At 44.9% G+C, this 137,162-nt stretch overlaps 2 protein-coding genes across 6 annotated transcripts; one reads left to right on the top strand and one right to left on the bottom strand.

Annotated features, from left to right (window-relative positions):
- Positions 1-24,833: 24,833 nt before the first annotated feature.
- Positions 24,834-76,831, bottom strand: LOC138667089 (oocyte zinc finger protein XlCOF7.1-like). Of its 4 annotated transcripts, none has more exons than XM_069755388.1 (8): positions 76,494-76,803; positions 69,933-70,092; positions 59,747-59,895; positions 59,471-59,659; positions 59,276-59,393; positions 43,311-43,387; positions 41,360-41,471; positions 24,834-29,337 (listed from the first exon to the last, which is right to left on the bottom strand). In XM_069755388.1, the coding sequence occupies exons 3-8, from the start codon at positions 59,864-59,866 to the stop codon at positions 28,460-28,462; spliced, it is 1,494 nt and encodes a 497-aa protein (XP_069611489.1). In that variant the 5' UTR covers positions 59,867-59,895; positions 69,933-70,092; positions 76,494-76,803; the 3' UTR covers positions 24,834-28,459. The 4 variants fall into 4 exon arrangements, with proteins under 4 accessions (XP_069611489.1, XP_069611487.1, XP_069611486.1 ...); XM_069755386.1 differs by having other exon boundaries at positions 24,834-29,340; positions 76,494-76,731; XM_069755385.1 differs by having other exon boundaries at positions 25,655-29,340; positions 76,793-76,831.
- An 11,714-nt stretch (positions 76,832-88,545) lies between these two features.
- On the top strand, positions 88,546-126,280 carry LOC138667099 (zinc finger protein 19-like). Of its 2 annotated transcripts, XM_069755407.1 has the most exons (6): positions 88,546-88,657; positions 90,204-90,330; positions 119,533-119,788; positions 119,888-119,985; positions 120,085-120,202; positions 124,324-126,280. In XM_069755407.1, the coding sequence occupies exons 2-6, from the start codon at positions 90,253-90,255 to the stop codon at positions 125,058-125,060; spliced, it is 1,287 nt and encodes a 428-aa protein (XP_069611508.1). In that variant the 5' UTR covers positions 88,546-88,657; positions 90,204-90,252; the 3' UTR covers positions 125,061-126,280. The 2 variants fall into 2 exon arrangements, with proteins under 2 accessions (XP_069611508.1, XP_069611509.1); XM_069755408.1 differs by lacking the exon at positions 90,204-90,330 and having other exon boundaries at positions 88,564-88,657.
- Positions 126,281-137,162: the final 10,882 nt, after the last annotated feature.

The following is a 137,162-nucleotide window of genomic DNA, read 5'->3' as shown; positions in this document are numbered from 1 at the left end:
GGCTGTGTCCGTATGTAGTGAAAAAGATCGAGCAGGCGCACCGTGGAATTATTGCGGCCCCATAGAAATCTATTGAGGCCACAAAAACGGGCCACAAAAGGGTATGTGTAAAAGAAGCCTTACGGACACGGCCCGCATTGAAAATGGGGCCTCAAAAACAACGGAAGGTTATTTTGCGGTGCACCTCGACCTTCGGTTTTGCGGAACGCTGTTTTTTTTTCCAATGCTTTTGCCGTAGTATTGGGAACCCGAAAAATGGCGATCCACAAATTTTTTGCAGTCCGCTATTGCGGCAGACCGTGAAAATTGCGGCAATACAGCCCGCAAAAAAGGCCCGCAATAACGGACTGGAAAAAACCCAGTAAGGCTACGTTCACATTTGCGGTGCGTTGGGCGCAACCGCGGCGACGCATGCGCCCCTATATTTAACATGGGGGGCGCATGGACATGTGTTTTGTTGCGTTTTGTGACGCATGCGTGTTTTGGGCGCAAGCGTCAGGGTGCAGAGGACGCTGCTTGTTGCATTTTTTTGCGCTATAAAAATGAATGCATGCGTCACAAAACGCAGCGTTTTGCTGCGCTTTGCATGCGTTTTTGTGTGCGTTGTGTGTTGCGTCGCCGACGCAGCACACAACAACACAAATGTGAACGTAGCCTAAGTGTTTAAGAAGCCTTAGAGAGCAGTAATGATGTCAGTCACATGCATAACAATAGTATCTGTTTGTAACCGAAGAGGTTTACCATTAGTGTTGCCTTTTTCACTATAGACTACCAGCCAAGGTGAATGGATTTCCCAGTTCGTTCTTATAATTATTCTGTATTCCCTGAAAGACTGATGCTGCCTCTAAGAGTGGTGCTAGCCAGTAAGCGCACGTCTTCTGCCTCTAGGAGTGGTGCTATCCAGTAAGCGCACATCTTCTGCCTCTAGGAGTGGTGGTAGCCAGTATGCGCACGTCTTCTGCCTCTAGGAGTGGTGCTAGCCAGTAAGATCATGTCTTCTGCCTCTAGGAATGGTGCTAGCCTGTAAGCGCACATCTTTTGCCTCTAGGAGTGGTGCTAGCCTTTAAGCGCACATCTTCTGCCTCTATGAGTGGTGCTAGCCAGTAAGAGCACGTCTTCTGCCTGTAGGAATGGTGCTAGCCAGAAAACTCACGTATGCTGCCTCTAGTAGTGGTGCTAGCCTGTGAGCGCACATCTTTTGCCTCTAGGAGTGGTGCTAGCGAGTAAGCGCATGTCTTCTGCCTCTAGGAATGGTGCTAGCAAGAAAGCCCACGCATGCTGCCTCTAGTAGCGGTGCTAGCCTGTAAGTGCACATCTTTTGTCTCTAGGAGTGGTGCTAACCAGTAAGCGCATGTCTTCTGCCTCTAGGAGTGGTGCTAGCCAGTATGTGCACATCTTCTGTCTCTAGGAGTGGTGCTAGTCAGTAAGCACACATCTGCCTGCAGGAGTGATGCTAGCCATTAAGCGCACATCTTCTGCTTCTACGAGTCGTGCTAGCAAGTATGTGCATGTTTTTGGCCTCTAGGAGTGGTGCTAGCCAGTAAGCACATGTCTTCTGCCTCTAGTAATGGTGCTTGCCAGAAAGCTCACATATGCTGCCTCTAGTAGTGGTGCTAGCCTGTAAGTGCACATTTTCTGCCTCGAAGAGTGATGCTAGCCATTAAGCGCACCTCTTCTGCTTCTACGAGTGGTGCTAGCAAGTATGCACATGTTTTTGGCCTCTAGGAGTGGTGCTAGCCAGTAAGCACATGTCTTCTGCCTCTAGTAATGGTGCTAGCCAGAAAGCTCAAGTATGCTGCCTCTATCAGTGGTGCTAGCCTGTAAGCACACATCTTTTGCCTCTAAGAGTGGTGCTAGCCAGTAAGCGCATGTCTTCTGCCTCTAGGAATGGTGCTAGCAAGAAAGCTCAGGCATGCTGCCTCTAGTAGTGGTGCTAACCTGTAAGTGCACATCTTTTGTCTCTAGGAGTGGTGCTAGCCAATAAGCGCACGTCTTCTGCCTCTAGGAGTGGTGCTAGCCAGTATGTGCACGTCTTCTGCCTCTAGGCGTGGTGCATGCCAGAAAGTTCATGTATGCTGCCTCTAGTTGTGGTGCTAGCCTGTAAGCACACATCTTCTGCCTCTAGGAGTGATGCTAGCCATTAAGCGCACAACTTCTGCCTCTAGTAGTTCTAGCCAGTAAGCACATATCTTTTGCCTTTAGAAGTGGTTCTAGACATTAACCGCACATCTTCTGCCTCTATGAGTGGTGCTAGCCTGTAAGCGCACATCTTTTGCCTCTAGGAGTGGTGCTAGCCAATAAGCGCACGTCTTCTGCCTCTAGGAATGGTGCTAGCAAGAAAGCTCACGCATGCTTCCTCTAGTAGTGGTGCTAGCCTGTAAGTGCACATCTTTTGTCTCTAGGAGTGGTGCTAGCCAGTAAGCGCGTGTCTTCTGCCTCTAGGAGTGGTAATAGCCAGTATGTGCACGTCTTCTGCCTCTAGGAGTGGTGCTAGTCAGTAAGCACACGTCTTCTGCCTGCAGGAGTGATGCTAGCCATTAAGCGCACATCTTCTGCTTCTACGAGTGGTGCTAGCCAGTATGTGCATGTCTTTGGCCTCTAGGAGTGGTGCTAGCCAGTAAGCGCATTTCTTCTGCCTCTAGGAATGGTGCTAGCCAGAAAGCTCACACATGCTGCCTCTAGTAGTGGTGCTAGCCTGTAAGTGCACATCTTTTGCTTCTAGGAGTGGTGCTAGCCAGTAAGCGCACGTATTCTGTCTCTAGGAGTGGTGCTAGCCAGTATGTGCACGTCTTCTGCCTCTAGGAGTGGTGCTAGCCAGTATGCGCACGTCTTCTGCCTTTAGGAGTGGTGCTAGCCAGAAAGTTCACGTATGCTGCCTCTAGTAGTGGTGCTAGCCTGAAAGCACACATCTTTTGCCTCTAGGAGTGGTGCTAGCCAGTAAGAGGCTGAGGGGACCCCAAAAGTTGTTGTGCAATTTCTCCTGAGAGCGCTGATACCCAATATGTGCAGGTAAACTACTGTTTTGGCGCATGGCAGAGCTTGGAAGGGAAGGAGCACCGTTTTACTTTTTCAATGCAAAATTGGCTGGAATTAAGATCGGACGCCATGTAGTGTTTGCAGATCCTCTGATGTGCCTAAACAGTGGAAAAACCCACAAGTGACACTATTTTGGAAATTAGACCCCCTAAGTTGCTTATCTAGACGTGTGGTGAGCACTTTGAACCCAAAAAGTGCTTCACAGAAGTTTATAACGTAGAGCCGTAAAAATAAAAAATCATATTTTTTTCACAAAAATGATTTTTCGCCCCCAATTTTTTATTTTCCTAAGGGTAACAGAAGAAATTGGACCCCACAAGTTATTGTGCAATTTGTCCAGAGTACGCTGATACCCCATATGTGGGGGGTAAACCACTGTTTGGGCGCATGGCAGAGCTCAGAAGGGAAGGAGCGCCAGATTTTACTGTTATGATTTGCAGGTACTATGACCCACTAGGAGAGCCCATGAGGTGCCACAACAGCAGAACCCCCCCCCCCCATAAGTGACCCCATTTTACGAACTACACCTCTCAATGAATTCATCTAGGGGTGCAGTGATCATATTGACATCATGAGTGTGTCACAGAATTTTATACCATTGGGCAGCATCAGTCGAACATCCCTTTGGCGGATATTTGCTACTCACAAATGGCACCCTTACAAAATCTAGCTGCTGCAGCATCTCAAGTAGGATGACCCAGATCGGCACGCTGAATTTGCAGAATGGGCAAAACAAAAATTGGAACAGGACATTATGTTCAGTGATGAGGCAAACTTTTTTGGGTGGGCCATTTATATGGATACACCTAAATAACATGAGAATGGTGACAGTTTTCTTGCGTAGGGTGTCTTGCATTGAAATCTGCTGCAATGATCTGGGTACTGTGATCGCCAGACATCAACACGATTTCTATCAGCTCCTCACGTGTTAACCTCTGTGACATGTCAATGGCTGTAAACAAAGAGAAACTTGTAAATAAAAAATAAAGTTATGTTAAAACCAAGGATACCATTGTTTTTCTTGTAAAATTCTCAATAAGTTTGATGTGTCACATTACCCTCTTCTGTTATGGCTGGCAATCAGGCAACACAGCGTGCAGTAATCAGCGCACATACAGAGATCTGGCAATAACCAAAAACAATAGGACGAGCTCTGAGACGTGGAATCTCTGTAGACTGCAGTACCTGAACTATCCTCACACAACTGTAAGCAGCAGTGGATTGCGCCTATCAACTACCTATGCAACTCGGCACTGCCTGAGGAGCTGACTAGCCTGAAGATAGAAATACAAGCCTGACTTACCTCAGAGAAATACCCCAAAGGAATAGGCAGCCCCCCACATATAATGACTGTTAGCAAGATGAAAAGACAAACGTGGGAATGAAATAGATTCAGCAAAGTGAGGCCCGATATTCTAGACAGAGCGAGGATAGCAAAGAGAACTATGCAGTCTACAAAAAACCCTAAAACGAAAACCACGCAAAGGGGCAAAAAGACCCACCGTGCCGAACTAACAGCACGGCGGTGCCCCCTTTGCTTCTCAGAGCTTCCAGCAAAAGTTAATAGCAAGCTGGACAGAAAAAAAACAGAAAACAAACTAGAAGCACTTATCTAGCAGAGCAGCAGGCCCAAGGAAAGATGCAGTAGCTCAGATCCAACACTGGAACATTGACAAGGAGCAAGGAAGACAGACTCAGGTGGAGCTAAATAGCAAGGCAGCCAACGAGCTCACCAAAACACCTGAGGGAGGAAGCCCAGAGACTGCAATACCACTTGTGACCACAGAAGTGAACTCAGCCACAGAATTCACAACAGTACCCCCCCCTTGAGGAGGGGTCACCGAACCCTCACCAGAACCCCCATGCCGACCAGGATGAGCCACATGAAAGGCACGAACAAGATCTGGGGCATGGACATCAGAGGCAAAAACCCAGGAATTATCTTCCTGAGCATAACCCTTCCATTTGACCAGATACTGGAGTTTCCGTCTAGAGACACGAGAATCCAAAATCTTCTCCACAATATACTCCAATTCCCCCTCCACCAAAACAGGGGCAGGAGGCTCCACAGATGGAACCATAGGTGCCACGTATCTCCTCAACAACGACCTATGGAATACATTATGTATGGAAAAGGAGTCTGGGAGGGTCAGACGAAAAGAAACCGGATTGAGAATCTCAGAAATCCTATACGGACCAATAAAACGAGGTTTAAATTTAGGAGAGGAAACCTTCATAGGTATATGACGAGAAGATAACCAAACCAGATCCCCAACACGAAGTCGGGGTCCCACACGGCGTCTGCGATTAGCGAAAAGCTGAGCCTTCTCCTGGGACAAGGTCAAATTGTCCACTACCTGAGTCCAGATCTGCTGCAACCTGTCCACCACATAATCCACACCAGGACAGTCCGAAGACTCAACCTGTCCTGAAGAGAAACGAGGATGGAACCCAGAATTGCAGAAAAATGGAGAGACCAAGGTAGCCGAGCTGGCCCGATTATTAAGGGCGAACTCAGCCAACGGCAAAAATGACACCCAATCATCCTGGTCAGCGGAAACAAAACATCTCAGATATGTTTCCAAGGTCTGATTGGTTCGTTCGGTCTGGCCATTAGTCTGAGGATGGAAGGCCGAGGAAAAAGATAGGTCAATGCCCATCCTACCACAAAAGGCTCGCCAGAACCTCGAGACAAACTGGGAACCTCTGTCAGAAACAATATTCTCAGGAATGCCATGTAAACGAACCACATGCTGGAAGAACAAAGGCACCAAATCAGAGGAGGAAGGCAATTTAACCAAGGGCACCAGATGGACCATTTTAGAAAAGCGATCACAGACCACCCAAATGACCGACATTTTTTGAGAAACGGGAAGGTCAGAAATGAAATCCATCGAAATATGTGTCCAAGGCCTCTTCGGGACCGGCAAGGGCAAAAGCAACCCACTGGCACGTGAACAGCAGGGCTTAGCCCTAGCACAAATTCCACAGGACTGCACAAAAGCACGCACATCCCGTGACAGAGATGGCCACCAGAAGGATCTAGCAACCAACTCCCTGGTACCAAAGATTCCTGGATGACCGGCCAGCACCGAACAATGAAGTTCAGAGATAACTTTACTAGTCCACCTATCAGGGACGAACAGTTTCTCGGCCGGACAACGATCAGGTTTATTAGCCTGAAATTTCTGCAACACTCTCCGCAAATCAGGGGAGATGGCAGACACAATGACTCCTTCCTTGAGGATACTCGCCGGCTCAGATAACCCCGGAGAGTCGGGCACAAAACTCCTAGACAGAGCATCCGCCTTCACATTTTTAGAGCCCGGAAGGTATGAAATCACAAAATCAAAACGAGCAAAAAATAACGACCAACGGGCCTGTCTAGGATTCAAGCGCTTGGCAGACTCAAGATAAGTAAGGTTCTTATGATCAGTCAAAACCACCACGCGATGCTTAGCACCCTCAAGCCAATGACGCCACTCCTCGAATGCCCACTTCATGGCCAGCAACTCTCGGTTGCCCACATCATAATTACGCTCGGCAGCAGAAAATTTCCTGGAAAAGAAAGCACATGGTTTGAACCCTGAGCAACCAGAACCTCTCTGTGACAAAACCGCCCCTGCACCAATCTCAGAAGCATCAACCTCGACCTGGAACGGAAGAGAAACATCAGGTTGACACAACACAGGGGCACAGCAAAAACGACGCTTCAACTCCTGAAAAGCTTCCACGGCAGCAGAAGACCAATTAACCAAATCAGCACCCTTCTTGGTCAAATCGGTCAATGGTCTGGCAATGCTAGAAAAATTACAGATGAAGCGACGATAAAAATTAGCAAAGCCCAGGAATTTCTGCAAACTTTTTAGAGATGTCGGCTGAGTCCAATCCTGGATGGCCTGAACCTTAACCGGATCCATCTCGATAGTAGAAGGGGAAAAGATGAACCCCAAAAATGAAACTTTCTGCACACCGAAGAGACACTTTGATCCCTTCACGAACAAGGAATTAGCACGCAGTACCTGGAAAACCATTCTGACTTGCTTCACATGAGACTCCCAATCATCTGAGAAGATCAAAATGTCATCCAAGTAAACAATCAAGAATTTATCCAGATACTCACGGAAAATGTCATGCATAAAAGACTGAAAAACAGATGGAGCATTGGCAAGTCCGAACGGCATCACCAGATACTCAAAATGACCCTCGGGCGTATTAAATGCCGTTTTCCATTCATCTCCCTGCCTGATTCTCACCAGATTATACGCACCACGAAGATCAATCTTAGTAAACCAACTAGCCCCCTTAATCCGAGCAAACAAGTCAGAAATCAATGGCAAGGGATACTGAAACTTAACAGTGATCTTATTAAGAAGGCGGTAATCAATACACGGTCTTAGCGAACCATCCTTCTTGGCTACAAAAAAGAACCCTGCTCCCAATGGTGACGACGATGGGCGAATATGTCCCTTCTCCAGGGACTCCTTCACATAACTGCGCATAGCGGTGTGTTCAGGTACGGACAAATTAAATAAACGACCCTTAGGGAATTTACTACCAGGAATCAAATCGATAGCACAATCACAATTCCTATGCGGAGGTAGGGCATCAGACTTGGACTCTTCAAATACATCCTGAAAGTCCGACAAGAACTCTGGGATGTCAGAAGGAATGGATGACGAAATAGACAAAAATGGAACATCACCATGTACTCCCTGACAACCCCAGCTGGTTACCGACATAGAGTTCCAATCCAATACTGGATTATGGGTTTGTAGCCATGGCAACCCCAACACGACCACATCATGCAAATTATGCAGTACCAAAAAGCGAATAACTTCCTGATGTGCAGGAGCCATGCACATGGTCAGCTGGGCCCAGTACTGAGGCTTATTCTTGGCCAAAGGTGTAGCATCAATTCCTCTCAACGGAATAGGACACCGCAAAGGCTCCAAGAAAAATCCACAACGTTTAGCATAATCCAAATCCATCAGATTCAGGGCAGCGCCTGAATCCACAAACGCCATGACAGAATATGATGACAAAGAGCACATTAAGGTAATGGACAAAAGGAATTTGGACTGTACAGTACCAATAACGGCAGAGCTATCGAACCGCCTAGTGCGTTTAGGACAATTAGAAATAGCATGAGTAGAATCACCACAATAGAAACACAGTCTGTTCAGACGTCTGTGTTCGTGCCGTTCTACTTTAGTCATAGTCCTGTCGCACTGCATAGGCTCAGGCTTACTCTCAGACAATACCGCCAGATGGTGCACAGATTTACGCTCGCGCAAGCGACAACCGATCTGAATGGCCAAGGACATAGACTCATTCAAACCAGCAGGCATAGGAAATCCCACCATTACATCCTTAAGAGCTTCAGAGAGACCCTTTCTGAACAAAGCCGCTAGTGCAGATTCATTCCACAGAGTGAGTACTGACCATTTCCTAAATTTCTGACAATATACTTCTACATCATCCTGACCCTGGCATAAAGCCAGCAGATTTTTCTCAGCTTGATCCACTGAATTAGGCTCATCGTAAAGCAATCCCAGCGCCTGGAAAAATGCATCAACATTACTCAATGCAGAATCTCCTGGTGCAAGAGAAAACGCCCAGTCCTGTGGGTCGCCGCGCAAAAAAGAAATAATAATCAAAACCTGTTGAATAGGATTACCAGAAGAATGAGGTTTCAAGGCCAAAAATAGCTTACAATTATTTCTGAAGCTCAGGAACTTAGTTCTGTCACCAAAAAACAAATCAGGAATCGGAATTCTTGGTTCTAGCATCGATTTCTGATCAATAGTATCTTGAATCTTTTGTACATTTACAACGAGATTATCCATTGAGGAGCACAGAGCCTGAATATCCATGTCCACAGCTGTGTCCTGAAGCACTCTAATGTCTAGGGGAAAAAAAAGACTGAAGACAGAGCTAAGAAAAAAAAATGATGTCAGGATTTCTTTTTTCCCTCTATTGGAAATCATTGGTTGGCTCCTTGTACTGTTATGGCTGGCAATCAGGCAACACAGCGTGCAGTAATCAGCGCATATACAGAGATCTGGCAATAACCAAAAACAATAGGACGAGCTCTGAGACGTGGAATCTCTGTAGACTGCAGTACCTGAACTATCCTCACACAACTGTAAGCAGCAGTGGATTGCGCCTATCAACTACCTATGCAACTCGGCACTGCCTGAGGAGCTGACTAGCCTGAAGATAGAAATACAAGCCTGACTTACCTCAGAGAAATACCCCAAAGGAATAGGCAGCCCCCCACATATAATGACTGTTAGCAAGATGAAAAGACAAACGTAGGAATGAAATAGATTCAGCAAAGTGAGGCCCGATATTCTAGACAGAGCGAGGATAGCAAAGAGAACTATGCAGTCTACAAAAAACCCTAAAACGAAAACCACGCAAAGGGGCAAAAAGACCCACCGTGCCGAACTAACAGCACGGCGGTGCCCCCTTTGCTTCTCAGAGCTTCCAGCAAAAGTTAATAGCAAGCTGGACAGAAAAAACAGAAAACAAACTAGAAGCACTTATCTAGCAGAGCAGCAGGCCCAAGGAAAGATGCAGTAGCTCAGATCCAACACTGGAACATTGACAAGGAGCAAGGAAGACAGACTCAGGTGGAGCTAAATAGCAAGGCAGCCAACGAGCTCACCAAAACACCTGAGGGAGGAAGCCCAGAGACTGCAATACCACTTGTGACCACAGAAGTGAACTCAGCCACAGAATTCACAACACTCTTCCCATTGGAAAAAATAAAGTTGGATCCAAAATGGCTGACTTCAAAATGGCCGCCATAGTCACCACCCATCTTGAAAAGTTTTCCCCCCTCCCATATACCAATGTGCCAAAACAGGAAGTTGATATCACCAACCATTCCCATTTTATTTAGGTGTATCCATATAAATGGCCCACCCTGTATTTTCACTATTATCACTGTGTTAATGATGGAATATTTAAGAGCATTTCAATTTCATGAAGTGACTTGTGACAGTGGAGGCACCCTATTACAGGGCAACACAAATTCTTTAGAATGACCCATTCTTTCACAACTGTTTTCAAAGGCAGACTTTCTGGCTAGTGATTGACTTTATATACTTGGCAATGGGACTGAAAGAAAAACAAAATCCAAATGCATTCCTCGTTCTGAGCCCCAGAAAGTTTAAAAGGGATGCTCCTATCTCCACCCTGCAGTGTTTTTCAAACTACCACTGAAGGATGGATGGAAATGGTCTATATGAACCCCAATAAACTCATATGTAAGAAATCCTTTAATGGGTCCAGCTCGATCTCCAGCCCTGGCGACTTGATGGAAGAATGATCTCCAGGAAGATCGATCTTGTGAAAGCCTAAAGACAAACATAAGGGAGGGAATAAAAGGGTGCTGTTCTGAAAGACTTCTGGAAATTGAGTTACTGGTAGGTCTTATTCCCTTTTTCCATTACATCCCTCCGGACAGCACCACTGGAATAACAAAGAAAAGGCCCCAGGGTGGGTTCAGAAGCCCAAGAACCAAAGTCCCAGGCAAGAACCAGGCAACATATAGAAAAGATCTGAAAGATCAGAAGTAATATAAACAACTATAGAAATCTGCAAAGTTAAATCACCATAACGAGTGTCTGATATATGTCTATAATAGACACCCTCTCCTAGTGTATCCTCACCCACCCCCTGCAGACTGTGAGCCCTCGCAGGCAGGGTCCTCCCTCCTTATGTACTCGTGTGCCTTGTTATCTGCTCATGTTTAATGTATTTGTCTATATTTGCCCCGTATTCACATGTAAAGCGCCATGGAATAAATGGCGCTATAAAAATGTATAATAATAATAATAATAATAATAGCAAAATTCAATATGAATGTGGTAAATAAATTATGCAGCAAAAAGCTAAGAGTGAATCACACCTTGTGTACCCTAACACCAATAATAAACCACAGTGAGTTATTGCAGTTATTATGAAAGATCCTTACAACCATCGCAGCCACAGAATAGGCCTAAAAAAACCTTATTGCCCAGCCATAGTAATGGCGATAGCCACTGCAACAACACAATGAGGACTGTACAGACCAATAATCGGCTACATGTGCTTATTAACACAGGACTGTTCCTTCATAGTCCTCAGGGCTCAGATTAAACCTTGGTTACAGACCAGTTTACCACAGCACAAGAAGACCTGTAGGACAGAGAAGGTCAGACCAATCAAGTTAGGACTGGAGATTATTGAAAGTAAGGAAATACGCAGTCTGGCAGGTAACATCTCCTGCCATTACCCATGCTGGGCCCCTCATCAGAACCCCTGCTAGCAGGGCCATATTTGCCACTAGGCACTTGAGGGTATGTGCCTAGGGAGCCAGGATGCAGAGGGCGGCACCTGAGCAAGTTTTTTTTTTTTTTTAAAGTCCGGGGTCGGCCACCCACCCACCTCCCCACCTTCTTGAAGACATCATACTCACCCTCCTCCAGAGATGGATGCCTGCAACTCCGATGGTCTCTGCACTGGCAGCTCTTCCTGTGCCCAGCGGTCATGTGTGTTATGACCTGGTGGTCAGGACAATAATGGACCTGGTGGTTAAGAGCACACGGAATGACCTGATAGTTACTGATAATAAAGGACGAGCTCTGGGACGTGGGAACTCTGCTGACCGCAATCCCTAATCCTATCAAACACACTAGAAATAGCCGTGGATTGCGCCTAACGCTCCCTATGCAACTCGGCACAGCCTAAGAAACTAGCTAGCCCTGAAGATAGAAAAATAGAGCCTACCTTGCCTCAGAGAAATTCCCCAAAGGAAAAGGCAGCCCCCCACATATAATGACTGTGAGTAAAGATGAAAATACAAACACAGAGATGAAATAGATTTAGCAAAGTGAGGCCCGACTAACTGAACAAACCGAGGATAGGAAAGGTTACTTTGCGGTCAGCACAAAAACCTACAAAAAGACCACGCAGAGGGCGCAAAAAGACCCTCCGCACCGACTCACGGTGCGGAGGCGCTCCCTCTGCGTCCCAGAGCTTCCAGCAAGCAAGAGAACAATAAAAATAGCAAGCTGGACAGAAAAATAGCAAACAAAAGAAATACAAGCTGGAACTAGCTTCTGCTGGGAAGACAGGTCACAAGAACGATCCAGGAGTGAACAAGACCAATACTGGAACATTGACAGGTGGCATGGAGCAAAGATCTAAGTGGAGTTAAATAGAGCGGCAGCTAACGAATTAACCTCGTCACCTGTGGAAGGAAACTCAGAAACACCCACCAGAGGAAGTCCATGGACAGAACCAGCCGAAGTACCATTCATGACCACAGGAGGGAGCCCGACAACAGAATTCACAACACATGTGGTACTGCTCATTAAGGTGATGAATATGGACGCGACTCGACTCCCATAGGCATGGAGTGCATATTCAATACTTTAATGAGCAGTACCATGTGATCGCTCAACAATGGAAGAAGCTGCAGGCCCGGGACGAAGCAGAGAAGTGCAGAGACCGCGCCAGGAGGGTGAGTATAACGGGAGAGGGTGAGCTATGCGATATTCACCTGTCCCCGTTCTACCGCCGAGCTGTGTCTTTTGCGTCCTCTGTGACGTTCAGGTCAGAGGGTGTGATGACTTGTTTAGTGCCTGAACAGTCACTGCAGAGACCCGAAAGACACAGCGGCGCGCGGCGGTGGAACAGGGACACGTGAATATCGCATGGCTCACCCTCTCCCGTTATACTCACCCTCCTGGCGCAGCGACGACTCTGGTACCTGGCCCCATAGCGCACTGGTATCCCCGCCTGCTCAGGACACCAGCATCTGTCCAGATTGGCATGTCATTTTTTTTATTGCAGCAGCATATGGGGCATATTATTCTATGGATCATCTTATGGGGCCATTATTAACATTTGTGCAGAATTCTATGGAGCATCTTATGGGGCCATCAACCTTTATGGAGCAGCATATGGGGCAATATTATTCTATGGAGCATCTTATGGGGCCATCAGTAACCTTTTATGCAGCATTATATGGGGCATATTTTAATACGGAGAATCTTATGGGGCCATTATTAACCTTTGTGCAGCAGTATATGGGACATATTTTTTATATGGAGCATCTTATGGGGCCCATCATGAACTTTTTATGGAGCATTATATGGGGCGTATTTTGTATGGAGCATCTTATGGGGCTCCTGATTCAATATGGATATTCAAAAACATTTATCCTACTGATGTCTCAATTAATTTTACTTTTGTTGGTATCTATTTTATTTTTGAAATTTACCAGTAGCTGCTGCATTTTCCACCCTAGGCTTATACTCGAGTCCATAAGTGTTCCCATTTTTTTGTGGCAAAATTAGGGGTCTCGGCTTATACTCAGGTCAGCTTATACTCGAGTATATATGGTAATTCTCATGTTTTCATTTATGTTAGGAGCATTAAAGGGAATGTCCAGGTTTGTAATGATAAGGGAGTAATGGTGTGCACTCAGGTCAAAGAAGAGGAGGTGCTGGTAAAACAGACCATGTGGTCCAAATAGTCATATACCAGAAAATTACCGCACACTCAGACTTGGTATGATGATGCAAAAAATATTGCATAAGTTTATTGTGTTAACAAACAAGGTTGCCACCAAAAGGTATGTACCTTTTGGTGGCAACCTTGTTTGTTAACACAATAAACTTATGTAATATTTTTTGCATCATCATACCAAGTCTGAGTGTGCGGTAATTTTCTGGTATATGACAGGTTTGTGATGAGTCTGCAGTCATTCTTTGTGACTGCAGACTTCTGAATTCTCAGTGCGCACTGCACGCTGTCAGGATTCTCTCGTGCTGGTGATTTACATTCATGCGGTCATGTGCTGACTAGACACGTGTGGCCTCACTCAATGAAAATGAACTGAGCGAGGCCGGGCACACCTAGTCGGAATGTGGTCAGAAGTATACAAATCACATGCTTGTGCTGACACTACTGTCCACCGGCAAGGGAGAATCCTAACAGTGTGCAGTGCATGCGTTGTGAGAATTCAGAAGCCTGTGATGTCAGGATTCAGCTCTGCAGGTTCCAGTAGTCGTCACACGGACACTGCACTCATATGTGATTTTCATACTTGTGGTCCTGTGACAACGAGCTTCTCTTCCCGCTTCTCTCAGTTCTTCACTGAACATTGAGAGCTTTAGGGAGAGCGGCTCGTGGGTACATGACTAAGTGTGGAAATCGCATATGTCCTGGGGGGGGGGGGGGGGGCGCCAAAATGAATTCTTGCCCCGGGTGCCAGAAACCCTAGATACACCTCTGTCGGTATGCTACTTCAAGCAGTGATTACCAGGTCCGGTGGAGGGATGTCTGTGCATAGTGCAGCACAGGCAGTGAGGCAGGGACTGAGGGTGTGCACAGAGAGAGAATGGAGACCCGGAGACTGCACGTCCCAGTCTACGCCGTAGCCTGGAGCCCTCGTTATCATAGGAATATGTCAGTTAATAAATTGTTTTTCTTAAACTTTATAGTGTAGTTTTAGGTCAGAAAGGGATGGTTAGGGATGAGCTAGCAAGGTGCAGGGAAAGGTATTGATGGCTACTTGCGGACATGTGCGCACTTGCGGTGAGACAAAAAAACACTGATAGCAGCGTTTTTTTTTCCATTGCTGTAAGTACCGCATCGTGGCAAAACCACAAGTCCCATAGGGAATGAATGAGGCCGAACGCAGTGTTGCCGTAAGTGATCCGTTATGCGGCAGATGCAGAAAAACTGCTGGATCTGCTGCAAAAGGTTACATTCACATCAGCGATTTTTGCCTACCAAAGTCACTGCCGATAGTGTCATACTCACCAATGGGTGAGGGAGCACTAAAAGGCATAGGGCAGCATAGACTCTAAATACGGCCCTGCCTGCTAATCAAGCGTGGATCATCACTCTTGTGGTGCCTATGTTAACGACACAGGGAGTCTGGACTCTGGAATTGATTAAAGTGGCCTAAATGCCCCTACCCTCGGTCGTGCCATAAACACGTATACACAATGTATATACATTCAGGAAGAAAATCATGAATGGATTTGTTATATCATCGGCTGGGCTCGAACACAGGACCTTGGTGAAACTAAGTGGGGGTAAAAATCCTTTGACACAAGAAACTATTTAAAGCTGCCTCCATGTCAACATTTTTCCTTTTTTTTTTCAGCCAGAACAAGCTATACAACTTTGGCTTACCTGGGAGAAAAATATAGGCCTGAGGCCGGGGTCACTCTTGCGAGTTCAATGCGAGAAATTCGGTGCAAGTCTCTCGCATCAAGTCCCGGCACGACCGAAGTTTGCGGCTGCCTGTGTTAGGTTGAACAATAACAAATGTTCGCTCTAGTTGCCTACTCCTGGCCTAATGGATATTGATCAAGTGCGCACTAAAGAAATAACATCAGACAACAAACAGTTGGATGTAAGCTCTCCTTGATCAATCTATGGCTCAGCTCCAAGACCTCGAACATAGGTTTATATATCCCCTGTAAGGGGGCTCGGTTAGCTCCAAAATGGGAGTGGTCGGATGTATTCCATTGGTTAGAGGGTTGGGCAATGAGCAAGTCCATGGGGGTTTCCATGATGTCATCAGGCTAGGTTGGTCCATGAGGTCATCAAAGTGGGCGTCACCATGGCCAGATCCATGAGGTTATCATGCTGGTTGTCATCTTCACTGATCATAAGTACCTTGCTTATCTCCAATCCGCACAAAGACTGAATCCTTGTCAGGCCCGCTGTGCCTTGTTTTTTGCCCGATTTAATTTTGTTCTTCATTTCCATCCGGCTGATAGGAACGTTAAAGCTGATGCACTCTCTAGAGTGTTCCTGCCTCCCGATTTTGAGGAGGAATCGCAACACATCATTGAACCATCCAGGTTTGTGCCCGTAGCCTCAGTTAATCTTGCTCGACTTCCACCCAGGAAAGACTCTTGCATCTACTTCGGCTCAGACCCGTGTCCTCTGGTTGGGTAATTCTTCCAAGTTGGCTGGCCATGTCGGTCAGAAAAAGACTCTGCAACTCATCTCCCGTTACTACTGGTGGCCCACCATGGGCAAAGATCTCCAGGAATATGTTGCTGCCTGTCCTTCGGGTGCCCGCAACAAGAGTGCTAAGCATCTACCCTCCGGGCAGCTATTACCTCTCTCTGTTCCTTCAGTTTCCTGGCAGCACATCGCGATGGACTTCATTACTGATCTTCCCGTCTCTTCAGGCTGTTCTGTCATCTGGGTAGTGGTGGATCGTTTCTCGAAGATGGCCCATTCCGTTACATTAGCCAATCTTCCATCTGCTCCTGAGCTCGCTGACCATTTCATACAGCACATCTTATGTTTTCATGTGTTATCTCTCCACATTGTGTCCGACAGGGTCGTCCAGTTAACCTCCAAGTTCTGGAGAGCGGTTTGTAAATCTCTGCAAGTGGAACTGGTCTTCTTTTCTGCATACCACCCTCAATCCAATGGGCAAGTAGAGAGGACCAATCAAATCCTGACTGGATTCCTGCGTCACTTCGTCAATGTGCATCATGATGACTGGATCAAATTGCTGCCTTGGGCAGAATTCTCGTACAATAATCAAGTAAGTGAATCCTATAGAAAATTTCCATTTCAGATTGTATTTGGACTCCAACCCGGGATCCCTCTTCCCATCTCTGGGTCTTCAGGCATCCCTGCAGCTGACATCTTTACTGGGGAATTCTCGAAAGTATGGAGCGACACCAAGGTCGCCTTGGAGAAAGCCTCACAACGTATGAAGAGGCATGCGGACAAAAGACGTCTGGATGTACCCATCTTTCGGCCTGGAGATAAGGTGTGGCTCTCCTCCAGGTAACACCTCCTGGTCACCCGGAAACACTTTCATGTAGCGGTTACCTAATAGATATAAAAGAACGCACAAGCGGTCTCGGAGTACCGCACCACAGACCCTCATCACCCAACTCGCTTTGTAAGGTAGTGTAGCCTTTTGTGGGGGATTACCATACCTCTTTCTGAGTTTTTTTCAAACTGAACTTGTTTAACCTGGCTTTTTCATGGCATGTAATTGCTGTCTTTATGCAATATAGGCGTAGAGGTAGATTATTGTCTACCTATGAGACCTGCCCTACTTACAATACTTACCTCTGTGGTCCATGGCTGCCATTAATTATTCCTTTGCTGAATATGGACAAAAATTTGCCACTCTATGGGAACTATTACGAGTGTGTGTGTACACATGTGTATATATATATATACAGTCATGGCCAAAAGTATTGACACCCCTGCAATTCTGTCAGATAATACTCATTTTCTTCCTGAAAATGATTGCAAACACAAATTATTTGGTATTATCTTCATTTAATTTGTCTTAAATTAAAAAACACAAAAGAGAATGAAGCAAAAAGCAAAACATTGATCATTTCACACAAAACTCCAAAAATGGGCCAGACAAAAGTATTGGCACCCTCAGCCTAATACTTGGTTGCACAACCTTTAGCCAAAATAACTGCAACCAAACGCTTCCGGTAACCATCAATGAGTTTCTTACAATGCTCTGCTGGAATTTTAGACCATTCTTCTTTGGCAAACTGCTCCAGGTCCCTGATATTTGAAGGGTGCCTTCTCTGCCAATTTTAGATCTCTCCATAGGTGTTCTATGTGATTCAGGTCTGGACTCATTGCTGGCCACCTTAGAAGTCTCCAGTGCTTTCTCTCAAACCATTTTCCAGTTCTTTTTGAAGTGTGTTTTGGGTCATTGTCCTGCTGGAAGACCCATGACCTCTGAGGGAGACCCAGCTTTCTCACACTGGGCCCTACATTATGCTGCAAAATTTGTTGGTAGTCTTCAGACTTCATAATGCCATGCACACGGTCAAGCAGTCCAGTGCCAGAAGCAGCAAAGCAACCCCAAAACATCAGGGAACCTCCGCCATGTTTGACTGTAGGGACCGTGTTCTTTTCTTTGAATGCCTCTTTTTTTTCTCCTGTAAACTCTATGTTGATGCCTTTGCCCAAAAAGCTCTACTTTTGTCTCATCTGACCAGAGAACATTCTTCCAAAACGTTTTAGGCTTTTTCAGGTAAGTTTTGGCAAACTCCAGCCTGGCTTTGTTATGCCTCGGGGTAAGAAGTGGGATCTTCCTGGGTCTCCTACCATACAGTCCCTTTTCATTCAGACGCCGACGGATAGTACTGGTTGACACTGTTGTACCCTCGGACTGCAGGGCAGCTTGAACTTGTTTGGATGTTAGTCGAGGTTCTTTATCCAACATCCGCACAATCTTGCGTTGAAATCTCTTGTCAATTTTTCTTTTCCATTCACATCTAGGGAGGTTAGCCACAGTGCCATGGGCTTTAAACTTCTTGATGACGCTGCGCACGGTAGACACAGGAACATTCAGGTCTTTGGAGATGGACTTGTAGCCTTGAGATTGCTCATGCTTCCTCACAATTTGGTTTCTCAAGTCCTCAGACAGTTCTTTGGTCTTCTTTCTTTTCTCCATGCTCAATGTGGTACACACAAGGACACAGGACAGAGGTTGAGTCAACTTTAATCCATGTCAACTGGCTGCAAGTGTGATTTAGTTATTGCCAACACCTGTTAGGTGCCACAGGTAAGTTACAGGTGCTGTTAATTACAAATTAGAGAAGCATCACATGATTTTTCGAACAGTGCCAATACTGTTGTCCACCCCCTTTTCTATGTTTGGTGTGGAATTATATCCAATTTGGCTTTAGGACAATTCTTTTTGTGTTTTTTTCATTTAAGATAAATTAAATGAAGATAATAATACCAAATAATTTGTGCTTGCAATCATTTTCAGGAAGAAAATGAGTATTATCTGACAGAATTGCAGGGGTGTGAATACTTTTGGCCATGACTGTATATATATATTTATAGATTATTTTGTAAATCCTTTCATATATTATAAGATGTGTATCTATAGATTGTGGTTATAATATATACAATATTCTTTTGACACGGATAATTGGATGTTCAGTAGATTATGACGGATGTGATTCCAGATATATATACTCTAAGTTCTGTCTATCATTTTTGGATATGAGATGAAGTTGTTTTTTTTTCATATTCCTTTTATTTTTCATATTCCTTTGATATATTAATGAGAATCTAATTAATGCTTATGTCATTTCAAATACAGGTATTTTCTTGAAAAAGGCTCATAAGCCGAAACATCGAATCTTGACACCTGAATCATTTATTTCATCTGGCTACCGTGTGCGGGATAAGTGGTTAACGAAATAGCGTTATTGAGGAAATAAATTACCATTCATTAATTTTTTTTTTGGGTGTGCCGGAGTTATTTTTGAGTCTCCTCCAGGTATATCCGTCTGAAGGTGCCCTCATACAAACTGGGTCCATTTGAAGTCTTGAAACAGATCAACGAAGTCTTGTACAAATTGAAATTGCCTGCTTCTTTGCGTGTGCCTAACTCTTTCCATGTTTCCCCCCTCAAACCTGTAGTTTTGAGCTCCTTTAAAGACCCAGGTTCCACACCTGAGCCCATCAGTGAGGATGTTTTTGAGGTAAAGAACATCTTGGCCATGAAGAGTAAGGGGGAAGATTTTTTATTTGGTGGATTGGAGAGGCTTTGGTCCTGAGGAGAGGTCATGGGAGCCTAAAGAGAATATCCAGGCCTCTCTCCTTCTGAAAAGATTCTATGCAGGCTTGAAAAAGAGGGGGCGTAAAGAGGGGGATACTGTTACACCCGTTCCAGTCCCTGTACCTTCGTGGGGTCCCTGTTGGGACTCCCGCTGTACCAGCTCCACGGTGTCCTGACAGGGCCTCCGATTCCCCTTCCTCCTCTGCTTCCTGGCATGCAGCCAGCAGGTCATCGGGCTGTGTGTTTAGGTCACGCGTCTTAAGGTACCGTCACACTCAGCAACGCTGCAGCGATATAGACAACGAGCCGATCGCTGCAGTGTCGCTGTTTAGGTCGCTGTAGAGACGTTAAACACAGCAACACCAGAACGATGCAGGAGCGATCCAGTGCCGTACTTATCGTTCTCGCTGGTTGTTAGCTCCATGTAAAAACGTTGCTGGCATTGTTGCTTTTGCTGTCAAACATGACGATACACGCCGATCTGATGACCAAATAAAGTTCTGGACTTCTAGCTACGACCAGCGATGTCACAGCGGGATCCTCATCGCTGCTGCGTGTCAAACACAACGAGATCGCTATCCAAGACGCTGCAACGTCACGGATCGTTGTCGTTCTCGTTGTAAAGTTGCTCAGTGTGAAGGTACCTTTAGAGACAGCGCACATTTTCCAAAAAGTGCTTCTGACCAACGGCGTGTTAATGATCGCTATTTCTAGCCCCTCCACCATAGGGAGGGTGCCGGAGCAACAAGTATCCTCAGTTGCTAACTTCCGGTTCCTGCTAGCATGTGTTTCTGAAGTTCTCTGCCAGTGCTCCACTAAGGCTATGTGCACACGTAGAATGATCCACTGCGGATATTTCCGCAGCAGATTTAATAAATCTGCAGGGCAAAAACGCTGCATTTTTGCTGCAGATTTATTGTGGATTTACTGCGGTTTTTCTGCAGTTTTACAACTGCCGTTTTCTATTGGAGCAGCTGTAAAACCGCTGCAGAATCCGCAGAAAATGACATGCTGCGGAATGTAAACCGCTGCGTTTCCGCACGTTTTTACCGCATGTGCACAGCGTTTTTTGTTTCCCATATGTTTACATTGTAATGTATACTCATGGGAAACTGCTGCGAATTCGCAGCTACAGAAACGCTGTGGATCCGCAGCGTTTTCCGCATCATGTGCACATACCCTTACACTGTTTGTCTCCACAGACTATGTGCTACCCGTTATAGAAAATGAAACACATGGGCTACTTGCAAAGTGAACAAGTTTGTAGGAACATGTTCACACACCACCAAGAGACTTGAAGACTCAAAAGAGCACAGTAAGACCAAAATATATATAAATATATATACATATATATATATATATATATACATATATATATATATATCACAGTAATAAGCAACTGCTAGTAAAAAGATGGAAAAACAGGGTATTTGGTTGATACGTTTTTCTTTTTTTTTGCAAAAAGAGCAGTCCTAACTAATGTATGTAATCCCTATCTGATGTATTTAAAACCTGATCATTTATTACCTGTGTAAGCAGGGTACAGAGAGGGAATGTCCATGTGGACACATTGAATGGAACACCTTTTGTGAAAATGACCCACAAGGAGTGGTGGATACTCCCCAGTCTTGTAGACACAAGAGAACAATTATACAGGTCTGCGACTAAAAAGATGTTTGATTATTTTCATCTAATTTCCATGTATTTTGGTGTGCTGAAAACGAAAAAAATATTGAAAAAAAATCCTGGACATCAGGATTTGCCACAAAATGCAAAATTCTCTTCAAATTTAGTATACATTTTTTCAATTTTTGGTATTTTTTTTATCTTGGGGTTTTGAAAGTCAAAATTACTATTAATTAATTCACATCAATGCATCAAAGATATACAAAACCCTGACTACAAAAAAAAAAAAAAAAAAAAAATCCCCGGACGAATGCTGAAAGCATTTCAAGCTTTAGGTTGCCTGATAAGTTTGAAAGTGAATTTCCTCCATTCCCACCTTGACAACTTTCCTGAAAATTTGGGAGCTGTGAGTGAAGAGCAAGGTGAACGATTCCACCAGGACATTAAAGGGACACTGTCACCTGAATTTGGAGGGAACAATCTTCAGCCATGGAGGCGGGGTTTTCGGGTGTTTGATTCACCCTTTCCTTACCCACTGGCTGCATGCTGGCTGCAATATTGGATTGAAGTTCATTCTCCGTCCTCCGTAGTACATGCCTGCACAAGGCAATCTTGCACAGCGCAGGCGTGTACTATGGAGGACAGAGAATGAACTTCAATCCAATATTGCAGCCAGCGGGTAAGGAAAGGGTGAATCAAACACCCAAAAACCCCGCCTCCATGGCTGAAGATTGTTCCCTCCAAATTCAGGTGACAGTGTCCCTTTAAAGAGATGGAAAGAAGATACCAGGGAAGATGGAGCATTACAATGATGGCAGACTACTGTTGGACGCTTCAGAGAGACATTCCAGATGCTACTCACAAGCGTAAATGTACGTAGAGAAGCCTCACAGGGAAGAAGAATCAATTTTAGTGTGTGTTAGTGAGTTCATTGCAGTTAAAAAATGATTTTCATGAAACATTTGTAATAAAAAATTAATATTATGAGTCTATTTTCATTTATTTTGAGGTAGTCTTATTTAACATAGTTACTTAAATTGTCAGAAAACGTGATGTCCTATGACAAAACGGAGGTCATGTTCAGTTTCAGCGCACTTAAAAACAAAGATTATGTGGAATAACCAAAACAGCTCTTGAAAAAATTTTTTTTGCAGACCTGTGTTATAGAAACCGAAACACATGGGCTACTTGCACAGTGAACAAGTCTGTAGGAACTTGTTCACACACCACCAAGAAACTTGAAGACACAAAAGAGCACAGAAAGAACCAAAAACACTGTTGTAAAAAAAAATCATAGTAATAAGCAACTGCTAGTAAAAAGATGGAAAAAATAGGGTATTTGGTTGATACTTTTTTTTGCAAAAGAAAATGTATACTAAGCTGCTCCACCAAACGTCAAGGTATACCCATATAGAGCAGTCCTAACTGATGTATGTAATCCCTATCTGATGTATTTAAAACCTGATCAACTGTATATAACCTGTATAAGCAGGGTTCAGAGAGGGAATGTCCATGTGGACACATTGAATGGAACAGCTTTTATTCAAATGACCCACAAGGAGTGGTGGATACCTCCCCAGTCTTGTAGACACAAGAGAACAATTATAGAAACCGAAACACATGGGCTACTTGCACAGTGAACAAGTCTGTAGGAACCTGTTCACACGCCACAAAGAAACTTGAAGGCATAAAAGAGCACAGTAAGACCAAGAACACTGTTGTAGAAAAAAAAATTCACAGTAATAAGCAACTGCTAGTAAAAAGATGGAAAAAACAGGGTATTTGGTTGATACTTTTTTTTGCAAAAAAATGTATACTAAGCTACTCCACCAAACGTCAAGGTATACCCATATAGAGCAGTCCTGAGGTTTTAAATACATCAGATAGGGATTACATACATCAGTTAGGACTGCTCTATATGAGTATACCTTGACATTTGGTGGAGCAGCTTAGTATAAATTTTTTTGCAAAAAAAAGTTTCAACCAAATACCCTGTTTTTTCCATCTTTTTACTAGCAGTTGCTTATTACTGTGTTTTTTTTTTTTTTACAAGTGTTTTTGGTCTTACTGTGCTCTTTCTATCTGCTACCCGTTACCTGGCTTTCCTGGACGATCTCCAATCTGCCTACTCCAGATCCGTCTCGTCCGACCATTCAGCTATCTGAACCTCTGGATGCCAGTACCGCTGGAACCAGCTTCTACCTGTACCCCCCGGTTAGCTCCGCTAACCCTGCTTGTCCGTCTGTCCCTCTGGGTCAGCTACGAGTCCAGGGTCTGACAGGAGGTAGCAACCCTGTCCCCCAGGCATCCCATTCTGACCCTGTTCGAGGGGTCGTACCACGGGTGCCCGGGGCTCACGTAATCACGCCCCCTTTGGAGCCCTCAGACCATTGTCCCGAGGTTCCACATTAAATTACAATAAAAACGAATGTGAACTTCACCATCTGTGCCTCTGTTTCCATTTGTTACACATTATAGGTCAAGGAAGGACTACCTCCAGTGGTGGTGTCTAGAGAGACGTAATGGAAACAAAATTTGGTGCCATTTTTAGCCATTTCTCAGTGTAAAAATGTAAAACTTGGGGCAAAAACAACTTTTGTGGCAAAAATTAAATTTTGTTCTTTACTGCTCAATGGTATAAAATTCTATGACACACCTGTGGTGTCAATATGGTCACATCACCCCTAGATGAATTCTTTGAGAGATGTCCTTTGTGAAATGGGCCTCTTATGGGGTGGTTCTGCTGTTCAGCACCTCAGGTGCTCTTCTAGCGAGTCATGGCACTTGCAAACCGTTACAGCAAAATCTGAACTCCAATATGTCGCTCCTTCCCTTTTGAGCTTTGCGCTATGCCTCAAAAGTAGTTTTCGACCACATATGGAGGTATTGGCGTATTTTGGGGTCCATTTTCTCTTGATACCCCTAAAGCTACATTTTTTAAGGGAAAATGTATTGTTTCATTTTCATGGCTCAATGTTATAAAATTCTGTGAAACACCTGTAGGTTCAAAATGTTTACCAATGTATGTGTAGATAAATTCTTTGAGGGGTGTTGTTTCCAAAATGGTGGATTGGAAACCTGTTTAGGCACACGGGGCCTCTGGAAACTCGACATGGTATCTGCTATCGATTCCAGGCAATTTTGCTCTCGAAAAGTCAAATTGTGCTCCTTCCATAAAGCCCTGATGTGCGCTGAAACAGTAGTTTTACCCTATGGGGTATCGATCTACTAAGGAGAAATTGAACAAAAAAATTGTATGGTCCATTTTCTCCTGTAACCCTTGTAAAAACGCAAAATTTGAGGCTAAAGCAACATTTTTGTGGGAAAAAGTAAAATTTTAATTTTTTTCCCTCCACATTCCTTTAATAACAGTAAAACACCTGAACGGTTACTAAACTTATTGAATGTCGCCTGGCCGGGGAGGTGAAAACAGGCTCGGGTTGACGGGGGTAAAAGACGCGTCCTAATACTCTTGTCCATTTAGTGTATGATTTGACAGAAGGGCCACACAACAGCTATAAAGTGGCTGTGGGTTTTGGTAGAAAGGAAGTGAACTAGCAAACTGAGATGCACATTAAAAAATACACTTTATTGGATCAGACCCCAACCTTATAAATCAATTATAATATTGCCATTGAATTCTATATACCTTTTTGTATAAGGCAATTTATTTGGCAATAATTTTGGATTGTATTTCCATCCATAACATTTTTTTTATTCAAAGTAAGGTGACAGAGAGAGCATTATAACTTGATTTTTGGTGAACAACATAACTAACGTTGATACTAAAATGACACCCTTCATATACTAAACCTTTGTTATAGTTCTATCCACATTTCATGCTACAGCTTCCATTGTGAGGTATTGGCAGCAACTGTAAACCCATAAGTGTCAAACACAATGGTAAATATATAGTATTAGAAATCATGAGATGTTTAGGTTATAAATCATGAGTGGTTAGCATAATGCAGGGTACTAAATTATTGGGCTCGCTTTTAGTTCTATCCTCTCAGTGGTGGTTGGAGGGTCAGGGTCTCCTGCTCTCATTGAAGAGATCCAACAGGTCATATTTACAGGGAATACCCTTTGGAGAATAAAAAGGGATATTCCCATCTCCAAGATCCTATCCCAATATGTAGTAGCTGTAATAATAATATTAGCAAATACCTCCAATTAGAAATATAGTATAGTTTTTCTGATTCGCTATGTCTCTTTCCTCATGTGCAGGCATACTAGGACCTTAGGTATCCATGGATACGACCACTAACAATTAGATAACTCACTACATCAATGATTGTAACCATGGATACCTAAGGTCCTGCAATGCCTGCACATGAGTAAAGAGGCATAGCGAATCAGAAAAACTGTACTACATTTCTAATTGGAGGGATTTGCTAATATTGTTACACGTACTACGTTTTGGGATAGAATCTTGGAGATGGAAATACTCCTTTAAATTGCATGCATACATTTCTATTGCCTCCAAATAAATCTTGTTTATTCATCATAATGGAGCTTTCTCTTCTAGTAGGTATAATCAGTGTTTTGGGTTATGTTCTTCTGTGCAGTGTCAATCTTCACACAGGGAATTATTCTTCCCCCTTCAAACTAGTTGTTGGTAGGGTCATATAAGATGGTGTGAAAAAGGATGAGGCCCCAGTGCAGATTATTGGTATAAAGCATCACCACTTGTCTCCACAAAAATGCTGGAAATGTAATTACCCCATGTCAGGAAAATATGAATTATTTTCCATTGTTCGGGTTACACAGCCAGAGCTGTCCTGCTACTACTCCCACCTGGTTTCTGTAGAATCAGGTCTCACATGCAGCTTCTCCCCCTTTTTGTGAATTTCTACTCCTCCTTCCCTTCAGGCAAATGGTCATTGGAATGTGAGTTTTTATGGCGTGCCAGCTAGCAGAGTTAAGTGTGTCCGCCCAAAAGAATCTCTTTGCTTCCTGAAGAATAACACTTAAAGTCAAATTTAATAACACGCAGTAATCTTAGGAACATGAAAATTAGATTTCCAGGATCTCTGCAATTAGGGCTACGCATGGTAGCATTTGGGGGCCATCGGAAACCAGGGAAATGAATTTTTGCCCTCCAGTATATCACAGACATGACGTGTTTGGACTCTAAACAATGGTAAAGTCACAGGGGTAAAACTGATGCCAATGTCATTGGCCTACGAGCTTCCGGGCCAAAGATATGAAAAAAAAGTTTTTGATGGCTTTCCAGGGTGGTTGCATCATCTGGGAAGCAGCCCACTGGTGAGGTCAGCCAAAGTGGGAGTCCCTAAGTTTATAGCCATATTACAAAACAGGAACGTCCATTTTGGGAGGCATTCAGAGCCTGGAAACACAGCCAACACCATGCCAGGGTGCTGAATCATTTCTTTGGGAACTCTCCTCCCATTTTTCGACATCATACATGTTGACTGAGATTTAGTAAGTTTCGTGTTTTTATCCATTTTATTTTATAACTGTTTGTACATATTTGTCTCTTGTAATATCTTAACTTTTGTAAACACTGCCGATTTTTATGGAGTAAACATAGATAGAGCTAGAAGTACGAAGCTAGCCAATGAACGAACCAACATGTACTCCGCGCAAATTCACGTTACCTGGGGTTGGTTTCTGACCCAATATAGGCTTGGTAATGGACCAGGCTTATATCTAACAAGGAACTGGTGGCAGCATAGCTTTCTGGTGTTATCAGGGGATCTTGGCAGTGACGGACCGGAGGTTTATATACGTACTCCTGGCCTGGGGATATATATATACCGCCCTCACTGTAGAGTGCCCCAATAGCCAGTACACGACAGGGCAGCCTCTCCGGCGACTACTTAGCCTAGGTGCAGTTCCCTGACTGTCCTGAGGGTAAGGGGGCGCCAGAGAGTTGCAAGTTTCATGACAAACTAGAAAAGGAAAGGTTATTTTCCTGACACCCCAGAAGACTGTTTAGTATTGACAATACCTGCTGTATCTGGGAAATGCAAGGACAATGAGCCTAAAGACCCATATAAACCATTGTCACCCAATCCCATCGATATCAATGGGTTTGGCCAATGACCTAATGTGTATGGGGGTGATGACAAACTGATGGTCAGGAGAGATGTGGATTGTGCATGTACGATTTAGGACTGGTAATTGTATTTTTCTCTCAGAGATAGTCCGCTAGTTAACATGTCAGTAATGGGCTCTTATAGAGAACACAAGAGCGCTCAGCCAAGCTAGTGCTCCTGTGTATCGGAGTGTAGGTAAATAGGACTGTCAACTGAAAGATTGAATGAAGCATCGCTTGGCCGACAGCTATCTAATGTGTATGGCTGGTGTGAGGCAGTGACTCGTGTCACAGGTAGGGGTCACTGTGTGTTCTCCCCAGGTTGTGCATGGAGTTGTATAAAGTCCATAGGTGTGCATGGCAGTTCTGGATTTCCGGTCCGGAGTTTTCCATGTGGCTGAAGGCCACAGGCTTGTCTGTTAAAAACCCTGCAGTAAAGGGTATGGGTGTGTCAGGTGCAACGTTAGTGTCAGTCTGGTGTGTGCTGGTGTGCAGAGCAGAGGCCTGCAGAGCGCTGGCTGAGTGCATGGAGGCACAGGCCAGCAGCTATGGCAGCTGAATAGCCTGGCACTCGCAGCGTATACAGTGATGCAAGTCGTCCATGGTACTGGTCTCGGATGTGGACAGTCCTGTGCCCGTAGGAGTGGGATGTGGACAGTCCTGTGTCTGGAGGTGGATGTTCTGTGCCCGAAAAGGACTGGCATGGGTATCGATTGCAAACAGGTGGATATGGTGCCCGGCGGCTATCCGAAGGATATCCTGGGCTGTGTGAGTAGAGAGACTGTGATACAGTGATGCAGGACACCCGCGGGAACTAGTCAGAGGAGGGCTGGCGTGTGTAAGGTCTGCAACATATGAAAATGTATTTGGAGACTGTAATATGGCGTGCGGTCTCTCCACGGATATTGAACAAGGAGAGGTCCTGCCTGTATAGGGACTGCAATCTAAAAGCCATATGATATGTAGTGCTATGAACTGAACACTGATAACATACACTGAAGGTATATGCATTTGTGTGAATTGGACTTTAACGCTGTGAGGAAACACATTAAAGAGACTTTTGTGTTGGAACTTTGTGGGTCACTACCTCTTCACTACGTATGATGCTACCGCAGCATTACGTAGGCTAAAAATTATGAGAATGGGATCTGTACTTTGTGGTGTTTCTGATGTTCAGAGAGATGTACTTTCTGTGTAAAACTTTTCCCACAATCTGGACATAAAAATGGTCTCTCTCCTGTGTGAGTTCTGTGATGGTTAACAAGATTGTATTTAGTTGTAAAACATTTTCCACATTCTGAACATAAAAATGGTCTCACTCCTCTGTGAACTTTCTGATGCTGAACAAGATTCCATTTAGTTGTAAAACATTTCCCACATTCTGAGCACAGTAATGTGTTCCCCTCGCTATGAATTCTTTCATGCTGAACCAGATCTGCCTTGAAGGTAAAACACATTTCACATTCCTGACAAGAGAATGGCTTTGCTCTTTTATGGTTTCTCTGATGCTTGAAAAGATTTGGTTTAGTTGAAAAAAATTTCCCACATTCCGAACAAGAAAATGGCTTCTCCCCTGTGTGAACTCTCTGATGTTCAACCATTCTCAATTTCTGTGTAAAACGTTTGCCACATTCCGCACATGAAAATAGATTCTCTCCTGAGTGAATTCTCTGATGCTCGAGTAGATAGGCTTTCTGCTTAAAATGCTTCCCACATTCTGAACACGAATATGGTCGCTCATCACTTGTGTGCGTAAAAAGTTTTGATTTACTTTCAACATTTATTTCACGTTTTCCAAATGGTCGACCCTCTCTATGACTAGGTATTTGTTTAACAGTCTGTGAATAAGCAACAGTAGGTTGTTCAAAACTAGATGGCAGATCTCTGCTGTGAGGCACTGAGGGAAATTCTTCTCTGATGGAGGGTTCCCCAGAATTATCTTGGGCATCTTTAAACTTTGCTTTGGAATTTGGAGATGTAAAAAGGCCATCTGAACCTTTCCTGCAGTCATCTGCTGAAAAAAAGAAAAAAAAGAAGTAGATGATCTTATGTTTCCACTTTATTAAAACACAACATGAAATATATAACATTCTGCAAAAGTTTGGGGGATTAGATCACAAAATTGTTGTCTTCTGGGCAAGATGGGCACTTCAGGCACTCCATGAACACAGTCCACATCAGGCAAGTTTGATGCAACTGGCCATAGTGATGAGCGAGCGCGCTCAGAAAAGGTGTTATCCAAGCGGGCTCGAGTGCCAATAGAGTATCTTCGTTATGCTCTAACACTATGTTTGAGTCACGCCTTGATGCTGTTCGATAGTCTAACAAACAGGCAATCCCTACATGTGTTGACGGCTGTTGAACAGCCGCTATACATGCAGCCACAGTGACTCAAACAGTTTTAGAGCACGCCGAACGTACTCTATTAGCACTCGAGCATGCTCGGAAAACACTTTATCCAAGCACACTTGCTTATCACTACTGGCAGTTTTATTTGCTCCTAATGCAGTTCATTAAAAACAAAAATACAAAAGAAAATCCTAGGGCTCCTGGCTGCAATCTATGCATATAAATGCTAACTCAAGGGACCTGGGTCTGGTGCACAGCATTTCAAATAAACAATCAATTACCCCCCAAAAAACAACAAAACAAACCATCTTTCACTGAAAATCTTGCATTGCACTCCGACCAGTGTTATTTAATGAGGCAGAGGAGTTATGCAACTTTTTCTCATTCGGCATGAGGAAAAACAACAAACAAATTGGCACTGCGATTGGCAGTTCATCTTGGACAGCGCACACCCTTTCAAGTCAATTAGTATGTGGGAAAAAAAATACTGGCCTTTGATGTCATCCGAGCGCAGCCCGATATATGCAGAGACAGGCCATGCAGAAGATGGAGAGATTAATCTCTCTTTCTCCTCACCGGTGATCCGATTCTTGTATGCAAGAGAATCAGATCACAGTAAAATGAAATTCGACTCACAGCAGTATTTGAGCTGGGTGTCATTAGCATATCGCATCGAATGCTATACGCTAATGTGACCCCGGCCTAAATTGGATGCATAAGGCTAGTTTCACACTAGCGTTTTGAGGAGCTGCGGACTTCCACCGTGAAGCCCCGCCCTCGGCCACACCTCCACCTATTTCTGCATGCGGCCTGTGTACCTATCTATAACATTAGGTACGCAGGTTGTGCGGCTGTATGCGGATGCTTCCGCATGCGTCGTTTTGACGATGCGGAGAAAAAAAATTGCTATCAGCTGCGTCCTACACTGGTCGCCGCATCATCAAAACGATGCATGCGGAAGCATCCGCATACAGCCGCACGACCTGCGTACCTAATGTTAAAGATAGGTACGCAGGCCGCATGCAGAAGTAGGCGGAGCTAGCAGCGGAGGTGCGACCGAGGGCGGGGCTTCAGAGGAAGTCCGCAGCTCCTCAAAACACTAATGTGAAACCGGCCTAAGCCTGACTAGTAGTAGGGTAGGGAGAGAAATTAATAAATTAGGGTGCCAATAATTATTATTGAAACCCATTTTAACTTAGGATATCTCTTTAATTATGAGCAGGGGAGGGATGTCTAAATTACGTGAATTGTGATGGCAGCAGAGGATGGTTCAGTAGACAAGTGAGATTATTTCTGCTTTACTTGTTATGAGGCAAAAACACTAAACCCTGTCACTGCAGGTTTTTCTAATATGTGTGACCCAACAATTGTGTTATTAAAGGGTTAATGAGCTTCAGCAAGAGTATCACTATTGCAAATAGCTTGCTACAGAACAGAGGATGTGCTCACTAAGCAAACAGAGCAAGCACAGCATTACTGTAAACTATTATCTGTTAGGGTGCTTTCACATTGCGTTTAGTACACGTTCGGTGGCCCCGTCGGGGGAATGCATCCAAACCCCCTACAAACCTGGATTCGGACATATGCGCCGATGGGGCCATAGGCTATAATGGAGCTGGCAGAAAGAACGCCCTCTCTGCATCATTCTCAGAAGTGTAAGCCTACTGGCAGCGAACACCCAGACGCAGTCTACTACTGCCGCCATCATTATAGTCTATGGTCTAAATCCAGTTTTGCATGGGGTCCAGAAGTATGCCCTAAAGGGGCCACCATGCATGTTCTAAACGCAATGTGAAAGCACCCTTAGTAAGCATTTTAAGAAAAATGACAGAAAATACCCAAAAGTGACACCAATTTAAAAGCTGCACCCCTCAAAGAACTCAAAACCACATTCAAGAACTTTATTAACCCCTTAGATCAGACATGGCCAAAGTGTGGCTCGCGGGCCACATCCGGCCCTCTGGCTGTACCAGTCCGGCCCGTGGACCCAGACAGTCGAAGGGCTGAAACAGTGGCCCATGGACCGCACAATGCCCTTCCTTGCCCACCGTCCATCCTCCTCTACTGCTGTCAATGCTATCCGCATCCTCGGGATGCAGACAACGGTGCATGAATTGGTTGAGGAGTGGCCGCCTGCCCCTTCTTCCACCAATCAGCGTGTGAGACAGCCGACGCGATGACGTAATTTTATCATGTTAACTGTGCACTGCGAAGAATCAGTGCACCGAAGAAAGGAGTCCAGAGGCAGAGCGCCGGGGAAATGGGAGCATTTTTTCATGTGTATGGGATATTGGCATGTTCATAGGAGGCTCTATGGGGGCTCATGCTGTATATATGGGAGGCTATGTGGGGGCTAATACAGTATATAGGGGGCGGTGTGTGGGCTCATACTGTATATAGGGGGATGTCAGCATACTTAATTCTGCTCAATATTAAGTGATACAATTGTGAATATAAAATAATTATAATTAATATTAACCCCTTAAGCCCCGAGGGTGGTTTGCACGTTAATGACTGAGCCAATTTTTACAATTCTGACCACTGTCCCTTTATGAGGTTATAACTCTGGAACGCTTCAACGGATCTTGGCGATTCTGAGAATGTTTTCTCGTGACACATTCAACTTCATGATAGTGGTAACATTTATTTGATATTACCTGCGTTTATTTGTGAAAAAAATGGGAATTTGGCAAAAATTTTGCAATTTTCCAACTTTGAATTTTTATGCCCTTAAATCACAGAGATAGGTCACCCAAAATACTTAATAAGTAACATGTCCCACAAGTCTACTTTACATCAGAACAATTTTGGAAACAAATTTTTTTTTGTTAGGGAGTTATAAGGGTTAAAAGTTGACCAGCAATTTCTCATTTTTACAACAAAATTAACAAAACCATTTTTTTAGGGATCACCTCACATTTGAAGCCACATTTAGGGGTCTATATAGCAAACAATACCCACAAGTGACACCATTCTAAAAACTACACCCCTCAAGCTGATCAAAACCACATTCAAGAAGTTTATTAACCCTTCAGATGCTTCATGAGAGCTAAAGCAATGTTGAAGGAAAAAAATGAAAATTTAACCTTTTAGTCATGAAAATGCTCTTTTAGCAACATTTTTTTTATTTTCCCAAAGGTAACAGGAGAAGTTGGACTGCAAAAGTTGTTGTCCAATTTGTCCTGAGTACGCTGATACCCCATATGTGGGGGGAACCACTGTTTGTGCGCATGGCAGGGCTCGGAAGGGAAGGAGCGCTGTTTGTTTTTTTCAACCTAAAATTGGCTGAAATTGCGATCAGACGCCATGTCGCGTTTGGTGAGCCCCTGATGTGCCTAAACAGTGGAAACCCCCCACAAGTGACCCCATTTTGTAAACTAGACCTCCTAAGGAACTTATCTAGATGTGTGGTGAGCACTTTTGTCCCCCAAGTGCTTCACAGAAGTTTATAACGCCCGGGCATGAAAATAAAAAATCATATTTTTTCCACAAACATGATAGTTTAGTCCCCAATTTTTTATTTTCACAAAGGTAAGAGAAGAAATTGGACCAAAAAAGTTGTAGTCCAATTTGTCCTGAGTACGCCGATACCCCATATATGGGGGGGAACCACTGTTTGGGCGCATGGCAGGGCTCAGAAGGGAAGGAGCGCCATTTGACTTTTTCAAGCTAAAATTAGCTGGAATTGAGATCGGACGCCATGTCGCGTTTGGTGAACCCCTGATGTACCTTAACAGTGGAAACCCCCCACAAGTGATGCCATTTTGGAAACTAGACCCCCCCAAGGAACTTATCTAGATGTGGGATGAGCACTTTTATCCCCCAAGTGCTTCACAGAAGTTTATAATGCCCGGGTGTGAAAATAAAAAATCCTATTTTTTGCCCACAAAAATGATCTTTTAGTCTCCAATTTTTTAATTTCCCAAGGATAACAGGAGAAATTGGACCACAAAAGTTGTTGTCCAATTTGTCCTGAGTACGCTGGTACCCCATATGTGGGAGAAAACTACTGTTTGGGCACACATCAGGGCTCGGAAGGGAAGTAGTGAAGTTTTGGAATGCAGGCTTTGATGGAATGTTCTGTGGCCGTCATGTTCCATTTGATGAGCCCCTGATGTGCCTAAACAGTGGGAACCCCCCACAAGTGACTCCAATTTGGAAACTAGACCCCCTACGGAACTTGTCTAGATGTGTGGTGAGAACTTTGAACCCCCAAGTGTTTCACTAAAGTTTATAATGCCCGAGTGTGAAAATAAAAAATCCTATTTTTTGCCCACAAAAATGATCTTTTAGTCCCCAATTTTTTAATTTCCCAAGGGTAACAGGAGAAATTCGACCGCAAAAGTTGTTGTCCAATTTGTCCCGCGTACGCTGGTACCCCATATGTGGGAAAAAACAGTTTGGGCACACGTTGGGGATCAAAAGGGAAGTACTGACGTTTTGGAATGCAGACTTTGATGGAATCGTCTGCAGGCGTCATGTTCCGTTTGCAGAGCCCCTGATGTGCCTAAACAGGAAAAAAAACCACAAGTGACAACATTTTGGAAAGTAGACCCCCAAAGAACTTACTCGACACCTTTTTTGCGGCTTACCTTTTCTTCCAGTTGGTGGGACCACCCCTGGAAAATGCTGACCTGGTACGATAGGTGCACCTTCAGTTCCAGAAGTACTGGGGCCTGTTCCTTCCCTCGTGCCAAACATCAGGGCCTTAACCACTACCTCCTGGAAATGAAGGTACGACGTATTGGTGTTGTGTGCACATCGTGACAGCAGGAAAGCGTTGCGCATTGCCAGTTGTACAATGTGCACGGACAGCTTTTTGTACCACACCCTGGCCTTTCTCAAAGCACTGTACGGTTGGAGGAGTTGATCAGAGAAATCAAGGGCCCCCCATGTTTTCGTTGTACCCAAGTACACAGGTCGGTTTGCTGACCTCTGTAGAGGTACCCCTTACAGTGCTGAGGGCGCTGCCATCACTGTGTATGGTGGCCAATAGAAGGACATCCCTTTTGTCTTTGTACTTGACCACCAGCAGGTGGTCACTACATTGGGCTTTGCTCTCACCTTTTCTGAGAGTCTGCCTAAGTAGCGTCTTCGGGAGGCCTCTCTGATTTTTGTGGACAGTACCGCAGGCTGCGGTACCTCGCGCAGAGAGAGATTTGTAGAGTGGGATGCTGGTCACGGTGTAAAAGTTATCAGTATAGAGGGGATAACCTTTATCCAGCAGTAGGTGCCCCACACAATTTTCCCACTCACTCCCAGGATAGAAGGACACTCAGGCGGTTCAATCCTGGTGTCCTTCCCTTCGTAGACTCAAAAGCTGTTGGTGTACCCGGAAGTACTCTCACACAGCTTGTAGAGTTTGATTCCGTACCTGGCCCTTTTGCTGGGCAGGTATTGACGGAATCTGATCCGCCCCTTAAAATGAATTAAGGACTCATCCACGCAGATGTCCCTTTGAGGCACGTACACTTCAGCAAACTTTGTTGAAGTGCTCGATGACCGGCGGAACTTTGAACAGACGGTCAAAGTTGGGGTCATCTCGTGTGGGACACCGTGCATTATCGTTGTCATGCAGGAACTTATGGATGGCCTCAAAACGCGTCCGGGTCATGACCATTCGGAACACTGGAGTGTTATATAAAATATCAACACTCCAATATTGCCTAAGTTCAGGCTTCTTCAGGATCCCCATGTGGAGGACCAGACCCCAAAACTACATCATTTCAAATGCGTCTACAGGAGACCAGTTAGAATATGATGAACCTGAGTTTTGGTCCAAAAATTGCCGAGCATACAAGTTAGTTTGCTCAACCATGAGGTTAACGAAAGCCTCGGAGAAAAAGACTTTGAAAAAGTCTAGTTCTGTGAGGCCGGTGGTGTCAAACTTGATTCCTGATTCTGCCACAAAAATCAGGAATCAGTGGATCGTAATTTTCGGGTGGCGAGGTCCGTATGGGGTCAGCAGTGGGGTGCGCTGGTTCGTCATCGGCAATGGTGGGCACTTCATCAATGATGGGCGCTGCCTCATCTTCTGTCCTGCGGCGTCTGCGTGGCGTTTCCGCAGGGTCAGAGGAGGACGATGAGGAGTGGGAAGAGGAAAAATCGGAAAAATAAAGAAAAGTGGGATCCTCTCCCTCGCCATCAGTGTCGGAGGCAAGGAAAGAATATGCCTCCTCTGCTGAGTAGCGCTGTTGGGACGAACGAGACGAGCGGGACATTTTTTTTTTTTTTTTTAAGTATGGTGCTTGGGTGTACTTTATTGGTAACTATGTGTAAGTGTGGAGGGGACAGTGCTTGGTGCAAACTACTCTGAAAAGAAAAAGCTAAAGGAAAAAAAAGCAAATAGGGAAAAAAAAATACCTGTGAAAGAAAACTCTAAAACAGCAGGCCCTAGCTCTGATAAGTGAACCGCGTCACTTATCAAAGTTCGGCCGCTGCTGGGTGTGCGAACGGAGATGTGAAAAAAAAAAAGAAAAGGAAGGCACGGATTAGACGCTGCAGCTGGGTGAGTGCACGGAGAAAGAAAACGGCAGGCACGAGAGCTTTAATAAGTGAACCATGTCACCTATCAAAGTTCGTCGGCTGCTGGGTGTGTGCACGGGTGTGGTGAAAAAAGAAAAAAAAAAGGAAAACGGCAAGCACAAGCTCTGATAAGCGAACTGCGTCACTTATCAAAGTTTGTCGGCTGCGGGATGGGTGTACGGAATTCGGCAAAGGGGGCTGATGAAAAAAAAGCGAGCACGAGTGTTGATCGGTGAACTGCGTCACCAATCAACGCTCGGCGGCTGCTAAACGTGCGCACGGAGGCAGCGCAAAGAGGGATGGAGGGGGGTAAAAGAGAGGGGGAAGGGGGGGATGAAGAGTGATCGGGTAGGGGCTGATAACACTTACGTTTCTAGTCTCTCTTCTTTCTTCGGTTTTCTTTCTTTCTTTCTTTTTTAATGCAGGGATTGTGGTGTTACAGGCTTCTGTAGCACCACAAGGCCCAGCAACAGTAAATCTGGCTGTGTGACCACTCTGCAGGATTCCTCAGCTAGAGTGGGGACCCCTGGAGAGCGGTCAGACAGGTCACCTGCAGGTGACAGACAGGTCACAGAGTGGTCACACCGCTGCTGTGAGCTGTCATTGGTGGGATCGAATGATAAGATCGATCCCACCAATCCCTGCAGGCCCTGGTGACCATGGCAACTGCCTAGGATCCCTCCGATCCTAGGCAGGTCACAGCCAGGTCACCAGCAGGGCACACAGCGGTCACAGTCGCGATGTCGCATTAAACAGTATGACGTACTATCCCGTCACTGGGAATTAAGTCCCAGATCACCTTGACGGGATAGTACGTCATATGGGATTAAGGAGTTAATATTGAGCAGAATTAATTTCAGCCTATTGGTTCGGCCCTCTACAACAGTCACGGTCTCTCATGTGGCCCCTTGGGAAAATTAAATGCCGACCCCTGCATTAGATGCTTCACAAGAATTAAAGCAAGTGTTGCTTTAGCCCAAAATTTTTCATTTTCACAAGGGTAACATGAGAAAATGGACCCCAAAGTGTGCTATGCAATTTGTCCTGCGTACTGTGATATGCCATATGTGATGGAAAACTACCGTTTTAGGGCAAGGCAGGGCTTGGAAAGGAAAGAGCATCAATTGACTTTTAGAGAGCAAAACTGTCTGGAATAGATAGCAAACGTCAGATCACATTTACAGAGCCCCTAATGGGTCTGAACAGTGGAAACTGTCCATAAGTGACCCCATGTTGGAAACAACACCCCTCCATGAATTTATCTGGAGGTGTAGTAAGCACCTTGAATCCACAAGTGCTTCACAGAATTTTAGAACATTGAACCATAAAAATGAAAAAAATATTTTTAAAACAAAAAAAATGTTGCTATAGCCCCACAATTTCCATTTTCCCAAGGGTAACAGAAGAAAATGGACCAAAAAATTGTTGAGCAATTTCTCCTGAGGACACAGATGACCCATATTTGGTGAAAGCTACTGTTAGGGCTCAAAAGGGAAGGAGACCCATTTGAATTCTGGAGCGCAATTTTTTCTGGAATATATTGTGGATGCCATGTTGTTTTAGTCCCAAATCTTTCATTTTCACAAGAGAAGTAGGAGTAATTGGACCACACAATTTGTCGTGCAATTTTTCCTGAGTAGAACAATGCCCCAAATGTGGGGGAAAACTACTGTTTGGGCACACGGTAGGGCTCAGAAGCAAGAGAGGACTATTTGAATTCTGAAGCTCAATTTTGTCTGCAATAGATAATGGATGCCATGTCACATTTGAGGAGCGCTTGACATGCCAGAACAGAAGAAACCTCCACAAGTGACTCCAGTTTGGAAACTACACATCTTGTTGAATTCATCTAGGGGAGTAGTGAGCATTTTTAACATCAGGCGATTTACAGAATTGTGTAACATTGGGTGAGTAAATGAAAAATTATCACTAAAATGTTGCTTTGGCCACAAGTATTTAATTTTCAAAAGGGCTAATAGGAGAAAAAAAAAATAGGAGAAATGTCACAACGAATTGTACAGTAGTAGATTTGTGGTCAAAAATACTTTTGAGGCATAGCTCAGAAGAGAAGGAGAGTTCAGATTTTGCTAGAACGGTTTGAGGTTGCCATGTAACATTGGCAGTGCCCCTAACATGCCAGAAAAACAGAACTCCTCTTTTAGTGACCTCACTTTACAAAAGACACCGCTCAATGACTTAATATAGGGGTGCAGTGAGCATGTTAACACTACATGTGCCTCACAGAATTTTATATCATTGGGCAGTGAAGAATTAATAATTTATATTTTACCACTAAAGTGTTGTTTTTAATTTTTAAAAAGAGCCAATAGGAAAAATGGACCTCACAGTTTGTTGTGCAATTTATCTCGATCGTGCCAATACCCTACATGTAATCAGTAACTACTTTTCCAGTATAGTGGAAAGCTCAGATGGGAAGGAGCACCACATTATAATGTAGATTTTCCTGTTATGGTTTGCGGGTGCAATGTCACATTGGCAGAACCTCCCATATGTTACCCCATTTTACAAACTATACCTCTCAATCAATTTATCTCTGGGTGCAGTGTTTACCGTATATTGACACCACAGGTGTGTCACAGAGTTTTATACCATTGGGCAGTGAAGAAAAAATAATTACATTACCACAAAAATTTTGTGTTAGCCCCAGATTTTACATTTTCACAATGGGAAAATGGGTAAAAATGGCACCAAAATGTGTCAGCCAATTACTGCTATACATGGCACTACCCAGGAGGGAAGGAGAGCTACACTCTTGAAGACCAAATTTTCCTAGAATAATTTGCAGACTCCATATGCAGAGCCCCTAAGTGCAAGAAGAGCAGAGTGACCCCATTAGGACATTACACCACCTCTGGGAATTTATCTACAGGTGTAGTAAGTTATAGTGCCCATACATTGTGCCCAGATCATGCTTCTGGAGACATGCAATCGTGACTTAAGCAAGCTATTATTGCTACAGAAATGCCAAACATGTGGATGTCAAGTGTGGTTTAGGAACATTGGGGATGAGAAGGGAGGGGAAACATATGGATTTGGGAGTGCAGAATTTGCCTGATTTAATTTTTGGGGACGAGGAGCCATAGTGCTTTTCCATTGTCTTTGTGCCACCAGTAACGTGGAAGTCCCCTAGATTTCCATTGACAGACGAACGACCTGAGTGGGGTATGCGCTTTTTTTGTGGACTGAGTTGAAGCTTTTATTGGGAAGCACTTAGTGCACTTACTTTGTGGTTTCCATCTAAATCTCCAAATTACGTGATTCACATGAAACCTCCCAGGGATCCATTCACTATAATGAGGCAGCAGAGTTACTCTGGACTCAGTCTGGCCTCTGTTCAGTGGAGTCCATCTTTTCAGAAGTGCACAAAACTGTGACCCGACTGCGCTTTTATACACACCTAGCCTTTTATGCACCGCCGGATCATAGACAGAGTCCCAATTCTCTCCATTTGCTTCACTATAGGGCCTCTCTGGTCGGGGGTTCCATCTGAATCACGTATTTCAGATATTTACACGGAAACCCCAATGTAAGAACTCAGCTTGCAGCGCAGGATAAATGTGTGCGGAGCCTTACTGCAATGTTTGGGAGGCAGAATGAACAAATCAGCAGCAGGGGAAGAATTGGTTTTATTTATTTTTTGCGCCTTTCCCTGTACAGTTTAAGTGAATAGATGGATTTATTCCTAGGGTGAGCGATACCAAATTTATATCGCTTTTTAATGCTTAGCTAATATCACAAACGGAAAAAAAAAAAAAAAAACATTTTACAAAAAAAAAAAAAAGTTTTTGCATTTTCCTTATTTTGAGAGCTATAATTTGTCTATATTTCTGCTGACAGTCATGTGAAAGCCTATTTTTTGAGGGATGAATTTATGTTTTTATTGGTACCATTTTCAAGCACATATTCTTTGATCGCTTTCTATTCTGATTTTTGGGAGACAGCATATGAACAAAAAAACAGCAATTCCAGAATTCTTTTTCAGATTTTGTTTCATTTTTCTGTTTTGGTAAAAGTGATAAGACAGCCTAGTTCTTCCGGTTAGTATGATTATAAATGTGGTAATCGCTGTAAAGTTTTTATGCTTTGCTGCTTTTACACAATAAAAACCACTATGTAGAAAAAAAAATTCCATCTCCGTAATCAGAGAGCTGGGCCTTGTTTTTTTGCTGGACGAGACAACCTTTTCAGATATACTATTTTTATTTTAGTTATTGATATCGCGTTTTATTCCACTTTTTTTGGGCGGTATGATGAAAACTTTTTTTTTTTTTTTTTACAATGTTCACTGAAGGGCTTAACTAGTGTGATAGTTTTATAGAGCGGGTCATTCTGGACAAGGTGATACCAAATATGTGTGCATTTTTGTTATTGCATACATTTTTATTATTATTTATTGGCATAATAATTTTTTTCTAATTCTTGATGTTGTGGGGGGGGGGGGTGTAAATATTTTTCAATTTTTTTAAAAAAAGGTTTGTACTTTTTTATTTGGCCCTTCTATGGGTCTTTAACTTTTATTAATCTCATCACTGGTCTAATGAATTGCAATGCATTAGACCGGTCAGTCTTACACTGACAAAAAGCCTTTTAGAACTTGGTTTTGGCATGCGGCACCATAGTTGGCAGATCAGGAGGTCATTATTTAACCTCCTGCAGTCATGGCAACCATAGAGTCATCGCGATCATGTTGTGGGGGTGCCAGTCGGTTTTCAACAAGCTAAATGCTGTGATTGCTACTGATTGTAACATTTAGAGAGTGTTAAACAGCCAAGGGCGATGCAAGCACTGACCCTGGCTGTTACAGCAGGAGCTCGGCAATCACTTAAGTCGAGCTCCTGAAGCCTATCATGCGTGCAAAGCTCATGTGCACACAATCGCCAGAACGTACCAGTTTCGGAAAGGGGTTAAAAAAAAAATATATAAGTTAAAAATGAAAACATACCATTTTTTTTAAAAAAGGTTTAATTAGCCACTTTTCCACATTCAAAAGTAAATTTAGTATAGTTGTGTCTGGAAAAGTACAATCAAATTATAAAAGTACTTAAACTGTACATTAAATGGTAAAAAGTAAAAAAAATTAAGTTTGTGTAACACATTTAAAGCTTTCCTTTTTCACTTGTTCTGTCTCTCCCACTCACCTGGGCTGATATCTGTAAGACTTTTCTCCTCGTTACATTGCTGACCACACGGAACATATTTCTCTTCTTCTATTACAACAACTTCGACTTTAATATCTGTCTGATCTTTAGCCTATGTCATCGGGTAAAACAATGTGCAACTCAAAACACCAGTGAAGAATTTTAGTGGAAAACAAAAGAAGATCAAGAATTCAATGAGAAAAGTCTTCGTATAATCCAAACTCCTAAGGACAAAGCAAGCTCTGACCTTGAAGACACAGACTCATTTTTTTTAAATATTAAAGAACAAAGACAGTGCTGTAAAAATGGCAGGTAATGATATAGATATGCAATAGGAAAAGCACACATCTTTCTTGGCTGTGCATATACAAGTACAACTCTGTTGACCCTATATATAGGTAGATAAAAGGTTCTTTAGTGCTGCTCACTACTGCACCGTAACCACTGATTATAGTCCCAGTTCTCAACGTCAGTGACCAGGTCTTCCTGTGTAGTTCTGGGACGATTCCTGAACTTTCTCAGAATCATCCTTACCCCACAAGGTGAGACCTTGCATGGAGCCCCAGACTGAGGAAGATTGACAGTCATCTTGTGTTTCTTCCATTTTCTAATAATTGTGCCAACAGTTGTTGCCTTCTCACCATGCTGCTTGCCTATTATCCTGAAGCCCATCCCAGCCTTCTGCAGGTCTACAAATTTGTCCCTGTTGTCACTAGACAGCTCTTTGGTCTTGGCCATGGTGGAGAGGTTGGCGTGTGATCGATTGTGTTGACAGGTGTCTTATATACAGGCAATAAGTTCAAACAGGTGCAACTAGTACAGGTAATGACTGCAGAGTAGGAGAGCTTCTTAAAGAAAACTAACAGGACTGTGAGAGACAGAATTCTTGCTGGTTGGTAGGTGATCAAATACTTATTTCATGCAATAAAATGCAATTTAATTATTTGAAAATCATAAAATGTGATTTATTGTTTTTTATTTTTAGATCCTGTCTCTCACAGTTGAAGTGTACCTACAATAAAAATTACAGACCTCTCCATTCTTTGTAGGTGGGAAAACTTGAAAAATCGGCAATGTATCAAATACTTATTTTTCCCACTGTACGTTTATGACCGATTTCCCATTTAAGTGAATGAGAGAAACTGTAGTACTGAGCAGTGGCCACTAAACCGTTTATACTCCAATACTTTGCTTACAACCAGCTGCTGTTGAATCTCATATTGGCCATTAAGATAGGTTTCATTATTAGTGATGAGCGAGTATACTCGTTGCTCGGGTGACCTCCGAGTATTTATGACTGATCGGAGATTAAGTTTTCATCACAGCAGCTGAATGATTTACAGCTATTAGCCAGCTTGATTACATGTGGGGATTCCCTAGCAACCAGGCAACCCCCACATGTACCCAGCCTCGCTAATACCTGTAAATCATTCAGCTGCTGTGATGAAAACGAAATCTCCGAACACTAAAAAATACTCGGAGGTCACCCGAGCGTGCTCGGGAAAACCCCAGCAATGAGCATACTCTCTCATCACTATTCATTATGCAAGTATAGGTCCAACGTCTTTAACCCCATCCCGATATATAACCTTCAGTTACAACATATGCTGGCTGACAAGCTAAGCCCACATCTTTCCCAGCAGATGTTGGCTGTGATAATCAGCCATCATCTCCCTCTAATATGCAGCTGTTAACCTGTTAAATGCCGCTGTCAATCTCTGACAGACATTTACAGCACGCCGGCAGGGGGGCACATCATTATATGCGACCACTGGCTCATGACATGATCACGAAGGACCAATGGGTTGCCTGTCATTACGGTTCTAGTTTTCGCTATACATAGCAGTGGTGAGATAGTCATCTGCTTCTTTTGCATTAAATTAATATATTTGTCTTTGTCCCAAAAGTCTCCTCTATTAATAGACTATATTGTGAAACGTGTTCCAATTACCTGTTGTATTTGCTTTTCCTCTGGACAGTAGAGAGGCTGGGGACATCTCTTCCGTTTATTTTGCCTACTGGATCCATCTATAGGAAACATGCACAATGGGGAAGATTTACTAAAACTTAGACTAGACACTCAAAGTTTGCTAAATGTGTCACGATTCATAATTTTTTTTTACATTTTTACCCTTTCAAAGGCGGGCAACTAGATTACTTTACTAGTAGGGATGAAATGCCTCATATGATGAGAGGTTGGAAACGTTGGCCTTGTTTAGCTTAGAAAAAAGACAATCCCAGAGGAGATCTTATTTACAGTCATGGTCAAAAGTGCTGGCACAAGCAATCGGACAAGTGCTGCTTCTAGTCTCCCATGGAGACTATTGAAGCAAGTAAAAAGTAAAAAAAAGTTTTTCAAAATATTAAAAAAAATATAAAAGTTCAATTCACCCCTCCATTCAAAATAAAACAATAAAAAAAAAAAAAATCAAATCTACACATATTTGGTATCGTCGAATTCAGAATCGCCTGATCTATCAGTATACAGAAAGAATGAATCCAAATCGGTAGACGATGTAGCAAAAAAAAAAAAAAAAAATTGAAACGCCAGAATTACGTTTTTTTTTTTTGTCGCTGCAACATTGCAATAGAGTGAATTCACGGACGATCAAAGGATCATATCCACACCAAAATGGTGTAAATAAAAACGTCAGATTGACGGGCAAAAAATAAGCCCTCACCCGGCCAAAGATACCGAAAAATGGAGACGCTACCTGTCTCGGAAAATGTCAACGTTTTTTTTTTTTTTCTACAAACTTTAACCCCTTAGTGACAGAGCCAATTTGGTACTTAATGACCGAGCCAATTTTTGCAATTCTGACCACTGTCACTTTATGAGGTTATAACTCTGGAACGCTTCAACGGATCCGGATGATTCTGAGATTGTTTTTTCGTGACATATTCTACTTCATGTTAGTGGTAACATTTCTTCGATATTATTTGCGATTATTTATGAAAAAAATGGAAATATGGCGAAAATTTTTAAAATTTTGCAATTTTCAAACTTTGTATTTTTATGCCCTTAAATCAGAGAGATATGTCAAGAAAAATAGTTAATAAATAACATTTCCCACATGTCTACTTTACATCAGCACAATTTTGGAAACAACATTTTTTTTTGTTAGGGAGTTATAAGGGTTAAAAGTTGACCAGCAATTTCTCATTTTTACAACACCTTTTTTTTTTTTTTTAGGGACCACATCACATTTGAAGTCATTTTGAGGGGTCTATATGATAGAAAATAACGAAGTGTGACACCATTCTAAAAACTACACCACTCAAGGTTCTCAAAACCACATTCAAGAAGTTTATTAACCCTTTACGTGCTTCACAGAAACTGAAACAATGTGGAAGGAAAAAATGAACATTTAACTTTTTTTTGCAAATATTTTAATTCAGAACCATTTTTTTTTATTTTCACAAGTGTAAAAACAGAAATGTAACCATAAATTTTGTTATGCAATTTCTCCTGAATACGCCAATACCCCATATGTGGGGGTAAACCACCGTTTGGGCGCACAGCAGAACTTGGAAGTGAAGGAGCACCATTTGACTTTTTCAATGCAGAATTGGCTGGAATTGAGATCGGACGCCATGTCGCGTTTAGAGAGCCCCTGATGTGCCTAAACAGTGGAAACCCCCACAAGTGACACCATTTTGTAAACTAGACCCCTTAAGGAACTTATCTAGATGTGTGGTGAGCACTTTGAACCCCCAAGAGCTTCACAGAAGTTTATAACGTTGAGCCGTGAAAATAAATCGCATTTTTTCTACAAAAATGATCTTTTTGCCCCCAAATTTTTATTTTCACAAGGGTAACAGGAGAAATTAGACCACAAAAGTTGTAGTGCAGTTTCTCTTGAGTACGTCGATACCCAATATGTGGGGGTAAACCACTGTTAGGGCGCACCGCAGAGCTTGGAAGAGAAGGAGTGCCGTTTTACTTTTTCAATGTAGAATTGTCTGGAATTGAGATCGGACGCCATGTTGCGTTTGGAGAGCCCCTGATGTGCCTAAACAGTGGAAACCCCCCACAAGTGACACCATTTTGGAAACTAGACCCCCCATGGAACTTATCTAGATGTGTGGTGAGAACTTTGAATGCCCAAGTGCTTCACAGAAGTTTAGAATGCAGAGTCGTGAAAATAAAAAATATTTTTTTTTCCACAAAAAAGATTTTTTAGCCCCCAAGTTTTTATTTTCACAAGGGTAACAAGAGAAATCGGACCCCAAAAGTTGTTGTCCAATTTGTCCTGAGTATGCTGGTACCCCATAGGTGGGAGTAAACCACTGTTTGGGCGCACGGCAGAGCTCGGAAGGAAGGAGCGCCGTTTTGGAATGCAGACTTTGATAGAATGGTCTGCGGGCATTATGTTGCGTTTGCAGAGCCCCTGATGTACCTAAACAGTAGTAACCCCCCACAAGTGACCCCGTTTTGGAAACTAGACCCCCCAAGGAACTTATATAGATGTGTGGTGAGAACTTTGAATGCCCAAGTGCTTCACAGAAGTTTAGAATGCAGAGTCGTGAAAATAAAAAAATATTTTTTTTTCCCACAAAAAAGATTTTGTAGCTTTTCACAAGGGTAACAGGAGAAATTGGACCCAAAAAGTTGTTGTCCAATTTATCCCGAGTACGCTGATGCCCCATATGTGGGGGTAACTCACTGTTTGGGCGCACGGCAGAGCTCAGAAGGGAGGGAGCACCATTTGACTTTTTGAGCGCAAAATTGGCTGTCGTGTTTGGAGACCCCCTGATGTACCTAAACAGTGGAAACCCCCCAATTCTAACTAGAACCCTAACCCCAACACACCCCTAACCCTAATCCCAACCCGATCCATAATCCTAATCACTAACCCTAACGATAATCACAACCCTTACCCCAAAACAACCCTAATGTCAACCCTAACCATAACCCTAATCAAAAACCTAAATCCAACACACCCCTAATCCTAATCTCAACCCTAACCTCAAACCTAACCCTAATCCCAATACACCCCTAATCACAACCCTAAACTTAACCCTAATCCCAAACCTATCCCTAATCCCAAGCGTAACCCTAATACCAACCCTAATCCAAACCCTAACCCTAACTTTAGCCCCAACCCTAGCCCTAACTTTAGCCCCAACACTAACCCTAAGGCTACTTTCACACTTGCGTCGTTTGGCATCCGTCGCAATCCATCGTTTTGGACAAAAAACGGATCCTGCAAATGTGCCCGCAGGATGCGTTTTTTGCCCATAGACTTGTATTGCCGACGGACCGCGACGGATGGCCACACGTCGCGTCTGTCGTGCACTGGATCAGTTTTGGCGGACCATCGGCATAAAAAACGTTCAATGTAACTTTTTTTGTACGTCGCGTCCGCCATTTCTGACCGCGCATGCGTGGCCGTAACTCCGCCCCCTCCTCCCCAGGACATAGATTGGGCAGCGGATGCGTTGAAAAACTTCATCCGCTGCCCACGTTGTGCACAATTTTCACAACGTGCGTCGGTATGTCGGGCCGACGCATTGCGACGGCCCCGTACCGACATAAGTGTGAAAGAAGCCTAACCCTAAATTAAGCCACAACCCTAACCCTAAATTTAGCCCCAACCCTAACCCTGAATTTAGCCCCAACCCTAACCCTAAATTTAGCCCGAACCCTAACCCTAGCCCTAGCCCCAACTGCTCTTCTCCTGCCATGCACTGCGCATGCGCCCGCCATTTTCTTTTCCCCGGCAGCCAGGAGGAGCAGCAGGAGGACCCAGGGACACCGGTGAGTATGATAGGGTCCCCGAATCCCCCTATTTCTCTGTCCTCTGATGTGCGATCACATCAGAGGACAGAGAATTACACTTTTTTTTTGCGGTCGCCGGTAAACAGTTAATTACCGGCGATAGCAAAACAGGGGTCAGTAAAACCGATCCCGATCATGTTCTTTGGGGTCTCGGCTACCCCCGGCAGCCGAGACCCCAAAGATTCTCCCGGTGCCGGCCGGCGGGCGCACTGCGCATGCGCCCGCCATTTTGAAGATGGCGGCGCCCTTCGGGAGCCACGGGGGAGATAGGTAAGTATTGGGGGGCTACCTGGGACCCCATTTCTCTGTCCTCTGATGTGCGATCACATCGGAGGACAGAGAAATTAAAAAGAAATCGCGTTTTGGTTTTTTTTGTGATCGCCGGTAAACGGTTAATTACCAGCGATCGCAAATGCGGGGTCGGTAAAAAAAAACCCGAATCATGTTCTCTGGGGTCTCGGCTACCCCCGGCAGCCGAGACCCCGGAGAAAATCCGACTCTGGGGGGCGCTATTTACTTTTTCCACAGCGCCGTTAATTAACGGCGCTGTGGTTTAAGTACCCTTAGCGGCCGCCGTTAAAAGGCGTATCGGCGGTCGTTAAGGAGTTAAATAAAAAAGTACCTAGACATGTTTGGTGTCTGTGAACTTGTAATGATCTGGAGAATCATAAAGGCGGGTCAGTTTTAGCATTTAGTGAACATGGTTAAAAAAAAAATCCAAACAACAATTGTGGAATTGCACTTTTTTTTGCAATTTCACCGAATTTAGATTTTTTCCCGTTTCCAGCACACTATATGTAAAATCAATGGTGCCATTCAAAAGCACAACTCGTCCCGCAAAAAAACAAGCCCTGACATGGCCATATTGATGGAAAACTATATAAAAAAAAAAGTTATTGCCGTGGGAAGAAGGGGAGCAAAAAAATGGAAACGGAAATATCCCTGGTCCTTAAGGGATTAAAATTACTGTTGGGACAAGGCACCCTTCATATACGAGACCTTGAGCAGTTTGCAAAAGAAGAGTGGTCCAAAATTCCAATAGTGAGGTGTAAGAAGATGGTTATAGGAAACGACTGATTGCAGTTATTCATTCCAAAGCGTGTGTAGCCAAATATTAAGTTGAGGGTGCCAACAATTTTGTAAAATTTGTCTTTTCTTCCTCTCTTTTTTTGTGCTGTTCCAATACACACAAAGGAAATAAACACGTGAATAGCAAAGTATGTGTAATTGTAATCATTTTCTGGGATAATTTCAAGGGTGCCAAACATTTGGCCATGTCTGTATATGTATAAATACATGTATGGCCACTACAGAGGACTGGCACATGACTTATTCCATCCAAAGACCATACTAAGGCCAGGGGCTCTCATTACGAGTGGAAGAAAGGCGATTCCAGCAGCTATATAGGAAAGGGGTCTTTACAGTTAGAGCAGTCAGACTGTGGAATGCCAACCCCAAGAGGTAGTAATGGCCGACAATATAACAGCTTTTTTTTTTTTTATAAATTCTTTATTTAACATAAAGGTCAGAGACGTTACATGCAAGTAATGTTAAGGCAAGTAAATAAATTTTAACTGCTATAACAATGGCTATAAGCGACTCCGGACCACAAACTTTGGGGAATGGTAGGAGAGGAAAGGGAAAGGAAGGGGAGGGGGAGGGGAGGAGGGGTCGGGGGGGGGGGGGGTTGACCTGCGGAGTAGAGGTTAGAGGAGGGGAAATGGGGAAAAGGGGAGGGGAAACAGTGAACATAACAGTTTCAGTACACATGGTTATAGCACTCATAAAGCAAACAGTATGGTAGCATGAATTCTCGGTATTAAGAAAACATAAGTTGCAATGTTAAGGAGCAACGGAACGAAAATTTCTCCAAGGAAGCCAGTTCAGGACAAAGCGATCATGGGCATGCGTCTCCCAGCTCGATAGTTCCTCCATTCTATAAATGTGGTCAATTTTCTTGAACCATTCACCTAGTGTTGGAGGGGATACACTCTTCCAGTGGGTGGTTATTAAGTGTTTTGCGGCACTGAGCATCAAGGATAGAAGGCCGTGCCTAGTGGGTTTAAAATTGTTTGTCGGGCACGAGAGGACGGCCTCAACCGCCAGTAGGTCAGTTTTAATTAATTTTAACTTTTTAAGTGTCGAATTTACCTCCCCCCAGAAATCCCTGATCCCTCCGCACTCCCAGAATATGTGTGCATGGTTCCCCTGGGCGACCTGACAATGCCAGCACAAGTCAGAGTCCGCTAGGCCTAAATGTTGGAGTTTGACCGGCGTCAAATGCCATCTGGTTAATATTTTATATGCATTTTCCTGCAGCAGGATGCATCGAGAAAACCCCCTGGCAGACTTCAACATCTTTGAGATCTGGTCATCTGAGAAGTTAAAGTTAAGTTCAGATTCCCAGGAATAAACAAATGATGGTTTAAAGGGTTGAGAGGGAGTAACAAGTTGGTGGTACGAGCGAGATATAGTTTTATATCTAGTTGTACCCGTTTTGAGCATAAGGTCCAACCATGACCAATTTGACTTCTGTGGGAACCTCACTCTAAATTCCGTAAGAATACGCTTAGTGTGAAGTTCCTGCAAGAAATTTTTTGGAGACTCCGTGGCGTTGCCAGGCCAAATACTGTTCTTAAAAATTTTCCCTTCATAGAGGCTAGAGAGGGAATCCCTAGGGAGCTTTGACCATAAAATTATATGAGTCTTTGAAATCAGGATCAACTAGATATGGAATGACTGCAATAGGGGTCAAGGATGATGGGAGTGAATCCGGTGGAAGATCATTTAAAACTGACCGCTTAACATGGAGGGTAGCTAAAGTTATGTCATCCAAACCCAATGAAGCCGTTGGTTTCGAGCGTGACCATAAGAGTGGTATTCCCCCACTATCCAGGAAAGCCACATCCAGCATGTCCAGCGTACCCCTCTCAATACCAATTACTATTCTCAGCCATCTACTTAGATGTATCGCTTTATAATATGTATAGGGGTCAGGTAATCCTAAACCTCCATAAGAAGTGGGACATGTTAACAATTTAAAGGGTAGCCTAGCTGGCTTATTTCTCCATACAAATTTAATTATTAAGGACCTTATATTTTTAAAGAATGTAAGGGGAAGAAGTATGGGCACCATACTCATAGAATACAATAGGATAGGCATAAGGTAAGCTTTAAATACGTTGATACGTCCTATCCATGATAAAGTGGGAAGATTATATGATTTCATTAGTGCTTCTAGTTTTTTTATTAGAGGGGAAAAATTAGATCTAAATAAGTCCATAGGGTCCCTAGTGATCCAGATACCCAAGTACTTTATAGAGGATGTGGACCAGGAGAAGGGGGTTAGTTTTCGTAGAGTGGCAAGTTGGGGGGCCGATAGGGTGATATTAAGGGCTTCCGATTTGGTATTATTAATTTTGAAATTAGAAAGTTTGCCGAAGTGATTAAGTGTATTAAGTATAATAGGGAATGCCTCGAGAGGATTAGAAACCAGGAAGAGTAGGTCATCCGCAAATGCCAATGTTTTTATCTCCAATCTACCTATCTGCAATCCCTGAATCTGAATTTCCTGTCTAATTCTCTGTATGAGAGTTTCGATAACTAATACAAACAGAGAAGGGGACAGGGGGCATCCCTGCCTGGTGCCGTTGTTAATATTAAAGACATCGGATAAAACCCCATTCACCCGGACTCTGGCAGTGGGAAAGGAGTACAGGGAGAAGACCGCTGCAATAAACTGAGGGGGGAAGCCAAACTTATGTAGGGTCCTCTCCATGTATCTCCAGCTCACCCTATCAAATGCCTTCTCGGCATCGGTAGACAGTAGAGTAAGCGGCAAATTCCGCCTTCTAGCGTACATAATAGATTGAAGAGCTTTAGCCGAATTGTCCCTGCCCTCCCTTCCACGTACAAAACCCGCCTGGTCCGAGTGAATTATTCTGGGGAGTATGTTGCCTAGTCTAGTCGCCAAACGTTTAGCCCGTAATTTCATATCAGCATTGAGAAGAGAAATAGGCCTATAGCTAGAGCAAAGATTGGGATCCTTACCCTCTTTTGGTAAAACTGTGATAAAAGCTTCTAGAGCTTGTTTCGGGGGGGATTGTCCCATCAAAAAAGAAATGAATAATGTAACTATATGGGGTAGCAGGGGTTTTATTAATTTCTTATAGTAGGTGATGGGAAGGCCATCAGGACCTGGAGCCTTCCCATTGGGGATACTGGATAGAATCTCCAATACCTCTTCAGGGGTAATTGGGGCTGTTAAGCAAGAGATGTCGTCTACTGACAGTGAGGGGAGTCTCAGAGAGGAAAGGAATGTATCTATTTTTTCCAAGGCTGCCCCGGGCTCACCCATGTCCTCTGTAACCTCCAGATTATAAAGTTTCTCGTAAAAGTGTTTGAATTCTTTAGCAATGTCTTTAGTCTCAGAAATAATTGGACCATTCGCACCCCTCAACTGCGTGATAAAAGTACGTCCGTTACGTTTTCTCAGAAGAGAAGTCATGAGTATGCTCCCTCTATTTCCATGAAGGTAAAACTTCTGTTGGCTTCTCATGTATATCTTAGCGGAATGTATGTTCAGAAGATCTTTTAAGGATCTTCTGAGTGAGATGAGTTCAGTCTGAGCTTTATTTGTCTGAGAGCGTTTATGCATCTTTTCCACAGAGTTGATCTGGTGCAGAATGGCCAATACCTCTTTGGACCGTTCTTTTTTTAGATATGAGCCTAAGGCTATGAACTCCCCTCTCAGGACCGCTTTGTGTGTCTCCCAAACCAAAGGCATGGGAGAGCCCGGAAGACAGTTTTCCTTAAAAAAGAGGTTGATGGAAGTAGAGAATCTAGTCACATAGGAGCTAGTACCAAGAAGGGTCTCATTTAGTGTCCAGGTAAAAGAAGTAAGAGGAAGTGACTTAATGTTCATCTCTAGGAAAATCGGGGCATGATCCGAGAGGGAAATGACATCTATTTTTGCAGATTTCACTAGTTGAAGGTGGCAAGATTGGGTTAAGAGATAGTCTAGTCTGTGATAAATATTATGAGGTGAGGAGAAGAAAGTGAAGTCTTTGGTTGTTGGGTATAATGTTCTCCATGGGTCAATTAGATTTAAAGATTGTAGATTGATATGTAATTTTCTTAGTGCTTTTTGTGGTATAGAAGATTTCCCTGATGAAGAATCTATTGCTCGGTTAAAAGTGACATTGAAATCCCCTCCTAATATTATAATCCCTTCTTTAAATAGTCTAAGGGTATTTAATACCTGGCATAGCCAACTAATTTGGTTTTGGTTTGGGGAATAAATGTTACAGAATGTAACCTTCGTGTTGGCTAATAGCCCTTTTAACATTATGTATCTCCCATCAGCATCTGAGAGGGTATCTTTTAAGACAAAAGGGACATTTCTTTTAAAGGCTATACTGACTCCTCTCGAGGCTGTGGTGCCAGTGCTATGATACCATGTAGGGAATTGTGTTCTTGACATATCCGGGGTTCTATCTTTTTTGAAATGGGTTTCCTGCAAAAATGCAATACTAGAGTTTTTAGATTTCAGGAATCTCAGCAATTGCCCTCTTTTCCTTGGTGAGCTCATGCCCTTCACATTATATGACGCCACTACCACAGTGGCTGATTCCGAGGCGCTACCAGACATGGGTTATGAATGAAATTAGAGTAACATCTGTGTACATGTACTGAACAAACATAACTAAAAATGCAATAAGAACATTTTTGAGAAAAAAGTTTAACACAAAACAAAGAGAAATCCCGTCTGTGGCAGAGGCTGGGGCCACAAACATCCTCCCAAACAGACAGGACAGTCCATTGCAGGCGCACAAGTGGTAAACAAGATATAATCATTTGCTACCAATAACATTTGTAATAAAGGCAACGTGAAAGAAAGAAAAATTCCGTTGACCTAACGAGTTTTAAGCAATACCCGAACCAGTCAAACCGAAGAGATCAGGTTGATCTGTCTATCAAAGGCAAGGAGTAGCATCACCTAAGTGACTCAAGGGGGTGGTTTCTTTTTAGTTCCAGACTTGCCTCGTCTCGGAGAAGCAGACCTTTTGGCTGGGGACCATTCGCCATGATCCGGCAAAGGGTTAAGATCCGGGGGGACATTGAGTGTCATGTCCAAAGGCAGCCAAGAAGGGACATCTACTGCATCAATGTCAAACGTGGACCAAACTTTAGCGAGGTCATCTGGGTGACGAATTATGGCTTGTTTTCCTCCACCATGTACGGCAAGACCAAAAGGAAATAACCATTTATATATAATTTTATTTGCCCGTAGCGTGTCAAGGAGAGGTTTCAAGACCCTGCGTTTGGCGAGAGTCGAAGGAGCTAGGTCCTGGTATAGCTGGATTGATGAACCCTCGTAGGTTAAGTTTTTATTATCTCTGGAGGCATTTAGAATTGCAGAGGTATCCAAGTAACTTAGGAGACCACATATCACATCCCTTGGGGGATCCGTGGGTTTAGGTTTGGGCCTGAGCGAGCGGTGAATCCTCTCGATGACCATCTGATCACATCGGTCCTGAGGCAGTAGTGAAGCAAATATTTCTCTAGTTGATTTTTCGAGTATTTCATTGGAGACGCTTTCGGGAATCCCCTTGATTCTTATGTTTTTTCGGCGACTCCGATTTTCTTGATCCTCTATAGCTAGGGATGCCATGTTTAGTTGGGATTTGTGAAAGTCCAGGTGGTCCTTTATTTTGTTAGAGTGGCTTATAAGAGAAGACTGAGTGGTTTCTAGGGATTCGACCCTATTGCCTATATGTTGTATATCTTCTCGTAGGCCAGAGACCTCAGCAATCAGTGGTTTCATTGCTTGGATTAATGCCTTTTTGAGGAAAGATTTTGAGATTCCTCCAGATTCTATTTGAGTGGTGTCACTTCCCGAGGCCTCATCGCTAGAATCTAAATCATCGGCATGATTGTCTGATTTGGTGTTGAGGCGAGAGGTCTTGTGAGCTGATCGGGCCAGCGAAGTCTTGTGTTTTAGGAATTTCTCCATATCACCTTGTTTGTCTTGTGTTGTGGCAGGTAGAGAAGTTTTGCAGCGCTCTTTATGAGTTTTGACCATTCTAGCCAACTATAGCGCTTGCTTAGGAGATCACCACCCGTGCGCCAGAATTACTTTTAGATCAGCATATCTGAGAATGTAGTTGAGATAAGAAGAACATTGTCGTAGTTTTAGTAAAGAAAAAGATTGTCATCAGGCTGACTATGTTGTTCAATTAGGAAGAGAAATATATTAAAAGTTTTTTATGTCACCACCAGGTGGCGTAGCAGAACCACTGAATCTCTATATTATTGCAGATTGACATAGGCAGCCCACTTAGAGGAAGTTTTCCTCTCTATAAATGTGTGGCAGATTGAGCAGCAAGTGTCACCCTCGGTACTTAATAAAAAAGGAATAAAAGGAAAAAAGAAAAACTAAATAAAATAAAATAATAATGTGTTTCCAGAAGGCTTAGGTGAAGGGGCCCCAGTCCAAGAACCAAATTGGTGACCAGGCTTGTACAGGCGCTCAGTATTGGCCGCAAGTGTGTTTCTGCAGACACAGTTCAAGAGGGAACATTTACAGCACCAGGGGGGTTGGAGGAGTCTTATATGAGAGGCACAAAGAAGGGAGTCAAATGGGACAATTTGCCTCCTTAGCGCCCAAACCTGTCCCAAGACAGCGCCTCTGATAATAAATTGTTCTAATTGTGTCTCCTCTTCATACAATTCCCTTCTGACTGTTTTGTGGAATAGCCTCTTTTCCCCTCTATTCTCCTCTGTTTTCCCCTGGCACAGCTAGGGACCACCTCTCAGCCCCAGATAGCAGGTGTAATGGCCTGCGGACCTTCAGCCCGCATTTCTTTATTTCTCCTCAAGGGAGAGGAAGTGGGAGGCAGGGGACGACTGCAGCCGCACACCAGCCCCGTGGAGCGGTCGGTAGGCAGGGCGCACTTCAGGAGATCAGACACTCACCGCCAGGCGATCTCAGTCCAGGGGAGCGGCGGTCACCGCGAGCGTCCTCCTCTCGCCGTCCCCGTCAGCCAGAGGGAGCCCCTTTCACCGCCGGCCGCCGCAGCGATGGACCGCACGGCAGGAGGCAGGAACGGACACCGCCTCAGGGGGCCACTCTGGAGCAGGACCGGACGGGTGAGTAGTGATGGCTCCTCGCCTGTCTCGCGCTCACCGCCAGATTGGTAGGCCAGCGGCGGGAAACTCCTCAGAATATGGCGGGCGGGAGGCACTTCAATGCGGCCGCGGCCACCAGTCACCAGACCGCGGTCCCTCAGCTAAGGAGCGTCGGGGTTGCTGGACGCTTCACGGGGGGGAAAGATAACCCGACCCCCGGCTTATAGCCGCCTCACTCCAGGGGGAAGATGCACCAAGTTTAGTGCGTCCACCAGGGGTCGGGAGGGAGTACCTCACACAGGCTTCAGGCCTGCCCGCAGGCCACCGATCTTCGCAGCTGGCACCGTTTGTATAAATGGCTAATCCAGCCAAAAGCGGGGTCTCTGATCTTTAGGGAGATGAATATCCCTCTGCAGAGACGTGGATGTGCTTTGTGGAGCCAGGAATTTAGTGGATAGAGGCAGCCATTTGAGGAGCACCAGGGACCCAATATAACAGCTTTTATACAAGGGCTGGATGATTTCCTCAGCACACATAACATTGCGGGTTATAGATAATTCAGTGTCAAAATGTATGATTATACATTTTGTCACTAATTTAACTATAGCCCCCAATGTTATGTGTATGGACGAAATCATCCAGCCCTTTGTTAAAAGCTGTTATATTGTCTGCCATTGCTACCTCTTGGGGTCGGCTTGCCACAGTCTGACTGCTCTAACTGTAAAGAACACTTTCCTATTTAACTGCCAGAGTCACCTTTCTTCCACCAGTAATGAGTGCCCCATGGTCCTTAGAATTGAAATTGGAAAACCCCTTTAAGCCAGAATTTCTTCTGTATCTAGCCCAATACATTTCCCCCAATTCACAGAATACATTTTTATATGCTTTGATCAAATAATAGGTGTATATGGGTGACTCTAAAAATGCTGTATCCCTTAAAGTGACGGTCACTGAATTTTACACACAAAAGTACATACATCATTAAATAGATTTCTTAGACCCGATAAAATCCACATCAGAATGACTATAAACTTGAAATTAAAATGAGCATTTATTGATTCCAGCTGGATGACTGTGCAAGCTCTTGACAGTGAAACTTTCAAAAGAGATTATGCAGCCAGTCTGACATTTTCAAAGCAAGCACACCAGCCTCTTCAGGTCTAAAATACGGTACAGGTCAAACATTTGGACATCTCTGTTCATGCAATGGTTTTCCTTGTTCTTATTGGAATGTGCACATTGTAGACTCAGATTGAAAGCAGCAAAAAAAAAAACATGAAGGTACACATATGAATAAAAGGGGTAAAGAAATACATCTGAAACAAACTAAAATGTATAAAACCTTAGGTTCCCAAAAGTCCCCCTGTAATTCTGAGGATAAATTTACAAACTTGACATTTTCTCAAGCAGCTTCATCAGATAGTCACCTGGAATGCTCATGAACAGGTATGCTTCGTCAAGAAATCATGTGCGCGATCACCGACCTTCAGAAAGTGTTTGCGACCATGAGGTGTGTTTTGCAGAAGAAGTGATGGTGCACAGTTACATATGGTCCTGAGCCCTATTCCACAGCTGCTCCCAGCCAGAACACAGCAAGAACCACTCAACTAAGCAAAGAACAATAGCATTACGTCAAGACATTAAAGGGAACCTGTCATACCTAAAATCGAAGGTGAGATAAGCCCACCAGCATCAGGGGCTTATCTACAGCATTCTGGAATGCTATAGATAAGCCCCCGATGTAACCGAAAAGATGAGAAAAAGAGGTTATATTATACTCACCTGGGCGGGCGGTCCGATCAGCATCGCGGTCCGGGGCCTCCCATCTTATGATGACGTCCTGTTCTTGTCTTCATGCTGCGGCTCCAGCGTAGGCGTACTTTGTCTGGGAAAGGTCAGAGAGGCCCGACGCCTGCGCACTGCATTACTTTGCTCTGCCCTCAACAGGGCAGACAAAGTACGCCTGTGCAGGAGCCGCAGCGTGAAGACAACAAGAGGACGTTATCGTAAGAAGATGGGAGGCGCTGGACCAGACCGCGACACCCATCTGACAAGACCGCAGTGAGAACGCCCCTGGGTGAGTATAATCTAACCTCTTTTTCTCATCTTTCAGGATACATCGGGGGCTTATCTATAGCATTCCAGAAGAATGCTGTAGATAAGCCCCTGATGCCGGTGGGCTTAGCTCACCTTCGATTTTGGGAGTGACAGGTTCCCTTTAAAGTAATGAACTTTAAGACATGAAAATCAGTCTAGAAAATTGCAAGAACCTTAAAGGTATCTTCAAGTGCAGTAATAAAAACAGAGTATTGCTATGAAAGAAACCACCAAGTATTACCTCTGCTGCAGAGGATAAGTTCATCAGTTAGTAGCTTTAGAAACTGCAAAATGACAGCATCTCGGATAACAGACATCAAGTAGGAAACAATTCAACATCAACTTTCCAGAGTAGACTGCAGGAAGACGGCCTTTATGGTCAATTTGCTGCAAAACAAAACCACTGAGGACCGCAGACAATATTAAGAGACTTGTTTGGACCAAGAAACATAAGGGCTGGACATTGAATCAGTGGAAATCTGTACTGTGCTATGAAAAGTTAACATTTCAGATTTTTGGAAGCAACCACTTCACTTGTGGGGGGTTTCTGCTGTTTTGGTACCTCCAAGGCTTTTCAAATACGACTAGGCGCCTGCAGACTATTCCATCAAAGTTTGCGCTCCAAAATGTGACTCCTTCTTGGAGCTAAGGAGTGCACCCAAACTGTAGCTTTCCACCACATATGGGGCTTCATCATAATCAGGAGAAATCGCACAAGAAATTTGAACTGAGTCCATTTTCTCCTGTTACCTTTGAGAAAATGAAACATTTGGGGCTAAAGCAACATTTTTGTGAGAATTTTTTTTCCCTTTTACATTGCTTTAATTCCTGTGCAGCACCTGAACTTCTTGAATGTGGTTTTGAGCACCTTGAGGGGTGCACTTTAGAATGGTGTCACATATGCCCCTCAAAGTCACTTCAAATGTGATGAGGTCCCAGAAAAAAGTTGGGAATGCCTTCACGACTGTTGTAAAGCCACAGATGATTCCTGAAGCTGCTTTAGAGAATGCCAACTAGTTGTAGGGCTGCAAGAGTACAAGAGGGAAACTTTGAAAAATCTAAAGTTTAACACAAGTGTCTTTACTCGGTTTCCAAGTGTAGTCTATTGTAGTTTTGCTGTCTTAAGTCTGAATCTACAATATGCACATTCCAATAAGAACAAGGAAAACCACTGCATGCACAAGTGCGCCCAAACTTTTCACTGGTGTACCTAGTTAAAAATGTACGCACTTTGCATAGTGAAATTTAGTGACAGATCCACTTTGAAGGGCTTGCGTTCATCTATGTTGTAGGGTTCACAGATAATTACTAATAATTAATAAGCCTCTCACCTGATTTTCACATGTACCAGTTGAAATTTTATGGGAAACATTTTTTAAGTATTTAATTTCATTGCAGCACCAAAGAGGAAATTACTCAAGTTGAAAGAAATGGACCGAAGAAGGCAGTCACTCTTTACTATGGCTCAAAAGATGAGAATACTGCACAGAGGATCCCTCCTCTATTAAAGGGAACCTGTCACCTGAATTTGGCGGGACTGGTTTTGGGTCATATGGGCGGAGTTTTCAGGTGTTTGATTCACCCTTTCCTTACCCGCTGGCTGCATGCTGGCTGCAATATTGGATTGAAGTTCATTCTCTGTCCTCCATAGTACACGCCTGCACAAGGCAAGATTGCTTTGCACAGGCGTGTACTATGGAGGACAGAGAATGAACTTCAATCCAATATTGCAGCCAGCATGCAGCCAGCGGGTAAGGAAAGGGTGAATCAAACACCTGAAAACTCCGCCCATATGACCCAAAACCAGTCCCGCCAAATTCAGGTGACAGAGTCCCTTTAACTCAAATCTCTCTAAACGGGTATCTGAAAATGGACAGTTCTTTTTAAAGATGAAAGTCTCTGCTTACCCGGTGATATAAGAGTCTGGTGGTCCTCCATCCTTACATCCTTGCACAGATCCTTCTTATCTTCTAAATACTCCCACTCCTCCATGGAGAAAGGGACATCCTGACTTCTTATAGACACCTGTCACACACAATCCTACAGTCATCCTTGACATCCCCTCCCTTATTATTAGTGGGTATTGTCTCCGCACTTCTCACCTCGGCAGTCAGCAGCTCTTTGATCTTGTCGGTGAGTTCCAGGATCTTCTGTGCGTTGTTACTGTCGTATGTCAGAGAATTAGGTGGAAGTTTCATTACTGGACTCTGATATTTCCCCCTTTCTTCTAACTCCTGGTCATTATTGCTGGGGGCCACACACCCACTAGAGGACTTGACTACTGTGTACTCCTGTGTGTGAAAGAGAGACCCTTATAAATGTCAGTACATGTCTTCCCACAACGTCCCACCTTCCACGTCATTCACAGAAGGTCTCACCTCTCCAGTTAGCAGATATATGATCTCCAGGGTGAGATTTAGTATACTGTTCGCCATCTTGCATCTGTCCTTATCCAATGTAGATGGGTCAGTCAGGCAACAGTCTCGTAAAGAATGCATCAACTACCAAGATCCTAAACGACAGGAACCTGGAAGGAGAAAAAGTGATTTTATAAAAGGAAGAAGAACCAGTGTACTTATCAATTCTGTTCCTCACCACTTTGTCGCTTTACATCAGAAACGTAAGACTGACAGCTAGACCACCAAAGAGCAGGTTACAACCAATACAACCCTTCCTGCATACCGTTATTACCCACACACGGTATGTTCAATGTACCTAGGCTAAAAAGGAAGTACAAAACTAAAATGAAAAATACGGTATAAATATGCTACACTGCATCCTAATTGCAAGTACTTTGGACATAGAATTTTGCCTGTGTTATCTGCAGCAGGATTTGGCGGCAATACACCGCTAAGCTTCTAAACGCGCTCCGATCCCAGCACTTAACCCTTCACATGCCACTGCGTATAGCGATAGTGGCATGTAAGGCGTTTGACAGAGTGTGATCACTCCCACTGTCAGCCCACAGTCCATGCCTGCCATGTAGACCAGCCTACTTATTCATACCGGAGGCTATTTGTTCGTTTATAAAATGCATTGCACTACATATATAGTATAGTGCATGTGTGATCAAATGACTGCAAGTTGAAGGTCTCTTGTGGAGCTAGTAAGTATTGTAAAAATATAATTAACACATTTTAAAAAGTTTAAGTAGAAAAAATAAAAAGCAAAACCCAGTTTTAAAAACAAACAAATAAGTAATTGTTTATTTGTGGGAAAAAAACAACCCCCACAAAAACAACACATACTTGGTATCTTCACATTTATTATGACCCAAAACTATCTTATTATTTATCCTGTTCAATAAATGCAATTAAAATATAAGAAACAGATAATGCCATATTCAACGTTTTTTTTGTAACCTCGCCTTTAACCCCTTCATGACCCAGCCTATTTTGACCTTAAAGACCTTGCCATTTTTTGCAATTCTGACCAGTGTCCCTTTATGAGGTAATAACTCAGGAACGCTTCAACGGATCCTAGCGGTTCCGAGATTGTTTTTTCGTGACATATTGGGCTTCATGTTAGTGGTAAATTTAGGTCGATAATTTTTGCGTTTATGTGTGAAAAAATTGGAAATTTGGTGAAAATTTTGAAAATTTCGCAATTTTCAAATTTTGAATTTTTATTCTGTTAAACCCTAGAGATATGTGACACAAAATAGTTAATAAATAACATTTCCCACATGTCTACTTTACATCAGCACAATTTTGGAAACAAAATTTTTTTTTGCTAGGAAGTTATAAGGGTTAAAATTTGACCAGCGATTTCTAATTTTTACAACGAAATTTACAAAACCATTTTTTTAGGGACCACCTCACATTTGAAGTCAGTTTGAGGGGTCTATATGGCTGAAAATACCCAAAAGTGACACCATTCTAAAAACTGCACCCCTCAAGGTGCTCAAAACCACATTCAAGAAGTTTATTAACCCTTCAGGTGCTTCACAGCAGCAGAAACAACATGGAAGGAAAAAATGAACATTTAACTTTTTAGTCACAAAAAATGATCTTTCAGCAACAATTTTTTTATTTTCCCAATGGTAAAAGGAGAAACTGAACCACGAAAGTTGTTGTCCAATTTGTCCTGAGTACGCTGATACCTCATATGTGGGGGTAAACCACTGTTTGGGCGCACGGCAGGGCTTGGAAGGGAAGGAGCGCCATTTGACTTTTTGAATGAAAAATTGGCTGCACTCTTTAGCGGACACCATGTCACATTTGGAGAGCCCCCATGTGCCTAAAAATTGGAGCTCCCCCACAAGTGACCCCATTTTGGAAACTAGACGCCCCAAGGAACTTATCTAGATACATAGTGAGCACTTTGTACCCCCAGGTGCTTCACAAATTGATCCGTAAAAATGAAAAAGTACTTTCTTTTCACAAAAAAATTCTTTTAGCCTCAATTTTTTCATTTTCACATGGGCAACAGGATAAAATGGATCCTAAAATTTGTTGGGCAATTTCTCCTGAGTACACCGATACCTCATATGTGGGGGTAAACCACTGTTTGGGCACATGCTAAGGCTCGGAAGGGAAGGAGCGCCATTTGACTTTTTGAATGAAAAAATAGCTCCAATCTTTAGCGGACACCATGTCACGTTTGGAGAGCCGCCGTGTGCCTAAACATTGGAGCTCCCCCACATATGACCCCATTTTGGAAACTAGACCACCCAAGGAACTTATCTAGATGCATATTGAGCACTTTGAACCCCCAGGTGCTTCACAAATTGATCCATAAAAATGAAAAAGTACTTTTTTTTCACAAAATTTTTATTTTAGCCTCAATTTTTTTCATTTTCACATAGGCATCAGGGTAAAATGGATGCTAAAATTTGCTGGGCAATATCTCCTGAGTACACCGATACCTCACATGTGGGGGTAAACCACTGTTTGGGCGCACGGCAAAGCTCGGAAAGGAAGGTGCGCCATTTCACTTTTTGAATGAAAAATTAGCTCCAATCGTTAGCGGACACTATGTTGTGTATGGAAGGTATGTAGTGTATGTCAGGTTGGTGTGTGTGTGGTGTAGTATTCACCACACACACACACACACCTGACGTACACTATACCACACCACACCAAACTGACGTACACTACGCCATACACACCCTGACACTACGTCAGGTTGGGTTGTGTAGTGTATGTTAGGTTGGTGTGTGGTGTAGTGTACGTCAGGTAGGTGTGTGTGGTGTAGTGTACACCACACACACACACACCAACCTGACATACACTATACCACACCACACACCAAAATGATGTACACTACGCAACACACACCAATCTGACACACTATATGCTGATGTTTTGTCCTTTCACTATATTTTAAGTGAAATACATTATGGATTTTTCACTATTTCTTTGAGCTGGATCTCCTTCTCTTTCCTACACTACACCACACACACCTTCCTGACGTACACTACACCACACCCCAACCTGACATACACTACACCACACACACCAACCTGACGTAGTGTGTCAGATTGGTGTGTGTTGCGTAGTGTACATCAGGTTGGTGTGTGGTGTGGTATAGTGTTCTCTTTCCTGTTCGTCCACGCCCTGACACAGCGGTTCCGTGCTCCGAGCTCCTGGGAATGTCGGTATGGTGAGCTGGATTTTGTTTTTTTTGTGGTGTAGTGTACACCACACACACACACACACACACACACACACACCAACCTGACGTACACTATACCACACCACACACCAACCTGATGTACACTACGCCACACACACCAATCTAACACACTACGTCAGGTTGGTGTGTGTGTGGTGTAGTGTATGTCAGGTTGGGGTGTGGTGTAGTGTACGTCAGGTAGGTGTGTGTGGTGTAGTGTACACCACACACACCAACCTGATGTACACTATACCACACCACACACCAACCTGATGTACACTACGCCACACACACCAATCTGACACACTACGTCAGGTTGGTGTGTGTGGTGTAGTGTATGTCAGGTTGGGGTGTGGTGTAGTGTACGTCAGGTTGGTGTGTGTGTGTGGTGTTGTGTATATCAGCCTGGTGTGAGTGAGTTCTGTAGTGGAATATCAGGATGTGGCTAGTCCACGGACGTGTGATGAATTCTGAAGCATTCATTCAAACACAGTCCAGGTTTGTCGGGACACGTTTCACATTGGAAACGAGTTTCCCTTCTTATCCCCCTTTTATAGCACACCCGGCACCTTTTTTTTGCTCTCCCCTCACAGGGAAAATGTTGCACCGGTACCATACGGGAACCTTGAGTTCCAGGGGTGCTGGGGCCCGCTCCTTCCACGCCTCCAATCAGGGCCTTTATCACCGCCTCCTGGAACTGAAGGAAGGTGTTGTTGGTCTGGCCTGCACATCGTGATAGCACGTATGCGTTATACAGTGCCATTTGTACGATGTGCACAGCCAGTTTTTTATACCACACCTTCGGTTTCCGCATGGCACTATAGGGCTGGAGGACTTGATCAGAAAGATCAACTCCCCCCATGTGTTTGTTGTACCCCAGCGCACAGTCAGGTTTGTGGACCTGTGCTGGGGTACCTCGAACAGTGCTGGCCGTGGTGCCGGGACCATGGATTGTTGTCAAGAAAAAGACGTCCCTTTTGTCTTTGAACTTGACCGCAAGCATGTTGCCACTACATTGGGCCCGGCTCTCACCCTTTGGGAGAACCTGCTCAATTAGTGACAAAGGGAGACCCCTCTTGTTTCTGCGCACAGTACCGCAAGCGACGGTAGCTCTGGCAGAGAGGGATTGAAAGAGTGGGATGCTTGTATAAAAGTTATCAACGTACAGATGGTAACCTTTATCAAGCAGTGGGTGGACCAAATCCCACACTATTTTCCCACTCACCCCCAGAGCAGGTGGACAATCTGGGGGCTGGATACTGCTGTCCTTTCCTTGATAAACTCTAAAGCTGAGAGTGTACCCTGAGGTACTCTCACAGATCTTGTAGAGTTTTATCCCGTACCTCGCCCTTTTGCTTGGCAGGTACTGACGGAACTGAAGCCTCCCTTTGAAGTGGATGAGGGATTCATCCACACAAATTTCCCTTTGGGGAATGTACACTTCAGCAAACTTGTTGCTGAAGTGTTCGATGACTGGCCGAATTTTGAACAGTCTATCAAAATTCGGGTCATCGCGAGGAAGGATGTCCGTATTGTCCCTAAAGTGGAGAAATTTATGAATCGCCTCAAAACGTTTGCGATTCATAACCATGCCAAATATTGGAGTTTGATATAAAATATCAGTACCCCAGTATTGGCGAATTTCTGGTTTCTTCACAATCCCCATGTGAAGGACCAGTCCCCAATATTTCATCATTTCTACGGAGTCAACGGGATTCCAAGTAGAAAATGATGAACTTGGGTTTTGGGCAAAAAATTGCAGGGCGTACAAATTTGTTTGCTCCACCATGAGACTGACGATTGACTCCGAGAAAAAGACTTTGAAAAAGTCTATCTCCCGGAGGTTGGCAGTCTCAAATTGGATTCCTGATTGGGGAATGAAATCAGGAATCCGTGGAGCAAAGTTTTCAGGGACGGGGGTCCAGATGGGGGCACTAGTGCTAGGTTGGGCGTCACTAGCACTAGGTTGGGGGTTACTTCCACTTGGCTCCGACTCTCCTCCCCTGGGCTCCGGCTCCCCTCCCCTGCGCTCCGGACGATTTCTCGACCTGCGACATCTTGGGGGTGGCGAGTCGGTGTCACTAGGGGAGGAAGAGTGGGAGGAATACAGAAAAGTGGGGTCTTCTCCCTCACTATCAGCTTCGGAGGCAAGAAAGGAATATGCCTCCTCAGCTGAGTACAGCCTTTCTGACTGGGATGACTGGGATGAGCGGGACATTGTGTGTGTGGTGCGTGTGTAAAAAAAAATCTAAACTTTATTATAGTGTTGCGTGTGTATGTGCGAGTGTTTGGTGCAACTCTTCTGCAGGAGGAGGCTATCAGGTGCGGGGAGCTGTCAGACGCGCGTGGGGGCTGTCAGGCGCGGGGGGGCTGTCAGGCGCGGGGGGGCTGTCAGGCGCGGGGGGGCTGTCAGGCGCGGGGGGACAGGAGGGGGCTGAGGAGATGCAGCGTCAGATGGAGATGAAGCTGGCAGCAGCAGGTGATCAGGGGGGCAGGGGGTGATTAGCAGTGATCACTAAAGAGGGTGATCACCAGGGGAGGAGGGGATGACAGACGCAGGGGGCGGTAGGAGAGAAGAAAACACAGCAGCAGGTGATAAAGGGTGGCAGAGGGGTGATCAGGTGGACGGGGGGGGGGGGGGGGTATTGGCAGGGGGTGATCAGGGGGGGCAGGGAGTGATCAGGGGGGGCAGGGGGTGATTAGCGGTGATCACTGAAGAGGGTGATCACCAGGGGAGGAGGGGCTGACAGACGCAAACGCGGTAGGAGAGAAGAAAACACAGCAGCAGCAGCGGGTGATGAAGGGGGGCAGAGGGGTGATCAGGTGGACAGGGGGGCAGGGGGTGATCAGGGGGGGTAGTGGGTGAGCAGGGGGGGGCAGGGGGTGATTAGCGGTGATCACTGAAGAGGGTGATCACCAGGGGAGGAGGGGCTGACAGACGCAAACGCGGTAGGAGAGAAGAAAACACAGCAGCAGCAGCGGGTGATGAAGGGGGGCAGAGGGGTGATCAGGTGGACAGGGGGGGGGGCAGGGGGTGATTAGCGGTGATCACTGAAGAGGGTGATCACCAGGGGAGGAGGGGCTGACAGACGCAGGGGGCAGTAGGAGAGAAAACACAGCAGCAGCAGCAGGTGATAAAGGGAGGCAGGGAGTGATCAGGTGGACAGGGGGGGGGGGCAGGGGGTGATCTGGGGGGTGATTAGCAGTGATCACTAAAGAGGGTGATCACCAGGGGAGGAGGGGCTAACAGATGCAGGGGGCGATAGGAGAAAAGAAAATAGAGCAGGAGCTGGTGATAAAGGGGGGCTGGGGGATGATCGGGGGGGCAGGGGGGAGGGAGCGGAGGTTGGGGGGAGTGGAGGACAGGAGAGGGGAGGTACCTGTCCTCAGCAGCAGCGGTGGTACTGGCGGTAGCACTGGGGGAGGCGGCGGTAGCAGTGGGGGATACGGCGGCGGCGCTCTGAAGAGGTGTGCGGCGGCTGCAGCGGCGATCGCGGTGTCTGGGGGGGCAGGTGAGCAGTCGGGATGAAACTGAGGAGCGAGGCAGACACTGTTTTTCTCCGCCCCTCCAGCTCTGATTGGAGTGCTAGCGTCACATGGACGCTAGCTCCAATCAGAGCTGGAGGGGGTTAAAAAAAGGTCACCAGGAGCGATCGTAGACCCGGGGGGGCAAAGCCACCCCCCCTGGGGTGAAGTACAGGTCCCCCTGCACCTGCGGGTACGGTGACATTTGAATGACCCCGGTCACCGGACCCGCAGGGAAGCATTCCCGCCATGACGCCACATAGGCGTCATGGGTCGGATTGGCACCGACTTTCATGACGCCTACGTGGCGTCATGGGTCGGGAAGGGGTTAAAAAATAAAAAAGTAATCAAAAAGCCTCTTGTATTCCAAAATTATACCAATGAAAAACTACGGATCATTATGGCCCTAATACAATTCTGGAAACAGAAAAATGAAAGCTACAGCTCGCACAATAGGACTACCAAATTATAATTTTATATATATATATATATATATATATATATATATATATATATATATATATATATATATATATATATATATATATATATATATATATATATATATATATACTACATACACACACACAAACACAAACGTACATACATATGCACTCCCCTATGCACAGTATGATGGGTGATAACTTTCTTATTTTCATATAGGTTCTGCTGTAATAGGGTTATTTTTTAGTTAGTCACCTTGCCGTGGTTGATGGGCACACATGAATTGGCCAATTTATGCGCTAAGAATCTTCATTTTATCTATAACTGTAAGTTTTAAGAAAAAAAAAATTTTGAAAATTTTTTTATGAAAAAATATTTTTGAGAAGTATGATTCATATCAAACATTTGTCTGTGTTTTCACATGGCCTAGATTCATGTACATGTGCTGCTGTGTTCTTTTATATCTATATGATACAGCTTGCATGTGTTCACATTGGGAGTGCTGGTTGGCTTTTTTTTCTTTGTTTAGTGTATGGATGTGGCTGCATCCAGACTGACCTTGCACTCCTCCCATTGACCTTGCAGGTGGCGGTAATCAACTCTACCTGCCCATAAATTGTAGGTTTAGCCCAGAGTGACATGTTTGTCCAGAGTTGTAGGCTGGTGGCCCAAGAGTGACATGTACAGTAGAGTAGGACCCATCAGGGGGAGATCACCTTGCCGTGGTTGATGGGCACACATGAATTGGCCAATTTATGCGCTAAGAATCTTCATTTTATCTATAACTGTAAGTTTTAAGAAAAAAAATGTTTTGATAACATTTTTATGAAAAAATATTTTTGAGAAGTATGATTCATATCAAACATTTGTCTGTGTTTTCACATGGCCTAGATTCATCTACATGTGCTGCTGTGTTTATATATATATATATTATATATATATATATATATATATATATATATATATACACACACATACATATACACTTCCCTATGCACAGTATGATGGGTGATAACTTTCTTATTTTCATATAGGTTCTGCTGTAATAGGGTTATTTTTTAGTTCGTGCAAGCTGTACTTTTTACCTATACCATTTTTGGGTATATACAACTTTTGAATCACTTTTTAGTTATTGTTTGGGGTAATAGGCATGAACAAAAAACTCTAAGGCCATGTTCACACAGTGCGTTTTTTTCTGCGGAACCGCAGCGTTTTTGCCGCTGCGGTTCCGCAGCTGTTTTCCATGCAGGGTACAGTACAATGTACCCTATGGAAAACAGGAACCACTGTGCACGATGCGGGAATCGGGAAAAAAAGCCGCGCTGAATAGCCGCAGTAAAAAAGAAGTACCATGTCACTTCTTTTTTCAGAGCCGCAGCGGTTCTGCACCCATAGACCTCCATTGTGAGGTCAAACCCGCAGTAAAACCCGCAGATCAAAATATATCTGCGGGTTTTATTGCGGTTTGTGGTGCCGAACCGCTGCAGCAGGAAGTGCGGGGAAGCGGGCGGAAGTGCGTGGGCGGAGTGTGGCTGCCCCGATCCCACCCCCCCATGCTCCGATGCCCCCCCCCCGTGCTCCGATGCCCCCCCCCCGTGCCCTAATCTCCCCCCCTTATACTTACCCGGCCTCCCGGTGTCCGTCCGGCCGTCTTCTCCCTGGGCGCCGCCATCTTGCAAAATGGCGGGCGCATGCGCAGTGCGCCCGCCGAGTCTGCCGGCCGGCAGATTCGTTCCAAAGTGCATTTTGATCACTGAGATATAACCTATCTCAGTGATCAAAATAAAAAAAATAGTAAATGACACCCCCCCCCCTTTGTCACCCCCATAGGTAGGGACAATAAAAAAAATTAAGAATTTTTTTTTTTTTTCCACTAAGGTTAGAATAGGGTTAGGGTTAGGGGTAGGGTTAGGGGTAGGGTTAGGGTATTTTCAGCCATTTTAACCCTAAAAAACTTCCTAGAAAACACACAGACTCTGCATAGAAAACTGCATCAAAAAACACATCAAAAAACGCACCAAAAAGCACCAAAAAAAGGATCTGCGTTTTCTGCAAAGAGCTGCGGTTTCAGTCCTGAAAAAAAAAGGAGGGAAATCAGGAACGTGTGAACATACCCTAAATGTGGAACTTTTTTTTTATTTCACTTTTTACAGACTTCAACATGCAGTGTAATTGTTAACTTTGTTCATACAATTGCGGTGATTCCCAAACCTTTTGTATTTTTTTTTTTGTGTGCAAAAGTTTTAAAACACACACACACACACACACACACACACACACACACATCTAAAAAATAAAAAATAAAGGGAACACTAAAATCCCACATCCTAGATATCACTGATTGAAATATTCCAGTTGTAAAGCTTTATTCATTACATAGTGGAATGTGTTGAGAACAATAAAACCTAAAAATGATGAATGCAAATCACAACTAATATCCCATGGAGGTCTGGAGTTGGAATGATGCTCAAAATCAAAGTGGAAAATGAATTTACGGGCTGATCCAACTTCAGTGGAAATACCTCAAGACAAGGAAATGATGCTCAGTAGTGTGTGTGGCCTCCATGTGCCTGTATAACCTCCCTACAACACCTGGCCATGCTCCTGATGAGGCGGCAGATGGTCTCCTGAGGGATCTCCTCCCAGACCTGGACTAAAGCATCCACCATCTCCTAGACAGTCTGTAGTGTAACGCGACATTGGTGGATGGTGCGAGACATGATGTCCCAGATGTGATCAATCGGGCCAGTCCATAGCTTCAAGGTATTCATCTTGCAGGAACTGCTGACACACTCCAGCCACATGAGGTCTGGCATTGTCCTGCATTAGGAGGAACCCAGGCCCAACCGCACAAGCATATGGTCTCACAAGGGTCTGAGGATCTCATCTCGGGACCTAATGACAGTCAGGCTACCTATGGCCAGCACATGGAGGGCTGTGCGGCCCTCCAAAGAAATGCCACCCCACACCATTACTGACCCACTGCCAAACCGGTCACGCTGGAGGATGTTGCAGGCAGCAGATCGCTCTCCACGGCATCTCCAGACTCTGTCTCATCTGTCACATGTGCTCAGTGTGAACCTGCTTTCATCTGTGAAGAGCACAGGGCACCAGTGGCGAATTTGACAATCTTGGTGATCTATATATAGCAGGGTAGAAAATCCAACCAGAATTAAGTAGAGAATAGCAATTGGATATAGATATAAAACTTAACTTTTACTCGGTAGTATAAAAAATATACAATACATATATTAAACAAAAAGGAAAAAACACCTTAGTGCCATGGTGAACCCTATACCAACACAAGAATGGGAAAGAGAAAAGTACAACAAATATAAAAGTACTGACGCTGCTAGGAGGTCACCGCCTGTGACCTTTATAAAATACAGCTGGCAGCCTTATGTAGCGATATCACACTTTATTAGAGTACACACTTGCCACATAGTACGAAAGGGCTATGCATATGATATCCAATAATACCCATATAATCATATGCAAATTCATCCCTGTCTGCACCATACCCATTACCCATATGGTCCCATAGAAGTATACCCCTATCAAAATTAATCAATTCTTCCTCTCTGGGGTTATAACTATACTTAACAGTCCCTTGGGATGTACAATTGTTGGTTGAAAGTAACCGGCATATGTCAAAAAACCAACAAACGTGTTAACCAATGTCAGAGGCTACTTATTACCATACATGTGTGTATATTTTGCTGCTGTCAGTACATGTAATAGCGTGCTGTAGAGGCTTAAACAATGAGAATAAACCACCAAGATGCATCCAGAAAAAAATGGGATCATGCTACCTCAAATATATCATGAGCATCCTTTATGGTCCTATTGCGTGGTAATAGTCTGTTATACACCAAACATTTTTTAAAGCCGTTTGTCACTAGATTCCCCAGGAGCTGTGGAGTGACGATTAAGTCTCCCGACGCAGTGCTCCTCCTGTTCCTCCTTGCACAAAGGCTGAGGTAGCAGTCCTGCTGCTGGGTTGTTGCCCTCCTATGGCCCCCTCCATATCTCCTGGTGTACTGGCCTGTCTCCTGGTAGCACCTCCAGCCTCTGGACGCTACGCTGACAGACACAGCAATCCTTCTTGCCACAGCTCACATTGATGTGCCATCCTGGATGAGCTGCACTACCTGAGCCACTTGTGTAGAGTCCGTCTCATGCTACCACGAGTGTGAAAGTGTGAAAGCACAACCAACATTCAAAAGTGACCAAAACATCAGCCAGAAAGCATTGGTACTGAGATGTGGTCTGTGGTCCCCAGATATAGAACTCCTTTATTGAGTGTGTCTTGATAATTGCCAATAATTTCCATCTGTTGTCTATTCCATTTGCCCAACAGCATGTGAAATTGATTGTCAAACAGTGTTGCTTCCTAAATGGACAGTTTGATTTCACAGAAGTTTGATTTACTTGGAGTTATATTCTGTTGTCTAAGGCCGGCGTCACACTAGCGAGTTTTACGGACGTATGAGCGCATAAAATACATCCGTAAAACACGCATTACACATGGCCCAATTATTCTTTATGCCCCTGCTCCTATCTGCCGTATTTTACTGATCTGTATTATACGGCTTTCTACGGCCGTAGAAAATCGCAGCATGCTGCGTTTGCCACCGTATTGCGCAAAAAAAAAAAAAAAAAAAAAAAAAAAAAAAAATCGCCAATGAAAGTCTATGGAAGCCAGAAAAATACGGATTACACACAGACCAGCAGTGTGACTTGCGAGAAATATGCAGCGGTGTTAGAAAGAAAAGCCGGTAATTCAGTGCGGTGTACAGTAAAATCACACTGACAGCTTACAGTAGAATAGGTAGAATAAAAGTGCACACATAGAATAGGTGATGCACCCTCTGCTGGATGTCCCTCGAGCGTGGGAACTTTCCTAGAAAGCTCCCAGGCTCGAGTTCATATGAGGACAACCAGCAGAGGGCGCCTCACCGCAAATGAAGGTAAATATAGGTCATTGATCTACTTTACCTTCATTCCCCGGGGTTTTGCAGCCACGAGCACCGCTGCATTCGCAGAGCTCCTGGCTGTAAAATATTTTAACCCCTTCAGATGGATTTACATCGTGGGACGTTACAGATCTTCGGAAGGTATGTATATTGTTGGTTTATTATTTTTTCTTTGTTACAGAGCGAGGGTCTTCAGATGGATTGAGCGTAGAATAAAATATTACAACAACCTTTGTGTTTATTTCATTAAAATACTTTTTAATAATGTGTTTGTGCTTTTTTTAACCCTTTACTACTATTGGATTAACAATGGATAGGTGTCATAATTGACGCCTCTCCATTATTAATATGGCTTAATGTCACCTTACAATACAAGGTGGCATTAACCCTTCATTACCCCATATCCCTCCGCTACACAGGAATGGGAAGAGAGTGGCCAAGTGCCAGAATAGGCGCATCTTCCAGATGTGCCTTTTCTGGGGTGGCTGGGGGCAGATGTTTTTAGCCGGGGGGGGGGGGGGGGGGCAATAACCATGGACCCTCTCCAGGCTATTAACATCTGCCCTCAGTCGCTGGCTTTACTACTCTGGCGGAGAAAATTGCGCGGGAGCCCACGCCAATTTTTTCCGCCATTTAACCCTTTAATTTAATAGCTAGAACGGCCAAATTTTGCATATACACACTACTAACATTAGTAGTGTGGAATATGACATGGTTTACTGTATGTAGACCATGTCTCATATCATGTCGGGTTTCGGAAGTAGATAGCAAAAGCCGGCAATTGAATTACCGGCTTTAAAGCTATCTCGCGCTGCATGAAATATTAATATATATATACATATATGTGTCTACTGAGAATATATATATATATATATAGATAGATAGAGAGATAGATAGAGATATATATATATATATATATATATATTTTTATGTGTTGTTTTTTTTACACATGGATCCCTTTTATATCCGTATGTCGGTTTTGCAAGCCTGCGAGAAAAAAAAGCAGTACGGATGCCATACGGATTATATACGGAGGATGCCATGCGCAAAATACGCTGACACACCCTGCTTACGGAGGAGCTATGGACCACTATTTTGGGGACTTTTCTGCGTATTACGGCCGTAATATACGGACCGTATTGTCTTACGCCGAGTGTGACGCCGGCCTAAGTGTTCCCTTTATTTTTTTGAGCAGTGTATTTTATACATTGATGATTTTCAAACGTTTTCCCACCTACAAAGAATGGAGAGATCTGTAATTTTTATTATAGGTACACTTCAACTGTGAGAGACAAAATCTTAACGCCTTTCTGACCTCAGACGGGATAGTACGTCCAAGGTCAGAACCCCCCGCATTGATGTGGGCTCTGGCGGTGAGCCCGCATCAAAGCTGGGATATGTCAGCTGTTTTGTACAGCTGACATGTGCCAGTAATAGCGGCGGATGGAATTGCGATCCACCCGCCGCTATTAACTAGTTAAATGCCGCTGTCAAGAGCTAACAGCAGCATTTAACTAGCGCTTCCAGCCATCGGGCTGGAAATGAGCGCATCACTGACCCCAGTAACGTGATCGGGGGTCAGCGATGCGTTGGCATGACAACCAGAGGTCTCCTTGAGACCTCTATGGTTGATGATGCCAGATAGACTATTGAAGCTTTTCAAAAGGAAAAAAAAAAAAAAAAAAAAAAAGATTATATATATATATATATATATACTAGATTGTGGCCCGATTCTAACGCATCGGGTATTCTAGAATATGCATGTCCCCATAGTATATGGACAATGATGATTCCAGAATTCGCGGCAGACTGTGCCCGTCGCTGATTGGTCGAAGCAACCTTTATGACATCATCGTCGCCATGGCAACCATTATGACATCATCGTCGCCATGGCAACCATTATGACATCATCGTCGCTGTGCCCGTCGCTGATTGGTCGAGGCCTGGCGGCCTCGACCAATCAGAGACGCGGGATATCTACATCCTTTATGACATCATCGTCGCTGTGCTCGTCACTGATTGGTCGAGGCCTGGCGACCTCGACCAATCAGAGGCGTGGGATTTCTACGTCGATGCTGTGCCCGTCTCTGATTGGTCGAGGCCTGGCGGCCTCGACCAATCAGAGAGGCGGGATTTCCAGGACAGACAGACAGACAGACAGACAGACAGACAGACAGACAGAAAGACAGACAGACGGAAAAACCCTTAGACAATTATATATATATACTAGATTGTGGCCCGATTCTAACGCATCGGGTATTCTAGAATATGCATGTCCCCGTAGTATATGGACAATGATGATTCCAGAATTCGCGGCAGACTGTCATCGTCGCCATGGCAACCATTATGACATCTATGTCGATACTGTGCCCGTCGCTGAATCAGAGGCCTCGACCAATCAGAAACGCGGGATTTCCAGGACAGACAGACAGACAGACAGACAGACGGAAAAACCGTTAGACAATTATATATATATAGATACTAGATTGTGGCCCGATTCTAACGCATCGGGTATTCTAGAATATGCATGTCCCTGTAATATATGGACAATGATGATTCCAGAATTCGCGGCAGACTGTGCCCGTTGCTGATTGGTCGAGGCAACCTTTATGACATCATCGTCGCCATGGCAACATATACACATACACACACACACTAGATGGTGGCCCGATTCTAACGCATTGGGTATTCTAGAATATGCATGTCCACGTAGTATATTGCACAGCCACATATGTCACAGGTTAAAAAATCTATATATATATAATTGTCTAAGGGTTTTTCCGTCTGTCTGTCTGTCTGTCTGTCTGTCCTGGAAATCCTGCGTCTCTGATTGGTCGAGGCCGCCAGGCCTCGACCAATCAGAGACCGGCACAGCATCGACGTAGAAATCCCGCGTCTCTGATTGGTCGAGGCCGCCAGGCCTCGACCAATCAGCAACGGGCACAGCGACGATGATGTCATAAAGGACGTAGACATCCCACGTCTCTGATTCAGCGACGGGCACAGTATCGACGTAGATGTCATAATGGTTGCCATGGCGACGATGATGTCATAAAGGTTGCCTCGACCAATCAGCGACGGGCACAGTCTGCCACGAATTCTGGAATCGTCATTGTCCATATACTACGGGGACATGCATATTCTAGAATACCCGATGCGTTAGAATCGGGCCACAATCTAGTAAAACATACTCACCTTCTGATCTGAGGGCCCGTTGTAGTTCTGTCACCGCGCGGCAGCTTCCGGTCCCAGGGTGTGATGACGTTGCGGTCACATGACCGTGACGTCATGGCAGGTCCTTCTCACGCAGGACCTGTGTAAAGAGTTGGGGACACACAGGGTTAATAGCAGGGGTTACGGAGTGTGTTACCCGCGGCATTACGCGGTCCGTTACCGCCGGCATTAACCCTGTGTGAGCGGTGACTGGAGGGGAGTATGCGGGCGTCGGGCACTGACTGCGTTGAGTAAGGAGCTGCCATTTTCTTCCGGACTGTGCCCGTCGCTGATTGGTCGTGGCTGTTTTGCCGCGACCAATCAGTGACTTGGATTCCATGACAGACAGAGGCCGCGACCAATGAATATCTGTGACAGACAGAAGGACAGAAAGACGGAAGTGACCCTTAGACAATTATATAGAAGATTATATATGTTCAAATCACCCCATTCAAAATAAAATATACACACATTTGGTATTGCCGCGTTCAGAGTCGCCCGATCTATCAATAAAAAAAGGATTAACCTGATCGCTAAATGGCATAGCGAGAAAATTAGAAAACGCCAGAATTACTTTTTCTGGTCGCCGTGACATTACATTAAAATGCAATAACGGGCGATCAAAAGAATGTATCTGCACAAATGTTGTATCATTAAAAATGCCAGCTTGGCATGCAAAAAATAAGTCCTCACCCGACCCCAGATCACAAATAATGGAGACGCTACGGGTATCGGAAAATGGCACTTTTTTTTTTTTTCAGCAAAGTTTGGAATTTTTTTTCACCACTTACGGTAGATAAAAGAGAACCTAGACATGTTTGGTGTCTATGAATTCGTAATGACCTGTACAATCATAATGGCAGGTCAGTTTTGGCAGTGAGTGAACCTAGCAAAAAAGCCAAAGGAAAAAAACAAGTGTGGGATTGCACTTTTTTGCAATTTCACTGCATTTGGAATTTTTTTTCCCCCGTTTTCCCTTACACGACATGGTAAAACCAATGGTGTCGTTCAAAAGTACAACTCGTCCCGCAAAAAATAAGCCCTCACATGGCCAAATTGATGGAAAAATACAAAAGCTATGGGAAGGAGGGGAGCGAAAACGCAAAACCGAAAAAAAGCTGGGGTCATGAAGGGGTTAATGTTTTTTGGTGCCTCATACAAATATTTGTCTTGTACTTGCTTTGCATTGTTGCATGTCTAGCACGCAGAGACCGTGCTGTACCCTGTATGTGTGGGCTAGGTGCTGCTCCCCTAGCTATGCCCCATCACTACCAATCAGTAGCTGCTCTTCCTGCCATAGTGTCGCCCCCTCAGAGGGGCAGGTGGCAGCGCCCCCTCCCGGGCCACCTACCTGCTGCTGCTGCTGCTGGCTCCCCCGCCTCATGCAGCTACTTGTGCTGACTCTTCGTATCTCGGTGACCACAGGACCTTTGCTGATGTCACGGTCATGTGACCAGTCACATGCACAGACCACTACTAGATTTTTTTTCTTTTGGACGGAACTAAGCCCAAGAACATGGGGCACAGTGTGAAGCAGAGTCTGGGACTGGACTCAGAACCACGAGGCTCAAGCCCGGGATTACACGCGTGACGGGAGGGAGGCTAGCTGCGACTTGTGCTCCTTTTCTGCTACTCTGTAGCTGTACTTACGTTGTACTGCTGTAGGACCTTTGATGACGTCAGTCACGTGATCAGCCCTTGTCCTTGGGCCAATCATAGTAGGAATAGGAAGGACCTTTCCATGACGTCACAGGGGCTTGTCCCACTTTTGCTGGGAGAGAGAGTTGAGGACCCGGCTGTAGCAGCCCCGGCCACACTGGGTGGTGCACAAACATTGCCACAGTTGAAGTAGTTTTACCCCAGAAAACTGTCAGTAATACCTTGCTGAAGAGGACCCTCTGAGCGCAGGATAAGATGGGGCCCGGGGACCCTAGCTGTGGCACTTTCTGGGGCGCCGAGGTGTAAACTTTTATCAATTCTGTTTCCACTACTGCAGATCTCTGATTAACGCCGCCCACATTAATGATTGACAGCTTTGTGTATGCTGTGCATAGGCAGAAAGCTGCCAATCAGTGGCCACTATTGTGACCAAAAACGGGTAGAGGTTAGCTAGAGCTCAGGAGTATAATGGTGTATATTGCTGTAGGTTTACAGTCATCACCTCAGGGATTGTCATGAATCACGGAGAATAACTTTATCATCCCCACCGCTCACTCCAATTTGTAATGAACCGGGGTTATTTGGTTGCCCCTGGTTCCTATCTGAAGGGGATTTATCTATATCCCACTTCCGGTTTGGAACTTGCAGCTCTCCGGCGTCCCCCTTATCCTCAGGTCAGACAAGGTACTTCACCTAGGATAATTAGTCGCCAGAAAGGCTGCCTTACTTTGTACTGGCTAATGGGCACGCTGCAGCGACGGTGATATAACTACTCCCACTCAGGCGGGAACAATAATTAACAACGCCGTCCATCGCTGCCAGGTTTCCCAAACACGCAGGACAAATCCACTGCCACAAGCTCCCATTTCTTAATAATGGGTCCGGAGCCAACCCATATTAGTAGCATAATTCACTTCAGAGGACGTGACAGTACGTTATAGAGCAAGGAGTGTGCTGCCACGCAGTGGCAGATTCGAATGTATTTACATTATTATTTTGTCTGGTTTTTCCTAGTTGTTCTGTAAATGCATTCGGGTTGTATTGTATTCTTATTTGTTATGATTTGTTGCCACCCAGTGGTCATCTTGGTGTTCAGCATGTATATGTGTATATGTTAATTACCTGGGTGGAGACTTTGCCTTTCCGGTTAGTTCCAGTGCCTCTTCCTGTCTGTGTTTTTTCTGTTATTGGAACATCGTGGGAAGACATACTTTCTGACCTGGCAAAGGAATTGTCTTTTTACCTAGTGGACCGTGATTTGCTTCAAGGCAAAATAAACTGCCAAGTAATCTACTCTCTGACTCTTTGTCTTGTGGATACGGATGTACTAGAAGAATTCAGGTACGACTCGAGTAATATCTGCATGCAGTTTCCCACACATGGCAACGTTCTCATGAGGCTGAGCATAGGACAGTCCATACGTGAGGGACGCGTGACAGAATAAGGAGAAACAAAGCTAGTAATTTTATATTTTACTCCAAAAAGGTAGGCAGTGTTTACAGAAGGGTAAAAATATATTATAAAATGAGACGATTATGTATATACAGACGATTACAAATAAAAAGTAATTAAGGTTGAAAGAAACCACAGTTCTCTCATATCATTTCAGATCATGGCAAACCATGTGGCTGGGGGAGGGGCGAACATCAGAATGCATCGGAGCAGCTTGCAGAGCTGCTGTTAGCTCTTTTCCTGGGCAAAGACTCACTCATAACTCAGCAGGGTTAAGATATGCCCTCTGGTCGTAACATTATTGAGCGAGCTGAGTTATGAAATGCACTCCTCTTTTCTCAGAGGGACTGAAGCATACTGAAAGCTCCTAGCCGTCCTAGCTCGGGAATGGCACCCCGTATAGCGATCACGGAGCTACCGTTCCTCTGGGCATGAGCTGGGCATTAATTTGAGGCCAAACATGATGTGGTTGTGAGCCCCTGTTAAGCAGCAATCCGTTTCTCTGTTTCCACTAGGCGCTTGCACCTAGAAAATGCACTGTGTGATGGCCTGGCCAATGCCGAAGCCAAAAATGTATTTGTGCTGCTTCCAGACCTAAGCTGCGCGATTATATTCCAGTTTAAGAGAATAAAGGGAAGGCCCCATCGGCCATGTGCTTTTTGCAGACAGCTGAGTAGGCCTGCACACAGCACACTGGTTTCACATTACAGCTGCATGCAGGGGGGAGGGGGTTGCCTGCAGGCCAAGAGAGAGGAGCTTTCTAGGCAGTGGGAAGGGCCCACAGAGTGTGTCTGCCACCATGGTACCTTCTGTAAAATTACTCAGAACACGGCATTTTTTACATTATCGTGACAACTGTCAACTTCAGCACGCAGTCAGCTGCTCTATTGCTGAGGTTTCTGCCCCCATATTATACTGCTCCCAAAGTAGCAGAAATCTGGTTCATATTGTGCCAACTTTTAACCCCTTACCGACATATGATGCACTGGTACATCATATGCCAAATCCAACGTTAATGCGGGCTCACAAGCAGAGCCTGCATCTTTGCTGGCATGTGATGTCTTTGTTACTCAGCCATCATCTGCCTCTAACAGCCGCAGGTTGAGTGGCGCTCTGCCCGTAGCTGTACACCTGTTAAATGCCGCTGTCAATCTGTGACCGTGGTATTTAATGCGCGCTGGCAGGGTGTGGGCGTCATTCTAAGTGCCTGTCATTATGGTACTCCTGTGAATGTCAGCCTCCAGCTGGCGTGCATAGGACACCACAGTTTTCGCTATACATAGCCAAACTATGGTAAAAATAATTGAAAATGTTATGAGTCTCGAAACATGGCGACTATTTACAAGTTTCCGGAATGTTTTTTTACCACATTTAAAAAAAAAAAAAGTGTTATCTGCTTAATCATACTGACCTGGAGAATAATATTACCAGATTAGTTTTACCATATAGTGAATTGGTAAATTTAAAAAAAAAAAAAATCAGAATTGCGCCTTTTTTTGCTATTTCGCCGACTTGGAAATTTTTTCCCCGCTTTCCAAAGGATAAAATGAATCCAATAGCACAGATGTGTCCCGCAATAAACAATAAATAAAAAGTAATAGCTCATGGAAGAAAAGGATGAAAAAACAAAAGTGGGATAACTGCCCTGTGAGGAAGGGGTTAAAGAAGTTGCTAATCACCAAAAACATCTTTGTTATATTAACAAAAATAACATTTAGCGATCCAGTCTTAGGCCTCTTCTTTCACATGTCCGTGTCTCCGGTACGTGTGGTGACAGTTTTCACAAGACCCGGAGACGCTGAGACACATAGACCAATTCAAATGAATGCGTCTATGCACATATCGTTTTTTTCACAGACCGTGTGTTCGACTGACCCACACGTAGATATGTCCCTTTTTGTGCAGCTGCACGGATCACATGGACCTATTCAACTCAATGGGTCCGTGTAAACACGTACCGCACACGGATACCGTCTGTGTCATGCTTCAGTATCAAATGGACAGCAGCTGGGGAAGAAGCGCTACAGTAAGCGCTGTTCCCCAGCGGCAGGTGCTGAAGCCAGCTCTCATCATTCTCCCCTGCTCTGCCGCGATCGGCGCGGGTATAAGAGAATGATGAGAGTTATATTAAAGGGAATCTGTCACCTACTTTTTGGCATATAAGCTGCTGCCATCGCCTTTAGGGGCTTATCTACAGCATTACAGAATGCTGTAGATAAGCCCCCGATGTAACCTGGAAGATAAGAAAAACAAGTTAGATTTTACTCACTCAGGGGCGGTACAGTGCCGTCTGGGTCCGATGGGCGTCGCAGGTCCGGGTCCGGCGCCTCCCATCATCATGCGATGACGTCCTCTTCTTGTCTTCATGCCGCGGCTCCTGCACAGGCGTACTGATTTGCCCTGTTGAGGGCAGAGCAAAGTACTGCAGTGCGCAGGTGCCGGGCCTCTCTGACCTCTACTGGCGCCTGTGCACTGCAGTACTTCGATCAAATCAGTACGCCTGCGCAGGAGCAGCGACAAGCAAGGAAGAGGACATCATTGTAAGAAGATAGGAGGCGCCGGACCCGGACTGCGACACCCATCGGATCAGAGCCAGACCGCACTGGGACCGCCCCTGGGTGAGTATAATCTAACTTGTTTTTCTTATCTTCCAGGATACATCTGGGGCTTATCTATAGCATTACAGAATGATGTAGATAAGCCCCTAATGCCAGTGGCCACAGTTTATATGCAAAAAAATGAGGCGAGATTCCCTTTAACCCCTTAACACCCAGAGCTTTTTTTTTTTTTCGGTTTTCGTTTTTTCGCTCCCCTCCTTCCCAGAGCCCTAACTTTTTTTTTTAGTCAATATGGCCATGTGAGGGCTTATTTTTTGACTAACACTATTTCATGTCTTCAACTATCACTGGTTGTATCTCTTCTTTTAAACATTTAAAACGTCACATCCATCCTTAACCCCTTCATGGCCAGAGTTTTTTTCGGTTTTGCGTTTTCAGTTTTCGCTCCCCTTCGTTCCAGAGCCCTAACTTTTTTTTTCCCATCAATATGGCCATGTGAGGGCTTATTTTTTGTGGGACGAGTTGTACTTTTGAACTACACCATTGGTTTACCATGTCATGTACTAGAAAAACGGGGGGAAAAAAATCCAAGTATGGTGAAATTGCAAAAAAAGTGCAATCCCACACTGGTCTTTGCCTGGCTTTTTTGCTAGATTCACTAAATGCGAAAACTGTCCTGTTATTATGATTCTCCAGGTCACTACGAGTTCGTAGACACCAAACATGTCTAGGTTATTTTTATCTAAGTGGTAAAAGAAAAATTCCAAACTTTGCTAAAAAAAAAAAAAAAAATTGTGCAATTTTCCGAGACCCGTAGCGTCTCAATTTTTCGTGATCTGGGGTTGGGTGAGAGCTTATTTTTTGCGTCCTGAGCTGACGTTTTTAAGGATACCATTTTGGTGCGGATACATTCTTTTCATCGCCCGTTATTGCATTTTAATGCAATGTTGCGGCGACAAAAAAAAAGTAATTCTGGTGTGTCAGGAAATAGGAAGAATTTCTTATTTCAATTACATATACAGAAGCTAGTATAACTTAACTATAATGGGGCCCATTTGATGTCAATTAAGGTGTGCAACATGTACTGATGGTTGTTCTGGTAAGGCATTGATCCCAGAACCATCATCAGTAGATGAATAAAAAGCCAAGACATGAAATCAGAATAAACCTTTCCCGTTTTAGGTCAGTTAGCATTACCATAATTATTAATATTTGCCAAATGCCAGAATAAAAAAGCAAAAAACACTTGACCCAAGTCATTCAGTTTTAGGGCAACGGTATCAAATGCTAATGAAATGTATGGAATCTCTCTCTCTCGAAAGGTTTATTCTAAATTCATGTTAGATATTGAGAAAAACATGCATGTGTGTCTTTATATAGTGTATGTTAGCTTCTGGTTTCAACTGTACATCACGTGAGCCACAGTACACCAGTACCATCATCTGTATATGTCAGCAGAACCACCATCAGTACATGAATATGTCACCAGAACCACCACAAGTACATAACTACATCACCAAGCTTAGTACAGCAATCAGTTGTAATGTCAAGTCAAGCCGATATACATTTGTATCTCTTGAACCAACAACTCCCAGTATGTCTTTAACAATGATAAGGAGATGCTGGGAGTTATCAGTCTTTAGCAGACTTCAGACCATACAGGAACCACAGTACTGATGAGACCTAGTAAGGCCAACAAGTAAACATTTACATCCAGGTACCTTATAGGTGACATCTTCTCTGACTGACTAGTTTCTTTTTTTTAGTCAACATCTTGTCCAGATGCCATGAAGACTTTTCACGTCCACAGCTCTTTGCAGACTTCTCTCTTCTCCAGTCTTCTGCAGCACACTGTGCCCTTACAAATAACAGCCCTCTATGTACAGTATAATGTCCCCCACAAAATGTGATGTTCCCCAAAGCCCCTATTGTAATGTCCCCACAGCCAGCCCACTCAGTATAATGTTCCCACATCCAGCCAAATTTGTAATGTCCCCTCATCCAGCCCTCGACAATGTCGTCTAAGGCAGCCCACCATTGCAGGGATGTCAAGCTCAAATACACAGAGGGCCAAAATTAAAGGCTTGGACAAAGTTGTTGGCCAACCTTATATTTATTTAAAAAAATGTCTACAATTGAAGTGTTTTCCATATCAAATATAACGATGAACTTTTTCAAATGGAAACAAACTTAAAGTGGTTGTCGCATGCATAAAGTAAATTTAAATGAATAGATCTTAAAATAAATATTGGAATATTATCAGACACAGACAGAAGTAGGCCCCTGTTCAAGAACAGCAGGGGGCCCTGCATTGCCTTACATGCAGTATAATGACCCCACAGTGATCCACACAGTATAATGGTCCCACATAATGCTCCATACGGTACAATTGCCTCACATAGTGCTCCATACAGTATAATAGCACCACATAGTGCTTCATACAGTATAATGGGCACCACATCATGCTCCATACAGTATAATGGACTCCACTTAGTCCTCCATGAAGTACAAGGGGGCCCTGCATTGCCTTATATACAGTATAATGACCCCACATAGTGCTTCATACGGTATAATGGCCCCACATAATGCTCCATACAGTACAATTGCCTCACATAGCGCTCCATCCAGTATAATGTGGCCCACATTTAAAAAAAATAAGCAAATACTCATTCATTCCCCTTTTGTTCTGGTCTCTTGATGGTGTCAGATCCTCTGCACAACTCCGTATACTTGGCCCTGAAACATCAGATGCAGAGGGGGAATGATGGGAGAGGAAGTGTCGGCTGACACTCTCTCCTCGATCATTGTTTTCAACTGTATCGGCATCTCAGATGCCGATCTAGTCAAAAGTGTGATGCCTGGCAGGGGACAGATATACTCAGGGGACCAAATATACTTACCCTGCGGGAAGAGCCAGTTTTAGACAAAGTGGAGCCCTGGGCAAAAGTTTAAAGTGAGGCTCCAAATGCTCACATATTACACAGAAACATTTCAGTTGTATTTACTTGTGCTGAGTTCAGGGCGTTTAAATGAGCGTGATCGATAATATTGAAGTCATTCGACACATGTTTCCTGGACTCTTTAAACCAACTAAGGAAGACTGATGGGCACAGAATGATCACTAGTAGATCACTAACAGATCACCATACAGTATCATGTTATCAGCAGTAGATCTACAGTTTACAGCGGCGATGTGCTGCTGAGAACAAGGATTTCTGTTCCGGCATAAACAATCCAATCACTCAATAAATAGGCAGCATTTTGCTTGTTTAGTGTAATACACCCCATAGCCCTCCATATAATATACCGTATTTTTCTGACTATAAGAAGCACCGGACCATAACTTGCACCTAGGTTTTAGAGGCGGAAATTAGAAAAAAAAATTGAAGCAAAAAATTTGGTCAATTCTATACCTAATAACCCCCTTATCCTAGTACAAAGGGTTCCCTCATCCCTAGCCTGGTATGCATTTCCCCCTCATCCCTATCCTGGTATGCAAGGTCCCATCTCTGTCCTGGTATGCAGGGCCCCATCCTTACATTAGTCCTACATATAATATAGTATAATGCACTCCAATTAGTACTCCATACAGTATAATGCATCCCATAGGCCTCCATACAGTACAATGCAGCCCCATATAGTATAATGCAGCCCTATAGAGTATATAAAATATAATCCAGTCCCATAGAATTATGGCCACCACGTACTTACTGATTTAAAAAACAAAAAACAAAACTCACCTCTCCTCGTTCTCCCGCTGCTCCAGACTCTGCAAAGCGTCTATTCAGCAGCTTCACTGCCCGGCCCGTGATGAAGTTACATTATCGCACTCACTGCGTTAGAAACAGAGGGGAGTTGATGGGAGAGGGAGTGTCACCTGATGCTGTCTCCCCCATGATTCATTTCAACTGTATCGGCATCTATGATGCTGATATGGTTGAACAAGAGATGCAGGGGGTGCCGAGCACCTGTCCCTCTTGACTCACGGTCCCAATAGTGGCCACTGGCTGGGAGCCCCTGAGGGAGTGGAGACCCTATGCAAATGCCTAGTTTGCCTGCTCTTAAAGCCAGCCCTTCAGGCGGGCCAAAGCTTCACATATGTTCCCTATTGTTATTGCCAATAAATGAGGGCAAATTAAAATAAGAAAAATAAAGATAAGCTTATACTCGCCTAAATCAGGCACCTGTCCAGTGCAGCTGCATCTCCTCTTCTGTCTGGTACAGCAGTGGGCACTGGATGGCATGATAACATCACTGAAGTGAGCCATCAGATTTCCCTTGCATGTGCCGTGTCCAACAGGGTGCAGACCCGAATTGGTCTGCGTTCTGCTGGAGTTTCCAGCAAAGCAGGGAGCGGACTACAACTTCTCTGCTCTGTTCCTGGGCGGCGCTCACATGCGAAGACATTTAGATGCAGGAAGGGAGCGAAGACCAGGGCCCCGACCGTCAGTGTGCTGAATACCTGTGGTCAGAGGAAGGTGCTGGGTGGCCACAGGTATTCAACATTGTCAGGGTTTTTTTTTTGCGTGCATCTCGGGGAGACAGGAGTTAGCACCCTGGGCAGGTACTTACCATGCCTATCCCTTGTTCCGGCCCTGTGAATGACATCCTCTCAGCTCTGATGCCTACTAAATACAGTATCCTGCACAGGAGAATAGGGACTTGACTGACTGCTTGCTCATTGGAGTCTAGCATTTACAGACCTCAGGTAATCCCTAGCCAAAGTGCAAAAGAAAAACAGTATCCAAAATGTCATATGTACAGTACAGACCAAAAGTTTGGACACACCTTCTCATTTAAAGATTTTTCTGTATTTTCATGAATATGAAAATTGTAAATTCACACTGAAGGCATTAAAACTATGAATTAACACATGTGCAATTATATACTTAACAAAAAAGTGTGAAACAACTGAAAATATGTCTTATATTCTAGGTTCTTCAAAGTAGCCACCTTTTGCTTTGATGACTGCTTTGCACACTCTTGGCATTCTCTTGATGAGCTTCAAAAGGTAGTCACCAGAAATGGTCTTCCAACAATCTTGAAGGAGTTCCCAGAGATGTTTAGCACTTGTTGGCCCTTTTGCCTTCAATCTGCGGTCCAGCTCACCCCAAACCATCTTGATTGGGTTCAGGTCTGGTGTAGCACCCCATCACTCTCCTTCTTGGTCAAATAGCCCTTACACAGCCTGGAGGTGTGTTTGGGGTCATTGTCCTGTTGAAAAATAAATGATGGTCCAACTAAAAGCAAACCAGATGGATAGCATGCCGCTGCAAGATGCTGTGGTAGCCCTTGCTGGTTCCGTATGCCTTCAATTTTTAATAAATCCCCAACAGTGTCACCAGCAAAGTACCCCCACACCATCACACCTCCTCCTCCATGCTTCACGGTGGGAACCAGGCATGTAGGTTCCATCTTTTCACCTTTTTCTGCGTCGCACACGGTAGTTGGAACCAAAGGTCTCAAATTTGGACTCATCAGACTAAAGCACAGATTTCCACTGGTCTAATGTCCATTCCCTGTGTTCTTTAGCCCAAACAAGTCTCTTCTGCTTGTTGCCTGTCCTTAGCAGTGGTTTCCTAGCAGCTATTTTATGATGAAGGCCTGCTGCACAAAGTCTCCTCTTAACGGTTGTTGTAGAGATGTGTCTGCTGCTAGAACTCTGTGTGGCATTGACCTGGTCTCTAATCTGAGCTGCTGTTAACCTGCGATTTCTGAGGCTGGTGACTCAGATAAACATCCTCAGAAGCAGAGGTGACTCTTGGTCTTCCTTTCCTGGGGCGGTCCTCATGTGAGCCAGTTTCTTAGTAGCCCTTGATGTTTTTTTGCAACTGCACTTGGGGACACTTTCAAAGTTTTCCCAATTTTTCGGACTGACTGACCTTCATTTCTTAAAGTATTGATGGCCACTCGTTTTTCTTTACTTAGAATTTGTATTATGGCAAGAAAAAAACAGCTAACAGTCTATTCAGTAGGACTATCAGCTGTGCATCCACCAGACTTCTGCACAACACAACTGATGGTCCCAACCCCATTTATAAGGCAAGAAATCCCATTTATTAAACCTGACAGGGCACACCTGTGAAGTGAAAACCATTTCCGGTGACTACCTCTTGAAGCTCATCAAGAGAATGCCAAGAGTGTGCACAGCAGTCATCAAAGTAAAAGGTCGCTACTTTGAAGAACCTAAGTATATAACTCCACATGTGTTAATTCATAGTTTTGATGCCTTCAGTGTGAATGTACAATTTTCATAGTCATGAAAATACAGAAAAATCTTTAAATGACAAGGTGTGTCCAAACTTTAGGTCTATACTAATTATATATATATATATATATATATATATATATATATATATATATTTATATTTACAATGCATCACGGTAACTATCTCTTGATAAATCAACTCCTTTGCCTGCATGCAAAGTGTTACTTGCTCAAAGAAATTGATGGTGAGAAGAGATGGGCACAATGATAAAAAAAAAAAATAACTGCCTTGTAAAAATCTTTGAGCTCCCCTATTCTGTCGCTTTTGTTTCCATTTTGCACTGCATTGTTCCACTGCAGAGAAATTTACATTTTTTGCTTCGGCGTCTTTTCTAGGGACGTGCGCTCTCACCCCTCCCTCCCAGACGCTGCCAATCAAGACTGAGCCGTGTCTGTGACTGTTAGATCTGCTGCTGAGCTATGATTGACAGCATCTAGGAAGGATGGGTGAAGGTACATGTCCCTAGGGAAAACTCTGAAGAAATGACCAGCTGAAATACTGGCAGAGATTTCACCTTTTTCGCTCCAGACAAAAAAAGTGAATATCTCTGCAATGAAGCGATCAAGGTCCATATGGGGGACTAAAATAACAATGAAAAATAAAGTTTCACACAAAAAAAAATTAAAATCAACTATTTTTCTCATCACTCTATTTGAGCAGGACGATGACTGTTAGCACCCGAGCATTCTCTGATAACACCTTATCCGAGGACGCTTGCTCATCACTAGTAATTACAGAAGTTAAATGCTTAAGTCCGTAATCGCAAAAATCGTACTGATCAGAAGAATCCTGGTGTCAGGTCACAATGAACGCTGTAAAATTGAAACCCCAAAAATAATGGTGGTACTCGACATTTTTTCATCATTTCACTGCAATTTTTCTTCCCATTTTCCACTACATTACATGTAAAATGAACGGTGTCACTGATCACCACAACCCTCAGGCTGCCGTCACACTAGCAGTATTTGGACAGTATTTTACATCAGTATTTGTAAGCCCAAACCAGGAATGGAACAATTAGAGGAAAAGTATAATAGAAACATATGCAACACTTCTGTATTTATCACCCACTCCTGGTTTTGGCTACAAATACTGATGTAAAATACTGACCAAATACTGCTAGTGTGACGGCAGCCTCATACGTCCATGTCTAAAAAAAAAAAAAAGGAAAACCGACATTTCTCCCATTCAGGAAAGGGTTAACCCATAAGCCTCCCTGTGGCTGAGGCTACGTCCTGCTCACTAGATGTGATGTCAATCACTTAATTTGGTGCCTTCATAGGAAAAACACAATGGAAGCGAGGAGCACAATGGGAGCCACACAGCAGCCGGCCACAGTGACTGCAGGACCTTGTGCTGACAGCCAGGAAATGGGACAGGCTACAGCTGTCACTGGTCACATGACAGGAAGTGCACTCCTCAGCTGTGACTGGTCACTTAACAGGAAGTGCACTCCTCAGCTGTCACTGGTCACATGACAGGAAGTGCACGCCAGCGAGGGAAAGGGCTCAGCTGTGACTGGTCACGTGACTGCGGCATCATCACAACTCCTGTAGTCACTAGGTAGAACATCAGAGGTAAGTTTGGGTGACATGTAGTTATTAATGGCAGGAATGTGTCTGTGCATGTACACGTATGTATATGTAACGTCTGTGTACCTTGCTACTAGAACTATGAAAAACAGCAGCGGCTATAACTGGACAGATAGTGTCAGCAGCTTCCACACTGAGTCTGAGTCTCATAGATAAGGAGTGTGAGAGTTTCACTGTCCTCTGAGGGCTGCAAGACCCCCACAGGGTCTGCGGAGCCCACTCCTTAATCCATGTAAGAAGACTCATTCATTCCTGCCCTGAGGGTCACAGGTTGTCAGAAGTTACAGATATCTAATAGGGGTGCAGCAAAGCATTAACATAATAATAATAATAATCTTTATTTATATAGCGCCAACATATTCCGCAGCGCTTTACAGTTTAACAGTAATCAAACACAACAGTCATAAGTAACAATGTTAACAATACAATAATTAAAGCGAAATAAAACGACCCTGCTCGTGAGAGCTTACAATCTACAATGAGGTGGGGAGATACAAAGTACAGGTGTGTATTTACAATGATGACCCAGCCATCTTCATGGGATGGGGGATAAGTAAAGGCCACATGAGCTGGTCACCAGCCACTATTTATGGTGCTGTTGGGTGCGGCGGAGTTTGATGGAGGGTTATTCTCAGATTGTGTGTGTGTGTGTGTGTAGCCCATTCACTATCACCCCCACACACACCAAGGGGGCCAAGGACTGAGCCCTGAGGTACCCCGACAGCAAGAGGAAGAGGAGATGACGTGGAGCCAGCAATCAAAACACTGAAGGAGCGGTCAGACAGATACAACGAGAACCAGGAGAGAGCAGTGTCCTTAATGCCTTATGACTGGAGCCTAGAGAGTAGGAGACGGTTGTCAACAGTGTCGAAAGCTGCAGAATAAGCAGAGAGTGTTCACCATTACATTTTGCTGTCAGAAGGTCATTAGTCACTTTGATGAGTGCAGTTTCTGTAGAATGTAGGGGGCGGAAGCCGGACTGTGAAGGGTCTAGGAGGGAGTGAGTGGAGAGGTAACGGGTAAGGCGGGAGTAGACTAGGCGCTCCATGAGTTTAGAGATGAAGGGGAGATTGGAGACTGGTCTGTAGTTATTTGTGCAGGATTGGTCGAGAGAGGTTTTTTTAATAATGGAGTAATGATAGCGTGTTTGAAGGAGGAGGGGAAAATGCCAGGAGGGAGAGATTAAAGATTGTAGTTAGGTGAGTAGTGACGACTGGAGAGAGAGACTGAAGGAGATGAGAGGGAATGGGGTCAGTAATGCATGTAGTCGGATGAGAAGAGAGGAGCCTGGAGACTCCTTATACTGTGATGGGATCGAATGTGGAGAGTGAGCCAGGGGAGATGCAGGGAGGGATTGGAGTCACGGCACTTGGTGGCTGGGAGCGGATTTCCTGATGGATATTAGCTATTCACGCAATAAAGTGGGAGATCAGGTTATCATCACAGATGTCTGTGATAGGGGCCTGTGGGATATGTTACAAGCTGTTTTCTCTCACAGAATTCTTTAATCACACTTTTTTTTACTCCTCAGATCACTGCTAGTTAACTGTGACACTCCATTGCCTTGACTGGCTCCAAGGATGGATAAAGATCGGAAAAAAGTGACCAACAATATTTTAAAACTTACCTTGGAAATTATCTATTTGCTTACTGGTGAGGTGAGAGAATTCAAGGAATATTTTGCTATCCTTAGGCTCAGCTCACATCCTTCAAGCAAAAAAAAGAAATTATATATATTACAGTGTGCGTGAAAGGTTGGCACACTTAGCTGCTTTCTCAGGTAGACACAGGAACACTTTGGTGGTGAAGCACCTGCTGGTTTATTGAAGGCAGCATACTCCAAGGCAGGGTTCAGAAAACAAAAGCAGCCTTTCTGGCTTAACGGAAAAAAAACAAAAACAAAGTGCAACAAAGTCCTTTTCTCTGCAGGTTTCAACATGCAGACACCTAGCAATGTCCTCCTTGGAGCTCCATGGGAGTACCTCCTCTCCCAAGACACCACCCAGACTGTCTCTTATATCCAGATATTTAACCAGGACCATGTGATGATCACATGATTGTGACATCACCGCAGGTCCTGCTAGTACATATGCCTGTGTTGGCTGCAGGAAGAGATATGGTGAGCACCAGAGGTGTATCTAGGGTTTCTGGCACTCGGGTCAAGAATTCATTTAGACATGTACCGACGAGCCGCTCTCCCTAATGCTCTCAATATTCAGTGAAAGACAGAGAGAAGCAGGAAGAGAAGCTCGTTGTCACAGGACCATAAGTATGAAAGTTGCATGTGAGTGAAGTGTCCATGTGATGACTACTGGAACCAGCAGAGCTGAATCCTGACATCGCAGGCTTCTGAATTCTCACAACTAATGTGGAGCACCCCCGTAGGGCTAGGGGGTACTCAGTACCGGGTCCTTCCGTTCTCAAGTGGGATGTCACGGTGGCTGACCCGGTCCGTGGCCCTCGGGAGGTCTGTTGTAAAAGGGAAAGGTCTTTAAAGGGATAGTGTTCGTGACGCCACCTGTGGTATTCGGTCAGGGTGACCAATGCTGCCTAGGGGTCCGCTGGGGTGATGTTATAGCAGCTAGATGGTATACCTTCCCACAGGTGAAGTGTGTCCCCAGGGCTTCCCAGAGTGTAGATGGTGGATGGTGTGAGGCACAGTGAAGAACGAGGATACAAGGTTGCAGTCTCTACCTTTTTACTGAAGGCTTCAGTGGAGCGCCCCCAGATGCAGGGCCGTGGGATACTCGGTACCGGTCCTCTCTGTCTCGGTTCTAGGGCTGTCACGGTAGCTGGACCCGGTCCGTGACCCTGCTAAGGGGCGTCCAATGAAAAGGTGATGAAAGTTGGCCAAGGTTTCGTGACGCCACCTGTGGTATTCGGTCAGGATGACTGTCGCTGCTTGGGGTCCACTGGGGTGGTGTTATGGTAGCTAGATGGTATACCTTCCCACAGGTGAAGTATATCCCCAGGGCTTCCCAGTAGTGTAGGTGGTAATGATGTGAGGCGCGGGGAATAACGAGGACACAGGGTTGCAGTCTCTTTACCTTTTACTGAAGACTTCGGGATCCGCAATCCAGAGCACTGTTAACAGGGCTGGCTGAGACCGGCCGGTCCGAAGACACATCCAGAGTTCCCTTTGCAGGTGGAAATCAGTGCCTACCACTAGTGCCTGTTTGTTGTAGTTCTTCCCTGCTGAGCATTTGGGATAGTCCTCTGTTATGACCTGGTGGTTAGGAGCACCCGGAATGACCTGATAGTTAAACCACATAAAGGACGAGCTCTGGGATGTGGGAACTCTGCTGACCGCAAGCCCTAATCCTATCACACACACTAGAAATAGCCGTGGAGCGTTCCTGACCAGACCTATGCGCCTCGTCACAGCCTAAGAGCTATCTAGCCCTAGAGATGGAAAATAAAGCCTACCTTGCCTCAGAGAAATTCCCCAAAGGTAAAGGAAGCCCCCCACATATATTGACTGTGAGTAAAGATGAAAGTCACAAACGCAGAAATGACACAGGTTTCAGCAAAGGGAGGCCAGACTTACTAAATAGACAGAGGATAGGAAAGGTAACTTTGCGATCAGCACAAAAACCTACAAAAGACCACGCAGAGTGTGCAAAAAAGACCTCCGCGGTGCGGAGGGGCCACTCTGCATCCCAGAGCTTCCAGCTAGCAAGACAAAATCATGATAACCAGCTGGACAAGAAAACAGTGAACAAATAATGACTATCAGGAACTTAGCTTCAGCAGGAGAAGACAGGTCACCAGAGAGATCCAGGAGCGAACTGAACAAATGCAAAAACATTGCCAGCTGGCATGGAGTAACGATCTGAGAGGAGTTAAATAGAACAGCCAACCAAAGGATAAACCACGTCACCTGTGTAAGGAACCTCAGAAGCCGCAGCTTCACTCATAGCCACCAGAGGGAGCCCATAGACAGAACTCGCCGAAGTACCATTCACGACCACAGGAGGGAGTTCGACAACAGAATTCACAACATAACCCCCCTTGAGGAGGGGTCACCGAACCCTCACCAGAGCCCCCAGGCCAACCAGGATGAGCCAAATGAAAGGCACGAACAAGATCGGCAGCATGAACATCAGAGGCAAAAACCCAGGAATTATCTTCCTGACCATAACCCTTCCACTTGACCAGGTACTGGAGTTTCCGTCTCGAAACACGAGAATCCAAAATCTTCTCCACCACATACTCCAACTCCCCCTCGACCAACACCGGGGCAGGAGGATCAACGGAGGGAACCATAGGCGCCGCGTATCTCCGCAACAACGACCTATGGAACACATTATGGATGGCAAAAGAAGCTGGAAGGTCCAAACGAAATGACACAGGATTAAGAACTTCAGAAATCTTATATGGCCCAATGAAACGAGGCTTAAACTTAGGAGAGGAAACCTTCATAGGAACATGGCGAGATGACAACCAAACCAAATCCCCAACACGAAGTCGGGGACCAACACAACGCCGGCGGTTAGCGAAACGTTGAGCCTTCTCCTGGGACAATGTCAAATTGTCCACCACATGAGTCCAAATCTGCTGCAACCTGTCCACCACCGCATCCACACCAGGACAGTCCGAAGGCTCAACCTGCCCTGAAGAGAAACGAGGATGGAAACCAGAATTACAAAAAAAAGGAGAAACTAAAGTAGCCGAGCTGGCCCGATTATTAAGGGCGAACTCAGCCAAAGGCAAGAAGGACACCCAATCATCCTGATCAGCAGAAACAAAGCATCTCAGATATGTCTCCAAAGTCTGATTAGTTCGTTCGGTTTGGCCTTTAGTCTGAGGATGGAAAGCCAAAGAAAAAGACAAATCAATGCCCATCTTAGCGCAAAAGGACCGCCAAAACCTCGAAACAAACTGGGAACCTCTGTCCGAGACGATGTTCTCTGGAATGCCATGCAAACGAACCACATGCTGGAAAAATAATGGCACCAAATCAGAGGAGGAAGGCAATTTAGGTAAGGGTACCAAATGGACCATCTTAGAGAAGCGATCACAAACCACCCAAATGACTGACATCCTTTGAGAAACAGGGAGATCTGAAATAAAATCCATGGAAATATGCGTCCAGGGCCTCTTCGGGATCGGCAAGGGCAAAAGCAACCCACTGGCACGAGAACAGCAGGGCTTAGCCCGAGCACAAGTCCCACAGGACTGCACAAAAGAACGCACATCCCGTGACAAAGAAGGCCACCGAAAGGATCTAGCCACCAAATCTCTGGTACCAAAGATTCCAGGATGACCAGCCAACACTGAACAATGAATGTCAGAGATAACTCTACTAGTCCATCTATCAGGGACAAACAGTTTCTCCGTAGGACAACGGTCAGGTCTATCAGCCTGAAACTTTTGCAGCACACGCCGCAAATCAGGGGAAATGGCAGACAAAATTACCCCTTCTTTAAGAATACCTGCCGGCTCCGGAACACCCGGAGAGTCAGGCACAAAACTCCTTGACAGGCCGTCAGCCTTCACATTCTTAGATCCCGGAAGGTATGAAACCACAAAATCAAAACGGGAGAAAAAGAGCGACCATCGAGCCTGTCTAGGATTCAACCATTTGGCAGACTCGAGATAAGTTAAATTCTTGTGATCCGTCAAGACCACCACGCAATGTTTAGCTCCTTCAAGCCAATGTCGCCACTCCTCGAATGCCCACTTCATGGCCAACAACTCCCGATTGCCCACATGATAATTGAGCTCAGCAGGTGAGAATTTTCTAGAAAAGAAGGCACAGGGTTTCATCACCGAGCCATCAGAACTTCTTTGCGACAACACAGCCCCTGCTCCAAGTTCAGAAGCATCAACCTCAACCTGAAAAGGGAGCGAAACATCTGGCTGGCACAACACAGGGGCAGAAGCAAAACGTCGCTTCAACTCCTGAAAAGCTTCTACAGCCGCGAGGACCAATTGACCACATCAGCACCTTTCTTGGTCAAATCAGTCAACGGTTTAGCAATACTGGAAAAATTAGCGATGAAGCGACGATAAAAATTAGCAAAGCCCAGGAACTTCTGCAAGCTCTTCACAGATGTCGGCTGAGTCCAATCATAAATGGCCTGAACTTTAACAGGGTCCATCTCGATAGTAGAAGGGGAAAAAATGAAACCCAAAAAGGAAACCTTCTGAACTCCAAAGAGACATTTTGACCCCTTTACAAACAAGGAATTCGCACGAAGGACCTGGAACACCATTCTGACCTGCTTCACATGAGACTCCCAATCATCCGAAAAGACCAAAATGTCATCCAAATATACAATCATGAATCTATCCAGGTACTCTCGGAAGATGTCATGCATAAAGGACTGAAACACAGATGGAGCATTAGAAAGCCCGAATGGCATAACCAGGTACTCAAAATGGCCCTCGGGCGTATTAAATGCCGTTTTCCATTCATCTCCCTGTTTAATTCGCACAAGATTATACGCCCCTCGAAGATCTATCTTGGTGAACCAACTAGCCCCCTTAATCCGAGCAAATAAATCAGACAGCAGCGGCAAAGGATACTGAAATTTGACTGTGATCTTATTAAGAAGGCGGTAATCAATACAAGGTCTCAAAGAACCATCCTTCTTGGCCACAAAAAAGAACCCTGCTCCCAATGGTGACGACGACGGACGAATATGACCCTTCTCCAAGGATTCCTTTATATAACTCCGCATAGCGGCGTGCTCTGGCACAGATAAATTAAACAGACGGCCCTTAGGAAACTTACTACCAGGAATCAAATTAATAGCACAGTTGCAAGCCCTATGAGGAGGTGGGGCACCGGATTTGGGCTCTTCAAATACATCCCGGTAATCTGATAAAAACTGAGGGACTTCAGAAGGAGTGGAAGGCGAAATTGACAGCAATGGAACATCACCATGTACCCCCTGACAACCCCAGCTGGACACAGACATAGATTTCCAATCAAACACTGGATTATGGACCTGTAGCCATGGCAACCCCAAAACGACCACATCATGCAGATTATGCAACACCAAAAAGCGAATATCCTCCTGATGTGCAGGAGCCATGCACATGGTCAATTGAGTCCAGTACTGAGGCTTATTCTTGGCCAAAGGCATAGCATCAATTCCTCTCAATGGAATAGGATACTGCAAGGGCTCCAAGAAAAAAACACAGCGCCTGGCAAACTCCAAGTCCATCAAATTCAGGGCAGTGCCTGAATCCACAAATGCCATTACAGAATAGGACGACAGAGAGCAAATCAGAGTAACGGACAATAGAAATTTAGACTGTACCGTACCAATGGTGGCATGTTGTGAGTTCTGTTTTTGGGCTCCCTCTGGTGGTTACTGATGGTACTGGGTGACTTGTCTTTCCTGGGTTTCTGGGTTCCACCTGTTCCATCAGCATATGGGAGTTTCCTATTTAACCTGGCTTTGCTGGCATTTCCTCGCCGGTTATCAATGTATCCAGTGTGTCTTGTTACCTCTGCTCCCTGCTCCTAGAACCTTCTGGACAAGCTAAGTTTGGATTTTCCTGTTTTGTGTTTTGCTTAATTTGGTTTTTAGTCCAGCCTGCAGATATGTGATTCTCTGCTGCTGGTTGCTCTAGTGGGCTGAAATTGCTTTTCATGTACCATGAGTTGGCACATGAGTTCAAGTAATTTCAGGATGGTTTTTTGAAGGGTTTTTCGCTGACCGCGCAGTTCACTTTTGTATCCTCTGCTATCTAGCTTTAGCGGGCCTCATTTTGCTGAAACTGTTTTCATACTACGTATGTGCTTTCCTCTCATTTCACCGTCATTATATGTGGGGGGCTGCTATTTGCTGTGGGGTATTTCTCTGGAGGCAAGAGAGGTCTGTGTTTCTTCTGATAGGGGAAGTGAGATCTTCGGCTGGAGCGAGACGTCTAGGATCATCGTAGGCACGTTCCCCGGCTACTTTTATTTGTGTGTTAGGTTCAGGGTCGCGGTCAGCTCAGGTTCCATCGCCCTAGAGCTTGTTTGTATCTGTGCTTGTCCTTTTTGTGATCCCCTGCCATTGGGATCATGACTGTATAACCGGCCCACAAAGTGTTAATTGTATTGGCTGAAGTAGGAGGATAAGTAGTCTGAGGAAGTTTTTTTTTTTTTTTTCCCCTCAGAGTTTGCTGCCTAGCCTTATTGCAGCCTGGCTACTTCCTCCTCCTCTTAATCTTTGAATGGCTCTGATCTCAGCTGTTTATCATGGACGTCCAGAGTTTGGCTTCCAGCCTGAATAATCTTGCCACTAAGGTTCAAAATATACAGGATTTTGTTGTACATGCTCCTATGTCTGAATCTAGAATTCCTGTCCCAGAGTTTTTTTCTGGAGATAGATCTCGTTTTCTGAATTTTAGGAACAATTGCAAGTTGTTTCTTTCTTTGAAATCTCGCTCCTCTGGAGACCCTGCTCAGCAAGTCAAGATAATTGTATCTTTCCTGCGGGGTGACCCTCAGGATTGGGCATTTGCATTGGCACTAGGGGACCCTGCGTTGCTTAATGCAGATGCGTTTTTTCTGGCATTGGGTTTGCTCTATGAGGAACCTAACCAAGAGATTCAGGCTGAAAAAGCTTTGTTGGCCCTCTCTCAGGGGGAAGATGAAGCAGAAATTTATTGTCAAAAATTTCGGAAGTGGTCGGTACTTACTCAGTGGAATGAGTGCGCTCTGGCTGCAAAGTTTAGAGATGGCCTTTCTGAGGCCATTAAAGATGTTATGGTGGGGTTCCCTGCGCCTGCTGGTCTGAATGAGTCTATGACTATGGCTGTTCAGATTGATCGGCGTTTACGGGAGCGCAAACCTGTGCATCATTTGGCGGTGTCGTCTGAACCGTCACCTGAGATAATGCAATGTGATAGAATTCAGTCCAGAAGTGAACGGCAAAAGTATAGGCGGAAAAAAGGGTTGTGCTTTTATTGTGGTGATTCAGCTCATGTTATATCAGCATGCCCTAAACGCACAAAAAAGGTTGATAAGTCTGTTGCCATTAGTACTTTACAGTCTAAGTTCATTCTGTCTGTGACTCTGATTTGTTCATTATCATCCATTTCCGTCGATGCCTATGTGGATTCAGGCGCTGCCCTGAGTCTTATGGATTGGTCATTTGCCAATCGCTGTGGGTTTAGTCTGGAGCCTCTGGAAGTCCCTATTCCTTTGAAGGGAATTGACTCTACACCTTTGGCTATGAATAAACCTCAGTACTGGACACAAGTGACCATGCGTATGACTCCCGTTCATCAGGAGGTGATTCGCTTCCTGGTACTGTATAATTTGCATGATGTTCTAGTACTTGGTCTGCCATGGTTACAAACTCATAATCCAGTCCTTGACTGGAAATCAGTGTCTGTGTTAAGCTGGGGTTGTCAGGGGGTTCATGATAATGCACCTCCGATTTCTATCGCTTCATCTACTCCTTCTGAGATTCCTGTGTTTTTGTCTGACTATCGGGATGTTTTTGAGGAGCCTAAGCTCAGTTCGCTTCCTCCTCACAGGGATTGCGATTGTGCTATAAATTTAATTCCGGGCAGTAAATTTCCTAAAGGTCGTTTGTTCAATCTGTCAGTGCCAGAGCATACTGCTATGCGGGATTATGTTAAGGAGTCCTTGGAAAAGGGACATATCCGTCCATCTTTGTCCCCTTTGGGAGCAGGTTTTTTTTTCGTGGCCAAGAAAGATGGTTCCTTGAGGCCTTGTATAGATTATCGTCTTTTGAATAAGATTACCGTAAAATATCAGTATCCTTTGCCATTGTTGACTGATTTGTTTGCTCGCATTAAGGGGGCTAAATGGTTCACTAAGATTGATCTTCGGGGTGCGTATAATCTTATACGAATAAAGCAAGGTGATGAGTGGAAAACCGCATTTAATACGCCTGAGGGCCATTTTGAGTATTTGGTAATGCCTTTTGGACTTTCTAATGCTCCTTCAGTCTTCCAGTCCTTTATGCACGATATTTTCCGTGAATATCTGGATAAATTTATGATTGTGTATTTGGATGATATTTTTTTTTTTTCTGATGACTGGGAGTCTCATGTTCAGCAGGTCAGGAAGGTGTTTCAGGTCCTGCGGGCCAATTCCTTGTTTGTAAAAGGCTCAAAGTGTCTCTTTGGAGTCCAGAAGATTTCTTTCTTGGGGTATATTTTTTCCCCTTCTACTATTGAGATGGATCCCGTCAAGGTTCAGGCTATTTGTGACTGGACGCAGCCTACATCTCTTAAGAGTCTACAGAAGTTCTTGGGCTTTGCTAATTTCTATCGTCGTTTTATAACTAATTTTTCTAGTGTTGTTAAGCCTTTGACGGATTTGACTAAGAAGGGTGCTGATGTTGCTAATTGGTCTCCTGCGGCTGTGGAGGCCTTTCAGGAACTTAAGCGCCGGTTTTCTTCTGCTCCTGTGTTGCGTCAGCCAGATGTTTCGCTCCCTTTTCAGGTTGAGGTTGATGCTTCCGAGATTGGAGCGGGGGCAGTTTTGTCACAGAGAAGCTCCGATGGCTCAGTGATGAAGCCATGCGCGTTTTTTTCTAGAAAGTTTTCGCCGGCTGAGCGGAATTATGATGTTGGTAATCGGGAACTTTTGGCCATGAAGTGGGCATTTGAGGAGTGGCGTCATTGGCTAGAGGGTGCTAGACATCGTGTGGTGGTCTTGACTGATCACAAAAATTTGATTTACCTTGAGTCTGCCAGGCGTCTGAATCCTAGACAGGCTCGTTGGTCACTGTTTTTCTCTCGTTTCAATTTTGTGGTTTCATACCTGCCAGGTTCAAAGAATGTGAAGGCGGATGCTCTTTCTAGGAGTTTTGTGCCTGACTCCCTTGGAAATTCTGAGCCCTCTGGTATCCTTAGGGATGGGGTGATTTTGTCTGCTGTCTCCCCAGACTTGCGACGTGCTTTGCAGGAGTTTCAGGTGGCTAAACCTGATCATTGTCCGCCTGAGAGACTGTTTGTTCCGGATAATTGGACCAGTAGAGTCATCTCCGAGGTCCATTCTTCTGCGTTGGCAGGTCATCCTGGAATATTTGGTACTAGAGACTTGGTGGCCAGGTCTTTTTGGTGGCCTTCCTTGTCGAGGGATGTGCGTTCTTTTGTGCAGTCTTGTGAGGTTTGTGCTCGGGCTAAGCCTTGCTGTTCTCGGGCCAGTGGATTGTTGTCACCTTTGCCTATCCCGAAGAGGCCTTGGACGCACATTTCCATGGACTTTATTTCGGATCTCCCTGTCTCTCAAAAAATGTCCGTCATCTGGGTTGTGTGTGATCGCTTTTCTAAAATGGTTCATCTGGTACCCTTGCCTAAGTTGCCTTCCTCCTCTGAGTTGGTCCCTCTGTTTTTTCAGAATGTGGTTCGTTTGCATGGGATTCCTGAGAACATCGTTTCTGACAGGGGATCCCAGTTTGTGTCTAGATTTTGGCGGACTTTCTGTGCTAAGATGGGCATTGATTTGTCCTTTTCGTCTGCATTCCATCCTCAGACGAATGGCCAGACTGAACGAACTAATCAGACCTTGGAAACTTATTTAAGGTGTTTTGTTTCTGCTGATCAGGATGACTGGGTTACCTTTTTGCCGCTGGCCGAGTTTGCGCTTAATAATCGGGCTAGTTCTGCTACCTTGGTTTCTCCTTTCTTTTGTAATTCGGGGTTTCATCCTCGTTTTTCCTCTGGTCAGGTGGAACCTTCTGATTGTCCTGGAGTGGACATGGTGGTGGATAGGTTGCATCGGATTTGGAGTCATGTGGTGGACAATTTGAAGTTGTCCCAGGAGAAGGCTCAGCAGTTTGCTAATCGCCGTCGCCGCGTGGGTCCTCGACTTCTTGTTGGTGACTTGGTGTGGTTGTCTTCTCGTTTTGTTCCTATGAAGGTCTCTTCTCCTAAGTTCAAGCCTCGGTTCATCGGTCCCTATAGGATCTTGGAAATTCTTAACCCTGTGTCATTTCGTTTGGATCTCCCGGCATCGTTTGCTATTCATAATGTGTTTCATCGGTCGTTGTTGCGGAAGTATGAGGTACCTGTTGTTCCTTCTCTTGAGCCTCCTGCTCCAGTGCTGGTGGAGGGAGAATTGGAGTATGTTGTGGAGAAGATCTTGGATTCTCGTGTTTCCAGACGGAAACTCCAGTATTTGGTCAAGTGGAAGGGTTATGGTCAGGAGGATAATTCTTGGGTGGTTGCCTCGGATGTTCATGCTGATGATTTGGTTCGCGCTTTTCATAGGGCTCATCCTGGTCGCCCTGGTGGTTCTCGTGAGGGTTCGGTGACCCCTCCTCAAGGGGGGGTACTGTTGTGAGTTCTGTTTTTGGGCTCCCTCTGGTGGTTACTGATGGTACTGGGTGACTTGTCTTTCCTGGGTTTCTGGGTTCCACCTGTTCCATCAGCATATGGGAGTTTCCTATTTAACCTGGCTTTGCTGGCATTTCCTCGCCGGTTATCAATGTATCCAGTGTGTCTTGTTACCTCTGCTCCCTGCTCCTAGAACCTTCTGGACAAGCTAAGTTTGGATTTTCCTGTTTTGTGTTTTGCTTAATTTGGTTTTTAGTCCAGCCTGCAGATATGTGATACTCTGCTGCTGGTTGCTCTAGTGGGCTGAAATTGCTTTTCATGTACCATGAGTTGGCACATGAGTTCAAGTAATTTCAGGATGGTTTTTTGAAGGGTTTTTCGCTGACCGCGCAGTTCACTTTTGTATCCTCTGCTATCTAGCTTTAGCGGGCCTCATTTTGCTGAAACTGTTTTCATACTACGTATGTGCTTTCCTCTCATTTCACTGTCATTATATGTGGGGGGCTGCTATTTGCTGTGGGGTATTTCTCTGGAGGCAAGAGAGGTCTGTGTTTCTTCTGATAGGGGAAGTGAGATCTTCGGCTGGAGCGAGACGTCTAGGATCATCGTAGGCACGTTCCCCGGCTACTTTTATTTGTGTGTTAGGTTCAGGGTCGCGGTCAGCTCAGGTTCCATCGCCCTAGAGCTTGTTTGTATCTGTGCTTGTCCTTTTTGTGATCCCCTGCCATTGGGATCATGACAGTGGCAGACCTAGTGAACCGCTTAGTGCGCTTAGGACAATCGGAGATAGCATGAGTGGATTCACCACAATAAAAAACACAGCTCATTCCGACGTCTGTTTTCTTGCCGTTCAGCTCTGGTCAAAGTCCTATGACACTGCATAGGCTCAGGCCTATGCTCAGAGAACACCGCCAGATGGTGCACAGCTTTTCGCTCACGCATGCGCCGATCGATCTGAATGGCCAAAGACATAGACTCATTCAGACCAGCAGGCGTGGGAAATCCCACCATGACATCCTTAACGGCTTCAGAAAGACCCTTTCTGAAAATTGCCGCCAGGGCACATTCATTCCACTGAGTAAGCACAGACCACTTTCTAAACCTCTGACAGTACACCTCCGCTTCATCCTGACCCTGACACAAAGCCAGCAAGATTTTCTCTGCCTGATCCACTGAATTTGGTTCATCATAAAGCAATCCAAGCGCCAGAAAAAACGCATCAACATCACGCAATGCAGGATCTCCTGGCGCAAGGGAAAATACCCAGTCTTGAGGGTCACCACGTAACAAAGAAATAATGATTTTTACTTGTTGAGCGGGGTCACCAGAGGAGCGGGGTTTCAAAGCTAGAAACAGTTTACAATTATTTTTGAAATTCAAGAACCTAGATCTATCCCCAGAAAATAAGTCAGGAATAGGAATTCTAGGCTCTAACATAGGATTCTGAACCACAAAATCTTGAATGTTTTGTACCCTTGCAGTGAGATGATCCACACAAGAGGACAGACCTTGAATATCCATATCTACACCTGTGTCCTGAACCACCCAAAGGTCTAGGGGATAAGAAAGACAAAACACAGTGCAAAAAAAAAAAATGGTCTCAGAAGTTCTCTTATCCCTCTATTGAGATGCATTAATACTTTGGGCCAGCTGTACTGTTATGACCTGGTGGTTAGGAGCACCCGGAATGACCTGATAGTTAAACCACATAAAGGACGAGCTCTGGGATGTGGGAACTCTGCTGACCGCAAGCCCTAATCCTATCACACACACTAGAAATAGCCGTGGAGCGCTCCTGACCAGACCTATGCGCCTCGTCACAGCCTAAGAGCTATCTAGCCCTAGAGATGGAAAATAAAGCCTACCTTGCCTCAGAGAAATTCCCCAAAGGTAAAGGAAGCCCCCCACATATATTGACTGTGAGTAAAGATGAAAGTCACAAACGCAGAAATGAAACAGGTTTCAGCAAAGGGAGGCCAGACTTACTAAATAGACAGAGGATAGGAAAGGTAACTTTGCGATCAGCACAAAAATCTGCAAAAGACCACGCAGAGTGTGCAAAAAAGACCTCCGCACCGACTCACGGTGCGGAGGGGCCACTCTGCATCCCAGAGCTTCCAGCTAGCAAGACAAAATCATGATAACCAGCTGGACAAGAAAACAGTGAACAAATAATGACTATCAGGAACTTAGCTTCAGCAGGAGAAGACAGGTCACCAGAGAGATCCAGGAGCGAACTGAACAAATGCAAAAACATTGCCAGCTGGCATGGAGTAACGATCTGAGAGGAGTTAAATAGAACAGCCAACCAAAGGATAAACCACGTCACCTGTGTAAGGAACCTCAGAAGCCGCAGCTTCACTCATAGCCACCAGAGGGAGCCCATAGACAGAACTCGCCGAAGTACCATTCACGACCACAGGAGGGAGTTCGACAACAGAATTCACAACAGTCCTCACAACTTTCGTATTTGTTCTTTCTCTCTTTCCGTCCCCCAAGTTTATCTGGATAGGACGCACCCGTTTGACGGGAAGGCTCAGAGCTATTCTGGGACCCTAGAGACGCCCCTCTCCACGCTTGTCCCCTATGTCTTACTAGGTGATGTATGGTAGACAGCCAACCTATAATCAACTGTCCTGCCGCTGTTTGAAGTAATGCTTGGAGTCAGTTACTTCCTCGGTGTTCTGGCCACCGGCTACGCGCCTCAGTAGGATGTTGCCGATCTCGGGGCACGACTCCTACTGGCTCTCCTTTGTGCTTCGATCTCGTTTCTCACTTCTCCACATTATCCTTCTCTTCGTGTCCTTTCTTAGGATGCCGCCGCAAGGTAGTGTAGGCGCGGCTCCGTCACGTTCTGTCCTTCTGCTAGGTACCTGCCAGGAACCCACCCCTGACAGGTCCTCCCTGGAGCTCTCCCAGGCTGCGTTCTGTCCTAACTTCCTATCCAACCCCCGGTTTTACCAGTGTGAGGAGTGGCCTAATACCTAGTGCCTTTTGCTCCCCCTGGTGGCCTGAGTGTGAAGTGTAATGTGTGACTGTGATACCTGGTCAGGTGAACTACTTTAGTGCAATCAGACATAACATCACTCCCTTTAGTGGCAGAGCGACATTACTGCAATGTCCAGTACTCTGGGGCGCTGCATCAGCATCCAAAGTCCAGAGCACCAGATCACAGGGCAGGCAGAGTCTGGCCGGTCTGAAGGCAAATCCAGAGTCCCCTTATCCAGGTGGAAATCAGTAGCCTTCCTCTAGCGCCTGGGTGTTGTAGTAAATTCCTGCTGAGCTTCTCGTAAGGTCCTCACAACTGATGTTGGTGTTCTAGATGTTATGTCTCTCTCTGTCCCCCAGATGGATAGGAACAAACCCGTGTGACTGATGGCCTGAGGCTTTTTACAGGGACTCTAGCATGCCCCAGCGCCCACAAGTTACCACCGTGCCTCCTGGGTATAGGGCGGATCAGTAACTTGGAATTAGCTGTCCTGCCGGTCTCTGGAGCAAGGCATGGAGACTATTACTCCCTCGGTGTGCCGGCTTCCGGATCCTGCGTCTCAGGAGGCGGCAGCCTTTGCAGGGCAGAACTCCTTCTGGTTTCCTCTCCTTTTGCTATGACTTCGTTTCTCACCCTCTACAATACAATTCGCTGTTCGTGTCTCTTTCTTGGGATGCTGCCTCACGTGGGGCAGGCGCAGCTCCGTGGCCTTCTGTCTAGGTCTCTGACAGGATCCCACCCCTGTCAGGGACCATCTCTGTCAGCAACTGCTCGATGTTCCTCCTTCCTCTCTGTCTGCCTGACAGGAACTGCCTACCTTCCTATCCAGGCCACCAGTTTTACCTAATTGTGAGGAGTGCCCTAATAAATAGAAGCATAGCTCCCCCTGGTGGACTGGAGTGTGAAATGTGTTGTATGGTTTGTGATATCTGATAAAGAGATCTCCTTTCTTGCCTTCAAACGTAACCTCACTCTCCGCTAGAGGAGCATGGTATTACTGCAACGACCAGGACCCTGGGGCGCTGCAAATGCACTGCACACTTTTAGGATTCTCCCTTGCCGGTGGACAGTCATGTCAGCACAAGCATGCGATTTGTATACTTCTGACCACATTTCGACTAGATGTGCCCGGCCTCGCTCAGTTCATTTTCATTGAGTGAGGCCACACATGTCTAGTCAGCACGTGACCGCATGTATGTAAATCGCCAGCACGAGAGAATCCTGACAGCGTGCAGTGCGCACTGTGAGAATTCAGAAGTCTGAAGTCACAAAGAATGACTGCAGACTCATTACAAACCTGGACATCCCCTTTAATGCTCCTAACATAAATAAAAACATGAGTGTTAGTATCACAAATAACATTTACATCCAGGTACCTTATAGATGACATTGTCTCTGGAGCTGTTCTTCTTTTCTTCATCTTCTCCAGACCCAATGATGAGTTTTCTTATCCACAGCTCGTCTCTGCAGACTTCCATCTTCTCCGCTCTTTTGCAGAAAATTTCCACATTATGTCCTTAAAGATAGAAGTGTCATTAAAATGCTCCTGAAAAATTGCCTTTCACTATACTGTCTGCACAAAATATGACCCCCACACTGTCCCTCTTATGGTACATGCTCTTCACACTCTCCTTTCCATACCGGCCCTCTCTTCACACTGTCCTCTCATACCGTGTCCCCCCTATAGGGCTCAGTTTCTGCCCTTAGACTGTCCTTCTATGCTACGCCCCCACTACTCAGTGTTTCTATTCTGTGCCCACTCACTTTTTTCTCAGCATATTGTCTCCTCACACTATTCCCCTCCCTCCTCATACAGTCTCCTCTCACATCCCCCTGTTCACCATACTGTCTCCTCATATATTTACCCCCTCACTTTCTATACTGCCTGCTCACCTGACTCCCCATACTGTGTCTGCACACATCCCATCACCCTCACTCCCCATACTCTGTCCACATACATTTTTCACAATGCTTCTCTTACTGTGTCTGCATACATTCCCCCGTTCGCTCCTCATACTGTCTGCACCCATTCTCAATACTGTTTCCTCATACATACCCTCATTCTCCCATATTGTTTCCTCATACATGCCCCCCATTCCTCCGTACTGTTCCTCATACATGCCCCCATTCCCCTGTACTGTTTCCTCAAATATGCCCCCCATCTCCCCCTTTGCTCTTCATGTTGTGTCCACAAATCTCCCCCGCACATTATATCCCCACTACAGATCTTCCCACACACAATAAATACCCCCATCCCCACTCCAAATCTCACCCCATACATAATAAATTCCCCCCATCCCCACTCAGATTCTCCCCACACATAATAAATCCCTTTATCCCCACGCAAATTGTCCCCACACATAATAAATCCCCCTATAAGAGACAGCACTGTACATAACAGCAGAGGAAGCTATATAATAAGGGACGGCACCATATATAACTAGAGAGGATGGTCCATAATAAGAGATGATGTTATACATAATAAAAGAGGAAACTAAGAGGTAACTAAGGATGGCGTTATACAGAATTAGTGAGTACACTATATATTAAGGAACTGTGCTATATAAGTGAGTAGACTATATACTAAGGGACTGTGTTATACATAATAACTATGTACACTCTATACTAAGGGACTGTGTAAGATATAATAAGCGATAATAATGTCTTCCTCCTCCTGTTCCTAAGTCCGTTATAAGACCCCCTTCCTCCCATCCCAATCCACAACACCCCTCATTGTCTTCCTCCCCCCGCATCCCATTATTGTCCTCTACCCCACCCCATCATTGCTCTCTTCACCACCTCCATCTTTGCCTTTTCCACCACGACTATCATTGCTTTCTCCCCCATCACCCCAAATAATTGCCCATTCCACAACCTCCATCATTTCCTCCTTCCCCAACACTCCCATCATTGCCCATTCCACCACCTCCATCATTTCCTCCTTTGCCTTTTCCACCACATCCATCATTTTCTGCTCCCCCACCATCCCCATCATTGCCCTTTCCACCACCACCACCATCCTTGCCCATTCCACCACCTCCATCATTTTCTCCCACTCCACCATCATCATTGACCTTTCCACCACCACCATCCTTGTCCATTCTACCACCTCCATCATTTCCTCCCCCCATTATTGCCCTTTCCACCATCTCCATGATTTCCTCTTCCCCCTCCATCAATGCATTCTCCCCCACCACCATCATTGCCCATTCCACCTCCATCATTGCCTCCCACCCCCATCATTGCCCAGTCCACCACATCCATAATTTCCTTCCCCCCACCATCCCCATTATTGCCCTCTCCAGGAAGACAGATCGCTGCAGCTCCGCTGCTATTTTCTCTTGTAGGCAGCGGAGCTGCAGAGATTTCTCCCTGCCCACCGAAGCCACCCTGCAGGGGCCCCTCCCACCGCCTGGCCCCGGTGCGGTATGTCCGCAAATGTTGGGAGCCGGCACGCTGCAGCTTCTCTGTGCCGGCTGTCAGCTTGATAGTCGGCACAGAGAACAGCCGATTCTCAGTCCAAAGGGCGGCAGAATGCAGCCGCCGGGGGAGACACTGCGGACCACCGCATTAGGCGGCACGACTGCGCCCCCCTGCCGGCTGCGCCCCCCTGCCGGCTGCGCCCCCCTGCCGGCTGCGCCTGGGGCACATGGCCCGGCTGCCCCCGCTAGATATGCCACTAGTGAGCACTCTCCTTCCCACTCTGAGTGCTCACATAAAACCAGCCCATGTATGCAGCTTTCTTTATCCCTCACAACACTTAGTGTGCTGGAGGAAAAATATCCTGGTTTCATACTACTGACGCCAACATGGGCAGTGACACCTATCTCCCCTCATACAGTGTGCCAGTGATGCTGTCACAAGTGGTATGTAAAAGTTTGGGCACCCCTGGTCAAAATTACTGTTATTGTGAACAGTTAAGCAAGTTGAAGATGAAAGAGATCTAAAAGGGCCAAAGTTAAAGATTACACATTTCCGTTGTATTTTAGGCAAAGTATATATATTATCATCTTTTGCATTTTAAAAATTACAAAAAAAAATGGTCCAATGCAAAACTTTGGGTACTCTTGAAGGTTTGTGTGCTCAGATAACTTTCACCAAGTTCCTGACCACATATACAATATATGGTCAGGAACTACTATTTGAGCACACTGCAAAGCTCAGAAGGGAAGGAATGCTGATATTTCTGGAATGGTTTGGGGGTGTCATTCCACAATGCATAGCCCCTGAGGTGCCAGAACAGCAGGACCCCCATAAATGACCCCATTTTACCAACTACACTCCTACTAAACAAATTAAAGGGAATCTCTTACCTCATTTTGCCCCTATAAACTGCGGCCACCACCATTAGGGGCTTATCTACAGCTTTCTGTAATGCTGTAGGTAAGTCCCCGATGTATCCTGAAAGAGAAGAAAAACAAGTTAGATTATACTCACCCAGAAGCGGTCCGGTGTGTCGCGGTCCGGGTCTGGCGCCTCCCATCTTCAAGCGATGTCGTCATCCTCCTTGCTTCTGGCGCGGCTCCGGCGCAGGCATACTGATTTGCCCTGTTGAGGGCTGCGTAAAGTACTGCAGTGCGCAGGCTCTGGGCCTCTCTGACCTTTCCCGGCACCTGCGCACTGCAGTACTTTGCTCTGCCCTCAATAGGACAGATAAAGTACGCCTGCGCAGGAGCCGTATGAAGAAGGGAGGCCCTGGATCCGGATCTGCGACGCCAATCGGACCCGAACTGGGACCGCCCCGTGGGTGAGTATAATCTAACTTGTTTTCCTTATCTTTCAGGTGACATCGGGGGCTTATCTACAGCATTACAGAATGCTGAAGATAAGCCCCTAATGGCGGTGGCCGCAGCTTATATGTGAAAAATTAGGTGACAGATTCCCTTTAATCTAGGGATACAGTGAGCATTTTACTTCTAATTTTCATAAGAAATATGCCAGAGTAATGCCCAATATATTGCAGCTTGTGCTTCTTCAGATACGCATCTTGTAAATAGTTAAGTGGGCTCTCCCTACTACAGTAATAGTATACGTATACATGTGGGAGCAAACTGCTGTCGTGGCTCAGAGAGAAGAGGGCATTTGGTTTTGAGAGTGGATTTTGCTGATTTTTTTAATGACAGATTAAGGCAGAATGTTGCTTTTCCAGGGCATTCAACCCTTAACCCCTTACTGACATTAGGCGTAATAGTACGCCGATGTCGGTATCCCTGCCTTTGATGTGGGCTCCGGCGGTTATCCAACATCAAAGACCGGACATGTCAGCTGTTTTGTACAGCTGAAATGTGCCCACAATAGCGGCGAGTGGAATCGCAATCTACCCACGGCTATTAACCCATTAAATGCCACTGTCGAACGCTGTCAGCAGCATTTAAATGACATTTCCGGCAATCGCACTGGAAATGCGCACACTGGTGACCCCGGTCACGTGTTCATGGTTCACCGGTGTGTCGGCATGACAACCAGAGGTCTCCTTGAGACTTCTTTGGTTATTGGTGCCGGATTGCTGTGAGCACCACCCAGTGGTCAGCGCTCATAGCAAGGCTGTAATTCTGCTACATAGAGGCGATCTGAGCATCGCCTCTATGTAGCAAAGGCGATCGAGTTATGGCAGCTTCTAGCCTCCCATGTAGACTATTGAAGCATGCCAAAAAAATATATTTTTTAAAAATATATGAAAAAAATATAAAAGTTTAAATCGCCCCCCTTTCGCCCCGTTCAAAATAAAACAATTTAACAAAAAAAACAAACATACACATATTTGTTATCGCCGCGTTCAGAAATGCCCGATCTATCAATAAAAAAAGCTTTAACCTGATCGCTAAACGGCGTAGCGAGAAAAAAAGTAAAACCACCAAAATTATGTTTGTTTGGTCGCTGCGACATTGCATTAAAATGCAATAATAGGCAATCAATCATGGCAGGTCAGTTTTAGCATTTAGTGAACCTAGCAAAAAAGCCAAACACAAAATAGATGTGGGATTGCACCGAACACCTGCTCCTTTACTCCAATCCCGCTACCACCCTCCTCTACTCTTCTCTCATTCGAGGTACACTCCATCCTCATCTATTCGCCCTCCAACCTCCAGCTGGCTGTCATCTACCGCCCCCCAGAACTAGCCATCTCCACCTTCTCGACTACCTCACCACCTGGCTACTTCATTTCCTCTCTGCTGACATCCCCACTATCATCATGGGTGACTTCAATATCCCCACTGACACTTCCACCGCAGCTGCCGCTAAACTTTTATCGCTTACTGCTTCCTTTGGCCTCACTCAATGGTCCTCTGAGGCCACTCACAAAGATGGCCACACGCTGGACCTCATCACACCCGCCTCTGCTCCCTTACTAATCTCACTAACTCACCCCTCCCCCTGTCTGACCACAACCTACTGATATTCTCTTCCCTCTCCTCTCCTAGTGTGCAACCCCCACTCCACAAACTCACTCACCCTCGCAGAAATCTCAAACACCTCAACTTACAATCACTCTCTGAGTACCTTCTCCCTCTTACAGACATAGCCTCCCTTCATGACACAGTTGCTGCTGCCACTTTTTATAACACCACAATAACAGCAACACTCAATTCGGCCGCCCCCCGCTCATGCATAGCAAAACTCGCACACTCAACAGGCAGCCCTGGCTGACCAACCTGACCAAAGAACTGAGACAGGATTCCAGGGTTGCTGAGTGGAGATGGAAGAGATCTCGTTCTGCTGAGCACTTCACTACATACAAGCAGTCCCTCGCCAGCTTCAAGTCCGCGCTCACTGCTGCAAAACAAAGTTACTTCTCATCTCTCATATCCTCCCTGTCTCACAACCCTAAACAGCTTTTCAACACTTTCAATTCTCTACTTCGTCCCCCTGCACCCCCTCCCTCCCCTCTAATTTCTCCTGAAGACTTTGCCTCTTTCTTTAAACAGAAGATCGATACGATCAGAGAAAGCTTTGGCCCACAGCGCCCAACGCCCCTCTTAGCTGCTCAACCCTGGTCCTCCAAAACCAACTTCTCCACCATGGCAGAAGATCAGCTCTTCACCCTCCTGTCAAGATCACACCTCACCACCTGCATGCTTGAACCGCTCTCGTCCCACCTCATCCCTAACCTTGCCACGGTCTTCATCCCAACCCTAACACACCTCTTCAACCTCTCACTCACAACAGGTGTCTTCCCCTCATCCTTCAAACATGCCAAGATCACACCCATCCTCAAAAAGCCCTCTCTCGACCCATCCTCTGTGTTTAGCTATCGCCTGATATCTGTTCTCCCTTATGCCTCAAAATTACTGGAACAACATGTCCGTCTTGAACTGTCCTCCCACCTCCTGCTCCCTCATTGACCGGTTACAATTTGGCTTCCGACCCCATCACTCAACTGAAACTGCCCTAACTAATGTCACAAATGGCCTACTAACTGCAAAGAGCAAGAGACACTACTCTGTCCTCATTCTCCTGGACCGGTCTTCTGCCTTTGACACTGTGGACCACTCCCTTCTACTACAGATCCTCTCATCTCTTGGCATCAGACTTGGCCCTATCCCGGATCTCGTCATATCTGACAGACCAAACATTCAGTGTAACCCTCTGTTACAGCGGCTGCTCACCGCTCTGTTCCTGGTCCTCAGCGTGCCGCCTCCGCCCCCCTCGCGCGCTCTTCTTTCAGCGCTCGGCGCGTTGTCCTCTTCTCCTCTCGGGCGGCGCCATCTTCTTCCGGCATCGCTCGTTCCTGTGCCCCTACTTCCGGTGCTCCTGCGCAGGTGCACAGGCTTCAGCATTAGATACAGCCTCACAGCTCCGGATCACCTAGCACCGGGTGTGGTGCATCTGCAGCCAATCACCATGGAGAGCACGGTATTTCAGGCCACCTCCTCTGCTAGCAGGTGCCTGAGTATCTTTAGTGTTTGCTTAGTCTCTGGCCGTTCACTGTGTCTCTGTACTTGCTCTGCTCTCCGGCGCTACTATTTTCTGTGTTTGTTTTCCGTTACTTTGTTTCAGTTCCCTCTCCGTCCCTGGTTCTCCTCTGCCGATTCCTGCCTTCCGTTCCCGTGTCTTCTGCCTCTGGATTTTCCGCTGCTGATTCCGGTCCTCAGTTTTGTCTACTCTTCAGCCTTCCCTTTACTTGAGCCGTCCCTTCTGGTATCCGCTACCGTGGTAAGGTAACCTCTGGGCCTGCTCCTAAACAGCCCCTGTATAGGGGTTGGTTAACACCGGGTCTGCTCGCCCACGAGGGGGACTTCTACGGTCCAGAGGGTCCACTCTCGTACCCATCTCTGTAGTCCTAACAGTATACTCAGGCCATGGACCCCGCGGGTGCCGCGTTTTCTGCTCAGAAGGAATTGGCGCACATACGCGACAATCAGCAGCGCATCATGTCCTTCTTAAAAAATTTGGAGTCTCGCCTAACCTCTTTGCAAACCGCCGACCCTGCTAATACTAATCAAATTGCAGCCATGCAGCAGGAACTCTCCCAACAACGCGATACGCAGGCGCGTATGCTATCCTATTTGGCTTCCATAGACGACCATTTATTTAATTTGCAGTCTCTCTCTACGGCTTCCGCCCAGGCTTCGCAAGATTCTGCTCCCTTGCCCCATCCGCTTCCTCGCCTCGGCAAACCTCCCAGGTTTAGCGGGGATCCCAAGCTCTGTAGGGGGTTCCTGAACCAGTGTCGCCTCCACTTTGAGCTCCTTCCCCAACAGTATCCCTCCGACCGGGCCAAAGTGGCTTTTATAGTATCTCATTTAGAGGGGGAGGCTTTGGCCTGGATCAATCCTCTGTGGGAACGGGATGATCCTGTAGTTACCCAACTAGCTTCTTTCTTAGAGACTTTTCACAGGGTTTTTGATGAGCCCGGGCGCTTAGCTTCCACAACTGAGTCGCTTTTCAACCTCCAGCAAGGTTCTCTATCTGTTGGCCAATACGCCATACGTTTTCGTACTTTAGCCTCTGAATTAGGGTGGAACAACGAGGCCCTGGTAGGAGCCTTTTGGCGAGGCCTGTCCAGTCGAATAAAGGATGAGCTGGCTGGACGGGATACCCCAACATCTTTAGATGACCTCATTTCCCTGTCCACGCGCATAGACCTACGCTTTCAGGAGCGAACGCGTGAGACTACTAGAGAAAAGAGGTCTGTTCGTTCTCTACCTCCCATCCGCAGGTCAGGAAGTCCGCGTCCCTTGTCATCTACCACAACTTCCTTGCCAGAGCCCATGCAAATAGATCGGGTCAAGCTAGCAGAGCAACGCCGTCGGGAGAGACGATCCCAAGGACTCTGCTTTTACTGCGGTAGCGCCTCACATTTACTACGAACATGTCCTGAGAGGCCGGAAAACTCCTCCGCCTAGGACAGGTAAGGGAGGCCTCCCTAGGTGTTTCTGATTCCTCTCAACCCTTGTTTCTGTCCGTTTTGTTAGTGCTAAATCAAAAGCGTTTTTCTGAGGCCGCGTATGTGGATTCGGGCGCGGCGGGCAACTTTATCAGTCTTGAGGCGGTTCGGAGGCTTCGCTTTCCAGTTCTCTCGTTGGATTCTCCTCGTCAGATTGCTTCCGTGGATGGGAGACCCTTGCAAGACGCCGTCACTTTGATTACGGAAGAGATAGACCTATGTATCGGGGCTCTTCATCGTGAGAAGATAACTTTCTATGTTTTGCCTAATCTAACCCATACTCTGCTTCTAGGTTTACCTTGGCTCCGTTTGCACGAACCCACCCTGGACTGGCGTTCAGGTGATGTACTCCGTTGGGGATCTACGTGTCAAACACAATGCCTTCTGCCTGTTCGCCCTGTAGTTTCGCTTCCGACTGATTCCGTTCTTCCCGGACTACCTACTCCATATCTGTCCTACATCGATGTTTTTGACAAGAAAGAAGCAGAGAGTCTTCCTCCGCATCGACTCTACGATTGCCCGATCGAACTTCTTCCCGGTTCCACTCCACCTAGAGGGAGGATTTACCCTCTGTCTCCTGCTGAGACTAAAGCTATGTCTGAGTACATCCAAGAGAATCTATCTAGGGGATTCATCCGAAAGTCTTCTTCCCCTGCCGGTGCGGGGTTCTTCTTTGTCAAGAAAAAAGAGGGATCTCTTCGACCCTGCATTGATTACAGAGGTTTGAACAACATTACTATCAAGAACAAGTACCCTCTGCCCCTTATTCCTGAACTCTTCGACCGATTAAGAGGAGCACGAATCTTTACGAAGCTGGATCTTCGAGGTGCTTATAATCTTGTTCGAATCCGGGCCGGCGACGAGTGGAAGACTGCCTTTAACACTCGGGACGGGCATTATGAATACCTAGTCATGCCGTTCGGTCTCTGCAATGCTCCCGCAGTCTTCCAAGAATTCGTCAATGACATTTTCCGAGACCTTCTTTACTCCTGTGTGGTAGTATATCTAGACGACATCCTAACTTTTTCGGCTGACCTATCATCTCACAGAAGAAGCGTCCGTTTGGTTTTGCAACGCCTTAGAGAGAATCGTCTTTATGCTAAGTTTGAGAAGTGTCTCTTCGAACAGACTTCACTGCCTTTTCTCGGATACGTCATTTCGGATTCTGGTCTCAAGATGGACCCTGAGAAGCTGAGAACCATTCTCAGTTGGCCACATCCCTATGGAACAAAAGCCATCCAGCGCTTTCTAGGGTTCGCCAACTACTAAAGGCAGTTCATTTCACATTTCTCCTCGGTAGTTCGGCCTCTTGCTGCTCTCACTCGTAAAGGTGCCAATCCGAAGACTTGGACTCCAGAGGCCGAAAAAGCTTTTGAGCTTCTGAAGCAATCCTTTTCCTCCGCTCCCGTTTTACACCATCCAGAGATCAATAGACCATTCATTCTCGAGGTGGATGCCTCTTCTACCGGTGCCGGGGCAGTGCTCTCTCAAAGATCTTCTACTGGTCGCCTGGTTCCCTGTGGCTTCTTTTCCAAGACATTCTCAGCATCGGAACGAAATTATACCATTGGGGACCGAGAACTCTTGGCCATAAAGCTGGCTCTTGGGGAGTGGAGGCATCTTCTGGAGGGAGCCGTTCATCCGTTTGTGATTTTTTCTGACCACAAGAATTTGGCCTATCTTCAGACCGCACACAGACTTAATCCACGGCAAGCTCGATGGTCCCTGTTTTTTGACCGCTTCGACTTTGAGCTTCGTTTTCGTCCTGGCGACAAGAACGTCAAAGCAGATGCCCTGTCCAGACTTTCGCAGCTTGAGGACATCGATGAGGAACCAGCGCATATTGTGGATCCCGGTAAAATCGTTACTGTGGCCCCTTTAAGTATAAGCTGTCCACCCCCGGGTAAGACGTTTGTCACTGAGAAGGACAGAGAGACAGTGCTGCGATCGGGACATTCCTCCAAATTGGCAGGCCACGCCGGGATTAGAAAAACCTCTCTTCTCATCTCTCGCTACTATTGGTGGCCCTCGTTACGTCATGATGTCGAGGAGTTTGTCGTCTCCTGCCCTTCCTGTGTCAAGTGCAAGGTGCCTAGACAATTACCTCGTGGAGGGTTACTTCCTCTTCCTGTGCCTTCGAGTCCTTGGCAACACATCGCCATGGACTTCATTACCGATTTACCGAGATCCTCTGGTTGTACAGCCATCCTTACGGTGGTAGATCGGTTCTCTAAGATGGCCCATTTCGTTCCCTTGTCTGGACTTCCCTCAGTTCCAGAATTGGCGAGGATCTTTATTTCTAATATCTTCAAACTCCATGGGTTCCCTTTAAACATCGTGTCTGACCGAGGAGTCCAGTTTACATCACGATTCTGGAGAGCGTTATGCAAGCTTTTGAAGGTATCACTAGATTTTTCATCAGCCTATCACCCTCAGACTAATGGTCAAGCTGAACGAACAAATCAGATTGTGACTGCCTATCTTCGTCATTTCATCAACTCCCACCAAGATGATTGGGTAAACCTTCTGCCTTGGGCCGAATTCGCCTATAACAATCATTCTAGTGAATCCTCAGCCAAGTCTCCTTTTTTTGTCGTATTCGGACAACATCCGAATATGCCTCTTCCAATTTCTTCCACTACTGGAGTTCCGGCAGCAGACTCTTTGACTTTAAATTTTTCTGCAATTTGGGGTGAGGTTAAAGAGGCTCTCAAAAAGACTTCTGTTAAAATCAAGAGACATGCCGACAAGAAGCGCTTAGATTCTTTCTCATTTTTACCAGGCGATAAAGTTTCGCTCGCCTCTCGTTACATTAGGCTCAAGATACCATCCTATAAACTTGGTCCTCGTTTCATCGGTCCCTTCGAGATTCTGAGTCGAGTCAACGAAGTTGCCTACAAGCTGAAGTTGCCCGCTTCGCTCCAGATTCCCAATACTTTTCATGTGTCTCTGCTCAAGCCTGTAGTTCCTAATCGCTTCCATCCTTCTTCCTGTACCTCTCCTCAGCCTGTCCATGCTGATAACATCTTTGAGGTGAGGGATATTCTAGCCAAGAAGAGTATTCGCGGGAGAGAGTTTTTCCTAGTGGATTGGAAGGGGTTTGGGCCTGAGGAAAGATCCTGGGAACCTCGAGAGAATATCGATGCATCTCGTCTACTTAACAAATTCCTCTCTAGTTTTAGGAAGGGAGATTTTAAAGAGGGGGGTACTGTTACAGCGGCTGCTCACCGCTCTGTTCCTGGTCCTCAGCGTGCCGCCTCTGCCCCCCTCGCGCGCTCTTCTTTCAGCGCTCGGCGCGTTGTCCTCTCCTCCTCTCGGGCGGCGCCATCTTCTTCCGGCATCGCTCGTTCCTGTGCCCCTACTTCCGGTGCTCCTGCGCAGGTGCACAGGCTCCAGCATTAGATACAGCCTCACAGCTCCGGATCACCTAGCACCGGGTGTGGTGCATCTGCAGCCAATCACCATGGAGAGCACGGTATTTCAGGCCACCTCCTCTGCTAGGAGGTGCCTGAGTATCTTTAGTGTTTGCTTAGTCTCTGGCCGTTCGCTGTGTCTCTGTACTTGCTCTGCGCTCCGGCGCTACTATTTTCTGTGTTTGTTTTCCGTTACTTTGTTTCAGTTCCCTCTCCGTCCCTGTTTCTCCTCTGCCGATTCCTGCCTTCCGTTCCCGTGTCTTCTGCCTCTGGATTTCCCGCTGCTGATTCCGGTCCTCAGTTTTGTCTACTCTTCAGCCTTCCCTTTACTTGAGCCGTCCCTTCTGGTATCCGCTACCGTGGTAAGGTAACCTCTGGGCCTCTGTATAGGGGTTGGTTAACACCGGGTCTGCTCGCCCACGAGGGGGACTTCTACGGTCCAGAGGGTCCACTCTCGTACCCATCTCTGTAGTCCTAACACCCTCCCCCACACCACCTTCTCACTTCGCCCCTTGTCTCTCAGTGTTCCTCAAGGCTCTGTTCTAGGACCCCTACTCTTCTCCATCTACACCTTCGGCCTGGGACAGCTCATAGAATCCCACGGTATGCAGTATCATCTCTACGCCAATGACACGCAGCTCTACCTATCCGGACCTGATCTCACCTCCTTACTCACCAAAATCCCTCACTGTCTGTCTATCTTGGCCTTCTTTTCTGCTCGCTTTCTAAAACGGAACATGGACAAAACAAAATTCATCATCTTTCCCCATCTCACTCTACCCCTCCACCAGACCTATCCATCAATGTCAATGGCTGCTCACTTTCCCCAGTCCCACACGCCCGGTGCCTCGGGGTGATCCTCGACTCTGCCCCCTCTTTTGAGCCACATATCCAAGCCCTTGCCTCCTCCTGCCGTCTCAAACTCAAAAATATTTCCCGGATCCGCGCATTCCTTGACCGCGACACCACAAAAACACTACTGCACGCCCTTATCATCTCCCGCCTTGACTACTGTAACCTCCTACTCTCTGGCCTCTCCTCTAGCACTCTGACACCACTCCAATCCATCCTACACTCTGCTGCTTGACTAATCTACCTGTCTCCCCACTATTCCCCAGCCTCTCCCCTAAGCAAAGCCCTTCACTGTCTTCCTATCGCCCAGAGACTCCAGTTCAAAAACCTTACAATGACATACAAAGCCATCCACAACCTGTCTCCTCCATACATCTGTTACATGGTCTACCTACACGCAACCTCCGATCCTCTCAAGATCTCCTTCTCTACTCCCCTCTCATCTCTTCTTCCCACACCGGCATCCAAGACTTCTCCCGTGCTTCCCCCATACTCTGGAACTTTCTACCACAACACATCACTCTTGCCTACCATAGAAACCTTCAAAAGAACCTGAAGACTCACCTCTTCCGACAAACCTGAAGTGATCCTGAACCTACTGAACCACTGCAGAACTAGCTCTACCCTCTCCTAGTGTATCCTCACCCATCCCCTGCAGACTGTGAGCCCTCGTGGGCAAGGTCCTCCCTCATTATGTACCTGTGTGCCTTGTTTTCTGCTCATGTTTAATGTATTTGTCTATATTTGTCCTCTTTTTCACATGTAAAGCGCCATGGAATAAATGGCGCTATAAAAATGTATAATAATTATTGCACTTTTTTTGCAATTTCCCCGTACCTGGAATTTTTTTTCCATTTTCTAGTACAAGACATGGTAAAACCAATGGTGTCGTTGAAAAGTACAACTCGTCCTGCAAAAAATAAGCCCTCACATGGCCATATTGATGGAAAAATAAAAAAGTTATGACTCTGGGAAGGAGGGGAGGGAAAAACGAAAACGCATAACTGAAAAAAGCTCCGGTCATTAAGGGGTTAATGACCTAAGATGGACATTTTTGTCAAAGGTTACTAAAAAACTTTTCTTGTGCAGTCCAGTATGCAATCTGACGTCTCTTTTTTCATGGCCACATGGATGATTCATCCTTAATGCTTTTGGTTTATATTACATTTTTTCGTTCTATATTATTCTGCTTTTTGTTTACTTATACTTTTTCTGTGCAATTGTGTTTTATGTTTTTACGTGTTTTTTTGTTTATATTACATAAGTTGCATAATTTAATTTGTGTGTGTGTATATATATATATATATATTTAAAAAATCTATGGATCCTTGTAATTTCTGTAGGCCGTGATCAAGATCCAACCACTGAAACGTTGGCCATTTTTGCACAGACCTGCCATTATAAAATAAATTCAAGCTGATTTCTATAATTGGAAGTGCCATTGTATTCCCTCCATAACCAGTGGATTCTCTCTATCACTGAGCACCCACCCACATCTACCGTTGAGCGCTTTACCATACCTACTTCTGCTTAGAAAACTGTGACGGCAGCTCAGCAGCTGAGACTGCTTCATCTTCGCATTAAGCAGATGTCATCTGTGTTACTTGGCTCTCATCTGCCTGTAACTGCAGCGACCAGATCTTGCTCCAATTGCTGCAGTTTAACCACGTAAATGCCGTTGTCAATCTCGGACAGTGGCATATAAATGACGTTGGTGTTTGTGCGCACACTATTGGTTGCCCAAGGTGTGATCGCAAGGGTAAACCATAACTGCCATTTTGGTCTTCCTGAATAGCCGTCTTCCTACAGGCTGAGCTACATAGAAGAACTGAAATGTATCAATATACTGCAATACTTTAAATGTGTATGAACTGCTATTTGGCCAGTTTCTTGCACAGGCCCATTCTTGTTTGGTATACAACAATTTATTGGGGTTTCTTTCCCTTGTCATATGTAGGATTACGCAGTAGTGAAGAAGACATCTGAGAAGTATATGACACCTTGCAACTATCTCTATGTATCAGAAGTATGGGGAATGATCCAGAGCCCTCACAATGAACAGAAGGTCCTAGATCTAACCTACAAGATTATAGAGCTGCTGACTGGAGAGGTGAGCACTGCTGGAGCATACAGTAAGTCGAACGGAGTGAATATAGAGGAAAGCAGAGACTTCTACATTGATGTCATGGATAAAAAGGCTGTCACATCACTGGGTAAGAGAAGCCTTTTTTTCTGGGTGATTTTAGGTGAGCCTCAAAACTGATCTCATTAGTCATCATCACATGTATTCACTCATTGTGTTTGGATCATAGATGGATCCAGTCAAAGAAATCCACAAGAGAGATGCCCAAGTCCTTTTTACTCACAATATTGCCCTGTGGAAAAGAAAAATGTGCACTTGAAGCATCAGGTAGATCGAACTCACTCAGTTTTCTATAAATCGTATATGGATTCATGCAATAATGCTTTATATTAGACTCCTCAATTGTTTAATATTTCTGCCACATAGAATCGGGGTGAAGATCTGATCAATATTAAAGTTGAAGTTATAGCAGCAGAAGAAGAAATGTGTGTGAAGAATGACCATCAGTGTAAGAAGGAAGAAATTCCTGTACCTATTAGCCGAGGTGAGTACTAACCTCTCAATATTTAAATGGAACAAATACTGCTCCTCTTGCATGGAGCTGATCTGGTTGTTGATTGTTGCCTGTGGAATGTTGGTCCACTCCTATTCAATGGCTGTGCAAAGTTCTAGAATGGCCAGCATTCTCTCCGGATATGTCACCCATTGAGCATGTTTGGGGTGCTCTGGATCAGTGTATACGACAATGTGTACAAGTTCCTGCCAATATCCAGATACTTTGCACAGCCATTGAAGAGGAGTGGGCCAACATTCCACAGTCTACAATCAACATTCTGATCTCTATGCAAAGGAGATGTGTTGCACTGCATGAGGCAAGTTGTGGTCGCACCAGGTATTGACTTAAGGTACCTTCACACATAACGATATTGTTAACGATATCGTTGCTTTTTGTGACGTAGCAACGATATCGTTAATGAAATCGTTATGTGTGACAGCGACCAACGATCAGGCCCCTGCTGGGAGAGCGTTGGTCGCTGAATAAAGTCCAGAACTTTATTTCGTCGCTGGACTCCTCCTGACATCGCTGGATCGGCGTGTGTGACACCGATCCAGCAATGTCTTCACTGGTAACCAGGGTAAACATCGGGTAACTAAGCGCAGGGCCGCGCTTAGTAACCCGATGTTTACCCTGGTTACCATCCTAAAAGTAAAAAAAAACAAACGCTACATACTTACCTACAGCCGTCTGTCCTCCAGCGCTGTGCTCTGCACTCCTCCTGTACTGTCTGTGAGCGTCGGTCAGCCGGAAAGCAGAGCGGTGACGTCACCGCTCTGCTTTCCGGCCGCTGTGCTCACAGCCAGTACAGGAGGAGTGCAGAGCACAGCGCTGGAGGACAGACGGCTGTAGGTAAGTATGTAGTGTTTGTTTTTTTTTACTTTTAGGATGGTAACCAGGGTAAACATCGGGTTACTAAGCGCGGCCCTGCGCTTAGTTACCCGATGTTTACCCTGGTTACCGGCATCGTTGGTCGCTGGAGAGCGGTCTGTGTGACAGCTCTCCAGCGACCAAACAGCGACGCTGCAGCGATCCGGATCGTTGTCGGTATCGCTGCAGCGTCGCTTAATGTGAAGGGGCCTTTATTTTCTGACCCCGTACCCCTGGGATTCCCCAATACTGTAAAACTGTCAAAGATCATAGCAGTGGGGGCTACGCTGAACCTGTGTTACCTTTTTGTCACAAAGATCATTTTGCTGCCCTCTATCTTCAGGACAATTACACATTTGACTCACAATTAATGGAGGAGGCCTCCGGCTGTTTCCACTATTAGGTCGATTATTTGGGAACTTACAGAGAGTGTATGGTATATACACCTCTGATTCAAACTCATGAAATACACTGCTCAAAAAAATAAAGGGAACGCTAAAATCCCACATCCTAGATATCATTGAATGAAATATTCCAGTTGTAAATCTTTATTCATTACATAGTGGAATGTGTTGAGAACAATAAAACCTAAAAATGATCAACGTAAATCACAACTAATATTCCATGGAGGTCTGGAGTTGGAATAATGCTCAATATCAAAGTGGAAAATGAAGTTACAGGCTGATCCAACTTTAGTAGAAATGCCTCAAGACAAGGAAATGATGCTCAGTAGTGTGTGTGGCTTCCATGTGCCTGTATGACCTCCCTACAACACTTGGGCATGCTCCTGATGAGGCGGCGGATGGTCTCCTGAGGGATCTCCTCACAGACATGGACTAAGGCATCCGTCAACTCCTGGACAGTCTGTGGTGCAATGTGACGGTGGATGGTGTGGGACATGATGTCCCAGATGTGATCAATCGAATTCAGGTCTATGGAACAGGCGGGCCAGTCCATAGCTTCAATGCCTTCATCTTGCAGTAACTGCTGACACACTCCAGCCACATGAGGTCTGGAATTGTCCTGCATTAGGAGGAACCCAGGGCCAACCGCACCAGCATATGGTCTCACAAGGGGTCTGAGGATCTAATCTCGGTACCTAATTCCAGTCAGGCTACCTCTTGTGAGCACATGGAGGGCTGTGCGGCCCTCCAAAGAAATGCCACCCCACATCATTACTGACCCACTGCCAAACCGGTCATGCTGAAGGATGTTGAAGGCAGCAGAGTGCTCTCCACGGTGTCTCCAGACTCTGTCATGTCTGTCACATGTGCTCAGTGTGAATCTGCTTCATCTGTGAAGAGCACAGGGCACCAGTGGTGAATTTGCCAATCCTGGTGTTCTGTGGCAAAAGGCAAGCGTCCTGCATGGTGTTGGGTTGTGAGCACAACCCCCATCTGTGGATGTTGGGCACTCAGACCACCCTCATGGAGTTGGTTTCTAACTGTGGAGACACATGCACATTTTTGGCTGCTGGAGGTCATTTTGCAGGGCTCTGGCAGTGCTCCTCCTGCTCCTCCTTGCACAGAGGCTGAGGTAGCGGTCCTGCTGCTGGGTTGTTGCCCTCCTATGGCCCCCTCCATGTCTCCTGGTATACTGGCCTGTCTCCTGGTAGCGCCTCCAGCCTCTGGACACTACGCTGACAGACACAGCAAACCTTGCCACAGCTCGCATTGATGTGCCATCCTTGATGAGCTGCACTACCTGAGCCACTTGTGTGGATTGTAGAGTCCATCTCATGCTACCACGAATGTGGAAGCACAACCAACATTCAAAAGTGACCAAAACATCAGCCAGAAAGCATTGGTACTGAGATATGGTCTGTGGTCCCCACTTGCAGAACCATTCCTTTATTGAGTGTGTCTTGATAAATGCCAAAAATTTCCATCTGTTGTCTATTCCATTTGCACAACAGTATGTGAAATTGATTGTCAAACAGTGTTGCTTCCTAAGTGGACAGTTTGATTTCACAGAAGTTTTATTTACTTGGAGTTATATTCTGTTGTTTAAGTGTTCCCGGAGGGGGGGGGGAAACGTCTGATATTGTCGCATGTTGTTACTATTTGTAAGATTAGCTCAATTTTTTGTTTGGACAGATTATTATAATAATAAAAATATTTGCATCAACTTTTCCCAAGAGTGTGCTGTGACGCCGGTGAACCATTGTCTATTGGGATAGTACAAAAGGAACAGAACTATTACATTTTATATTTAATCAAGAAAGATAGGCAGTGTTTATAAAAATATACAAACGATTTTACAAAGGGGACAAAACAATATAGCATGTACAAGTACATAAAATTAAAGAGATTAACAAAAGAACTTAGCAAACACTGGTCATGGAAATGACTTCGAACTTAGCGAAGGGGAGCACTTTGGTTGGGGAAAGTCCAGTGAATGTGGATCATGCCTACACATATATGTATCTCCCTGCATTGAAACATGTGGTTTTAGTTCATTGATTTACAAGCTCTTTCTCCTTCTGGAGATTTTAGTTTTTCTATGACATGCACATTTTAGAGTTTCCTTTTATTGGGGCCCTCCCAAGGCACACCTGTACAATAATCATGATGTCTAATCAGCATCTTTATGTCACACCTGTAAGGTGGATGGATTATCTCTGCAAAGTAGAAGTGGTCACTAACACAGATTTAAACAAATTTGTCAACAATATTTGAAAGAAAATGGCCTTTTGTGTACATAGAAAAAGTCTTAGATCTTTGAGTTAAGCTCATTAAAAATGGAAGCAAAAACCAAAGTGTTGCGTTTTCATAGTTTTGTTCAGTATATTCTATGATGAGATGTTATTATGGAGAGGTGAGGAGGAGTAGGAGCTGGAAGCAGAGCTCCTCCCTCCTACATATAACTTTTGAGCAACAACTGCCATCTCCTGTCTTTGTAATGTAAAAATATGTATTCACAGAATACAAATTTTACCCAGGAATTGAGAATTAATGATCAGTCCAGGAGGAGAAAGAAGCAGATTTCTCTGATAGTACTGTACTTCCGGCACAAGTTGCCCAAGATGTGATCTTCCGTATCTAAACCACTGCAAAATCCTTGGATCTAGAGACAGGACAGGTTGAGTATTCTAGAACTTGATTTCTGTCTGCAAGGCAGCTTCTAATTAAATTTGGGACCCCTGTTAAAACAGTACAGTAAGCTTTTTGCTAGGTATGTTGGTTACTTTACTATCTTGAAAGCCAATAGATAAAAAAAATTGCTTTTATTTTATGTAGATGGCCAGTACAAGAGCTCAAAGAGTCGGCTCTTTTTATCACAATGCTCCAAAATAGAAGATAGAAATATGATACAAGATTGTCAAAAGGATCAACCCTTTAGCCAAGATATACTCCAAGGACTTCCTACTTCAAATGTACTTCCTGAGCTCTTGGATCACGAAGATGCTCCAGGCACATCACATTTTCTTGCCCAAAGTATTGATCATACAGGATGTAAAACCTTTCAGTGTTTTGAATGTGGGAAAACTTTTGCTAAGAAATCAGTACTTGTAGAACATCAGAGAATTCACACAGGGGAAAAACCATTTTCATGTTCAGATTGTGGAAAATGTTTTACCCAGAGATCAAATCTTGCCCAGCATCAGAGAATTCACACAGGGGAGAATCCATTTATGTGTTTAGAATGTGGGAAATATTTTTCCAAAAAATCAAATCTTCTCAGACACCAGAGAATTCACAGTGGAGAAAAGCCATTTGCATGTTCTGACTGTGGAAAACGTTTTACAAGTAAAAGTCAGCTTGAGGTGCATCAGCGAATTCACACAGGAGAGAAGCCATTTACATGTATGGATTGTGGAAAATGTTTTATTCAGAAGTCAGATCTTGTTAGACATCAGAAGGTTCACCCAGATTCAAGAGTCACCTCAATACCTCAATTTGGAAGCTTGGAAGGAGTTTCTATTGATCTCCCACATACCCGAATTATAGCTACTGCATTTAAAGTTTTACAATGACAAGGAGCTAAAAGCAACATATATTATTGAATGGAGGCTCATTGACTTTAAAAATGATGAAGCAAAATTGGCACATTGAGTTACACAGTCCACAATATCTCACAAGCTGTGAAGCGTATTTTGACCTCTAAATCTTACTGGAGCTACCAGAGAACTATTTGTGTGGTCTTCACAACTATCCCTGTTTCTGAGCTGTAATTAAACATTTCAGCTACATATAAGGGCTGTAATTATTTCATTTTGTATAACATAAGTAAAAACTCTTATTTTTTGTACTTTATTTACACGAACTTTCATTTAAATGACTTTACCTTTTGGAAACCATTTTCTTATATGATCCATGATCTGCAATAGGTTCTCACAAACTGCTTGCATTAGGCTGGGTTCACACTGCGTTATGGGCATCCATTAGACGGACTACGTTACACAGCGGCATAAACGCGGTGTAACGTAGTACGATAAGGCCGCCATTAATTCCTATGTCGCTAGCGATGTGCCGTCATTGAGTGATGGACCCTGAGACGCGGGTTGCAACGCTTCCGGGTCCGTCACTGCTAGCGCAGATAGAGCTAGCAGATGCTCTATCTGCGCTAGCGCAATGGAAAATGTCGGCACTTGCGTCAGCAGCCCGTTCACGTATGTGTTGAACGGGTTGCTGTTTAACGCAATGTGAACCCGGCCTTAGAGAGTTAAATTACTGGTACACCGCCCCTTGTGATATGGAAATTCAATCCTCCTGTCCATTCTTAGTTGCCTAAAAATGTGAAGTAAGCCTGGCCCAAAGGATTCTTTGTGAATATGTCTCTTTATCAATCTGCTGGGTTTATGATTTATTGACAGTAATGCGTTGTCTTGGGATGACAACAGTGGTCAACATGTCCTCTCGGACCATACTCAAGTCATACATGGAGGCCTCCAGTTTGAGCTCATACGCCCTGTACTAAAACAGAGAGCTACTCTGACAGACCTTGTAGACCTCAAGAGCAGGGTCCTCTCCCCGCTGTACCTGTCTGTCATGATTAGTTTGTTTATTGTAATTTCGACTTGTGTTTTGGATGTAACCCCTTCTTATGTACAGCACCATGGACTCAATGGTGCCATGAAAATAAAGAATAATAATTTTTGCATTACATAGATGGCCTTTTCTTAGAATAGTGGCCATGTAGTTCTGCATTACCCTTTTAGCCAGACCTGCCTTTCCCTGGTGAGAGAAGTTGGACCCACAGCTGATTAATTGTCTTTTAAGATAACTCATTTTAGGAAAGGCAGAACTGTTAAAGAGGACCTGGTAATCAGGACAAAAGTTGCAGGTTGTTTTTTTTTTGTGTGTGTGTGTCTTTTTTTGTTTTTTCTTTTATTTGTGCAAACATTTACAAAGATATGTGTCTTTTTTTATTTGATGCTAATTTTTTTAATTGTACATTTTTATTGAAGATTTTTTTCATGTTTCACAAAATATAAATTTTAAGAAAAAAATAGAAAGGCAAGGATATGAACATATAACAGATTTCAATGAAAACAGATTAAACTAGTTCTAGCAGTAATGCATTGGATTATGATGTTATTCAGAAATTCAGATTTTTAACAATCTGAAAAAGGGGAGAGGACAGACCAGACTTACAATAGACAGATTGGGGAAAAGATAAATGTAGGTATTGGTGTGTAAGGATGAGGGGGAGATGAGCATGTCAGTAGAGGTGATTTTCAAATAGTCAGGGATAACCATAAAATATCCCAAAGGGACCAGATGAGATTACATTTTTCAGTCCTGTTTTCATTGATGGCCGTTTGATATTCATAATTTCTAATGTCTTTGATCCTAGTTTATAGGTCTAGTAGAGACGGGGGGGGGGGGGGGGGATAAGGTTAGCTTCCAGTGGGATGGTATTAAACATATTGCATCTGTTAATCTATGCAATAGGAGTCTAATAAACCTGGATTTATTCAGTGAAAAGACATTAAGTAAGAAGATCTGAGGTTCTAATGACAGAGCCAAGCCAAAAATGTGTTTAATTACAGATTGAACATTAATCCAAAAGAGAATTATAAGGGAACAATCCCAAAATACGGTAAGTGGAAGTCAGATCCCCTCGCAAAGGCACATCTCCAACACAAGGGAGAAATAAATGAGTCTAGCTTATGTAGGAGTCCTGGAGTGTGATATCAGACATGTAGGATTTTGTATTGATTATCCTTGTAACTGATACATGATGCCGTAATAGCTGCTCTTGGGCAGACAAGTCTCCAGTCAAAATCACTTCGAGTTCTACCCGAGTAATTTTCCCATTTGAACATGTATGGATTCCTTATCAATATATTATCATCAGGACATTGTAAAACACCATATAAATCAGAGATTAGACCCTTCGTTGAGGGGCCAATTTTACAAATACGTTCAAAGGAGGTTGGACTGGAAACCTGTAAAGTGTGAATCAAGGATGATGCAAAATGCCTAACCTTAATGTATTGAAATAACGAGAGTTTGTGTATTTCACAGTTAGGATGTGCAGGTGCCAGCCAGAGTTTTTCTTTCTCCATCCACTTTGTATAGGCGGGTTTAGATGACCATGCTGGGATTCTCCATAAGTTAGTAGCCCAATAATAGTGTACAAACCACCCACATTTTTACTTCTCGTTATTGTTTTTCTACCCATATGAACCTCAAAGTAGCTGCTTCAGGTGCCTTTAACTCTCTGAGGGGAACAGGTATGGGCAATGTTTCAAATAAATATCGTAGTTTTGTAAGGACGGTCATTTTTATTGCTGAAACATGTCCAAACAAAGCTCGGGGTAAATAGCTCCATCTTGTCAAGAGGGAGAGGATTTTTTATTAAGTGGTGGAAAGTTACTTTTGTACAGAGTTGAAAATGAAGATGTGAGATTAATTCTCAAATACCTAAGAGTATAATTTTTCCAGTGATATTTGAAGTTATTGCGGAGGGGATTCAGTTGTGAATCTGGGTTGTTTTTTTTTTTTTTTTTTTATTGGGAGAGCCTCTATTTTAGTTGTATTCATTTTGTAACCTGACAAGTTACTAAATTCTACTAGAAGGGAATGTAGGTTAGGGAAAGAGTTAGGGATTGGTGAGAGTTAAGAGAATGTCATCCGTAAAGAGGGAAATTCCTTATCCTTTACCCAGACATCTTTGATATCTAAGCTTATTCTTATGGCAGTACAAAGAGTAGTGGAGATAATGGGCACCCTTGTCTAGTGCGGTTCTTTATTGTAAATGCTTTGGAAGAACTATGGGGAAATCTAATTGTTGTGGAGGGTTTGTAATATAACCTTTCAATAGCCTTTAGAAAAAGATTGTTTATGCCATATACCTCAAGGGTCTTGAACATAAATGGCCAGCTGAGGCGATAAACTGAAGAGGAGAGTATGATGTTTACATTTTTGGACTATGTCGATAAGATCAATTGCTTTTCTGGTATTGTCACCTCCCTGTTTAATGGGATGAAGCCTACCTGATCCTTATCAATACAAGTCAATTTCTAATGACTGTAGTCAGGAGAAACTATAAGAGATCCAGTAATGTTAAAAATTAAATAGTTATTCATTCATTAAAATATCATCAAAAATCAAATTAAAACAAGCAGAAAAAATGTCTCACAAAGAGAGACGCCACTGAAGGTAACAAAAATTAGTAAGTACATGATCATGACCCAGATACATCAATCCAATAGGCAGTAAGTATAAAAAATATTTATCAAAGTGATTGAAGAGCCTGGCAAAGAAACAATTCCACTTAAACTACAAATGTATAATCAACTATCAGTGAGAGAGAAAAGTTTTATGTTGCCCGCAATTAAACATGAATATTATAGAACTACCTGGAGATCAGTGAAGATGAGACAAGTGGCAGCTCCCCACCCCAACGCGCGTTTCACCGCTGGCTTCTTCTGGGGGCGTGGCTAGGTGAGGGGTGACGTACTATATACATTTGTCTGCATCCAATGAATGAATTGACCGATGACTCCTACTGCTTTCCGGCGCATGACAACCCCCGCCGAGTCCTGGAAGTGAAATACACTTCCTGGACAGCGCCTAGATGAACCGCAAGCATGGCACGCAAGCGGTCATCAGATCGGCGCTTCCGTAAGTGAGGTCAGGACCGGAAGAAGTCGTATGCGCACTGTCATTACGAGTGTAATGAATAAACCAAGTAGTAGATAACATTGTGAAAAAGGCCGTGCCTATATCTAATTAGTAAGGTGCAGAACTGCATAGATTAAGGGTCCAATGGAACCAAATATCAATGTTATACCTGATAATAAAAGGAATAGGGACTAGTATCCACATAATTAAAGATGATCATAACACCATGTGGGAAAATGTATAGTGTCCAGGAAGTGTATTCAATCACTTTGATATATATTTTTTATATTTACTTCCTATTGGATTGATGTATCTGGGTCATTATCATGTACTTACTGGTTTCTGTTACATTCAGTGGTGTCTCTCTTTGTGAGACATTTTTTCAGCTTGTTTTAATTTGATTTTTGATGATGATTTAATTAATTATTAATAAATATTTAATGTTTAACATTACTGGATCTCTTCTAGTTTCCACTGACTAGTCATTAGAAATTGATTTCTTTTGTGTCATATCATGGTTTGTTTTTTTTTGTTACGTAGGGAGAAGACTGTTCTGTATGATCTCTAAGTTGTTTAGCCAATAATGTGTGGGGCTTATTAGAAGTGTATAAAGAAGTAGCTTACCGTATCCACTTGTTTTAGTGCCATATTCTTTAGCTGGGCCCTAACATCTATACTTTTTCTTCTTAAGGATTTGATTACAGGGTCTGGAGAGCATTCTAGTCTCCAGGAGTTTTATCTCCACAGTTAGCACTTCCTGTTTAATTTTTATAATCTTTTTTTTAAGCCTGGCTCCCATTGCGATACACTGACCGTGGAAGACTGCCTAGTGAGCCTCACATAATATTGTTTCAGAGGAGACTGATCCTTTATTGAGTTGGCGTAGTTCTTCTTTGATAGAAAGTTTATGTAAGAAGGTTTAATTAAACCTCCAATTAAAGGTGCGGGTAAAAATGGAGGAATCCTTAATTGAAATCTCTAATGGAGCATGGTCAGACCATGTGACGGAGCCCATCTCTGCTCTTAGTATACGTAACAGAGTCGTATTTCCCAAAAAGTAATGTATGGGAGTCATGAGGTTGTGAAAAGAAGGATAAGGATCTATGGTTAATTCATGATAAATCATAAAGAGAATATCTGTGAATTAGCTTTGCCAAATTCTCTGGATAGTTGAATTTGGGATGAGGATGGAGCCCTATCATTGTGTCCAGGTTCCGTATATTTCATGATTTGGATGTAATAGTTTATTTAATGGAAAAGTCATGTATGCCGCATATGATGTCTCGGGGTCAAGATGAGGACCCTTTTGATCTGAGAGCACGATGAGCTCTATTAAGTGTTTAATTTTGTTGGATTGTGGAGGCCCAAAATTTAGTTAAAGATGAATTCCAGGATCTTTTGAAAGTCTTAAATCCCTTCAGCTTCAGGGAGACCCCTCAAGTGGATGTTGTTCCATCTTCCCCTGTGGCCTAAGTCTTCAAGGTGATGCCTGGTATTCCTGAGGGCCTCAGCATGGGAGGAGACCACTTCTTGCATGAGGTTCATATATTTGCGTGTATCATCGGCTTCTTCCAGTGAATCTAATGAGAAGGGTACAAAGAGTCAGCCCATAGATCAGGCCTTTCTATTAAGCCTGAGATGCAGGGAGTGATCCCCAGGTTTTCAGAGGGGTCTTCCCAATCTACAGAGGCATGAGCTTCTTTGGATATGTCCGTTTGTTGGGATCTTGGCAGTTTAGGGGACATGGTATTAACAGGAAGGGATGTTTCTGTTGGTTTATCCTTAAGGGCTTGAGTGTCTGTAAATGTTTCTCGAATATTGTGTGGAACAGCTGTGGGGGCACTAATGATACGGACAGATGATATAGTTCTTGAAGATGTTCGTCTTGGAGTGGGTAGATCTCCTTTTTTAGATGTTTCCAGATTTAGAAAAAAAACAGTCAATAGTCTTAGGGCCAACTTATGAAGGTTGAGTAGAATCAAATTTTTTTTTTCCTGGGATCTTTTTCCCCATCGGATCTAGCACAAGGTTGGCACTAAGCCCCTCTGGGGTTCTGGTATTAGGAACCTTCAAATCATGTGTTGATCTCTTATTCTGTAGTATCACTCCAGTTTTAGATGATGTAATAAATGTAAATTGTCAGCTGTAGTTTCTTTTCTAGGGCACAAGATGACGGTAGAGGATTGAGTATTTTTAATTTATGACAAAATCTTGTTTCATTGATCGACCACCAGATGGTACTGTAGCTATATTTTTTTTTCTCAGCACTTATGTTGTGAATATCGCTATGCAGGAAGGGAATTGTATTCGGTTGTGCTTTGTAGGAAAAGAAATGTGTCCAAGTTCTCTATCGAGTGCCTTTCTTTCTTCCCTCTATGTAGAACAGTGGTTGATTAGCAAGAGAGGTAAAAGTCAACAGCCGCACAAAGCCAGGGAGGAGGAGGTCTCACTGTAACAGGATATGCAGTATTCATTAGAGGCTCCATTTCTAAAAATGGCCGCATTGGCGCCAAAAGGTAGTTATAAAGGTGTCTTGTGAAGAAGGGACATCAGGGGAGAGGGGGTAGAAGAAGCCCCCAGAACCTCATCGGTATATGTGCCCCGGCTACAATCTGCCGCCGACTAATCTGCTATTCAGGTGCCTTTCAGCATGGGAGTCTTGATGCTCACTATCTCTCCAGCTTCTTCTGTGCGTGGTGAGAGCTGTGTCGCCGAGACACTGCGGAATCCCTGTTACCTCACCTCTGAAGTCTCTGGTGGCGGTTAGCTCCCAGATCCTTGGCAAAGGGCATTTTAAACTTGGGGACCACACAAATGGGAGGGAGATGGTCCGGGAGCTCTCCCAAGCAGGCGGTCTCCTGGAAAGTCGGCCTATCTCTGTCTGAGGCTGCAGTAGATGACCAGAAGACATGTCTGATCCTCTGGTTTTTTTTCCTAGGAAGTTCCCACGGCTCACCGAGTGTAGGGGTGTACATGGGTCCGAGGGGGTACTTTTAGTTCACTTTTCCCCTGTATAATTGTGTGAAACAGGGCTTTGAAGCTTGAGCTGATCTAACACATCCTCTCTGTTGAGTGCCAAAGCCACGCCCGATGCTAATTTTTATGGTCTTTGCAAAGAGGCGTGGTTCACAGTATTCTCTGGCGTCACGTCGTTAGTCTGTTCTGTGTTATTATCCACGTCCCCTTGTAATGATCATAAAAATTAGCACAAAGTAGAAAAGCCTATATCTCTGGAATAAAAACAAAGCAAAAAACAGCATATTCAATAGAGCAGTGGGAATTAAAAAAGCAAAAATTGGCCACTATTGCCCTGGTGACGGGTCCTCTACAAACACAAACACGCATAAATCCTTAGTAACTGATGGATATGCTCAATGCAAAGGAATTGAACCTGGGCACATCTGTTAAAGTTAGACAGTATTCCGGTCCAACTGATAAGATTTCTGCTCAGACCTCTTTGCATCCTTGTTTTTTCTGAGAGGACATTTCATATAATAATAATCTTTATTTTTATATAGCGCTAACATATTCCGCAGCGCTTTACCGTTTGCACACATTATCATCGCTGTCCCCGTTGGGGCTCACAATCTAGATTCCCTATCAGTATGTCTTTGGAATGTGGGAGGAAACCGGAGAACCCAGAAGAAACCCACACAAACACGGAGAGAACATACAAACTCTTTGCAGATGTTGTCCTGGGTGGGATTAGAACCCAGGACCCCAGCGCTGCAAGGCTGCTGTGCTATCCACTGCGCCACCGTGCTGGTTTTAACATTTGTATGGTTTTGTTTTCCCTTGAGATTATGCATATTTCCTCCTTTCTGTAATGTCTACCTTAATACATTAAAAGTGTCTGAATACAGTTTGTGGCAGTTTATATGTCATGTATGATGTGTATGAATAAATAAAGAAATGCTGATCAATATTACACAACTAAAGCAGAGAAAAATCAGTGTCAATTCAATTAGAATTTTATCAGCAGGAGATTATCACTACAGGACTAGATCTTGTACCTCATGGTCAAACTGTGTCTCCAGCACTGATTAGCAGCTTTATAACCCTGCACACACTGTATATTGACATATACAGCTTAGCATTCGAAGCACCGCTAAGGCTGCTGTCACACTAGCAGTATTTGGTCAGTATTTTACATCAGTATTTGTAAGCCAAAACCAGGAGTGGAACAATTACAGGAAAAGTATAATAGAAACATATGCACCACTTCTGCATTTATCACCCACTCCTGGTTTTAGCTTACAAATACTGATGTAAAATACTGACCAAATACTGCTAGTGTGACGGCAGACTAAATCTGCAGGAGAAAAAACTCTGATTCTGTCACAACTGCTGCACCCAGTAAACTAAGTGACACATAGCTGGAATCAGGGTCTCTATCCCCACATCTACTGTCAGATTACATTGAAAATATCTGCTGACAGATTCCCTTTCATTCATTTGTATATCAGCTTTGGACATATTCAACTATGTCTTTTTGATTGACTCTGATATCCTCAGTAGAGATGGGCGAACCCAAATAGGCATGGTGTCAGCACAGACACCAAACCAAGACTTCCCCAGGAAGTCTGAGTTACTGTTTGGGTTTGGCTCGCCGAACACCAAGTATTTGTCACGCTGTCATGTCCTTAACAGTGTGGCAAGCACTGCTTCTCATCAGCAGTAAAATTATCACCGCCGGTAGGCAGTTGCGGTTTCCATGCTGCCAAAAGACAGCATTAGCCTGCAGCTGTGTTCGCTGCAGCTGTAATCGGAGGTATAACGTTCACCTCCGGTCACTGGTGTCTGCTGAAGGGACTACTACTCCCATCAGCTGCTGCTGCTAAGAACAGTGAGAGAATGAGCGACTGGTGGGAGTATTCATCTGCAAGCACTAGCTCTAAATAAATAATTAAAAAAAACCCCTGTGTTGTTTCCCCTGTGTTTTTGTTTACCAGCCAGCAAAACTAACAGCTGGAGACTGCAACCCTCACAACTCTCAACTCTCAGCGTTAGCAAGGCTGGTTATCAAGAAGAGAGAGACCCCATCCTGTTTTTTTTTTGTTAATTAAATAAATAAAAACTACGTCAGGTCCCTCCCATTTTGGACAACCAGCTTGGCTAAAGCAGATAGCAGACTGGTATTCTCAAGCTGGTAAGGGGCCATTGATATAGCCCCTTCCCCCAGCCTAAAAATAGCAGCTCGCATCCGCCCAGGAAAGGCACATCTATTAGATGCCCAAATTCTGGTGCTTTGCCCAGCTCTTCCCACTTGCCCTGTAGCAGTGGCAAGTGGGGTTCATATTTGCGGGGTTGCTGTCACCTTTGTATTGTCTGGTGACATCAAGCCCACGGCTTAGTAATCGAGAGGCGTCTATAAGACACCTATCCATTACTAATCCTATAGTTGTGTTTTAAATAAAGACAGCCAGAATAAAGTCATTTTAATTGAAAAAAATGACCATATCCCTAGCCTGTCCGTCATTCTGTCCCACGCCGTAATTCATGTCTGGGGGAGAAATAGTTTTCAACCTGGATGGTGCCAAGATGTGACCGTCCAGGCTCAGAACCACTGATGAATGAGCTGCTGCGAGCGCAGCGTCAGTGACCTGCGGTGACATTAACGAGATTACCGCAGGTCACAGAGGCTGCATTCCCAACCAGACCCGTGAACTGCGGTGACCTATATGAGATCACCACTCACACAGTGATGAGAAAGCATTATGGTGCAGCGGTTCACCGCAGTTCACTGGGAGAAATTTCTCACAGTGAACTCTGAGATGTTAGAGCTCCCCATTCAAGTGAATGGGGTCCAGGTTCAGGTAGTGTTCTGGTTCAGCTTAAAGGGGTTCTCTAAGAAATGTAATACCTTTTTATTTAGCAGAAAGGTAATCTTTATATAGTCCTCTGTCTTTATTTTAAATATGCTAGCTACAATCTATAGCAGTTTTCCAGCCGTCCCAGCTGAGAAATAGTAGGACAGGTTGTGTAATTGCAGCGCCCCAGAGATCTGGTCGTTGCAGTAACGTCGCTCTGCCACTAAGGGGAGTGATGGTACGTCTGATGGCACTAAAGGAGTTCTACTAACCAGGCACACATTACATTTCACACTCCGGCCACTAGGGGGAGTAAAAGGCTTTATTTATTGGGCCACTCCTCACACTGGTAAAACTAGGGGTTGGATAGGAAGTTAGTGCAGAAGCTGACTGGGTTGGATTCAGGCAGCATCCCGTGGCAGGGGGTGCTGCAGGGAGAAGATTCAGGGGGTCCCTGTCAGGCATGGGAACCTGGCAGGTACCTAGCGAACAGAACGTTACGGAACCGCGCCTGCACTACCTTGCGGCGGTATCCTAAAAAAGAGACACGAAGCGAAGGGTATTGTGGAACAGTGAGAAACGAGATCAGCACAAAGGAGATGCAGTAGGAGTCGTGCCCCGAGAATGGCAACATCCTACTGAGGCGCGTAGCCGGTGGCCGGAACACCGAGGAAGTAACTGACTCTATGCCTTACTTCAAACTCCGCAGGACAGTTAATTATAGGTTGGCTGTCTACCTTAAATTTCCTACGAAGACATAGGGGGCAACGCGTGGAGAGGGGCATCTCTAGGGTCCCGGAAGAGCTCCGAGCCTTCCCGTCATACGGGTGCGTCCTAGCCATAACATACCTGGGGGACGAGAAACTAGTAACATCTGAAACGAAAGAGAAAGAACTAGAAAGAACAAACGAACTAGAACAGAAGTTGTGAGGACTATACCGAATGCTCAGCAGGGTAGCACTACAACACACAGGCGCTATTGGTAGGGAACGATTTCCACCTGTAAAGGGAACTCTGGATGTGCCATCGGACCGGCCGGTCTCCGACAGCCCTGTTAATCGTGCTCTGGATTGAGGATCCTGAAGTCTTCAGTAAAGAGGTAAAGAGACTGCAACCCTGTGTCCTCGTTATTGCCTGCACCTCACACCATCACCATCCACCTTACTGGGAAGCCCTGGGGACATACTTCACCTGTGGGAAGTTTCACCATCTAGCTGCCATCACATCACCCCAGTGGACCCCAAGCAGCGTCGGTCACCCTGACTGAACACCACAGGTGGCGTCACGAAACCTTGACAGACTCCTATCACATTTCATTGGACGCCCCTTAGCAGGGTCACGGACCGGGTCCCATCACCGTGTCATCCCCAGAACTGAGCCAGTAGAGGACCGGTACCGAGTAACCCGCGGCCCTGCGTCTGGGGGCGATCCATAATGTCATCTGCATAAACAGACGTTGGGTGAAAGCAGCATCTGGTCATGTATAGTGAATGTACAGTGGGTACGGAAAGTATTCAGACCCCTTTAACCCCTTTCTGACATTAGACGTACTATCCCGTCGAGGTGGGGTGGGCCCCTATGTCCACCGACGGGATACTACGTCATATGCGATCGGCAGCTCTCACGGGGGGAGTGCGGCCGATCGCGGCCGGGTGTCAGCTGCCTATCGCAGCTGACATCCGGCACTATATCACGGACCGCCCCCGGCACATTAACCCCTGGCACACCGCGATCAAACATGATCGCGATGTGCCGGTGGTACAGGGAAGCATCGCGCAGGGAGGGGGCTCCCTGCGGGCTTCCATGAGCCCCCCGCAGCAACGCGATGTGATCGCATTGCTGCGAGGGTCTCCCTACCTCCCTCCCTGCTCCAGGCCCGGATCCAAGATGGCCGCGGCATCCGGGTCCTGCAGGGAGGGAGGTGGCTTCACAGGGCCTGCTCAGAGCAGGCACTGTGAAGCCTGCACTGCTCCAAGTCAGATTGGTGATCTGACAGAGTGCTGTGCAAACTGTCAGATCATCGATCTGTGATGTCCCCCCCTGGGACAAAGTAAAAAAGTTAAAAAAAATGTTCCAAATGTGTAAAAAAAATAAATAAATAAATTCCTAAATAAAGAAAAAAATATATATATTATTCCCATAAATACATTACTTTATCTAAATAATAAAAAAACAATAAAAGTACACATATTT

Source organism: Ranitomeya imitator, chromosome 2, assembly GCF_032444005.1.
Source record: "Ranitomeya imitator isolate aRanImi1 chromosome 2, aRanImi1.pri, whole genome shotgun sequence".
Lineage (NCBI taxonomy): Eukaryota > Metazoa > Chordata > Amphibia > Anura > Dendrobatidae > Ranitomeya > Ranitomeya imitator.
Note: the sequence above shows the minus strand (reverse complement) of the source record. Positions and strands in the feature narration are given on the sequence as shown.

Bases quoted from the DNA above. Each gene is read 5' to 3' on its own strand.
- LOC138667089 (XM_069755385.1), bottom strand. From the start codon at position 59,866: ATGCATTCTTTACGAGACTGTTGCCTGACTGACCCATCTACATTGGAT. The intron at 41,472-43,310 runs GTAATTGGAACA...CCGATGACATAG, and splicing joins AGGAAAAGCAAATACAACAG to GCTAAAGATCAGACAGATAT. The intron at 29,341-41,359 runs GTGAGTGGGAGA...TCTTTTTTTCAG, and splicing joins TCTTACAGATATCAGCCCAG to CAGATGACTGCAGGAAAGGT.
- LOC138667099 (XM_069755407.1), top strand. From the start codon at position 90,253: ATGGATAAAGATCGGAAAAAAGTGACCAACAATATTTTAAAACTTACC. The intron at 90,331-119,532 runs GTGAGAGAATTC...TGTCATATGTAG, and splicing joins TCTATTTGCTTACTGGTGAG to GATTACGCAGTAGTGAAGAA. The intron at 119,789-119,887 runs GTAAGAGAAGCC...TTTGGATCATAG, and splicing joins AAAGGCTGTCACATCACTGG to ATGGATCCAGTCAAAGAAAT.